Source organism: Prunus dulcis, chromosome 2 (assembly GCF_902201215.1).
Source record: "Prunus dulcis chromosome 2, ALMONDv2, whole genome shotgun sequence".
Classification (NCBI taxonomy): Eukaryota; Viridiplantae; Streptophyta; class Magnoliopsida; order Rosales; family Rosaceae; genus Prunus; species Prunus dulcis.
Genome location: NC_047651.1, coordinates 24171955 through 24307049, shown reverse-complemented (window position 1 = coordinate 24307049; position 135095 = coordinate 24171955). Strand labels below are relative to the sequence as shown.

The 135095-nt window shown below is 38.1% G+C and overlaps 21 protein-coding genes and 1 non-coding gene across 35 annotated transcripts in view; 7 read left to right on the top strand and 15 right to left on the bottom strand.

Moving 5' to 3' along the window:
* Window positions 1-3374: 3374 nt before the first annotated feature.
* Window positions 3375-6304, bottom strand: LOC117617678 (protein ROOT PRIMORDIUM DEFECTIVE 1). 3 transcript variants are annotated; one of them, XR_004584374.1, is made up of 2 exons: window positions 4158-6304; window positions 3375-3602 (listed from the first exon to the last, which is right to left on the bottom strand). XR_004584374.1 is itself a non-coding variant. In XM_034347162.1 (1 exon), exon 1 carries the CDS (start codon window positions 5813-5815, stop codon window positions 4469-4471), a length of 1347 nt encoding a protein of 448 aa, XP_034203053.1. In that variant the 5' UTR covers window positions 5816-6304; the 3' UTR covers window positions 3897-4468. The 3 variants fall into 3 exon arrangements, 1 of the variants encoding a protein (XP_034203053.1); XR_004584375.1 differs by lacking the exon at window positions 3375-3602 and adding an exon at window positions 3610-3806; XM_034347162.1 differs by lacking the exon at window positions 3375-3602 and having other exon boundaries at window positions 3897-6304.
* A 133-nt stretch (window positions 6305-6437) lies between these two features.
* On the bottom strand, window positions 6438-12462 carry LOC117617677 (homeobox-leucine zipper protein ANTHOCYANINLESS 2-like). 4 transcript variants are annotated; one of them, XM_034347159.1, is made up of 10 exons: window positions 12354-12456; window positions 11267-11426; window positions 10869-11083; window positions 10647-10764; window positions 9859-10542; window positions 9542-9643; window positions 9234-9446; window positions 7725-7899; window positions 7278-7645; window positions 6438-7192 (listed from the first exon to the last, which is right to left on the bottom strand). In XM_034347159.1, exons 2-10 carry the CDS (start codon window positions 11354-11356, stop codon window positions 6824-6826), a joined length of 2334 nt encoding a protein of 777 aa, XP_034203050.1. In that variant the 5' UTR covers window positions 11357-11426; window positions 12354-12456; the 3' UTR covers window positions 6438-6823. The 4 variants fall into 4 exon arrangements, with proteins under 4 accessions (XP_034203050.1, XP_034203051.1, XP_034203049.1 ...); XM_034347160.1 differs by lacking the exon at window positions 11267-11426 and having other exon boundaries at window positions 12354-12462; XM_034347158.1 differs by lacking the exon at window positions 12354-12456 and having other exon boundaries at window positions 11267-12302.
* Window positions 12463-17603: 5141 nt separating this feature from the next.
* Window positions 17604-20549, top strand: LOC117619982 (RHOMBOID-like protein 2). The gene is made up of 5 exons (XM_034350061.1): window positions 17604-18276; window positions 19135-19298; window positions 19518-19681; window positions 19859-20109; window positions 20210-20549. Exons 1-5 carry the CDS (start codon window positions 17990-17992, stop codon window positions 20322-20324), a joined length of 981 nt encoding a protein of 326 aa, XP_034205952.1. The 5' UTR covers window positions 17604-17989; the 3' UTR covers window positions 20325-20549.
* A 97-nt stretch (window positions 20550-20646) lies between these two features.
* On the bottom strand, window positions 20647-20720 carry TRNAV-AAC. The gene has a single exon. It is a non-coding gene; the product is annotated as a tRNA-Val (tRNA).
* A 295-nt stretch (window positions 20721-21015) lies between these two features.
* Window positions 21016-21664, top strand: LOC117620169 (putative non-specific lipid-transfer protein 14). The gene is given in 2 exon segments (XM_034350301.1): window positions 21016-21377; window positions 21595-21664. Coding segments are annotated over 2 exon segments (372 nt in total). The 3' UTR covers window positions 21605-21664.
* Window positions 21665-22285: 621 nt separating this feature from the next.
* LOC117617745 lies at window positions 22286-24718 on the bottom strand. Its single transcript, XM_034347261.1, has 3 exons — window positions 23855-24718; window positions 23513-23590; window positions 22286-23264 (listed from the first exon to the last, which is right to left on the bottom strand). The coding sequence occupies exons 1-3, from the start codon at window positions 23966-23968 to the stop codon at window positions 22509-22511; spliced, it is 948 nt and encodes a 315-aa protein (XP_034203152.1). The 5' UTR covers window positions 23969-24718; the 3' UTR covers window positions 22286-22508.
* LOC117617744 (protein FAR1-RELATED SEQUENCE 5-like) lies at window positions 23944-30506 on the bottom strand. Of its 2 annotated transcripts, none has more exons than XM_034347260.1 (7): window positions 30274-30506; window positions 30031-30190; window positions 27165-29574; window positions 26855-27007; window positions 26716-26775; window positions 26505-26606; window positions 23944-24055 (listed from the first exon to the last, which is right to left on the bottom strand). In XM_034347260.1, exons 3-6 carry the CDS (start codon window positions 29568-29570, stop codon window positions 26544-26546), a joined length of 2682 nt encoding a protein of 893 aa, XP_034203151.1. In that variant the 5' UTR covers window positions 29571-29574; window positions 30031-30190; window positions 30274-30506; the 3' UTR covers window positions 23944-24055; window positions 26505-26543. The 2 variants fall into 2 exon arrangements, with proteins under 2 accessions (XP_034203151.1, XP_034203150.1); XM_034347259.1 differs by having other exon boundaries at window positions 26720-26775.
* Window positions 30507-34555: 4049 nt separating this feature from the next.
* On the bottom strand, window positions 34556-35221 carry LOC117619349 (protein 108-like). Its single transcript, XM_034349278.1, has 2 exons — window positions 34842-35221; window positions 34556-34745 (listed from the first exon to the last, which is right to left on the bottom strand). The coding sequence occupies exons 1-2, from the start codon at window positions 35140-35142 to the stop codon at window positions 34735-34737; spliced, it is 312 nt and encodes a 103-aa protein (XP_034205169.1). The 5' UTR covers window positions 35143-35221; the 3' UTR covers window positions 34556-34734.
* A 274-nt stretch (window positions 35222-35495) lies between these two features.
* LOC117618821 (probable methyltransferase PMT16) lies at window positions 35496-38756 on the bottom strand. The gene is made up of 6 exons (XM_034348555.1): window positions 38055-38756; window positions 37055-37265; window positions 36678-36975; window positions 36178-36570; window positions 35994-36071; window positions 35496-35892 (listed from the first exon to the last, which is right to left on the bottom strand). The coding sequence occupies exons 1-6, from the start codon at window positions 38754-38756 to the stop codon at window positions 35652-35654; spliced, it is 1923 nt and encodes a 640-aa protein (XP_034204446.1). The 3' UTR covers window positions 35496-35651.
* Window positions 38757-48965: 10209 nt separating this feature from the next.
* Window positions 48966-50552, top strand: LOC117619347 (F-box protein PP2-A13-like). Its single transcript, XM_034349276.1, has 3 exons — window positions 48966-49480; window positions 49566-49684; window positions 49868-50552. Exons 1-3 carry the CDS (start codon window positions 49157-49159, stop codon window positions 50283-50285), a joined length of 861 nt encoding a protein of 286 aa, XP_034205167.1. The 5' UTR covers window positions 48966-49156; the 3' UTR covers window positions 50286-50552.
* A 250-nt stretch (window positions 50553-50802) lies between these two features.
* Window positions 50803-56965, bottom strand: LOC117617384 (probable transcriptional regulator SLK2). Of its 4 annotated transcripts, none has more exons than XM_034346726.1 (10): window positions 56859-56965; window positions 54933-56195; window positions 54547-54678; window positions 54351-54399; window positions 53831-54045; window positions 53684-53752; window positions 53070-53170; window positions 52870-52963; window positions 52711-52780; window positions 50803-52018 (listed from the first exon to the last, which is right to left on the bottom strand). In XM_034346726.1, exons 2-10 carry the CDS (start codon window positions 55887-55889, stop codon window positions 51114-51116), a joined length of 2592 nt encoding a protein of 863 aa, XP_034202617.1. In that variant the 5' UTR covers window positions 55890-56195; window positions 56859-56965; the 3' UTR covers window positions 50803-51113. The 4 variants fall into 4 exon arrangements, with proteins under 4 accessions (XP_034202617.1, XP_034202618.1, XP_034202620.1 ...); XM_034346727.1 differs by having other exon boundaries at window positions 54933-55942; XM_034346729.1 differs by having other exon boundaries at window positions 54933-55696.
* A 1200-nt stretch (window positions 56966-58165) lies between these two features.
* Window positions 58166-60181, bottom strand: LOC117619414 (dihydrodipicolinate reductase-like protein CRR1, chloroplastic). Its single transcript, XM_034349364.1, has 9 exons — window positions 59891-60181; window positions 59716-59790; window positions 59546-59611; window positions 59362-59457; window positions 59129-59245; window positions 58961-59053; window positions 58773-58874; window positions 58615-58701; window positions 58166-58538 (listed from the first exon to the last, which is right to left on the bottom strand). Exons 1-9 carry the CDS (start codon window positions 60131-60133, stop codon window positions 58506-58508), a joined length of 912 nt encoding a protein of 303 aa, XP_034205255.1. The 5' UTR covers window positions 60134-60181; the 3' UTR covers window positions 58166-58505.
* Window positions 60182-65709: 5528 nt separating this feature from the next.
* On the top strand, window positions 65710-67974 carry LOC117619020 (BAG family molecular chaperone regulator 1). The gene is made up of 4 exons (XM_034348838.1): window positions 65710-66570; window positions 66666-66922; window positions 67045-67191; window positions 67277-67974. The coding sequence occupies exons 1-4, from the start codon at window positions 66333-66335 to the stop codon at window positions 67685-67687; spliced, it is 1053 nt and encodes a 350-aa protein (XP_034204729.1). The 5' UTR covers window positions 65710-66332; the 3' UTR covers window positions 67688-67974.
* A 12627-nt stretch (window positions 67975-80601) lies between these two features.
* LOC117617138 (protein DETOXIFICATION 49) lies at window positions 80602-82693 on the bottom strand. The gene has a single exon (XM_034346407.1). The coding sequence runs from the start codon at window positions 82594-82596 to the stop codon at window positions 80932-80934; it is 1665 nt and encodes a 554-aa protein (XP_034202298.1). The 5' UTR covers window positions 82597-82693; the 3' UTR covers window positions 80602-80931.
* Window positions 82694-87138: 4445 nt separating this feature from the next.
* On the bottom strand, window positions 87139-91486 carry LOC117618185 (serine/arginine-rich splicing factor RS40). 4 transcript variants are annotated; one of them, XM_034347789.1, is made up of 6 exons: window positions 91354-91486; window positions 90422-90530; window positions 88734-88855; window positions 88403-88638; window positions 87557-88279; window positions 87139-87446 (listed from the first exon to the last, which is right to left on the bottom strand). In XM_034347789.1, exons 2-6 carry the CDS (start codon window positions 90525-90527, stop codon window positions 87422-87424), a joined length of 1212 nt encoding a protein of 403 aa, XP_034203680.1. In that variant the 5' UTR covers window positions 90528-90530; window positions 91354-91486; the 3' UTR covers window positions 87139-87421. The 4 variants fall into 4 exon arrangements, with proteins under 4 accessions (XP_034203680.1, XP_034203681.1, XP_034203682.1 ...); XM_034347790.1 differs by having other exon boundaries at window positions 88743-88855; XM_034347791.1 differs by lacking the exon at window positions 91354-91486 and adding an exon at window positions 89077-89419 and having other exon boundaries at window positions 90422-90532.
* Window positions 91487-93338: 1852 nt separating this feature from the next.
* Window positions 93339-97881, bottom strand: LOC117618440 (two-component response regulator ARR1-like). The gene is made up of 8 exons (XM_034348006.1): window positions 97731-97881; window positions 96619-96771; window positions 96133-96528; window positions 95910-95986; window positions 94073-95374; window positions 93750-93899; window positions 93509-93613; window positions 93339-93386 (listed from the first exon to the last, which is right to left on the bottom strand). Exons 1-8 carry the CDS (start codon window positions 97879-97881, stop codon window positions 93339-93341), a joined length of 2382 nt encoding a protein of 793 aa, XP_034203897.1.
* Window positions 97882-99820: 1939 nt separating this feature from the next.
* Window positions 99821-105802, bottom strand: LOC117619526 (traB domain-containing protein). Of its 2 annotated transcripts, XM_034349505.1 has the most exons (8): window positions 105793-105802; window positions 101530-101948; window positions 101307-101428; window positions 101075-101163; window positions 100913-100987; window positions 100720-100827; window positions 100450-100548; window positions 99821-100261 (listed from the first exon to the last, which is right to left on the bottom strand). In XM_034349505.1, exons 2-8 carry the CDS (start codon window positions 101907-101909, stop codon window positions 99980-99982), a joined length of 1155 nt encoding a protein of 384 aa, XP_034205396.1. In that variant the 5' UTR covers window positions 101910-101948; window positions 105793-105802; the 3' UTR covers window positions 99821-99979. The 2 variants fall into 2 exon arrangements, with proteins under 2 accessions (XP_034205396.1, XP_034205397.1); XM_034349506.1 differs by lacking the exon at window positions 105793-105802 and having other exon boundaries at window positions 101307-101441; window positions 101530-101652.
* Window positions 102954-104077, top strand: LOC117619527 (ethylene-responsive transcription factor ERF027). The gene has a single exon (XM_034349507.1). The coding sequence runs from the start codon at window positions 103019-103021 to the stop codon at window positions 103712-103714; it is 696 nt and encodes a 231-aa protein (XP_034205398.1). The 5' UTR covers window positions 102954-103018; the 3' UTR covers window positions 103715-104077.
* A 14734-nt stretch (window positions 105803-120536) lies between the features above and the next one.
* LOC117617140 (dehydration-responsive element-binding protein 1A) lies at window positions 120537-121611 on the top strand. The gene has a single exon (XM_034346409.1). It carries the CDS (start codon window positions 120704-120706, stop codon window positions 121409-121411), a length of 708 nt encoding a protein of 235 aa, XP_034202300.1. The 5' UTR covers window positions 120537-120703; the 3' UTR covers window positions 121412-121611.
* LOC117617139 (valine--tRNA ligase, mitochondrial 1-like) lies at window positions 121569-129662 on the bottom strand. Its single transcript, XM_034346408.1, has 21 exons — window positions 129400-129662; window positions 129201-129251; window positions 129035-129091; window positions 128693-128865; window positions 128537-128609; window positions 128376-128441; window positions 128182-128265; window positions 127907-127984; window positions 127708-127791; window positions 127464-127543; window positions 127011-127068; window positions 126636-126938; window positions 126361-126528; window positions 125713-125909; window positions 124666-125065; window positions 124006-124257; window positions 123413-123913; window positions 122766-122857; window positions 122570-122669; window positions 122099-122244; window positions 121569-121957 (listed from the first exon to the last, which is right to left on the bottom strand). The coding sequence occupies exons 1-21, from the start codon at window positions 129544-129546 to the stop codon at window positions 121789-121791; spliced, it is 3279 nt and encodes a 1092-aa protein (XP_034202299.1). The 5' UTR covers window positions 129547-129662; the 3' UTR covers window positions 121569-121788.
* Window positions 129663-130813: 1151 nt separating this feature from the next.
* Window positions 130814-133692, bottom strand: LOC117620160 (post-GPI attachment to proteins factor 3-like). The gene is made up of 5 exons (XM_034350291.1): window positions 133216-133692; window positions 132356-132617; window positions 132041-132237; window positions 131577-131764; window positions 130814-131446 (listed from the first exon to the last, which is right to left on the bottom strand). The coding sequence occupies exons 1-5, from the start codon at window positions 133308-133310 to the stop codon at window positions 131160-131162; spliced, it is 1029 nt and encodes a 342-aa protein (XP_034206182.1). The 5' UTR covers window positions 133311-133692; the 3' UTR covers window positions 130814-131159.
* A 278-nt stretch (window positions 133693-133970) lies between these two features.
* LOC117618589 (ABC transporter B family member 28) overlaps window positions 133971-135095 on the top strand; it is a 5846-nt gene continuing 4721 nt past the window's right edge. Inside the window, exons 1-3 of the mRNA XM_034348229.1 lie at window positions 133971-134572; window positions 134750-134937; window positions 135041-135064. Of these exons, the coding sequence (XP_034204120.1) occupies window positions 134197-134572; window positions 134750-134937; window positions 135041-135064 (588 nt within the window). The 5' untranslated portion in view covers window positions 133971-134196. The remainder of the gene's footprint in view (window positions 134573-134749; window positions 134938-135040; window positions 135065-135095) is intronic.

Genomic DNA, 135095 nt, shown 5'->3' with positions numbered 1-135095 from the left:
AGATTAACATTAATTTAGTATTAAGTCATTTTGGTGACTGATAAATACATAATATACTGGATATTCTCAAGTTGGGGAGAAGAGAATACACGTAAAATGAATTAAGGCATGATTATTATACTCCAAAATCCTAAAGTTTGTAATTAAGGCATGAGTACAATACAATACATATTCAAAATATATTATAAATAAGCAATAAATAACTGTGTTAAGAAGAAACTAGCAAACCTGAAACCGTGCGGCTATACTTTTTTTAAAAATAAAAAATAAAAAATAGTATAGCCGCGCGGCTATATTGTTTCTAAAAAGTTAATGAAAAACCGTAGAGCCGTTTGGCTTGTTTCTAGAAAATAGTATAGCCGCGCGGCTATACGTTAGAATATATCCGAATATTTAAATCGTATAGCCGGGCGGATATACTAATTTAAAAAGACTAATAATAAATCGTATAGCCGTGTGGCTGTACTATTTTTATATCAGAATAGTATAGCCGGACCGCTGTACTGTTTTGAAATAATAATAATAATAATAATAATAAATAGTATAGCCGAATGGCTATACCTTTTTTTAAAATTTTTTTTTTCCTTCTTCCATGACAGAGTAAAGCCTCAGGAACTCTGTTGTGTACTCTTTCATTGAACCCGTTCGATTATGGTTGCTCACCGCAACCTCTATATCGATGCACTCTCCAGGCCCAAAGAACTTCAAAAATTTCACCACAAACTGCGACCATGAATCCAAGCTGTGGTAGGGCTCGTACAAGTCTGACATCCATGGAATCGCATCCCTCTGTAAGTGAAGGGACGCAATCTCCACTTTCTTCTCCTCAGAGTCTTGAGGTACTTGACGTAAAGCTCCGCGAGGGAGAGCCAGTCTACTGGGTTGTCGTTTCCTCCGTGAAAACAGGGAAGTTCAGGTTCATTGTGAGGAGGACCCATCCTTTGTTCTTGATTGTTCAAACCCAACTCTAAGTTGTCGGATTTCTTCCAAAAGCATTTGCTGGAAGTGAGTTTGTGCGGAGGCCATGGAGTTTATCGAGTTCTGTAGCTCCTGAAGCGAAGCCTGAGTTTTTCTTTGTGGAGTTGTAGCTCCAACTCTAGGGAACCCATTTCTTGTGGAGAAATAGGGTTTTTGCCCATGTTCTCGGAACCAAGCTCTGATACCCAAATAGGATCAGAAGGGGAAGAGGAAGAAGAAGACAAAAGGAATATCAGAGGTGGTCAAAAGTGGAGCCCTAGAGGCTATTTAAGAAAAATGAGTAGGCCAATCGAATCAGCAGCCCATAAGGACTAAACAGCCCAACTTTGCTTCTCAGCCCATCAGAATTGTTGTAAATTTGGAATATCTGAAGGAACTTTCTTCTCTCTCTCCCTTGTGCCTTTGAATCACACAAAGCATGTCAAAACCATTAGAGAGATACCAAAAACTTGGCTTGAAAGAGTCTTTACCAAGAATTCACAGGTACCCGTTAGCCTGTAAAAAGCTGAGCTTAATTCTCAGAGGCGCTTACAAGAAAATTCCCAAGAATCTTCAATCGCTCATCTTCCAGGACACCCTCACCGCCTTTCGTCTCCTCCCTGAGTATGCTTTTTCCCGTATCTCGGATTTTATAAACTCTTTCTTCTTGTTTTGATATTTTTGAAAGAAAGAAACATTTTTTTGATATCTGGGTTGCAGTGGCAATGAAAATCTGGACTTCTGATATAAAAAATAGTATAGCCGCTCGGTTCTATTCGCTAGGGCGCGTTCTTTTTTCCCAAAAAAAAAAAAGAAGCTGTTTCTCCTGATTTCTTTTTTTTAAATAGTATAGCCGACCGGCTATACTCGGTTTTATTGTTTCTTTGAAAATAGTATAGCCAGGCGGCTATTTTTTTTAAAATAATTATACGTAAAAATATATTCAAATATTTAAATCATATAGCCGTCCGGCTATACTGTTAAATTTTATTTTATTTTTCCAAACTTTAAAGAAAACCTAGGTTTTATGCCTCACTACAAACAAGGATAAACCAATCTAAAGTCTTGAAATAGTCAGAATCCTTTGTTTCTTCCTTTTTAGAGAACTTTCCTCTCTTTCTTCCTCTCTCCATTTCCTCAAAATCCTTTCTTTCCTTCCCTTTTCTTCAATCAACCAATCAACCCAGGAAAATGCTCATCACTTTATCAATACTTCAGAGTCCTAACAACTCCATACAACCAGATTTTTACACGAACAAGATTTCAGATTTTTTGTCTCTCAAGGCTGCAACTGTGTGATTATTATGTTAAGACTTAGGCCTTCTCTGAAAATTCATCAAAATTACTGTGAGCCTCTTTAAATCTCCGAATTATGTCTTGTATGGATGCTAAGACAGAGACATATTGTTGCTTCAATCGCAGTTCCTTCTTCTATAACACAAAATAAAGTGAAAAGGGAAATATACTAAGCAACAAAACGAGAAAATATATGAGTCAACTGGCCTTCTACCTGCCCTTGTACAAATTCCTAGTGGTCTTGGGCTCAAAGGTTGGTACCACATTTTCTACAAAACCCAGAATATGTATGAGTTATCCACATAGAAACCAGGTAACTCAGTTGATGCTGCTGGACCAATGGGCTAAACCCTTCAAGGCCGAACTCTCATATTTGGACTAATAGCCTAAACCCCGTTCAGGGCCCAAATCTCCTATTTGGGCCCATGGGCTGCGTGGCTGGTGCTGTGGCCCAAATGAAACAACTTGTGTGTAATTAATTAAAATAAAAAAAACATAGCATGAAAAAGCGAGCCTTGAGAAATGGGAAAACCTAGCTAGCTAGGGCTTTTGGGTGGATAGAGCAATCAACATGACAAAAAAAAGCTTTCGCAAAAAAAAAAAAAAAACATGACAAAAAAAAGGCACCGGTGGCAAGAACTGGAAGAGCAACCTAGATGGGACATTAATTTGCAAGTTATATTTTTACTTGACTAGATCATGTTGGCGGCTATTTCTCCTTTCATGCATTTATATGCACATTTACTAACATGAGTACAACTTTTTTTTTTAAAACCAAAACAAAATCATGTTTGCTTAATTATCACAATAACGATCTTCACTATAATTTTTTTCTTTTGCTTCATCTCTTCAATGCATATGGATTGGTGTTGTTTCATTTGTTAAAAGACCCCATTGCCCATTGTACTTGGGAGATTTTCACGAGTCCGATTGAACAAAAATAAAACTCACTTGGTTCAATTAAGGAAATATGTTTCTTCACCACTTTAACTCAATGTATATCCTCGCCTTTTTACTCATGGTTAATTTTTTACTTTGTATTTATGAAATTATGGTTATGAATATGAACACGGTGTTGAGAAGAGTGATGAGGATTCACCTTAGATTAAAGTTGTGAACAAAAATGCTCTCCCCAATTAATGACATGTAATTTAAGTCCAAACACTTGAGACGTATATACTCCTGGTCCAAGTCCTATAAACTTTTTAAAAGTTGACCTCAAATGGAAACCCCCTTTTCATTTTTGCAAAAGTACCTGGGTACCCATTGATCTGCATGCCCACAAGCCCAACTGGTTCTGCTGAAAATCACAAATCCTCTCCATTGGCAGTGTATTCTTCTTCACTTCCCTAACATGAATTGGTAATATATTGGTTCAGTGTTTCCCGTTCATTCATCTCAGTGTGTCTTAGTCATGAACAAACAAGTTTCAAGTCAAAGAACAGATATTCTACAAATTTGGAGAAATGATTCACAAACCGAAACCGTCCAGCGGCAATGCATGGCACAATATTGAATAATTTCAACTCAGATTCTGTTCACCTAACATTCACCTGAGATTTCAGAACCATTTGAATGCAATTACACAAACAGAAGACTTCATGAGTCCACGTTCATTATTTCTTAACTTCTGGATCAAGGGGTTGCAGAAGAATCCATTCTATTGCAGTTTATAATCAGTATAACTTTTACAAACACAACATTAGACAAAGTATTAGTGGCAATGGTTTAAGTTAAATTCAGAAAGTTGCACGAGCAATCTCCTAAAGCAAATCTCTTCCAATTCTTAAAGACTCGTGCTCAACTTCATTTTCTTTATATGCTTCCAAATTGTTTCGTTCAGATTGATAAGGTAGAACAGCATGGTAGTGACCAAATGGCCACTTTCAAAATTTGTAACTCACCTCAAACTTTCTCGGATCTCTTTGAATTCTGAAGATGACGACAAGGCTATCTGGCATCAAAACTTTGCCCACGAATTTTCAAGAATCCAACTCCATCTGAGGTGTTGTCCATGAATAAGAAATCCTGCTTGCCATAAATGATACCCTCAATCACCGTGTTTCAAATACACTCAAGGTTAGATGATGTCATTGTCGATTCTCCACCTATTCATTGCAATTTCCATGACTGTGATGACTCAAGTAGCAAATACCAATTCCGTCTCACATGGACATCCTTTGCATCCATAGTTTTATAACAATGATCATCCTCATCAATCGGAGTCATAATCACCACCCATATCTGAGTTCATATCATCATCCACGCCCCTATCCTGCCCAACGGTGTTCCTGCCTCCAAAATCTTCAAAAGAATTCTCAACATGGTCTCTTCTAATATGCCCTCTCTCATCATCCTCCCAATCTCTGTGGTAACTAACCAATTCCCTATCCACTTTTGCCTTCCTTGGGCTTATTAAAACCAACTCAGCCAATTTTCTTCTCGCCAAATACAAATCATTCGGCTCTATCAACTCACCCTTCTTATAAGCCTCCCTAAGAAACACTGTATGAAGCTTTCCATGATTTCCTCTAGTTGAAATATAGAAAATACCCTGATGCTGAAGAAGAAATTCTTTCAACTTATTTGGCAAATTCATAGCCATCCTAAAGTGGGCAATCCTCTCCAATGTAATCTTCTTCTCCACCGTTAACGACAACAACTCATGAATCACAGCAACTGCTCTCTTCTCCATTCTCTTCTGAGCCTCAAGTGACCTCAAGTCATAACCGGAAACATCCTCATACGGTGACCAATAAGGAACTCTCTGCCATTTCCACACTGCAATCCTATAATACTTTCCTATCTTAAACCCGGGTGGAAAATTCACAATGAATGAGAACCTTATATCCTCAGCATCAATTCCTTTTTCCCTATACTCTATCTCCCTAAGCTTCTCTATAGCACACACAGATAAACTCGGGTCTTTCTCAACAACCTCAATGTACTTATTCCTAGTTTCCTGCGCATCGAACAGTCTAAAATACTGAGGGTACTTTATAATTACCGAGTATTCGAAATCATCAGGCAGCCCAAATTCAGCCCTTGCAATCCGAACATGCTCGAGGCGGAGCCGGCCGGTGTTAGACATCATCAAAAGCTTTCTGAGACAGGTCACGGCGTCAGGGATTTGGTCGATGAGAGCCTTCTTTTCCTGCTCAATCTGGAGGTGGGCTTTTCGGGTTAAGCGACAATAAAGGATTCTCTGAACTGGGTGCTCGTAAATCTCAAAGACATGAGGGAATTTGAGGACGAAAGCACCAGCTTCGTTCTGTTTGAAACCGAGGCGGCGAGCGAGGAGGTCGAGGCGGGAGATTTGGATGACTTGGTTAGGCTGGGAGAGAATGAGGTCCTGGAATTTGAGGACCTTGCGGGTCTTCTTCTCAACCTCCATGTAATTGTCGTAGCCATGGTCTCGGACTCTTTCTTGCTTCTTGGGTATGGAGGTGGACTGGGACATGGGTCTTGTGGAAGTGAGATTCAAGAGGATGAATGTGATGGGTTTCAGAGTTTTGGATTTGGTTTTGAAGAAATTGGACGAATAAGCTAAGAATATGTGCATTTTAGCTCTACTGGGGGCTTAGGGTTTTGCGCAGGGTTTTGGCGTTGAAGATGGTCAGTTTGCAACAGAAGTTAACAAGTGTGTGCTTGTTGCTGCGGAGGAGGAGGAGGAGGAGACGACCGCAGAGAAAACTATTAAGTGGGACCAGCGCGGGTGTAAATTGAAGAAGGATCAAGATGTTCAGGTAAAAAAGGAATTACCAGAATTTATAAGGCGCAAGTGTAAAACTACATTTCCACTGGGCTACTTTTCAAAAATAGATCCTAAAATGGATTTTGAGGGCTTCAAATTCGTCAAAAACGAAACGATCTGCTGCACGCCTGGCCTGCAAATGGTAATGGTATGGTATAGTTTGGGCCACACCTTATCTTTGGGCCTTGGTGATGAGATAGGAAAAGCCCAAACAAGAAATAATTTCTAGATTAGTTCAATTGTGCGTGAGAAAAATGCCTCAAGTTTAAGTAAATCTTGGAAATTTTTGACAGAAAAGAGAGAAGTAATTTAGCAAAACATATTTTAATTGTAACATTTTCCCCAACACAAAAAAGAGATAGGTAGAGGGACCAAACCGAAAAAAGCATAAAGAAGGAGTTGAGGGAAATTAAAGAGACAGAACCAGCCATTTCAACATCCAAGTTCAAAATAAAACCATTAGCCAAAAAGGTTGTTTTCAATGTCACAACACTGTATGGTATCGATAATTTAACAAAACACAAAAGGCAGAGCTGAGCCTGCCCCGCAGGTCCACTGAGTCAATACCCGAACCACCACTCTTCAACTCTTGTTTTTATTTCAAAACCAGACCAGATTAAGCAGTTTACCACATAATAATTCTCCACATGCGGTTCGTTCTTGACTCGAAACCCGTGTGCGAAACGTTTCATCTCGAGCTCCTCACTATCCCATTCTAATCTTCTATGTTTCCCCATATATCCCTTTTTCTTTTCCCAAACCATCAAAAGCAAAAAGAAGGTAACAAAATAAAAGCATGGTTGCCAAGCACTAACATTATGGTACTTGAAGGGCCGATTTTATCTTCTCAATTGTGTGCGAGACGAGGGTGTTAACTGTATTAATCGACTGCACATCGAGCTTGGCTGCAGGATAGTTACTCCCCAAAATTTGGAATCCAACAGTCAGAAAACATCCACCATCGTCGCAGCCATTGCCTTCAGTTTTGACCATACCATAGCCAGGTGGACCACCAGGGAGGATTGCAAACCCTGATGGTAGGAGAGCAACATAGGCAGAATCTCCACCGCGCATCACGGCACTCATTGATGCTGGGTCAACCGGTGCATACACTACAAGTGAGCCTGAAGCGTCGCTCCACGACTCTTGTAACATCAGCATGGTATTCTCATTGGCATCTATCACCTGAAATTGGCAAAGTAACATACACACAATGAAACAACAGGTGCACAGGGGGAGGATAACGAGTAGAAACTTAGCAACCACTCACATTGGCACGAAGGAGAGAAACACAGTTGCCACCTCCTTGGGACTTGGCAATGCGAAGCATGAGTTGCATTTTATGAGTTTTGGACAAAACGTCCCATTGATCCCTTAATTGTTCATCTCGCAAAAAATCAAACAGCCTATGCCTTGATACTGGTAGCCAAACAGATGTCGAGCCACTCAACACGATCCCAGCAGGCTCACCAGGGTCATCCACACTCTTCCGGGCCATAACCCTCAAATCTTCACTAACATTATTAACGCACAGTTTGTCCCACTTGCGCACAGATGAGGCAGAAACCCCAGCACAGAAGTTATCGATCATACGTTGTGCCAGCTTTAACATGCTTTTTTTACCATTGGTACCTAACCCTGTCGAATATAGGTATTTGTCAGAACATAAAACTTCACATATTTGTCAGAAAATGTAAAAGAAGGCAAGTAGACTGACCTGTATGATCTTCAATTGAGTTGGTAGAGGAGATGAGGAATGCCAGGCACTCACATTGCCTTTGCAGAGTGGCAAGCCACCTCTGTGCACCGAAGCCCATACCTGAACGTAGTAATTGCCAGAAGAGGTGGTGCACGGTATTGTCATCGTATTCGGAGTGTTCTATCCAAGTCACCTGCAAAGTACTATCCATTAATTGGCGGCACCCACATAGCATCTATTCCAAACTCATGAACTGCTATTGAGTTCCACTAGTTACCTCTTTCAAATAAAAAAATGCAACAAAAAACCCTTAAAAGCTCCTTGTAGACAATATCCTGATGGTTCCTTTCACACCCAAAATTTAATTTGTATCTCTTTTTTTGTCCAGAAATTTACTTCATATATAGAAGAAGACATTTCCTAAGACAAGGCAAAAGGTACGCCCAGAACCAAGTTTTAGTTGTTCCCTTATTGGTCGTTCAGGCCATGCAGCCTGCTGACCTACATTATGAATTTACCAAAGTGACCCTTCTTAGTTTTCACTCAGAACAAAAATCATTGCATACAAACAATTTATCAAACGCCAAAAAAGAATGCACATTGCATACAAACAATTTATCAAACGCCAAAAAAGAATGCCATGTGCATGGGAGAGAGAGAGAGAGAGAGAGAGAGAGAGAGAATATAACCTAGACATGAGTTGACATGGACTGAAGACAATCATAAACTAAGAGTGCACCAAACAAGTTTGTGGAAAAGATAAAGAGTGAAAAGTCAAAATTCAGGCTTGTGGAGAAACTAACAATATAATAAAATAGTGTGCAGAAAATCACATTATATGGAATTCAGTATACAACAATATAAAGACTGGATCCAGGTCATTCAGTCTCGTGGACAATAAAGAAAACATTGATAAAGAAGGAGAGATAGGAATAGAAGCATCAAATACATAGTTTATGCAATAGAGATTGAAATTTCCAAGGGTTTTACTTTCACCTGCACATAAAGATTATGAATAATCTTATATTTTAGATGCAGAAACAGATACGATGGTTTACGCTAATATTAAACTGTGACTATCCTTGATTTTCTCATCTCTTAAGAGCAGCAGTAAACTAATTAAATACAGACAATGAGAAATGAGAAACCCTGGCTTCGAAATTTGAAGATTATATAATAAGCAAAATGAGGAAGCATCTTCTTCAGTAAAATAACAATAAAGCGTACATATTTCTAGGTGAAGTCCTACTACATTACAATAGGAGCAATCCCATCGACCAGAAAGCAATTTTGTTGGGTGATAATAAGAAAGTAAATTCTTTGGAAGCACAAGTCAGGCTAAGGCTAGGTCTGGGAATATAACTGCTTATACCTTGTTGTGTTCTCAACAAACTCAAATTATTCAGCTCAACAACCTCATTAATAAGGTAGAATGAAAACTGCACCAACAAGGCTAACTCAACAATCATAAAGAAGCATAACATTACATGGAAGATAAAACACAAGCAGTAAAGAATCAGCTATAACCTTGGAGCAATTATTAGGCATATCTTGCACAATACATCCAGAAGGAAACCTCCGGCAGTTCAAAAATGCATTTGTATTGGAACCTTCTTGATTGATGTCAATGGAAACATCGACCACAGCCCAAACACCCTCTTGATGTTGCTTGCAGAAACGGAGGAACTTCAGCGGGCGGACAGGGACCAACGGGGAGAGCACTTGAAGCTCAGCATGCATCTACAAAATAAGATCCTCATAAGTTCCAAATTTGCAGCAGGAGCAGAAGAGGAAAGGTGGATAAGACAAAAAAAGACAGAAGCAACTAGACACACCACTTGAAGAGCACCATTTCTTGTCCCACCCATGCCACTGGATATCATATCAATGACGGAGGCTCTAGCAACCAAACAAGAAAACATTTCTGCCCATCGATTCTGCTCAAGGAAAAACAAATTATTAAGTTCCAAATACATAGCTTCAAGCATTATTCTATCAATCAAGCGACTAGATATGTCATCTTAATCTATAATCACTCAAGATCAAATGTTAACAACATGACACATTAAAATAGATAGAATGAAACACAGGCAAAAACTAAGATAGAGTAATAGAATCCTGATACAATTGTTAAAAGAGTAGGATGGCATACCGCATCCATCAATGTCTCTACAAGAGCCAAGCTGTTTATTATCACCATACAAGTGTCCCTTGTCCCTTCAGTTACAAAGTTGCTGGGTTTCGTACCAATACAAGAAAATGCCCGGTACTCCTCATGGTTCAATATTTCTGTTCCACCATCTGAAGTTTTGATCCACAAGGGGCTATCTGCCTGAGCCATCTTAACCAATTCATCCATAGCTGCCATTGCAAGATCTATGTACATAGATCTTTCATATGGCACTTCATTGCCCAGCATGCCTGTAGAACTCTTAATTAGAGGCATCATTGGCGAAGAGCTCGAAACTCCATCTCCTAAATTAAGTCCCATTGGCAACCCACTGCCTCCAGAACTCAAACCACCAATCCCATTTCTTCCTACCCCAAGTTCCAAACCGGATGTTGAATTTGGAAGAGAGATGGGACTGGCCAAGGACGAGATTGACCTGCCCAAGAACTTGTTTGCCAAAGCGCATATCCGGTTTAGTTCATCTTTCAGTCGAGCATTCTCAATCCTAAGATGATGTTCCTCAAATGATATTTGACCAGGAATGGCAGGTCCACCACAACTATTGCAAACTGGGTTTGCCATAGAATCCTTCATCACACCATTCTCAGCACGGAGCTTGTCATTCTCTTGCCTAAGAATTATATTCTCATGGCGTTCCAGTTGTGTCTGATTCAAAAATTTCGAATTTACATTTCCATTCATCACAGAATTAAAAACCAAATCTCACAAACACTGAATGAACAAAAGGGGAGAAGTAATGTGACACTGACCTTCATCTGGGTCCTTCTGTTTTGAAACCAAAACTTCACTTGCTTTGTTTCTAAGCTAAGTCTCCGGCTCAGTTCAAGCCTCTGCTTTTCATCAGGATGAGGACATTCTTTGAAGAAACTGCACCACAACAAGAAGAGAAAAACAAACCCCATGTTACCAAGTCCCCCAATCTCAAATAGAACAGTAAAATAGCTGAGATATAATTGAGAAATTGATCATACTTTTCAAGTTCTTGGATTTGGCTTGGGGTATGCCTATGATACTTCTTTTTCCTGGGGCGTTGCTCGTCCCCGGCGTCTTGATCATCACCTGATGCGCCTTCAAAATTATCACTCCCTGACCTGCTCTCATACTCATCATCCCTCATCCTCCCAATAATCCCAGGATCAAAATTCTCAGCAATCAGGCCCAGTTCACTGTGACCATCCATGTTCTTCTGCACAAACACATATCAAGAGGAAGATCAATAACAACAAAAACAACAACAACAACAACAACATGGACTCAAATAAAAAGATCATCAATAGATATTTTAGAAGAAAAAACAACAACAACGAGTGAGGATTTAAGTTTTAAGCCATGAATCAGGGGAAAAGCTCATCAAGGGAGAGAGGCATACTATTGAAAGAGAGAGGGAAGAGGAACTCCGCATTGAATTGGGAACAGGGGAAGTGAGAAAGTGTGGTTGAGCAATGGCACCACTGGGCATGTAGGGGGTATGTGGAGCAATATCAGCCACAACTCTTGCACGCCCGCCTCCACTATTACCACTACCACCGCTGATCAAACCTCCAAAACTCATCAAAAGAAATGAGGAAAAACAATGGCAAGATTGAAATTTGAAACCCCTCTAGAGTCTAGACTCTCTTTTTCTCTTCCTTCCTTTCTCTCTGATTTTTTTGACTATTTGACTCTGTGTCTCTGCAGGTTTTTATAGAAAGATAGAGTCACTCTCACTTTCACAAGGGTATGTTTATGACTTGTTTTTTATTTTATTCTAAATGTTTGACCTTACCCAGCGATTGCCAGATTGAGCTAAAGACTGAGAAAGTGGGAATGCATTCTAAGTAGAAACAGAAGAAAAAGCTGTTTCTTTGTCAACGCCCATGCATGACTCAAGGCCCTCTCTCTCTAGAAAACTCTTCATCTCTCTAGAAAATATGTTTCAGATAAATGAAGAAAAAGAACAAGAAGACAAGAAAAGTCCCTTTTTAATGATCCACTGTTCGCACAAGCCCCTTCACAGTTCACACAACCCCCTCCCTCCTATCTCTTTCTCTGATAAAACTATGATAACAAATCTCTGAATATTATAAAATCACATAACCAAATCCGTACATACAGTGAATGGTTACGAAAACCCTAAATCTCCATCCCTTTCTGATGTGCTTGACTAATTGTTTGGCAGGATTGAAAAAGACCCAATATTTAAAAGGAAAAGAAAAGATAGAAAAGTACGCAAAAGGGGTCTCAGAAAAATATGGCAGAGGGAAAAGAGACAAACACAAAAAGGTGAAGGGAAAAAGCTTATCTCATATTCACACTATTCCACTCATGACTTTTAGAATACATAATACCAAATCCAAACAAAAAGACTCAATGGACCTCTCTCTCTCTCTCTCTCTCTCTCTCTCTCTCTAATGTTACAGATAGATAGATAGATGGCAATGGCATGCAAACCAACCCAAGTACGGGGAAAAGGTTACCTTTTAATTTTGACAGTGAGGGCCAAGGAAGCAGCCTCTGTCTATGTCACACAGCCAAGCCAACCAAAGTTAATAAGATTTTCAGAACCCCTCTCTCTCTCTCTCTCTCTCTCTCTCTCCCTCTCTCTCTTATGGGATCTGTGGAAGATAAAAAGACAGACAAAAGATATATCTTTGTTGACAAGTAAAACTTTGTACTGTTAATCTATTAAATATAAATAAATAAAACAATAAATGATAATAAACAAAGGGACTTGAGGAAGGTTTTGCAGCTGACTTACAATGACTCTCTCAGAGAGGAAATTCAAAGAGTCAATGAAGCTTTTTTTGTTAATAATTTTTCTCTGTCTTTTTCTTGGCGCAAACCTCTCTCTAAGTTATGCCTTGATTGAATCAATTTTCAGACCCAAATGGTAAAATGCCGCCTTCCTCCTCCTTCATGCAAACCAATTCTACTTCTCATCCACTCTCTTTCTTTCTTTCATATTACGAGAAGAAAATCAGAGAAAGCCATAATAAACGCATATTATATATAGAGAAGGAGAGACAAATAAAGGAAAGGGCGTGGGGCGGGACCCACTAGGTTCGTGAAATCCGCCCAAATCTACTTCCACGCGCGTGCGGGTGTTCACATTTTGTGTACTTGTCTCAATGGAGTTTTAATTCCGTGTGTACACATCATCACTGTCGGTGCGTTGACTGTATTTTGGACCAATGAGGTGGTGCCTTTTCGAAGGGTAATATGGTCACTTAGAAGGAAAGTGTTTCGGATTCCTTAAATCTACTACGCCCGCGGCCCACCTATACTGCAGGGTTTGGTACTTTGGTTGCTCTATAGCCTCTATGTATGACATCACTCCTTTTATTACTGGATATGGCTCCCCCTAGTATTCTTGTTATTTCACAATGCACCCTTCATCTTTCAAAAATTACAATATCCACTCATGTCCAATTCCCTCTATTTTGTATTTGGGTATTTTTAAGAACAATATTTAAATAAAAAAAGACACACACAAAAATACTTTTACTACTAATTAATTAATTAATTTTGAACTTGTCTAACATTTCTATTAGCTTTTTTTCCAATTAATTCATCAATAAACACCAAAATTCTGAATTAGAAAATTGGTAGTAAAACACATAAATTTCTTTCATATCCGCAATAATTGACCTACTTATTTTCCTAGATATAGATTGGATGTACACAAAGTAATACGAGTAATGTTATTAAGAGACCGTTCCCTAAAGATGGTATAAAATCACTATTGTTTTGCCTTTTAATTGGTTTCCATTTTTTGTCTTACAATCAATTGCTCGTGCTCATTTTATGTACTTCATTTTCTCATTTTCTACTTTAAGTCTTATCGCATTGCACATGCGAGGCATGTGCATTGTCATTGGGAAATTGTATAAAGTTGTAGTACGTCTTTTTTTTTTTGAGAACCTCGACGGAACAAAGGAAACTTTATTGATAAAACAAAAAGTTACAACAAGGGGAACAATACGCCTGACCCCAACTCAAAACATCATAAAATTGTAGTACGTCTATATCTACCACAATAAGCACATAACCTTCTATGTGGCATGACAGTTGGTGAAATATTATTACAATTTATAGAGCCATTTAGACTTTTTGTAAATTATTTACACTTTCAAATTCATTACATACCCACAAAACAAAAAAGTATACAAAATATATATTAAAGTTTCATGTGTCATCGAGACTTGAGGGTAATTGGTTCAGAAATATATTAGCTATGTTTAAATTGTCATTATAGTAATGTTATAATGGCATGTGCCTTCTAGTGCTTAGTCTCTACTTTTTGCACATTTGATTTCATGGGTGTCATAAATTATTGATAATTGAGCTGATCACTATTGTGGTTAAAGCTCCGAATTAAATAATTTTGTTGCATAATTATACTGGTAAAGAAATATATAGAAACTTTTTCCCCTGTGTTTCAGTTAATTTGCAGCTGAATGTGAATCTATGGCCTTGGCTGAAATATATATCAAGTTAATAAGATTTAAATCCAACACATTTAAGCTTTGGAAATAAGACCTGAATCTATCTATTTGATTCATGGTTTTAATGAACAGAATCATGTTCCTCTCATTATATAATTTCGTATTCAAATAATCGTTATTATGATTTAATGTAAGAACAAGATTTGTCTCCTATTTTAAGGCAATATTATTATTGATTGTAACGTCGAATGTAAAGTGTATTATGGTAAATGACTTACTAACGTAGTGGTTTGGAGAGTCTTAACATTCGTGTATTGTGTGTGAATTTATTATATTATCGTCTATCTCAACAAGAAAGGTCCTACAAAAAAAAGAAAAAGAGTGTATTATGATGCTGCTCTCAAAGCAAATGCGCAGCGAAGGTATCGCATTTTTGTTCTCTTGGTTATACATCCAAAGATTAGTCGTCTTAAAAAAAAATAATAAGTTTAGAAATACAGCATTGGAGCATAATTGGATTTAAATTGTCATGTTAAAAACTTGAAAGACCGGCTTACATAATTCATTGAACAAATCAATGAAACACCCATAATACCATGCTTGGTAATTTAATATACTTTTCCCTATTTGGAAGGAAATTAAACAGAAAATGTCGTATACAAATTACCATATTTGGTCACTCAATCAGTTTGCTTCTTCATTAAGATTAGATAAATTGAATCCATTTCTATCCATAATCTAGCAAGACCTGTTGCGAGGATCTGTATAGGAAATATCGAATATACCCTTATATTCTTATCCATTTTAATAATAAATCTAAAACTCCATTTTAATAATCTGAAAAACTAAGAATAATTATTATCAACTAGTTCTAACTAAAAACTATTTTCCTTCACACTTTGTTATTTGCAACCTTAAGCCCAGCCCACTGTTTCAAAGTTGGCACCGTCTGTCAGATGTTGCAGCTTTGACAAAAAATAAGAGTTCATGGGCCCATAAAGTTCTTAGCTTACGTGGGCCTCTTCGGTCCAACTATGGCCCACCCTCCGCGATATATTCTGTTTTGTTATTGGGTCAAAAGTCAAAATCCTCCGCGATATATGAAACGATAATTTTATATACTTACCATTTGGGGTATTTCTCAGAAACAGAGTGACAAACTGCCGCCATGCCATGGTAGATGGTACTCTGCCCTGTCTGTTTAAATAAAAATTTATTTATTTTTATGTATAAACTCTGTCCTGTTATTATTTAAAAAACAGAGTGAAATTTGCACGTGGGTTTTCATGGTTATATGATGAATGCGCACGTAGCTGATCATAATGATGTGTTCGTTCTGTGAATTCATGATGGTGGGTAGATTCCAATCTACGTTGCATGTGTTGTTTTATTGATTACTTTGGTTGGTTAGTTGGCTCTGTCGAGTCGAGTGTATTGATTTTCCAAGAACATATTAAATTTTAATATGTCGGTTGTTCCAATTTCTGATTAATATTTGTTGGATATTTCGGTATTGATCGTCATTCTGGTGCTGATGCATCATTTTAAGATGTAGAAAATGAACATCAGCATTAATAGGACAAGGACATTGCTGCACAAACTGTTAAGAAGAGATAGAAATGAGAAACCTGAGGTTCGAGAGGCTGCTCTTCGGTATGTTCTTTGCATTGTGCAGTGAAATTAAGGAGAAGATTAAGAAAACTAGGGATGAAAACAAGGCAGAAGTAATGGCCAAGCAAGTCACGGAAGAAAAGAGTCAACTTGCCACCCAAGGGCCCCAAGGCTGGTAGGGGTGGGGCTAAAGGGCAAGCACTGAACACATCATCTATGAGATGAGATTCTTTTTCTTTTTTGTGACTGGGTTGATGTTGATAATTGTCTGTCTTCAATTTGGTTTCCTCTGTTCAGCAATTCTTTTCTTCTTTCATGAAATTCTGATTACTTTTGCAGCTCGATACATAAATAAAAGGAGGAGTGACAAATTTAGTATTGTGTGTTACTTTTACCTCCCCACCCCACGAGTCACAAACGTGCATGTAATGTAAGATACTTACTAACACGAGTGTGAGTGATGTCTCTCTGCTTTAGGATTTGTTGATCATAAACTGATTGAAAAGATTAAAAGTAAAATCTACTTTACAATGATTACAATGGGTAAAAAGGAAAACCAATTTGTGAATGATTAATCTTCTAGCTTCCTCAGCTTTAGGTTTCTTGTTTCTGAACCCTTTTAGAAGAAACGGACAGACAGAAACAAAAGGTCTTTAGAAGAATGATGAAGAAAGAAAGGAAACAGAGGTGAGCCATACAAAGTGAACAAACTGTCATGATGGTAAGTAGTAGGGTATAAGCAACACAGGAGAACCTCAACTCGATTGTCTGACACTTAGACCAACCAACAAACTTTACTAATGCATTCTAACAACGATTATGATTGATTTACCTGTCTCACCTTCCACACGTACGTATCTTATTATGAAGAAGCCAATCCATCCTGTTCTTTCTTTCTTTCTTTCGATGCCTCTTTGTCCTTCTACAAGCTTCACCACTTCTTTGTCATTTCCTCTCTCTACCATAATTTGCAATAGTTAACTATTATTTGTCACTAAATGAAAAGAAGAATCATGTACCACTCTCTATGTTTCATGTGTACAGAGGTAGGGAATAAAGTTAACAACTTTAGAATTAGGTAATAGTTTGATGAGATCATTTTGCAAGCAAGAGAATTTATATGGTACGAATAATAATGAAACAAAAAACAAAAATCAAATAGGATTACGGGTTTTGCTTTAGTACATTAGGTGCCAAGGGAAAATCAAAGATGATGTTCAGTTGAAAGATGTATACAACTCAACTTCTTCTTTTTCCGGCTATTTTTTATGAGAAAAACTTCTCTAATCCGTTGCATTATCTCTTTCTTCATATATCTCTCCTTCTTTTATGGTATGAATCCTGCTCACTTTCGAAATGAGCCTAGATCATGGTCTCATTTGGATTTGGGGTTGAGCAAAAAAGTCAATTGAGTCTTTTCGCAAATATTATTCTTTGAAGTTTGAACTTCCTAAAGCTTTTGCTTGGACCCCAGGAATAGAAATCCAGCTTTANATTTGGTTGATTCCCTTCCTTTCCTTTCATTCCATGTTTTATAAAGTTAAAAACGCGTTGAAGCAAGCAACCGATCCCATTTAAAAGGCAGAGTGTCCGTTTCTTTACCCAAAAAAAAAAACGAAACGGCAACTTCTAGTTAGTGACTTGGTGGAAAACAACGGAAAACAGAGAATCCGCGCATATTTAGCAACAGTCCAGTGGTTCATTGCTCACACTCCAAAAACCACATTACCCAATCATTCCAACCCACGACACCACCCTTGCCAATTGGCCAGATAGAACTCACGTGACATGGCACGCGTCTGTTGACGTGGAAGAGACCCATTGGTTCAAAACTAAGACTTAACTTATGTAACACCATGATGGGGACTGTAGCAGTTAGAAACCTGAAAATGCCGAACTCACTTTCTTTGTGCCACTCTCCATTCCATTAAACCTTTCCACCAACTCCATCTGAACAATTGCACAGGCTCTGCTCTGCCACAAACCCAATTCCGCGAGAGAGAGAGAGAGAGAGAGAAAGAGAGTACCATAAACATACAAAACAAAGAAGGAACAAAATGTCTGGTGAAGTTGAAGATGTGGAAAACAGAGGAGTGAAAGACAGAGAAAGGCCGAGCTACTCGTCTTCTTCTTATGTGATAGAGGACTCAGAGACCCAGTGGACTTCTTGGTTGGTCCCCATGGTTGTTGTGGCTAACGTTGGTGTGTTTCTTGTGGTCATGTTTGTGAACAATTGTCCAAAGCACAATCCTCGGATTGAGGGCAAGTGTGAGGCAAGGTTTCTCGGGAGGTTCTCGTTTCAACCTTTGAAGGAGAACCCTCTCTTCGGCCCTTCTTCTTCCACGTAATTGAAAAATCTTTGGTCTTCTCTCATACCCATTTCCCAATTTTCGATTTTTTGTTTTGTTGGTGTTTCTGTTTTGGTGCTTAAAATCTCGGTGTTGCTCCTTTTGAAACACTTGATATATGTTGGTGGTTAAGTTTTCTGGGCACTTGTGATTTGATTACTTTATTGCTACTTTACAGATTTTTCAGCCTTCAAATTCTTACTTCTTTGTTTCACTTAGAAAATGAGTTGAATTGTACTTACTGCCACTAGGATCTATTGAATGTCTAATTTTGATAACAAGGATATATTAATGGTATTAGATTAGTGCAAATTTAGTTCCTTTATCGCTAGAGCTTGTGTTTCATTGCATATCCTGATAATTATGATTTAGATTGAGTTTCTGAGACACTACGAATTCCGGTTACTCTGCATATAAGAAGAGGAAGCTCTTAGGTCGCTTTTGTTTGGTGGGTTCTATTAGGCAGATTGCATCTTGAGATAGTTAGTATCAATGTTGAGAATCCCCTAAGAAAACAAGTACAATCCTTGAAGGGTTGTAACAAGTTCTAGCAAACTGTATGAGCTGAAAGCTTTTTTGCCTCAAAAGAATAGCCACTGGATACTAAACATAGTGCTTGTGCAAGCTAACGGAAAAGCTTTCAAACATCCGAAGTCTCGGGCTTTCTTATTCTTGTAACATGTTTAAATGTTTTTGCACCAGTTACTTAAACTACGCTGAAAGTGTGTCTTTTTCATTGACCCACCTTATTATGACAGATTGCCCTTTCTCTTACTGTTTGTGTTTTTTTTTCCTCCTCCTCCTTCAAAACCTTTGCAATTTGAACAATGCATAACCTTTTCATGATTTTGAAGATTAGAGAAGATGGGAGCTTTAGATTGGGACAAAGTTGAGCATAAGCATCAGGGATGGAGGCTTTTCACTTGTATTTGGTTGCATGCTGGCGTAATCCACCTGGTTGCTAACATGCTGAGCCTGGTGTTCATTGGAATTCGTATAGAACAGCAATTTGGTTTTGGTATGTTTCTCTTCTTGTTTCTAAATGATGCTGGAGCTCAGTGTATTACTTTGACTATGAATATATTTTCTTGTACCTTTTGTGTGTACAATCTGATCTTATCAATTATTATTTGATTTTGGTTACTAAGCATCACACATAATCTTAGTTTTAAATGTCTATTTGGGAGAGAGAATCTCATTATATCCAAGTAGACTCAAGAGTTGTTACAATTGGCAGTGCGAGTTGGAATTATATACTTGTTGTCTGGATTTGGAGGGAGCATACTTTCGTCCCTTTTCATTCGAAAGAACATCTCTGTTGGTGCCTCTGGTGCTCTTTTTGGGCTTCTTGGAGCAATGCTTTCAGAACTAATTACCAATTGGACTATTTATACCAACAAGGTAAGCAGTGCTTTCAAGAAAAGAAAAACCATTATGGTAGAACCAGATTAAATATTTGCTGCTGTTTGCTATCTGTTATGAGGCTATACATTTCAATCTTAGCAGCAAGAAGATACTGCCCCCAGTATTGAATAAATAATGTTTACTAATTCACTCTTTATTTGATTGCCTCCATAGGTTGCAGCCCTCCTCACCCTTTTGGTCATTATTGCAATTAACCTTAGTATTGGAATTTTGCCACATGTTGATAATTTTGCCCACATTGGTGGGTTTCTTACTGGTTTCCTCATCGGCTTTGTCTTGATGCCCCGTCCTCGGTTTGGGTGGTTGGAGCAACCAAATCTTCCTGCTCGTGTCAATGTCAAGTCCAAATACAAGGCTTACCAATATATGCTATGGCTTCTTTCTCTTGTTCTGCTGATTGTTGGGTGAGTTATTTACCCTAATCGTTCTGAGTGGTTGTTTGTTTCTATTCAAATCAAACTGGTTGCAGTTATTTTAAGAGCTTGTTATTTTGATCATATGCAGCTTTACAGTTGCATTGGTGATGCTCTTCCACGGGGAGAATGGGAATGACCATTGTCATTGGTGTCACTACCTCAGCTGTGTCCCTTCATCTAGATGGCATTGTGAAGAAAATTAACACTCAAAGCAGACACTTCAAAAAAGAAAAAAGAAAAAAGGGATATGTTCCTTTTCTACTATATTAATGTTTAGTTGTTTTAGAAACTGGTTTGCTCAACCTGTTATTGTATAGGCAATTGCTGTATTATTGTTGGTGGGTTTTGGAATGCTCAAATTTTTGCATGTTTGATATGTTGCTATATGTAATTGCAATCATTCTTCATTGGATTGGTTTGTCTGTCAATGTTGAGTTCAGTACTAAATCGTTATCTTGCTTGTAAACCCAATACGAAATAGGGAAAAAGAAATTTATGTAAAGTGCCAAAAATAATTGAAATGAATGGCTTCGCCCGGGTTCGAACCGGAGACCTTCAGTGTGTTAGACTGACGTGATAACCAACTACACCACGAAACCAAGTTGAAAATGTTGTTCCTCAGTAGCAATTTATACAAACAAAAACAAAAAGGTCTGGATTAGCCCATACAAGCAGCAGGCCTTATTTCTTCTAACTTTTGTAGATGCGGGCTCAGTTTAGTTGTCTGACTTCAAATTTTTTTTTTTTGGTCAAAAGTTGTATGGGTCATTCAACCTTCATGAAGAAGACCACACGTTATTTATTTTACACCAACCCAACTATACCATCACTATAAAAAATAAGTGTTGCTCTTGCGTAAACCAGAACAAGTTACAACTAGTAAGGTGTAAGTTGATGTAATTTTGCGAAATGGGAAGCCGGAAGTTGATGATCGGAGTAACAATAATGGCGTTGTTATCAACGGCGATATTGGTGTCTAGCACAATAGAATGCTCTGCCGTGACGGCACTGGTCTCCACTTGCTACACCTTCATCACGTATGGCTCACCAGACCCCTTCCCGGGGTCTCCATGTTGCAATGCCATGGCCAATCTCAAGGTTATTGCTGACACAATTGAGAATCGGAGATTTGCGTGTAGATGCTTATTGGGCCTCATTTCCACATACAACCCAAATGCTTATGCGATTGCTACTTTGCCTGACTTTTGTCAAGTTTCTTTGGGTTTCAACATCGATCCTAACACTGATTGCAACTTGTAAGTTTTTGGTATTTTATTTATTTATTTATTATTATTATTTTCTTCTGGAGCTTATACAATGATAAGGTTATGTTGAGGGGTTCAATCCAACCATCCAACGTTTAGGAATTTGTTGATGAAATGGTTGTTAAGGATCCCCTCACTATAACCCCTCATTACAGCCTCATTGTCTTTTTCCGACCAATGTTTATGGTCTTGGTTTGTGATGGTGCAGAATCCTATGAGTTTGGGTATGCAACTTTAATATGAGTAAGTTTCGGAAAATTGGCGAAATGGAAGACGAAATAAACAATCTCATGTGTTCAGCTGCAGGGCGGAGGAAGGGAGGTTGAGTTTTGGGTTGAAGAAAATCTGAATAATTGAAGATCTGATTGTACAAATTATGGAATTATGATGTTAGACGATAGCTAGCTAGTTAAATTGTTGCTTTTAAGGTAAAATAGTTAATAATTCAAATATGGTAACATGATTGCCAACTGAAATGATTATAGCCATCCTACTTTAGGTCATTTAAAGTTGCCCTATAAAGATTTGATTACTGCATCAAAAAAGTTTTAATGCTTTTGCTTGCCATGTAAAAGTGCTAGCAGCCAAAATTGGGTACATGATGACCCAAAAAGAGAGGCTTTGCTACATAATCCAAAATCAATTTCACAACCAGTTTCAATAATGACCCATGGTTGGGATCCAATGCATGCAGTTTACAGTTGATTTGATTTTGGTGGTAAATGTATGTATCAAGGGTGCCTTCTGGTTTTGTCCAAATCCACAAAAGCCACCGCCAACTAAGTGAAAAGATCTTATCCCGTGAATGAGATTTGGAAAAAGAATGTCGTTGAAAATGACTTGGTGGGATGTGATTGCAATTGCAAACTCTAGCGACTCATAAAAAAATGTACAAAGAATACTAGAACCAAAGTTTGATACGTAAACAAAGCACAATCGAAATTACATTTTTACTGAGTTTGAACCCTCACACTTTTGAAACTATGTTCATCTTTTGACACCCATGGTGCCAAACTTTGTTTTCCTAAGAACAGCTTTGTACATCAAGGATTCAGGGTCAAGTAATTAAAACTCAAAACATCGCCTGCCATACACAGAAATAAATACATAGAACATGGAACATCACCGTGGACTAGCACTCCCAAGTCTGTTCAAGCGGCTAGAGCTAAACACTGATTTATTCCGGCAGTCGGAATCTTGAGCAAAACTAGTATCTGAACAAGTTCCTGCATCCCAAAACTCCTGAACAGACTTTTTGGTCAAACCATATTTCTCAAACTCAAGCCTTTGCCTTGGGGCACTCTGTGACCTGACCTTAGCTCGGGATGATTCCGTGTTAGCCATGTAGTTGGGGTAACCTGCATACCCATTAATGAAACCCCACGAGCATTCACTCCTTGCTGGCGTGAAGTGATGACCTCTTCTACCACTACTTCCAGGTCTAGAGGAGGCAGAAAATGCTTGTGGGCTGTTCTCAGCAGTCCTAAAAGCTGCTTCATCTGTTGCTATAGCATATTTCAGAGAGCTCAGTGATAAGACGTCCATAGAAGCTTGGTTTGGAATCGGGTTCGGTTCTTTCATCGAATGTTTTGATAGAGAGTCAAATGTCATGAAGGTTGGGTTGTAACGATTTGAAGTCAGAACATGATGTGCTGTTTGAAAGGTTTGGGGTCTACGTTGGGAGCCCAAGTGAGGCTTCCAAGTATCTACTTCAAGTATCTTGTCACCCCTTACGTCATCTGCTTGCTCATATCTCAGTGAAGCATCTCGGCGGTTGTTCCGCGCACTTTCTTCCATCCACCGGTCTAACCAACCTGAAGCCAGCCGTCTTCTGTCTAGATTTACGACATCCCTTACATTTGAATTTGAACCGCATCTCTGAGTTTGATGGAACAGAGGAATTTGATTAATATCAATTGGTTTTTATGAATAAAATAAAGATCAGTATTCCAGAAAACAGGTTCAACAATGTCTTGGGATCAAATTTTGACAGTAACATTCTCTAGCTTCCATTAAAAAAATTTGTGACCCAGTTTCAAACTTGCTACAGAATATCATCCACAAGTAAAGCATCATATGCAGTAGGAGGGGTTAATCAAATTCTACACAGCCATTGAAGTAAATACCTTCAGTATTGAGGGTCCATCAAATTTGCTGCTACAAGCACGGGGTTGGTATCCAATTTTGTCAGGACTTTCTGGGACCTGCAAGTAGACATCATAGAAAATGAATACCAATTATGTAAAAGTAAGCAAAGTTGGACTCAACAAAATAAAATAGTAAAACAAATTTGTCCCGAGAAAATTTAGCTAACCAGGTAAAAGGTTGAGAATTATTAATACTAAGTGTGTTATTAATACTAAGTATGGCATACAAATCCAACCTGGCACAAAGTGTGTTTTTACCCCTCGTATTTGACTAGAAAATGGAAACTAGTAAGCTTGATTTAAAAGGAAAGGTCTGCTTACAGGGTGGTGAGATAGGGAGGATTTTCTGCTAGAATGTGGTGAGTCTGACATGAGTGTTCGACTTGCACGTGCTCGGGCTTGTACTCGGACCAGTGTCTGCATACGCCTGAGCATGTCTGCCGATTGTTTTCTCACTATGTGGCCTCTCACCAAAGCTTGAAGCTTCACCAGTGCTTTAAGTGCCCTTAAGGCCCTCCTTGCCTGTCATAGTTCGCCGAAGTTGAGAGAATCAGGTCATCGACATCTCAGAATACTAACCAACATAATTCAGTACAAATCAAATGGATGAAACAAGTGTGCATAACAATTACAGTTTTCTTAACTACGACAATATTTCCTGTGAAATGCAACCAGAGCCCAGGAATTTAAAATTAGAGGGAACAGACTGGCACAAAACTTTTAGAAAAGGGAAACTCTTGTGGATGAAATCATGATCTCACTCACACAGGCATCCCTACTGAATAAACAAATAAAAGAAAGAACAAGTATATAAAATAAAGTCAAAAATTAATTGAACAGCATCCCAATTGCCATTTCATCCAGTTATTTAATTAATCAAAGACTGCCAAATGACAATCACAGCTCAAACAGAACAACTACTCATTATAGACAACCAACCACAAAACCAGCTGCACTAATTTGAATTTGAACTTGGAAGTGAAAAAGGGAAAGCAAAGAAAGAAAGTAGGAGAGCAGGAGCAGTTTTCTTCCTAGTAGAACCCAATCATATCACCAAGAGAGGCAACAGGCCCCAACAGCCACAACAGCCAAGCTGGAAACCAGTGGGTTGTGCTTGCTTGTAGTCAGAGACACAGAAGTCAAATTTCTACCAAATGAGTTGCACCCACGTCATCATACAAATTCGAGTCTATGGGTACGAAAATAACCTCTATGTACGAAGGAAGAAGCCTCCAGAAGTCGTCGAGTACGGATTACACGTACGAAACCACTGGTTGTCAAAGTACAGTAAATATGCTGTTGATAACACAGAGAATCACTTCTCCCAGACGCTGACACTGACTCAGCGAGTTGACACATCAACTGGTACCAGTGTCGGCGGTCTTCTAATTTTTATTTTTAATTCCTTGTTTTATTTTGTGAAAAACTATGTTTATGAACAGTACTTTTTCATGAAGCTTCAAATACAGCCTTTCTTTTAAGCCCATGTTTGTTTCCCGAGAAACTTTTTCGATAGAGAAAGAGAAGAAGAGGAAGGTAGAATTTGAAATCCCAAATTAATTTAAATTTCCCCTTCCTTGTAATTTGCGAGCAAACAGAATTTTATAGGGAAAGAAATTCAAAATTTTAAAATAAAAAGTGAAACCAAACATAATCATTCGTTAAAGTTCGAAACTTTTTTGTACTTCCGAACAAATTAACAAAGCATCACGAAACGTAATTTCAGCTGAAATCCAGGGGCAGAAACGGTAAAAAATTCAAAACAAACCGCTAACCAGGTATCTCCGGAAAGCAGACTGTATCTTTACGGCTGCCAGATGGTGGCTGAAGGTAGCCGGCGCCGCCACGGGTAAGCTAACGTGCTCGGAAGTGCCGGGTCCAGCTCCATTAGTGAGGCGAACGACCTCGGCCGCCGCATGAGCCGCCGCGAGAGCGGCCTCAGCTACAGCAGCCGTAGCAGCGGCTACAGCTATGGCGTGCTTGTTGGCGTCCACTCCTACCCATTCTTGAGCAGCTGATGATGTGGAGGCGGTGGTGAGCTTTTGTTTGTTAGAGGCAGAAGTAGTCCTATTTTCCTTGTTGTGGTTGGCCGTCGGCGAAGTGGTGTTTTTGAGTCTTTTAGGGCCGAAGAGTCGCCGGAAAAAGCCCATGTCTCATTGCTGGGGAATGGGCCGTTCTAAGTAGAAGAAACAGACAGAAAACAAAGTTGGGGACTCTGGGGGAGAGAGAGAGAGAGAGATAGAGAAGGCACTAGGCAGGCAGTGCCAGCGAGTGTGTGTTTGTTGTGGTGTCAAGTGAGTGAGTGATAGAAATGAAAGTAAGATTTATTATGTAGTGAGTGAGTTTAAGTTTGGGGAATTTTTAATTTTAAAGAGACCAAGATGAGCTTTGTCGCACAGTTGTGTGGTTGACGAGTAGGACCCGCGCATTGAAATGCTTTCCCATATTCCTTGTTCGGGGGGGTGGTCACAGCTATAATTGTAATTGTAGAATTTACTGTGGTTAACAATTGACAATGTCCGGTTTATCCTGGATCAATAGATCAAGTGCAGCAACCTGCTGTGGTTGTGGTTCTCTTCCATTTGTTACAATATGGAGCAAGGTTGTCTTGACTTTTGATGTCCCTGGGCATATGGATGCTTTTCAAGCTTCTCCTTCAAGGACCAAAGGTTGCCTCCATTGAAGCCCTGCCAAGTTCATATATACAACTTGTGTTTTCTGTATATCAAAGTTCAAGTTATAAACTTCATTTTGTGTTGTAAAAATGGGAGTTGACCAGGTGGTGCGGATATCAAATGCATTTTTATATGACTTCAAGAGTGCCTCTTCACACTCCAGTATTGCATTTCAAATGAAAAAACAACAGGCTTTTGGGACTGTACAGTATACATTTAACATACATTCTTTAAGAGAGAGAGAGAGAGAGAGAGAGAGAGAGAGAGAGAGAGAGAGACTTTCAATGGTCGTTCACCTTTACTTGAGCACAAGAAATGGACTGTCAGAAGCCCTCTTATCCACGATCCAAAAGCAAGAATGAAGATGAATGTGGATGTTGGACATCGAGATCCATTGCCTACAGGAAACCATGAAGCAAAATAATTACCATCCATATACTTGTTATGATTTAAACAACAAACTTACGAATCAATTTATTCGAGTCTTTGACTTTTACTTCTAATTACCTGCCTCAATTCAGGGGTGCTTGATACGGGCTCTTGGTATGTGCCATTGATCAGAGGTTCCTGCATGTCAATGAGTATACAACTCACATACAACAATAGCTCAGAATAAGATGAACAATTGAGTGTGTACAAGATCTACCTGTAGTAGTTGAGAATGGCCAGGTGAATCGTGTTGGTTAGAAAAGAAGTTGAGTGGTTGATACATGTTAGGATTGGAATGCTCTTCCAGCACCAGATTATCTTGTTGGTACATACACTGAACCACCTGATTCGCTTCAAAACTGTATAAACCCTGTGTTATGAACATGGAACGATCAAAACCGGCCACAAAGAAAAGAACAGAAAGGATCAAAACTTTACATCAGAGCAAAGCAAACCAAACACGACAGTTGCATGTCATGGCATCTTTACCATGCCATAATTGCAATAAAATGCAAGCCAGGACTCACCTGCATAATGGGATTTGCTGTTGTCCCTTCAGGTGAAACATACAAAGACGGACTCGAAATGCAGGAATCAGTGTTTTGTAGGGATGTATCTACATTCTGAATTCTTTTTGTACTAGAGAATTCACCATTCACATTTGTTAATTGACCTTTGTCAAAAACAGCCGTCTCTTTTTCCTTTGCTCCTTTTACTACACTGTCATCCTGATCTTCAATTGCATTTCCATCTGGAAAAACCACTGCACGTTCACTATCAGAAGCATTTGCGGTGCTACTTGAGGTGAAAGCTTGAGCATCCTGAGGTTTTAATGTCAAGATTTTCTCCACACCTTCCATCACTTCATCAAGTTGTCCAACAGCAAATTGAAATGCTTCCTCGGATGCAGAAGCCTTGGCTGATAACATAATAATTCGGCCGCACATATTTTTGTAACGGCTTGCCACAACAAGCTTAGGGTTATCCCTGATGGAGGACACATCATTCTCTCTTGCACTCCCTAACCTTGCATTTTTTGTCCATCTCTTCAAGATATATTTGGAGGGGACAACCTTTATATTCATGTGATCAAGTACTTTAAGAGCATGGCTACATAGAAACCCAACAGAGTCAAATTTCTTGCAGCTGCAAATAACTGCGTCATCAGAAGAGTTGAATGTAACAGTGTGTTCTCTACTTTTACCAAATATGTTGGTTTTGTACTCGAACAATGGCCCATTCTCACTGCATTGGTTAACAACAATATTCAAACACTTCTCATATCCTCGCTGGAACACTTCGAATGCCCTTGGAGTGTAAACATCACTTGCATGCTTTAGTAAAATCACATTCCCCATTAGTCTTGGCATGCAGCAGTTCATTTCATCATTGGCTTCTATTTCTTTGTAACGTTGCTCATCTACCAACCTTTCGAAATACTTAACAAAATCAAGCACATCTCGGTCAGAGTATAGGTAATTTCTCAAATCATGAAACAAACTTTCAACCAGATGTGAGCCTTTTCTGTCAACAAAAAAAGTATTCCTGCCATATACCACAGCCCATTTCTCTCGTTCCCTAAACATCCATTTTAACCAGTCATTCTGCTGAAGACCATAATTATCCAGCATATTCCCCCAAGCATACACAAACCCATCCTCATCTTTTTGGTCATATATACAGCTCTTGAAATCATTGGCAAAAGATTCGGTATCTTTTACTATGTGGTTAAGGTGCTTGAGAGCATTCTGGCACATTTGCCATGTGCATATCCGATGGTCTGTTTCAGGTAAAACTGAATTGATTGCCTCAACAATTGCTGCATCTTGATCGGTAAGAATGGCCTTTGGTTTCTTCCCAGACATCGACTCCACAAAAGTTTGAAATAGCCATTTATAAGATTGAACAGTGTCATCATACAACAGTGCAGCAGAAAAGATAACTACCTGTTTATGATTATTTACTCCTACAAACTGTACAAATGGCAGGCAATTCTTGTCTGCTCTGCAAACCGTGTCTAGACAAACCACATCCCCAAAATGGTCATAATCTGATACCATATTATCATCAGCCCAAAGTATGTTACTCACTTTATCATCAGTATCAACCTGTATTGCGTAAAAGAACGATGGGTTTTCAAAGTGCTGCCTTTGAAAGTAATGCAGCAAACGTCCCACCTCTCCTTCCTTCATATCTCGAGTCCTTTCAGATTGAAGATAATTTTCAAAATCTAAAGCAAAACTATCAACAGATTCCCTTACCCTAAACCCTCTATTCATCGAGTCCAGTGCCGATTTTGACAATGATCCTAACTCTTTTACCGAGTCAGCATCAGCAGCTTCAGGAACAGTGCATTCTCTTTGTTCTGGCAATGCTTGAGCAATACTTAGATTTACATTGTCATGATTGTGTTGTTCTGGCAATGCTTGAGCAATACTTGAATTTACATTGCCATGATTGTGTTGTTCTTCAAATTGTGTAACCCGATATTTACCATCAGGTTGACGGGTGATGATCATATGTGCCAAGCAACCAGTTCTTGTTTCCTTTCGATGTTTCTTTACATTAACATCTCTTTTGTCCTTCCGCCGATACCCCTCTTTAGAACAAGTGAACTTCCTAGACACCACCTGACCATGTACCTTACTCCTATTTACCCAGTCTTTCCTAACATTAAAACCCACCAACCTGGCATATTTATTGTAAGACTTGTAGGCATGTTCATCAGACTCAAACTCTGTACCAACTTCTAAGACTGAATCTTTACTGTCTGCACCTATGGAGGGAGGATTAGACTGAGTGCCGTTGACATAGACAACTTTTGGGCTGCGGGAGTCCTGCTCTACATTCAAGTCCAACCTATTTGTTGCTTGAAGTCCGACATCCATGCTATCCTCATGAAGACTACCAAAATCATCATCCTCCCTTTCCATGGGCCTGCATTGTTACATGGATTAAACATTGAACATTGCAAAAACAAAAAAAATAAAAGTAAAAAGAAGAGAAATATTAATTTACTCTATGTCCAACAGAAACTGGCAAAATAGTTGATTAACCTCTTTCTTTCCTGACAACTAAATATGGAATGGATTGGTCCATTTTCACAATGATATATTGCTTCTGGTATGGCTTTAGCCTTACTGCATAATTTTGTTTGTAAGACAAGCAAATCAAGCAGATACAAAAATGTAAACTTTGACCATGAAAAATTGAGCTGCCTCCAGAAGTATCAAATTGGTTCAAACTATTTCTCCATTTCTCCACTTGGATAATTATACTTCAGAAAGTATTCATATGTTGTTCTCCGGATAATGCATGAAGAAAGTCGGTAAATTTCTTTAAAACAGGGGACTTCATGAGAGTAAAACTACATTGGATAAATTGAAATATTACCTTGTACAATAGTGCTTTCTGGTGAACTTCAACTGACCACACCCAATTGCCTTCAGTTCACAGAAATAGCATTTACATATCGAAGGAGCAACAAGCTCAGATTTTGATAGTGGCCCATCCAAATGTCCAATGCCCAATCCACGCCGCCCCGATATCACATCTGTAAGAGACTAAGGGTTTAGAAATTCAAAGTCCAAATTGCTCTTAGAGATGTAGCTGAAGGTCAGTACCAAATCTACTTACCCGAAGTCCACTTTCAGCCTGAAGCTTGAAGCAGTAGCCCTAATTCTCCGATTCCAATTTCGAATTTTAAGACGAACTATGCAATTCGGTGAGATTTGAGCTCAGCTTGTAGTCATGAAGCTGCTTCTTTCTGTTCCTGAGGAACAAAGAAGGAGCCTTTTTTTTTTTGGGTACAAGAACAGAGAGAGAATTATTGAGTCCTTGATAAATAAATAAATCAATAGTCGAGTCGAATGCCCATCTATTGTGAACTTGCAAGTTTTTTTATTTAAGAACATGCCTTAATGAAGCTAACAAAAACAAAAAGACCATGCTTTAGTGGGGCAGGGCCATTGTGAAGTTCATATGCCCTGCCTCATTAATAGTTTATCTTTACATGTTGTGTTGTGCGTTAGTGCGCTTAAAAATCCATAAGATAATTAATTTAAAAATTCAGAGAATGTAAATTTTTTTTAGTATAAGCAATTGAGTTTATACAAATATTCATTGGGTATATAAGAGTTTCGAACCTCTACCCATATAAATATAAATAGAGGTGAAAAAGTTCAACTAATCACTAACAGAGCCAAACCCCATAAGCAAACTCCTCAAGCTTAACATTTATCATTTGTTTATCTTATTTCAATACACATCCTCAAGCTTAACAGTTACCGATCGAAACCGCTCTCTCCAAGTTCTTCTCTGACCTTGTTCCTCACAACATCGCTCTGGATGCTGCAGACTTCGAGATCTTCTAGAAGTTTCGGTTCCGGAAGCCATGAGCTGCAGTTTTCGGAGGTTTGATGATTGTTCATAATGTTGTTAATTTTGAAATTGCCTGCAGCCTGTGGATGAAGCTTTCAATTATAGGATTGTCACGCACGCTTATAGGTTCTTCTAATGAAAAACAGAGTATACGAGAATGATCATTCAATTGCTAATAAATTGATTGATTTTAGTTTCTGACAGTATTATTTAAGAAGTCAGAAAATTTATAAATCCTTTTTGTTTTTTGTTTCTGAATTTCTCATTGCTCATGCTACAAATTGTCAAATTTTCCGCTACGTATATATTTTGTTTTATTCATTTTTAGTCTGTCTTACTTGTACTCAAGGTTTCAGTTTGTTTAGTTGATAGGAGATCGAATTCTGAAACTGAACTTATATGTTAGGCAGTTCTGGTAATTACATTTCGATTTCGAAGTAATTCAAAAGTACCTGTGAAAATGTTGCCAACTATGTTTTCCCAACATTTCGTGCATTCAGATTTGGATAAAGCCCTTCCATTATGTGTTAAAACAACTGCTTCAGCTGGAACATCAAATACATTGCGAAAAAAATCCAATTCCTAATTCTAATTCCAATTCCTGATTAGTAAACACACCTTACGTGAGTAATTATTAATTCCTTAATTTTCACACCAGTTTCCCGATTTCTATCCATATTAGGTTTCATCATTATTCACTAATTTCCTAATTGAAAATTGTATTCATAATTTTCAATTGCCTATATAAGGGGTATATGTAATTGGCCAACATTAGGTCAGTTTTATACTAGGGCAATTGCCTAAACCCTTCAGTTTCATACACTAGTGAAAAATTCATCATTACTCTGTTGGAGTTTTGAGTTATGGATTCAGGTATGTTTTCTCATTCAAACAATTGTGTTTGCGTACTAAATTTTCTTTTGTAATTTTGAAGAGTGTTTTACCATAAAATCTCTGGTATACATTGCAAGTTGTTGTTATGATATCCTAATGTTTTGCGTAAATCAAATTATATAAATCATTCAGAATATTCTGTTTTGTTGGAATAGAAATCATTCAGAATTAATCATGCGTTATTTTGCTTACATGCTTATCCTTAATTAGACTGTTTTTGAATTGTATGCTTTCCTATCTTTTGACTAATAAACGACGAAAATAAACAAAAGGGATGGGATCTACATTTTTGGGGTTTAAATTGTTGGAGTGTGGGTTGTTATATATTTGTTGTTTGCTGGTAATCCTCTTATGTTGAATTACCTTTTTGGCGTGTTTATTTGCATTATCGTTTAATGAATTCCAGTTATTGACCAAAAAAAAGTATGCATTCAATAGTCTTTATTTGGTTTGTTCAGTGCATAAAAACTCCTTATTAATTTTGTATCTGTAATTTATATATGTATTTTACGTAACTATAGCCTCTCTAATTGAATTTGTTTTTTATTATTATTATTATTTATAAAAAAAATCTTCTCATATTGGGCAAATTTGCCTGAGGAACTTTTGGATTCAATTTTGAGATTAGTGTTACAATCAGACTATATTCAGTTTAGTCGTGTTTGTATGCCATGGTATTGTGTAGCAAAAGATATTAAAAGGCATCCTTCTCCAATGATTTTTATTCATATGGCCAAAAAAAGATACATGGAATTTGTACAACGTCATATTTGGTAATGTTCTTGATTTGAAATTTAAATTACCGAAGATGCGATTTTGTGGTTATGCAAAAGAATGGTTAATAGGTATGAATTTCAATTTGGTGGTGACCCTAATAAATATGTCCTTTATGGTCAATGGGAGAAAAAAGAGAAAAGAATCCTTCATCAATCTTCCTCCACTAGACAAAGGTAATCTTTGCGATGAAGGAACAATTGCCGAATTTGTCGTAAAGGCTACAATATCAGCCGATCCAATATTGGATGCCAACAATTGTGTTGTTGTTGTCATTTATGAGGGATCGTGTAAATTAGCTTTCATTAGACTCAATAAAGACACAACATGGACTTACGTTGATCCAAGGTTGGAATACATTGGTCAAAGCTTGGATATGATTGAAGATGTTGTTCATGTTAAAGAGAAGTTTTATGCTGTTAAAGTAGGGGGTCAACTTTTTTCTTTTGATAGTATTACTCAATCCAAGCAACTGGTTGCAGAGGGCATGCGACATGATTTGGAGAAGGTATATCTTGTGGTTTTAAATGATAAAGAATTATGGATGGTTCGAAGGTTCGAAGGTTTCTTGCTTTTGGAGATGAGAATCGTGTGACGAAAAAAGGTTAGAATATACGAATTGGATTTTGATAAGCATGAGTGGGTTGAGAAAGAAACCTTGGATGATGTCGCTCTTTTTTTGGGTGACAACTTTTCAATATCTGTCTTGGCTTTGAATTTTTTAGGATGCGGGCCGAATTGCATTTACTTCAACCATGATCATGATCATTACTATGGTTATTTCACAGGCTGTTTGCATCATGATTTTGGCGTGTATGATGTTAAAAGTCAGTGCTTTTCACAGCCTTGCGCCCCAAATATTAAGGCTCTTATGAAGATGACCAAGAAACCTCCATATTGGGTTGTGCCAACCTTTCAATTGTAAACAATTAAAAAAGAAGTTATATTTGTTATTATTCTTTACCTAGCCTATCACTTATTTAAATCCCCTTTTGTATTCTATAAGTCTTTCAATTGTAAACAATAAAAAAGAAGTTATATTTCTTGTAATTCTTTTTATTGTTTTGTAGTTCACTCACTGGCTTTTATTGGGTAGTTTTACAATTATCGGGGAATAACCAAGTTCCCCACTTTTTTTTTTTTTCTTCTTTTGGTAAAAAGGTATAAGTTACACAAAAGATTGTCAACCATGCTAATAAATATCGAGGTCTCCATTCTTATGACCCAATTTGAACGTTTTCCTGGATCATTGGACGTTTTCCCAAAGAAGAAACGTTGAATAAATTATTTTTTTATTTGGAGATAACATAGTTAGTTCAAAGGTTTTTTTGGAAAATAGAAATTAGTGTAATTTTAGAAAGATGGAGAGTGTTAAGTATAGTTATCAGAAAGTTTATGGAGTTTAGTTTATTTACCAAAAACTTGTGACTTGTATGTTGGTTACTTGGTTATTTGCATCACATTGTAGATTAAGCTGGTAGATTTACAAAAAAAATTTATTTTTCCAATCGGAATATTGAATTTATTTACTTTGGCTAAGGACATTATTAATATTTTTTTTAAGGGGCTAAGAACATTATGTTATGAACTAGATGTTACATTATTTTATTTTTTTGGGTAGTGAAATCACTATAGCGGGTGCATTTGTCTAGACCCATTTTGCGTCAATTCTCTCTTTTAATTTCAGTGTTTTATAACAATTTAGATGTAATTTCTTAATAAATGTCTAAGCAATCGATGCCCCTCGATTTTTTGCACCACCTATACTCATATATTAGAGGAATAGGCATATATGCTCGTGTGTTGTTGATAACTTGATAGATCGATGCTATTTTATTATCTGAAAATCAGAAACCTCTGGCTTTCCACAAGCAGAAAACATTTTCCCATTTTATTCAATCACATCAATCTTTGTCTCTGATCCCCACAACATTGCTTCGTTACGGATCAGAGCACACATTTGAGGAAGGAAAACCAAACACAAAACACAACATAAGCCAAACGGTGAAACTTCAACATTATTCTCTCGGCAGCATTTGTAGTTGCACATCAGTTGGTATCTGTAAGTGAAAAAACAAAAAAACAAAGACTTAGTTCTTGTAATGTATGAAATTGAATTAAACATTACTTATGGAGCAAGAAATTGATAGACTAACCACAAGTGATGGGGGAGAGGTTGCACTGAGTGGGAAGGCGAGCGGCGACCCTGAGAGTGTTGCAGAGGCAGTCAGGATGGACGGCTTGGAGAGCACCACAGCAGTCAGAGCTTGGGTTGGTGTTGGTTGAGCCAGGCACCACAAATGGTGCACAAACATTGAGGCTGCTGAGCTCAGTTGAGCAGCTGCTGCTGCTCTGTGCCTCAGCCATCTGGGTCTCTGCTGTGGCAATCAACAGCACAAGCACAAGTGCAGCTTGGAAGCAGCTCAAAGAGTTGATAGCAGACTTGAAGGCTCCCATGGCTACTGCTACTCTTCCCTTTCTGTAAATTAATAGCAAATACTAATTATATGTTTTCTGTTTTCTGATTTGAGTGTGGATCATATATTGTAGGATACTGAAAGTCCATTTATAGTGAGGAATTTGGTGACAAGAGGTGGCTCCATGTATGAATCACCTAATTACTATTAGGTTAGATGAGACAATTTTCATGGGGATCAAATCATGTAGATTTCATGCCCCATTTTTTTTCTTACTTTTTTTTTTAACTTCATGGCTAACTTTTTTTGGTGCAAAAACTATTATAAATTGAAAAGTTTTGGGATATAAAATCCCACTGCTAAATGAAAAGCACGACCCAACTATGTTTTCCCAATATTTCGTGCAAGTGAATCTAGTGAGACAAATTCAGATTTGGATAAAGCCCTTCCATTATCTGTTAAAACAGCTGCTTCAGCTGGAACATCAAATACATGGCGAAAAGAATCATGAATGTTAAGTACAAAGCAGACCAAAACAAATAGCTATTGCTAGGAAGATGCCTCTTCATCTTCAGGTGCAGCAGGAGCTGTCCAGTACTTTTTCACGGCAAATAGCAGTTTTTCCCTCCCATGAGGACCGTCTTCATGGTCCACAATTTGACTATCCCACTCCATTGCATCAATGATGCTCTTGATCTTCACCAACATATCGACATCCTCTCGAATGATCACGCTCCCCTCCGGCCTAAGAATTCGGTCCATCTCCAGCAAAATGTCATCCATTTCGCATCTGCAACACAATTTGGACAAACATTTTGATACATTTTAATACTATCAGTCACATCAAATGTGCTAGCGAGTCATAACAGTCTGTATTAGACTATGGTTTACCTATCCTCGTAGAGGGTAAACACTGAATCTGCATGAATGAGGTCATAAGTTCTTGGATATGTAGACATTGCCTCACACCTGGGAAATTAAAAAGAACAAGAAAAAAAGAAGTTAATTTATGTGAACCACAAAGGCTCATGTATCAGTCACACCAAATATATGCCAAGAGTGTTACTGAATTTACCAATTCTGATATGTTCCAATCAATCCCCGTTCATAGATGACTCCAAGTGTGTTGGCCTTGACGTCGACAGGAACCACATTCATGACCCACACAGGCAGATCAACCAGGGCAGCAGCAAATCCACCCAAGTATGCATTCATATCCAAAAGGTTTCTGTACCTTCCAGGGTTCCCAAGCTGATTGTTCACCGATTTGTAATACGAAACTCTCTTCTTCCATAGCTCTGAATCTTGTTTGAAAACTTCTGCCGTCACTCCCTTCACGGTTCCCTTATTAATTCTTGGTGGGATTGCATTAAGTCTCTGTGGCCATTTTGCCAATTTCCCACCTGCAACTTGTTCATTGTCTGCAACTTCTGGCAATGGGGTCAAACAATTATCCAACTTTGTGTACCTGGAAACAGTTTAAGGAAAATAAATGTAATTAAGCAAATCAATAGCAGCTCAATTATAAAGCATGAAACATGATGATAGAAATATACATGAAATTAGAGCACAAACCAGGCCTTATCGGGATCATTAGCAGGGCAGAAGTTGCGGCTCTTTCCAAGCTTGCGATTGTTTTGGCAAGTTAAATGGTTGGTGGGTTTTTGCCAAATTGCAATGTCATCCTTCTCCACCAACTTTTTCCAGCAAAGGCTCTTGGCTACATCCTCAATGGAAGTCTGCTCGGCATTCAAATCCTCTTTAGTTCTTTCCCAGCCCTTCCAGTACTTTTGCCAGCGGATTGGTGGGCCTGACAGAATCCAGTACCCGCCAGGGCGCAGAACTCTATCAACCTCAGTTAAGTAAACCCCATCTGCACCATCAAACCCAAATTGCATGAGAAATTAACAATTATTGGGTGTCCAGATGAAGTTTGAAGTTACAGTGGATACCATGTTGGCCCCAAGGAATGAGGCAGCGAGAGCAATGGGCCATATCAAAGGCCCTAGAAGGGTAAGGTAGTCTTTTCGACGCAATGACTCCGATGAGTGCGGGTACACCTCGCTCCAGAGCAAACTGGACTTGTGATACGTGTGTGTCTCTTGGCGCGAATGACATCGTGAGGATGTTTCGGGATAATAGGTAAGCTCCCCAACTGGCAACCTGCACGACATGAAAATAAGGAAATATATCACATGGCTGCCACGTGTTAAAGTCAACTAGGATGACTTTGCATGATCCCATCATATCCAATCAGATCAAAGTTTTTAGACTGATCTCATCTCGCGCCATGCCCCCTTAAAAATTGCAATTGTCATAAATCTCAGATTTTGTGAAATTTCTTGCCAAAACAAAAAAGATATTTTATTTCAAATCCTACTTCCAACTTTACCCTTCATGGCTGACCACACTACACCAACCCCCATGGAATACGTCGACTTGATAGTTTGACTAAAAAAGGGGGTAGAATTGTCATTTATAATGTATTTTTCTTCTCAATTTAGTGAAAAAAAAAAGGACATAAAAGTAGTTTAGTTGTATCCATCAATCACCAAGTAATCTGCATCTAAAACAATATTAAATCAAGCAATTCTGATCTCTTGGACCCTTGTAGTTCAAGAGATTTATGGTCACTCACCGTTGGATGTAAATTCAACGGTTGACTTGAATCGGGTAATAATCATTTATGTCATATTGCATTTATATATATCATTTTGAACTATTGGATTAATATCCAAGGGTGACCATAATCTCTTGGACTCCTGTGGTCCAAAAGATCAGGACTGTTAAATCAAGATTGTCCAAAATGTTTAAAATTCCCGAATAATAATAAATCACACCAAAATAAGTAATCACTGAATGCACGATGGGGTCATATCACTAATTATTATTTTTAGGCAAGACAGAATCTAAATTAATTAATAAAATAAACAAATATCGAAGATGCAGTACCCCACAGCCTGTATCAATGGCGGTCCGAATAGACCCGCCTTTGAGGTTGATCAATTTCCCGATATCGTCAATGTACGCGTCCGCACCATTAGGAAACATGGTGCCGCCGCCAGGGAATCTGAGCCGGTTCCGGTCGCCTTCGTAAATGATCCAATTCTGGACCGCCTTCTCCACCGTCAGCTCCTTGTGCGGCACATTGGCGTACCACGCCAGATCCCGGCTCATTGGCCACGAGAACACCGTCTTGTAGCCGTGCGGGGCCGGCACGCGGCATTTGAGCAGCTCGTTCTTCTCGGGACAATGCCTCTCTCTGTATATGAGCCTGTCACGATCGAATTTCAAAGACCTCTTCGCATCCTCGCACGGCGTGTACTCGCTGAACTTCAAGTCGCAGGGAGGGTACACTTTGGGTTTGACGGCGTGCGATGACGTGGAGGCGGTGAGGTTGGGGGTGTGGTGGGAGGAGAAATCTAGTGTGGTTGATGTGGTGGTGGCGGGGTGGATTTGATTGGAGGATTTGCATGGGAGTTTGAAGGTGGGCGTGGAGGTGCCGCCGTGTTGCCAGAGGCCGAAGAAGTAGGAGCAGATGCAGAGGAAGAGGACGACGGGTAAGGTGTAGACGTTGGGTTTTTTCCAGGGAAAGAGAGAGGGCTTGGAGGGCTTGGAGGTTGGGTGGTATGGACGGTCGTAGTTGGAAGCCATGGATTATGCTGGTTAATTGTTTGATGATTTGTTTAGTGGGAAACAGAAAGAAATGGTTTGGAATTTAAAAGGGTTTAGACTGGAGAGAAGTGGGAGGGAGGAGGGGTTAGAGAAATAAGGTTGTAATGCAAGTTGGTGATGTCATGTGGGCGATGAGGTTTTTTGTATGGAAATTAATGGATCAGCCAGTGAAGGTTAATTTGATTGTTTGTTTTTCTATATAAAAGAAAGAAAAGGGATCTGCTGTCTGTTTCGGGGGGCAGGTTCTTCTAAGGCTCTTGCCTGAGGACAAACGGTGTACGTTCTTTTCAATTACCATGTCCGTAATCTAGGTGGATCCCCAAATGGCATTGAGTGTAAAAAGGGCAGTGAGATTCGCGAGAGACAAGAGTACTCAATAATTATAAGAGATATTTAGTCAAATATCCATTCTTAGCACTAAAACTATAAATAAATCTTATACTATTTAATTTCTATAAACATACTTAAAAAAATGATAGTTGGCCTTATTGAATTTAATTATAATTATTAAATTACTTTGATGCCCCATTGAGTGTTTTGGGCTTTTTTATGAGGTTTTTAGATTAGGTTTGTTTTTAGAAATCAATGGCAACTTTGTAATTTAAATGAAGTTAAAAGCTTTATTGTTATGTTGTAAATGAGCTTTGAGTGTGTTTCTAAAGTTCATTTCATATATGATTTTTTTTATAATTTGGACTCCAATATTGGGTATTATAGTGAATCTCCCTAATTATAATTCATTAACATTTTAAATTGTTTTTATAATAATATCCAATTCCTACCTTGTCCAACAAAAGACACAAAAGCCACAATATCCAATCCCATAAAATTAAATTTTCTTATTTGATGTGTAAGTAATAAAAACCGCCAAAAATTATCTTAAGAAAATAATTCTTCCAAAAAATTATTTTTCATACTTAATCAATATTACGCCTCTTCTAAAAAATTTGTAGATCTGCCAGTGATTACAAGTCTAGTCGTTGGGATGTTTTAACAAATCTAGTACAAGTCCACGAGCATTACTGAGCGTCTTGTTGATATCCCAAAATGAGGACAAATATTCGTCACATTTCAGAAAGGGAATTCCAAATCCAAAGCCACAACATTACATCATATCATATGTGCGGCTGTGCCAGAGTGGGTCAAACTCAAACCCAATCAATTTCTTATACTACCGAGTGACAAATTAAGAAGAAAAAAAACACCAAATATCTAATAGTGCAGTTACAAGTTTAGAAAATAAACAAATTAATTAAAGAACCACTGAGTGTAAATTTAAGGAAAAAAAAAAGAGAGGAGAACAAGCTCTCACAACGGAAATTAAAAAGTTGGCACAATCCAAATTGGGGATCGATTCATCAACTTCATCATGGTCATAGCATCTTTCGTGAAAGGTTGTGAAATGCTCCGAGTTTTGATGTTGTATACACCGATATCATTAGGCCCTCAAGGCTTGAAATCCATTCTTATACGATAATAATCATACGTGAAGTATATACAATTCGGTGGCCACCACATATATTGAGGAATTATCACCCACAAAAATAGAAACATCACCCAAATTATTTGTCTCAATCCAGTCACACTTGACGAAACTGAATTCGAAAACTTTGAATTCCATTGTCTCGCGTTTAGAGTCATCGTCCCATGTAGTATACCTCTCAACCATCAGAAAGTCTTTCTCATTTAAAGCCACGAGATATTTCTTCTCAGACGTTTGTTCCGTATTGTTAGCCTTCGACTCCACATTGCATTTGAATTGATCAACACCGTCAAAAGATAATAGATTTCCCCACCTATCAACAGCATAAAATTTATCTCTAATTGGAACAACTTCTTCAATTAAGCTCCACCTTTGATCAACATAAGTCCATGTCGTGTCTTTGCCAGGTCTAATAAAAGCCAACCGACACTACTCCTCATATATGACCACAACAATGTAATCATTTGCATTTAATATTTGGGTCTGCTGAAATTGTAGCTTTGAAAACGAAATAGTTGGTTTTTGAAAACCATGCGCGACTCATAGGTTGAGGGTTTAGTGGAGGAAGGCAAATGATCGAATTTTCCTTCTTTATCCTCCCTTTAACCCTAAAGAATGGATTTACTAGGGTTACTACAAGATCCTTATCCACAAATATTAACAATTCTTTTGAAGAACCACAAAATCGCTTATTCGGGATTTTTAGTTGCAAATTTAGGACCTTGTCTTCCTCGACGTTGTACAAACTCCATGTACCTTTTTTTCTGGTCTGAAGCAAGAGCATTGGTGTTGTCGTCTTAGCACATCGATTTTTATTATGCTTTGCTACAGAATGCCATGATGCACAAACAATGTTGAATCGCAAATAGTTTGATAGTAACGTTAGTCTCTCTAAAACTGAATCTAAAAGATTCTGAGGTAAATTTGCCCAATCTGAAAATACAAAAGAGAAAACAAGTTCAATTAGATCATAGTATTATGATGAACTTATTCTTGACCACATGTTTATGAAATAACAATTTAAATAATCCATGTATAAATAATAATAAGAAGTTAATTTTTTCAGTCGTGTTATTCACTACATAGAGCCGTACCTATTTTGCAGCATATTGGACGGAAAGGCAAAAAAAGGACCCTTTCCCTGTTTGTATATAATTTGTGTATACCAAAAACTTGGCCTAGATTCAGTTGTATAATAATGAATTTTTTTTCTTTCTTTTCCTTTTTCTAATACACGTTTTTATTTCAAGTAATTTTCTTCAAGATGCGTAGGAGCTACGGATTTGATGGCAATATTAATATATACAAGTTATGTAAAATTAAAGATAATTTGAGCAAATAATAGTATGAGATGTCATGAATCTAAATGAATTATGCAAAATCGAGATCAAGTTTGAACAGTTGATCTCAAAAACATGTACACAACTTGGCTTATGCAAAATAACAAAAGCTGCCAAAGATTTGACATGACCACAATAGTTTGTTTGCCTTGTAAGAAAACATACCTGAAGCCATGCTTTCAACCCCAAAACAAGATGCTATTGTTGTTTTGGTGACAAAGCCCGCCCAGAAGAAGAAGACTCAAGGTTGCTGGTAAAATTGACTAATAAATAATAATAAAAACCTCACCCGTCAGTTTTATACACAATTCCTTCTTTCCTATAATAAGTGGTAAATGAGCCCTTTCTCCTTTGCATTGATCTGGCATTGAAGGCCCAAAAGAAAACGCATAAATGAGTAACCCAATCAAATTCTGAGTCGAAATTGACAATCACATCTGGAAGAAATAAATCTTCCTAACAACAGAAATCCGTTGTGATAAATTTTTGTGCTCGATTGATCATAATCTAGTTAACATTTTTTCACGACAAAGGGGCATTCCAATATATAAGTCCATGGAGATTGGAATATCATGACATTGGATTTTTAGACATTTGGTTAGCTATGATCTTTTCCAGATCACTTTCTAATACTCACTACACAAATTGAAACTAGGGATAGAAACTAGGAAACTGGTGTAAAATTCTTAATTACCCATTTAGTTTAGCAAAAATTGAATATCAAATCATGACTGGTTGTGAAGTCTCGGTGGTTCTTTGACCTCTCTTTGGTCTTTATTAATGCAAGTTCATCTTTACCAAAAAAAAAAAAAAAAAAAAAATTTTCATGACACAAGTTTGGTAAGTTTTGATGAAGGCATATTGAAGTGTATTTATACTTATGCATTTAATTGTCCTAATTTCTGATTTTGCACAATAATTTTTTTTTTTGCAATTTTCTGGAAAATTGGTGCACCTAATTTCCTGGAATAGTATGTAGTTTTTATTGAGTTGACCATGTGGCTTTTTTTTCTTTTTCTTTTTTCTTTCCAATTTTTCGTTTGAAAAGAGGCTGTGAGTTGCACATCCCTTTAGTGCTTAGTTATGACTCTCAGCAGGTCTCTCTCTATATCACATTAGATGTTTCATATCTCTTGCCTATAAACAGATGCATAGTGAGACTAATTGAGAGGGAGAGAGAAAGAGAGAGAGAGAGAGGCAAAGGCTGAGAAAGAGGTGAAGAACATATATATATATATATATATATATATATATATATTATTTCTTAGGAACTCTCTTTTCATTTCATTTTGACCAAAAAAACACTGAAACATCTCTTTGTTTTGCTTGTTCACAGATATGGAGTCCTCTAAGCAGATATGTTACATTTGTAAGAACACTTTCCATTTAATGAATGGGCTGTTGGAGCATGGGAAAATTGTTCATCGTGAAATAATGAATGGGCTTTTGCACTCAAATTTCCTCTCATATATTTCACGATGAACAGTTTTCTCATGCTCCAGCAGTCCAATCATTAACTGGAATGTGTTGTTACAAATGTAACATATCTGCTTAGAGGACTCCATCTGTGAACATGAAAAACAGAGATGTTTCAGTGTTTTTTGGGTCAAAATGAAATGAAAAGAGAGGGTGCAAAAGCTGCAAAAAATCTTCAACAAAATGACAAGAATCAGCACAAATGTTAGCCGGCTGGCGTGAGATGGGTATGTATTCGTCGTCTAAGTTTGTCTTAGGTTGATAGTTTAGTGTGGTGGGATATAAGATAATGGCAGAGAGGGTGTGGTTGGGGTGGTGTCTAGTGGTTGAAGTAAAGTAGTATAAATGGTTGGGATGTGTTAACATTGATTGTATTGTTTGTTCATGGGAGCTTCAATATTGCCCTCCAAGTAAATGGTTCAGCATGACCGAATTTATCAGAACTGAAACATAATATTTATGGTTATCTGTTTGTGTTTGTGTTTGTGTTTGTGTGCGTGCATGTATCGAATTGAAACTGGACAATTTGTTTCTAGTTTACTTCTTTTGATCTATAATATACCCATTACTTAAAACACTTGAATTAAAAATTCAAGCGTACCACCCATGTTCGATTTTTGAACTCACACTAGAACATTACAAACCAAAAGAATCAAAACCCAGAAAGGCAAAGAAAAAGTATAATCTGATCGAGCTTCCGAGGCATGGAGTCAAGGTAGTCCGCGAAAGGCAAAGGGATGGTGCTCTTGTTGCTCTACAATTAATATTAGCCTTCTTCTTCGTCTGTCTTAATTAAACATTAAACTGCTCTGCTCCAAAGCCGAAAATACGATAGCGCCATTGACTGCTCTGCTCTGTATTAAAGGGATGGTGCTTTAAATTGTTTACTTTTTTTTTCTTTAATAAGGGAGTTATTGAAAAAGACCTATTCTAGAGCAACAAGAATGCAAACAAGAACAAGAGTTTGAAGCTAAAGAGCACCAGTGATGAGTGAAGTGACCACGAATGTTCAAGGTTAGGTTAGGACCATATTAATTCTACATCTTCCATCCTCATCATTTCTCATATAGTTTCAGTGAAATTTCATACCATTATTTCCACTGTAAAAATCTTAGCTTACACTTGTTCACGTATTCACATATTCAGTTAATCCTTATTCCTTATGCATGAGAGAAATAATATGTACGGATTTGGGTAAAAACTGGACACTTCATCAAATCCCAAACTAACTTCCATGATTTCCACACTCTAAAATCCTTTCATTTTGCACTTATTGATGCATTGCACTTTTAAGAAACTTGAATCACTGCCAGATTTTTGTATGCATAATCTAGTCATTTGTATACGGATTATATTTCCACAATGGTTTTGTATATGTCTTTAATCAAATTATTTCGATTAATATTCAGCGGAAGAGAACAAGCTTTCACAACGGAAATTGAAAATTTTGGCACAATCCAAAAAATTGGGGGTCGATTAATCAACTTCATTATGGTCATTGCATCTTCTGAAAAATCGTTTTGTTTTTTTTTGCATTTTTAATTGCAAATCAAGGAAATTGTCATCCATTATGTTGTATAAATTCCATGTACCTTTTTTGGCAGTGTGAATCAAAAGCATGAGAAAAGGATGCCTTTGATTATCTTTTGCTACACAATACCATGACATACAAATAACACTAAACCGAATATAGTTTGATGGTGACACTAATCTCTTTAAAATTGAGTACAAAAGGTCGTTAGGCAAATTTGCCCAAACTGAGAAGATGAACAAGAAATTTAATTAGAGAGACCATATTTATGTAAAATACATATTATATAATGGACAAATTTTAACACCACGTAATGCTCTGTACTATAATACATAATGAATCGGGATATCATGGCATGCATCTAAGTGAAGTATGCAAATTAAAGATCAAGTTTGAACATAGATGTACGTAATTTGATGTGCATAATTAAGATATCATAATACGAAAAACTGAGATGAACAGAATAGTATTGTTTTTAAGAAAACATACTTAAAGCCATACTTTCAAAAACGCGACGATAAGATTTTGTTATTTTGGTGAGAAAGACGGGAAGATGAAGATTGCATGTTGCAGAAGATTTTGTTATTTTGGTGATTATTTTTCTGGTCAAAGCATACAAGAAGGAAACAAATTACTTAATTTCGTTATCCTCGTGGAGTCGTGGTATTGGTAACTCCTTAATGGAGAAGGATTATAGAAAATTAGATCAACACTCAAAAGTAGTAGGGTTTATTAGTTTTGTCTAGGAATTAAGCATAAATCAATGCAACATCAGCCCCTAAAGCTGTGGAAATACCAAACAATTCAAATTTTATCTGCGTGTGAATTTTATGTCATATGTCATCTGCGCCACTCTTGTTTCTTTTTCCTTTCCTCATTCCCATCTAGCTTTTGTCAGCGAAATTAGCTAATTAACAATTCATTCCCTTTGTATCTCACTAAATAAATCACTTGTCCATGGTATTTGTGATAAATCAAAATGTAATTAGTGTTTTTTCACGACAAAATCCTTTTGCATTTATGGCTAGATCCACTCGTGCAGCTTATTATGAGAGCGAGAGCCAGTCAAATATATAAGTCCATGGAGATGAGAGTAACCTGACATCTGAATTTTGAAGTATTTGGTTAGTCATCATGATATATATATATTTTCTTTATCACTTTCTAATTTACGCAAATAGTATGTGACTAATGTAAACCAATTTCACTTTGAATGGGCAGCAAGTGCTTTGCAGCTGGGAGAAACGGAGTATTTTCCCCTGTAAATAAATTCTGCATGAAACGGTGGTGATGGGAAATAATATGCAAACTGCCTATTCAGATGAAGACGAAGTGTTTAACACGTACGTTTATGGTGAACACAACACTCCCATAGCCATATGGCCTCCTCCTCCAAATCAGGTACTTCATCAAAATAACATAAAAATAGACATGAAAAAGATGATCACTAATTAGCTTATAATTAGATATTATATTTCAGAAAGTATATGCTGCTGCTGCTGATTATTTATGTATACGATATACAGGAGGTACCAATTGTTGCTTTTCAGAACGATGAAGCTCTGGCTATAGCCCTGCATTTGGAGGAAATGGGGGATGAGTTTCAGAATTTGTCCATGGAAGAAGCACCCCGTTGGGTAATATTAATCACTTTATTTTCTCTTAATTAGGATGCTCTTCTTTTCTATAGATAATAATAATTGGTTTTGTTTTTTCTTTTCTCCTGTGCTAAAAATGCAGGCTGGAAACCAAGATAATGTGGATCCAGATGGGATGAGTTATGAGGTAGGTCCTCCACCAGCAAACAGGGCCGGCCTCCTTATGAAAATCTATATATATCTAGTGTTAACGTTATAATATATATATATATATATATGTGTGTCACTCTCACTGGCAGGAATTGCGGAGATTAGAAGAATCTAGTGGCAGTGTAAGCAAAGGGCTACCAAAAGAAATTATTTCCCGGTTACCATCTCATAAGTACAAGCCACCACCAAAGAAAAAGGGAAATTCTACAGATGAAAATAAAGAGTAAGAGTTTCAAATTCATGTCATGTGTTTGATTGTATATGCAGAAATTCATATAAAAATAAAAAGAGATGGTGTTTGTGTTGGTTGAATAATGAATATATATTATATAAAGCTGCGCAATATGTCTGATGGAGTATAAAAAGGGAGAAGATCTCATCCCTTTGCCCTGCTTGCATCAGTATCATGAGAAATGCATCAAAACATGGTTGGCAAAGGATAAGGTGTTTTTCTTTTTCCAGTCTCTGTATTTTCATGCTTCTTCTGTCTGTCCTTTGTTATATAACTAATATTATCTCTTTTAAAGGCTTGCTGCATCTGCAAAAGGGAGGTAAGCCTTGACTAGACCCATGGATGCTTCCCTTGCATGGAGGAAATTACAGTCGCTGCCCGCTCCAAAAACATTTATTTTTCAACTTTTTTTATAATTTTTTGTGCTCTGAACTTTAGATTAAATCCATTCTATCAATAAAAGTTTTTATATTTCGATAAATAAAAAAGCGTAAATATACATACGCCTAGTGGAATAGAATTGGAATCATCATGAGATGAGCGGAGCCACTCATGGATCAACAGTGGCCATGTCGCCCCAAAGTTTCAAACACATGTATAATAACATGCCATTGCATATACATATTGCAAGAAACTCTCATATTTACATGAGTGACCTCTTCAAATATATATATATGGTATTAGTGTAAAAATCAATCCAACTAAAGCCTGTACGTATTATATTTTGGCTCTCCAAATTTGAAATCCTAACTCCACCCTTAGAATCATGTGCGTGATGTCAAATACCAATTCTAAACCTCATCATATATATATATATATATAGATTAGGCCGCAAAGACTTTCTTATAATTCTCTCTTTTTCAACTGATTTTCAAGACCTAATTTCTCTCTTTCTTGCTCTCTCTATCCAAATCATTTTTAGAAATTAGGATTAGGATCCTATATGAATGAATGGATGGTCTGTATTTTGTCCTGATGCTGACTCAGCGCCAAATCGTACCTAGCTAGGGTGAGACTGCTTACTACTCATATAAACATGATTCATGTGAACAAGTGGATGATGTCCTCACTTGTATATTAAACTCTCTTTTTATTTTTTTTTATTTTTTTATTAATTATATTAATGTCTCTTATTCTTATAGCTAGTTTATTTCTGTAATGCATGCTTGTGGGTTGCTTTATGATTTCTTTATCTGCAGAGCCTTGAAACACAATTAATTTAACAGAGCATGAGGGAGGGACCAAGCAGTCCCTACCTTTAGGAAACAAATTTATATTAATTCATGTGTTTAGCACATTACTAGAAATATTAATCAAGTTTCCTAACTCAGCGATTCATTTAAAGATGGGGGCGCCCCTGGCTTTCCTTTGACTTTGGATCTCCTTAACCTAACATTATTATACGACATAATTTCCTCAAAGCATGTGGTTGGATTTGATTTATATTCACACATATTACATATTTTATTTTCATAGCACAAGGGACAAAACACAAGTCTTCACGGTTGGTACATAAATGCAAATTAATCAAGCATAATCATTCAAAGGTCGAAAAGCATAAAAATCTTACCCATGTGGAAAACATTTGCTACATCTCTCTCTCTCTCTCTCTCTCTCTCTCTCTCTCTCTCTCTCTCTCTCTAGGTGTCCCGTGTCCATAAAATTAATTATCACATAACGTGCAGATTAGCCATGCGTAGTTCCGATTACCAAATCAAATTAATAAGAGGAATCAATGGAGTTTAATCATTTTGTTAATGGTACGTGAAAACCACACTGGGCCACACGAGGAGAAAGTAGGGCAGATAAAACATGAGACTTACTTTAATTTAATTTAGGCCATGTGCAACCCTGACTGCTAAACAGTTTTTGCTGCAAAACTTCTTAACAACTAAATCTCATTAGGGTATTTTGTGGATTCTAATTTATAATAATAATACAAAGGTTGCCCAAGCCAATCAATTTTAATCCCAAATATTTCCATTATATCCAGATTGTCCCACTACAGTTTTGTCACATATATTCTCAACAACACTTGGACTACGGTTCTAAAAATCATTTTTTACTCATAATTTGTTTTTCCTTGGTGTATTAGTATTTGGTGCTGTCGAAGTCTCTCATCTAAATGAATGAATCTGATGCTCCACTACCATGCACTAGGCTATGTTTCTATACACGCCCCTATAAATATATATATATATATATATATATATATATACTAGAATATAACATATAATAATTCCCAATTTGTGACAAAAAATATTTATATTCCTATTAATTCCATGCACTCTATCTCATACTTTTGCTGAAAACTCACAGGTTGCCTAATGCCCATGCCAATGACTTTCCCTCCTCCTTATACATGAAGAATATGGTAGGGACTGCTCCAAAATCAGCAATCTCATCTCCTCCCCTTCCTCCTCCTCGTCATCAATATATCCTCTATCACCTCCTCCTCTACCTTTGAATCTAACTACTGTATATACCATACTCATAAATTTGGTTGTATATGGGGACCGGTTTCTCTTTCTTTCTGGGGGAAACCAGTACTGGATTATTAGGTTCTTCTCTTCCAGCAAAACCTGGTCTTGGAGACTTACCAGAGAGTTGTATCTCATCCATCTTTATGTACTTGGATCCGCCGGAGATTTGTAAATTGGCACAGATGAACAGGGCTTTCCGTGCTGCTTCTTTGGCTGATTTTGTTTGGGAGTCAAAGCTGCCATCAAACTTTAAGTTTCTTGTCGACAAAGTTCTTGATCATGAAAATTTGCCCAAGAAAGAGATTTACGCTAGGTTGTGCCAGCCCAATCGTTTTGACGGTGGCACCAAGGTACCCCAAAAAGCCATTTTACTTTTATTTTTAAACTTGTTGATGTATGTAATAATTAATATTGCTGGTTTTGTTTTCCTTACAGGAAGTTTGGCTGGACAAGAGTTGTGGGCAAGTTTTCTTGTCCATTTCGTCCAGGGCATTGCGAATAACAGGAATAGATGATCGAAGATATTGGAGTCATATTCCAACTGAAGAATCAAGGTACCTAGCTAGCTACTCATCACAATTTCAATTGGACCACAGAGATTAATTCAACTCCTAGATTCTGTAAGAATTAGCATAATCACCTAATAATAGTGACTATGTATGATATGAAGCTTAATTATATGTGTAATTAATAATAAGTAACTCGGGTTTTTGTTTTCTGATATGTGTAATATATAGGTTCCACACAGTTGCATATCTTCAACAGATTTGGTGGGTTGAAGCTCTAGGTGAACTAGAATTTGAGTTTCCCCGGGGGAGCTATAGCCTATACTTCCGGCTTCAGCTAGGCAAAACCTGTCCAAAAAGATTTGGCCGACGAGTATGCAACGCCGATCAAGTCCATGGCTGGCACATCAAGCCTGTCCGCTTCCAGTTATCAACATCAGACTGCCAGCACGCTTTATCAGAATGTTATTTGCATCAACAAGGCAGTTGGGTTCATTACCATGTGGGTGATTTTGTTGTCATCGACAACCACAAGCCTATGAAGATCAAATTTTCAATGGTCCAGATTGATTGTACACACACCAAAGGCGGTCTCAGCTTAGACTCTGTGTTAATATACCCAAGCAAGTTTAGGGAAAAGTTAATATGAAGTGTAGGTAGCTAGATAGTCTATGTAGATCGCTAGGGTAGGGTAACATGTGTAAATAATATAAGCACTTGAAATGAAGAGAGGACTGAGGAGGAGGAGGAGGCAGCTCTAACCGAAAACTTGCAATTTGCTGGGTTTGGAATCTTAAAATAGTGAGTGGTGGGTGGGTCAGAATCAGATGTATGTTTACATTTGAAGCAAAGTAATGTCATATGTGCATGTCTTTTCCATGTTCGTTTGTCTTTCAATGTGAATGGGGTTCTTCAAAACAACACGAGATAATAAAGTTTGATTGCCTTTAAGAACCCAATTCTAATGGGAGATGCCGTTAAGAACCCATCTTTGCAACGCAGACTACGGGATAAATAGAATCATATTTGTTTGTATTCTAATCCATCCAATTATATTCTAAACACGGGTAACAGAGATCAAACTGGTGATTCCTAGACGGGGTTACCAGGTTGAAATCACCATGTTCGTCCAGCTAAACTAAATGCAAAAGATATGCAGAAACGCGGGAGTGAAATATGTGAATATCATATTACTGGGAAACTAAAGCCGTTCTCAGAGTTTTTTATCCAGTAGATTACACTTGCAAGACATGAAGACAGAAAACCCTCAGGAAAACAAAAAACACTAAACTCCTACCGAACTGAACTACTCAAGTACAAATGCGCGATGTCACAACAAATTCCATAATGAGACAAAAGGAAAATTTAAAAAAGAGAAAAAATAGAAGGGGGTAAAACAGCTATTTTAAATTGTCCTGTACAAAGATATATGCTGGCCACATACCCAATGGGAGCCAATTAGGCCAAATTATGTTAGTCACGCCTTCCAGCCATACCCCATATTATCGTCAAGATCACTGTTAAAAAAACCGTTGTCTGTGAATTCATGGGCGATGTCTGGTACCATATCCTCCTGCAAGTGAAGGTTTGAGGGTAAATCAGATGCTCTCTGGTTGTATGCATTGTTACCACCACCTGCCGAAGAGTCACTGTTTGCAGCAGCCTTGAAGCTATTACTCCTGCTTGGCGCAGGGCCATGACCTCCGGAGACATTGGATGTGGCTGGAGTTGCCGCTGGATTGTTGCCTCCAAAACTCAACCCACTCCTTCCCACACTAACATTTGCATTTGGACCAGAAAGAGATTGTTGTCCACCTCCCCCACTGTTATTGGACATCTCCTGTAGCAGTTGCTGGATCACCTGTTGCTGCAAGGCCTGGTTTCCTTGGGAGCTAGGTGAATGGTTTTGTGGTAGCAAGCTATTGGAACTAAGTGAGCGCTGCTGCATCTGGTGCGGCTGTCGTGAGGGTAAATGGGGACTTGACAAACCACTACCGGGTAAGTTCTGCATGGATCCGGGTATTAAAGCAGAAGCACCTTGGAATGTTGACGATGGGCTATGGTTGGAATTATTGAAGGAAGAAGATGCCTCCTGTTGAAGAGAGTTTGCATTTGAGTTCATTGAGTTCTGCCTCAAGAGCAGATTCTGGTAAGTAGTCAGTTGCAAAGCAGCTTGTGCTGAACCACTCATAGCTCCACGATTGACCATGTGATGGTTATTATTGATTTGGTTATTCATCCCAGGATGCAATGCCATTAGCTTATTGAGAGTGTTCCTGTCAGTGGGCATACCCTGAGCACTTGCTAACTGCTCCATTTCCTGCATCTTTTGCATCTGGAGCTTGGCTGCAGTGGCATGCCGAGGATAGACCTTCAAGCCCTCTGCAATTGTCAACATAAGATCAAAGTAGACAAATCATTACGAATAAAAACAGTCATAATAGTTCTTTCTAGCCAGATCATTTAATATGCAACTCAACCAACCAACAAACAGACATACTAAACTCCACAAAAACAAATACCACAACAATAAACCCCTATAAATGGGGTCAGCAGTACCAAATTCTTCATTGCATTAAATTTGTTGACTTAAATGAAAGATAAAGGCCAAACTGAAACAAAGAAACAATGGAGAAACTACTTCCTACAGGAAGGAATAGGTTAGAGACGACAGCTGCGGTGACAAGGGACGAAGTCAAAGGTCAAATCTACTATATCCTCAAGACTTACTTCAAATCTCCATTAAGTCAAAATCTATATCCTCAAGACTTGCTTCAAATCTCTATTAATTTAATTAACATAAACCTCAAGAATCATACAGGTTTAGCTGGAAATTGAAGGTCATCTTCATTCCAAGAGACGATGCTTAACCCAAGGAATGACTCAATAAAGCTCAAACACTATCAAGTAGGTATCAGTTGTATAATCATGCCATGGTTTGGTTAAGAAGTTGTCTAAGATAGCACTGGCACAGAATTAATCCCAGAAAACAGTACCAAGAACATGATTGACCATCCATGCAAGGCAGCAGCAGAGAGTTACAAAATGACAAGAATGAAAAAACGGGAAATTACCGATAGGCCCAACTTTGTTCTCCCTGCAGAAGTCAATCAAGTCTTTCATGCTATTGACAACCTCTGAGATCTGTTAAAAGTTGGCAGTCAGCAACTAAAATATAACTGAAGTGTACTTCTTAAATTCGAACACATGTCCATAAATTCAATAGCATATACCTGCAAACACCTCACATATCTTTTAGAAAAACCCAAATCATTCAATGACTGCAACTCCAAACTCTTTGCAAGCTGCCGCCCAGCTGTCAGTACCCTGAATAAAGCAATAAACATCAGTGCAACCCTACTTTGAAGAGGATTTAAAGTCAAATACCCAACTGCTCAACAAAAGCAGTTCACTGATCCCTTCATAAACTCACATATTGCTGTTTGTCTGTAGATCCTGCTGAGATATCCCATCAGATCCACTTTCAGCAATTGTGCTTTGGCATTTCTGAGCAACTTGAACCAACTGATTCACCTGGAGAAAAGAAAGCTTCATAAGTGCGAGTTATAAAGTCTGTACCCAATCTTATCTACTTTTCTTTTCTGCTAACAATTTGATCTATTTCATTATATTTGAACCACTGACCAAAACAGAAAGCTATTAGAAAAGGTTCTCAGCCGTACAAGTATAATCAAGCTCATTGGAAAACAATCATACCACAAAATTACACCGGTATTACCATTTTAGAGTGGCTTATGACATTCACATGAAAGCTTTTGACAGAAAAGGCCAGATTTATTACTCTCTTGAGTGTTAGCAAATTTCTTTCTAGGTTCTAGAATTGCACATTTCATATAACAAACGAGCTAAATCACTGAATATCGTTCATTCACTGTATTCCACAATTACCAAAACTCAAAACAAAACGGTACAAATCAAAATTAATGATAAGAAAGGGCATTGTGCTATTTGCTTATACATACATCCAGTAAAATGCATGGGTCAACCAAGTAAAAGCAAAACTTAACAAGAGACACAAAACAGTACCTGCGGTGCAACCAACCTACGAGGAAGAAGTTCTTCATGGCGCCGTGCACAGAATTCCCAAGACAATATCTGAAAACGCATAAAGTAGAAAGTCAGAAGCATACCAAGAAATAAACACCAACAACCAAATGAAGAATTTTTACCTACCTTTAAATCTTGCGTAAAAATTATACGAAGCTGACCCTCCCGAACAACACGAAGTTGCTCGTATACACTCTCTTGAACTGCTTTCCCATACTCCAACATCATTACACCAGAAGGAAATCTACATTCACGTGGCAAGTCCAAAAACAAAAGTTCATCGATGACTCCACTACCAAATTTGATCTCATTAAGTCTAGGGAGCACTTCAAAGGTTGCCTCTGTAACCATGTCCATGAAACTAATTAGTTAGATTCAACATCATAAATATAAATATTTCAACCATTTCGAAGAGGTAATGCCATATGAGATCCTTAAGCATATCTAACTTACTTGTGAACAAAAGTTAAACCATGAGGAAAAAAGAGAGTAAAATAATACAGATTGTAAAGAGAACTAGATAGTAGAAGCTTAAATAAATAAAACGAGTGTACTCTTTGACTTTGATGTATCCATCCATGCAAAAAGCACAAGACTGGTGCAAGAAGCACCGTAAGAAAAATAAGGGGCAAAAACCCTTGCTTACCAAAACCCCTTCCAGATTTAGAACCGCAAATGTCGCATTGCCACGCATCCTGGCCAAAAAAGGAAGAAAAGATTCACATGTGAGAACCACAAACGCATATTCAAGAAGGGCAGATAACATAAAGACAAATTAAATCGGAAATTCAACGTACAAATATTCAATTATAATGGAAGAATTAACCAACACATAGACTAACCATAGCAGCCTGAGGGAAAACACCAAGTGCATGATGCCCAACATTATCATATAATGACAAACACCATCTTTTCTTAGCACGAGGTGAGTAATACTCTGTCACAAACTTCCTCCAATAGGCAATACTATTGTCCTGTAAAAAATTTAAATTCACACATAATTTGATAAACGTTACTCATGGAATTACCTCAAGTGAACAGAAAAGTAAACGTTGCGATTTCGAATTTTAGATACACTAAGAACAAGAATGTGTGAATAAGATATTATTAGGAAAGGGAATGCATATATGAAAAAAAAAAAACAAAAAACAAAAAAACAAAAAAAAACATCTGAAAGGGAACCGGTAAAAAAATTTGCCAAATGAAATGAAACAAACAAGGAACTCACAGAAGGCCGTTGACGCTGATGATATAGATATTGCATCAGTCTACGAGCACATACGCCGCCATCATAGGGGCGCTTAACGGAAGATACTGGCTGCAAAGATTGTTGTTGAAGTTGTCTCAACTGCAACTGATGTTGTTGTTGTTGTTGTTGTTGCTGTTGCTGCTGCTGCAACTGGGCTCTCTGCAGTTGAGGCATAGACTGCAAAATCTGATGTTGTTGCCGCAATCTCTGCTGCTGAAGCAAGGCTTGTATTTGTGGATTTCGGCCTTGGAACTGCATGGGATCCTGCCTTTGCAGTAGCTGCTGTAACACCTGCTGCTGCAACATATCTTCCTGCTTGATATCCAACCGGGGTTTTTTCTGGACGTGGGCCAAATTATTTGGATCCTGAATAAAAGCTCCAGGTACTCGCGCCCCCATGGGAAGGGAAACCTGGCCAGTTTGAGACGTGGCTAATGAAGTAGCACTAGAAGCCCCTTGCTGCCGCGGGTGCTGGTGTTGCTGATTCTGCTGGATTTGTTGAGAGTTGTGATCATGCTGAGAATTTTGTTGCACTACGGAAGACCCATCCATAATCGATGACCCTGACATGCTAATGTTGTTGGATGAGAACGACATGGGCGATGCTGGTAAGCGTAAGTATGACTCTGTATTGATGCTTGCACTTCTCTGCAAATGGGGACCGCCTGAAAGTACAGAGTTCGCATCTGTGACCAAAGAACTTGCCCCAACACTTGGACCTGAGTTTGCCACACCGCTCAAAACTGCATTATTCATGTCCCCAGAAACCGGACCCAGATTTGAACGCCCAGTTCCAGGAATGGAATTAGAAGAGTTCCCGAAAGATGAGCTCAAGTGAGAGTTAACTACAAGCTGAGACTGCCCATCCCCTTGGAAGAAAATTCCAGAACTTGATGAAGATTGCGCTAATCCTCCAGCCACCCGAGAAGGCACCATAGGAGGCACCGCCCTTTGGTGGCCAGAGTCTAAGTAGCTCTCCAGAGCCAGGCCTGACTTAGTATTTTTACAATAATTAATATGCTCAACCCACTCAATCAAAAACAGAACAAATAAGTATTCTTCTTAAAAAAAACAAAAGCTCACAAATATAATACGGGCGGTGTCACCAGTACAAATACAGACAATTTCAGTATCCCCACCTCACTGTGTCACTAATATCCCCAATTATTCGATAAATATGCGACCAAATTGGCGCACAATATTTATATTCTGTATGAGCTTTCAACAATTTCTCATGGGGATCTAAGATAAACAAGAGGAAACAACACTATCAGCAGTAGAACGAGAAAATTAAAAACAGAAACTAAACTAAATTCCAAACTAATATTAACCAGATAAGTAAAGTAAAGACTAACAACTATCAAAGAAATAGACCCAAACCCAAGCCCTGGGGTTCGAAAGTGTTAATCTTCTAGTTCGCCCCACAAAACCCTAATTTTTAACCGAGCTACCCATTAGACAATGTCATAAGCTTATGAGCCGTGAAGCCATCATTTATAGAGGATCTAAACGCAACTCAGTTCAACTGAACCGAAATTTTTTAAATAAAAATAAAAATAAAGGAAGGGAGACAGGTTTAGCTTAATTTTTATCAAAGAGACTGAGAATCATAGACAAAGATCGAACCCAAAGTAGCTCGATTTGAAGAAAAAACTATAACTATAACAATCCGCAAACAAAATAACACTAGTAGAAGTCTTAATTGAGCAGAAGAAGAAGAAGATCGAAACGCAGCAACGAAATTTGAAAGACAGCTAACAAAGAAAAAGAGTGAGCTTTTTGCAGTCCAGAGATCGATCAGAGCATAATATAATTAACCAAAACGATTAATTAACTAGTGGGAAAAAAATTGGAGCAAACATTTTAAAAGAAATAGAATTAGATAAATGTACGCCCGCTACTGACCTCAGAAATCGGGAGCTGTAAAAAGCGAAACGTTTCCTTTTCTCGCTTAATTTGGAAAACCGAAATTTGCGGAGAGCAAGAGAGAGAGAGAGAGAGAGAGAGAGAGAGACGGACAGAAGTAGAGAGTCGAAGGACTCTGGTTATATACCTAGCGGGAATTGGAGGAGGAGTGACCGGCTGCGTCGGTAACCCTCTGCCCTGTATCACCGGCACGTGTCCTGTTTTCGGTAGAAGAAAGAAGTCGGTGATAGATCGCGCGATGGCGACGTGAGGGCTAGGACAACGTGGCGCAACGCTATTAGTTCATCTCTAGGTTACCTATGATGGGCAGTGAGGATAATACCTGGATTAGCCTGTAAGAGAATGGATTGAGTGCATCCAGTTCTAAGCGAGTAGGTCTAGAGTCTTACCCTTCTCGGTACCCAAAACGAGGATAACTATGACATTTTGAAAGGGTATTATAGTACTTTGAAGAAAAAGCGTACAGGTGGGCCTACTGTATTGGGTGTCTCATATCCCTTTATAATGACCGAGTTTGGGTTTGGGATTGAGATTTTAGAACACCGTATAGGGTCGTTAGAGGATAGAGAGAGACCGTCGGATTGACACGTGTGGCTGACACGCACAATAGAACAACGCCTCGTGTGGCTTCAGCAAGCAAACAGTAGAAAGTAGAAACTGCTTAATTAACATGTTTCAATAGTTGTTTTTGTCACGCAGGCACAAAATCAGTCGGTGAAGGCAATGAGCACCTTTTTATTCATGTTAGAGTCCCCCTTCTGCTAAGTTAGAGTCTCCTTTTTCGTATATAAAATTAATTTAAGATATTATTTTATCATACTCTGAGTTAATTTTCTAAAGCAGAAAAGAAACCCTAAACTAGCTTTTGCTTCTCAATGTTTAATTGAACACGCGGTGGTTCAAATGGAAGTTGCCCTGGTACTTTTTTGACTGCATTATATTCATATTTTCTAAAAGTAATTTAAAATTCCCACCATCCAAAAAGGGAAAAACTAATACTCAAAAAAGAAATAAAGGCAAAAACTCATCATATTATATTACGTTGTAAGAAATCAAATCGGGCTTTGTGGTAAGCCCAGCCCAATGGCAAAGGTATAAAAAGAAGATAACTGAGAACAAACCTAATTGCAGGTGTTATACAGTACAACATATTTTTCATGGTCCCATTGAGGGTATTTCTGTCAATCAATAGCAACTATCTAAAAACTGTAATATCAAATTTAATCAAAAATAAATTTAAAAGAGGGGTGGTGTGTGCCTGCCACCTGTTTGATAAAGTGCCCGAATGTGCATTAAAAGGGCCCTTGCTTTGGGCCATTCAAGCATAAAATTGTTTGCCTTGGATTAGATTCATGCTCTGCATATAAACTCACATTGCCAGTTCAACTATAATGTTAGTTAACAAAATTTTCATTAATTCTTGTTTTTTTTTAGTTACAAGGGAGTTCAAATGGAGGGAGCGCTAGAGGTACAGGCCCCTTCAAATTCTTCCTTCTTTCTCTTCCGCTGTTTCCTTTCAAATTAAAACCATAATTCTTTTGAATTTGCATTTAGAGGATGACAGGAACTCTCTATATGTGGTTGAGGTTTAACATCAATGAGATTGAAGAAATTAAACATGGATGCTTATAAAAATTTCTCCAACCCATACACCAGGTTCTGCAATAAGAAGACATGATAATCAGTATCGAATATGGATGAAGCATGATGCTTGAAAAATTTAAGAGATGGTTACCTTAATGCGCACAATCTTTCTAATTGCTAGGAGAAGGCCTGGCATGAGACATTGCACATCTGTGATGTCATGTTTCAGAGAGTAAACCTGTGGAAAGCAAAGTTGTTCAAGCCAATACTTACTCAAATGAGAAGAAATGAGTAAGCCCAGAAACATACCTCTCCTAGACGAGAAAAGTAAACCGTTGTGCTGGCAGGAAGCCCTGGAAGGACTAAGCTGTGCACACGAACTCCATCTTCTCCCAGAACTTGGCCCCTTGCCTTGTGCCATAAGATTAATAATAATGAGTTCCAATATTCCAATCCATGGCATCAACTATAGAAGCAAGTTTTGTGCTTGAGCTTACTTGAACATCTGTTGAAATATCTTCTCTGTTGTAAATCTGGCCAAGGTTAGACAGGTTGTTGGCAATTTGGGTTGCATCTGATGATGGAAAATCCTGTTTCCCAAACACAGCTTTAGCATATCTTCATGACCGAGTTTGCAAATTTTTTTAAAGGGTAACGGAGTTTACCGTTGCAGTTGCCCTTGATTCGACGATTTCTACATTGTTGTAGTGGAAGGAAGCTGAAATTGCAGCTTGTTGTAGGAGTATAGACCCAATGGATAGAGTTGGTGCAACAAGACAACCCTGAACCAAGTAGCAGCTCCATTATCACTGAGAAACTCAATGTTACAAGGAAGTGAAAAATAAAAGGCACAGAAACTTGTGAAAACTTATTGCATGACATCGCACTCTGTGCTCACCATGCTGGCTTTCTCACAGAATGCAGATAATGCTGATACTGTTTCTAACTTAATCTGAGGCACATAAACCACACTTCTCATCCCAAATGCTGTTGCCTAGTAACAAAGAAAGTTTTAATTATGTTTCATACTATGCATGGAAACTGAGAAGCAAAAACTTACAGGAATTAATGTGGCTTTTTACCTGTTTTACATTGTCATAGACTTTGGAAGGCTCAGTGAAATCAACAACTACCCCCAATGCTTTGGACTGCCAATTAACACAAAAGGCAAGATTGAAAGAAATTAACATTGACAGAATGATCAGAAACACATACAAAAGGAGGTCATTTGATTTTGATTTTGAATTGTTACCTGAGAAATGGAGCCTAAGACCATTGTGAGATCATTGGTTATTGGTATTTCCAGAGGCTCTTCCATGTCACACACCTACTTTGTTTGAAGGAAGGACCAAAACATCCCCATTATATTACTGTGTTGTTACTTCAAATATACAATGTATTACAATTTAGAAAAGAGATGAATATACCTTGCCAATATCTTCTCCTACTAGATAAGAATCCACTGCACCAGCCACCTCCATCCCTCTGGCTCTAGTCACTGCAATTACAGCCGCCCTTCCTATTTCCTTTGCTGCTCCATTTATAATTACCTTGATGTTGTTCTGAGGAGGTTGCATTGAGCAAAACATGGAAGGTCTTGATTTGGCATTGGGATGTTGATAAGTCTTGCAGGCCAGAGAGTGAAATTGGCAGCTCAGACCTACTGCCATGGCTTTTTCTCAGCTCAGCAATGTCTATGCCCAAAAGATAAGCTTGACCATTTTCATGGTCTCTAAGATAAGGTTTTTGTTTTATTGGTTGGTTTTGTTTGGAGGGAAATCTGTGACAAATGGACACATAGATGGGCATGCATGTTTCAATTGGAGCTTCTTTTTGTCCATGTTGCCCATGTGTAAGATCCCACGTCAATCAACGGAGAGGGAGTGATGTGCCTTATATGTGCACACCAGCATTCATCTAGCACGATGCCTTTTGGGAGCTCACTGGCTTCGGAGTCATGGGAACTCTGAAGTTAAGCGAGTTGGGGGCCAGAGCAATCCTAGGATGGGTGACCCACTGGGAAGTTGATCGCGAGTTCCCAGAAACAAAACCGTGAGGGCAGAGAGGGGGGCCCAAAGCGGACAATATCGTGCTACGGCGGAGTTGATCCCGGGATGTGACAATTTGGTATCAGAGCCACTCTGCCGTGTGGTGCGAGTGTGCCGACGAGGACGTCGGGCCCTTAAGGGGGGTGAATTTTAAAATCCCACATCAACCAACGGAGATGGGGTGATGTGCCTTATATGTGCACACCCGCATCCATCTAGCATGAGGCCTTTTGGGAGCTCACTGGCTTCGGAGTCATGGGAACTCCGAAGTTAAGCGAGTTGGGGGCCATAGCAATCCTAGGATGGGTGACCCACTGGGAAGTTGCTCGTGAGTTCCCAAAAACAAAACCATAATGGCAGAGAAGGGGGCCCAAAGCGGACAATATCGTAATTATTTTGTGGTTTTCACATGCTTCCATTCCTTTTGTCAAATTATTTGGATTTCCACCTATTATTATTTTTGGATTTCCACCAATTTCTCCCACTACCTAATGATGATTGGATGCTGACTGCTGACCTGTCATAAACAAATAATGCAAACGAAAGAGTCAAAGGTGTCACGGTCAACACTCACGTAATTATGAATTTTTTTTTAGGCTTATTATCACAAAACGTCCCTAAGGTTTACGAAACTATCAGATTGCATCCTTAATGTTTTTTTTTGTCATTCGTGGTCCTCAAAGTTAGCATGCATGATCACAAATGGTCCCTGCCGTTAGGTTCCGTCAAAAACTTTAGTTTGCTGACGTGGCATATATGTATATCACAAAACATCCTTGAGGTTCCACATCTATCACAAATGGTCCTTACGATTTTTTAATTTAAAATTCATAAAATTTTTGTTTTCTTTTTAAAATTTTATGAATTATAATTATTTTAAAATATATATTAAATTTTAAATACATGAGACACTATATTATTGTAGATGTGGGCTTCATATATATGCCACATCGACAAACTAATGAAGTTTTTAAAAAATAATTTAAAATTCATAAAATTTAAAAATGAAAAAAAAAACTAAAGTTTAGGGTTCATAAATGGTCCTCAAGATTAAAATCCTTCTATAAATTATTTTTTCATTTATAAATAATTTTAAAAAGAAAACCAAAATTTTATGAATTTTATATTTTTTAAAAAAATAAATTCATAAGGACCATTTGTGATAAGTGTGTAAACCTCAGGGATGTTTTGTGATATACATGTATGCCACGTCAGCATAACAGAGTTTTTGACAGAACCTAACGTCAGGGACCATTTGTGATTGCACATACTAACCTTGAGGACCATAAGTGACACAAAAAAACATTAAGGATGCAATCTGATAGTTTCGTAAACCTTAGGGACGTTTTGTGATAATAAGCCTTTTTTTTAAGTAACGTAATTATGAATTTCTAGATTGGATTAAAACGGAGTTTGATTTTTCCTCAATACAATAATTAAGCTGGTTTTTATTTTTAATAATGTTGACGAAGACTTGTTCTTAAAATTTGTATATAAAAATAAGAAATTCTTGTGATCTCTTGTAAATGATTAAACAATTGGCCCATTTGGGTTACCCTATGATACAGCTCAAATTAACTGACCATAAGAAGGAACCCATTAAGATAATGACAAGTAATTATTGTTTAACTATTTTATCAGAGAATTACCGTAGAATTGATTAGGGTCATGTGGATCAAAATAATTATAATATTAATCCAACGCAATTAAACAAAGTAAGCAAATGATTATGAACCTCTGACTTGGTAATGTCTAATGCCCAAACGACCAACCATATACCTTTCATTCTTCAATGATGATGTCGCTTCCAACATATCACATTATACTATACCAACCTCTCTATTTATTTACCATGATCTTTGAAAAGAAACCCCCAAAATTGGGAAAATATGAATTGATTTTTAAGGTGTCAGAATTTGATAGCACACCACAAAGCTTGCGCAACGTCGAAATCAGGCAAACATTGCGAAGAAAAACAGTCAGAATTTTCAAAACCCATATTGCTTGCTGAGGATGTCACGCATGAAGGGAGATTGCCTCTTTAGCAAGCATTTTTGGTCATGCCAGCCTCGCCTGCCTGCCTGCCTGCTTGCTTGTGACTGCAAGTGAGGTCCAAATCCAGTGCCCCATCATTTTCCAACATAAAAACAAAAACTTTCCTCAATGTAAATTAAAGATACAACAAGCTTTGCCTTTGAATTGTTTAATCTCAGCAGTTGGATTTTCATTTTCAAATTAAAACATAACTAACCATTAAAGAGACCTTCCACCACCCTTTGATTTCTAAAATTAAATTTTTTTCTGAAAAAATAAATAAATACAAGTAATAGTCTAAACTACAAAGAAAATAGGGTCGAATTTGAGATCACTGACCCACAAATTAAAGCTATTTTTCACTCGGTTAGAACCGTTGGCAATCAAATATATTCTTTATATTTAAACACAATTAGTATAACCCAAATGGAACGTTTTGGTAGAACCAACAAATACTAACTGCTTATTATACTCAGCCAACAACTGGAACTGCACTTAAATCGTAAGATTTAATATAACTTCTTGTATTAATAAATTAGCAGGGTTTTATGAAGACCCAAATCATTGTAATTAGCAAAAATGATTAGGAGTTTAGACTTTAGACACATGCACTTTCCACGTGCCTCCATCTAATTTGGAACACCACCAACCTTAGGGTTTAAGGTTGGCTGTGGTGTGGTGTGGGACCTATAAAACTGGGCCATTTATCTTGTATGATTATATTGCTAGTGCTCCAAGGCTTGCCAAATGCGGGTCGAAATTTATAGCCCCTCCCTTTCCATGTTTGCCAAAACAAAAGTCACCGAGACCCCCAGGCTGGCAGCATGCATTCATGCTTCAATAGTTTGATAATTTTGTTGTGAACAACAAGGATGATAAAATGTATCTTCGAGGATAATTTCAAATGTAACCGATTATCACTATTTTTATTTAACAAAAAATATGACGTATGTACAATAATAACATTTAAATGTCTACACAATATTGTGTTTGTTCACTGTAAGAATGTAACTACATGCATATTCTATACTTCTAACTTTACCACTATGAGTTAGGTAGGTTTTTCGAAGAAAAGAAAGAGGTGGGTTTTGGTTCTTTTTCCTTTGTGTTTTTAATTTTATATTTTGGTAATTATTGAGAAAAATATAATTCTTCACCTTCTTCAAAAACAAATACACAAAAAAGAACAATTGTGTATATTTGTCACGTGCTTCATAATTCCAAGTCTCCCACAGAAATTCTATAAAACCACTGCGATGTAAAGCCAAGCCAATACCCTACCCCCCTTGCCCCCAAAAAAAAAAAAAAAAAAAAAAAAAAAAAAAAAATACCACCTTACCGAAAAAATAAGAGGGGGAAAATAAGCCAACCCGATGACCAATTCTATAGACCAAATGGTCGGTATCATGTCCCCAATCAAAGACAAGACATATTTCATAAAAAAATAAGAAAATGACAAATAATCCAAATTAATTATGAATTGCTTGGATTTGGGGCAGACACATTTGTTAATGAGAAAAAGATTAAGATAATCCTCCCTCCTAGTTAGACAAAGGCAACAACCGCCCCTCTCCATAATCTATAGTAGGTTGCACCGTCTCCATCCAACCACGCATGCACACAGACACGGTCCCAACTTTAAACAAATCAACGGTTCCTACTTGGCGGCGACTCTCTTTCTCCATGGTTCACAATTCGCCACGTGTCACAAAGTTCCCCCGTGTTTGGTTACACGTATGGGAGTGTCGGTGCGACGGTGGTGGCTTTTGCTTGTAAATAAGTCAGTTTTTCTGGGGACAATTTCTCCTGTGACGTAAGCATACAGATAATTGTTTAATTCTTCTTGGCTTTTATCCTTTTTGTTATTTCAATGGCTAAAACCATTTAATAAGTACAAAATTAGGGTGCCCAAAAAAAAAAAAAAAAAACACAAGAGCATCAAAGCAAACCCCAGAAAGGGAAATAAAGTTTTATTCTTGTCTTGCCGAGTTGTTGTCAATAAGAATAGCAAATAATCGAACCCGTATTTATTGGCTACATATAAAATTTTGCAATGTTTTCTTTTGATACTCCTAGATATGCTTAGCTTCACCAATTTGCTCCAACATCCCCGTTTGTTTTTTTTTTCTTCACCATTTCAGATTTTCTAGGAACAAGTTCATTATTGTTATTATTATTTCGGGCCATTCAAATATTGAATATCCAATTTATTAAAATTTTCTTTGATGTTTTATAATCGCCTAAATATTTCCTTAAACAGGCCCTAAGTCTTAATTTAATGTACCCATATCTTTTTATTTTATTTTATGAAAATGTATCAATATATTTATTTATTGGAAAAGTAAGAAATTTGGAGATGAAAAGGGTTTTTTAAAATAATTATTTAACATATATGAATAAAACAAGGCACAGCAAATCAATCCGAAATTTACTTCATCAATAAAGTCTAACGGACCAGTGTGAAAATCAGAAAGAAGGCACCCTAACATGATCATAGAGCAATGATTTTATTATTCCTATAAATAAGTTAATTTAAATAAACAATACATGATTATAATGGTGGAAAATAATTAGAAAAAAAAATATTAATAGTGGAAGGCTTCAATTCAAGTGAAGAGAGAACGACTTTTCGGGAAAAGAAATTTATTTTAGGGTCACCAAAAATATTTTAAAAAATAAAAGTGAAAATGAAACACGTGTGCGACGGGGCTTACTTACTGCCACCATCGTTAACCCACAAAGTTAGCGCCGACCCTCCACGTTAATCTCCCACGTGTGCGACGTAAACCTCCCTAATTAGCAGGACAATGATTACGTCGCTTTTTAGTGCCCAAACTACCCCCGGTTGGACGCGTGTCGAGATACCAAAGAAGGTACGAAACTTTTCTATACCAAGTCTGCAAGTACCGGAACTAACCCTGGTTTGGTGTATGGCCCAAAGTTTCGTTTCCGTGTTATTTTAACCTTTAAGACAGCTTTGGCGGCCTTCGTAGTTTCTTTCTTTCGCTTTCTTCGCTTTCTTTTCATTTTTATTTCTTACAAATTCTTATAAAAATTCATGAGAAATAATTATTTATGCATAATTATGTACCCATATTTTTTTTTTTGGTAATTATTATGTACCTATATTTAATCATTCATTCACATATATAATAATGAGGTGCCAACAGCTCAGTTAGCTAGCTGGCTGGCCACTTGATTTTTATACCCTTTTTTTTTTTTCCCTCTTCCTTCTCTTCTTCCTCGAGTTCTCTAGAGCCAGAGAACTCGTAACTTCTTTGATTCTGATTTCACATTGATTTTCCCGGCACCCACTTTGGAAGATCTCAGGCGTGAGCTTGTTGGGTTTTTGTTTTTTTGGCAGTATTTTTCCTAGAAAATTTATGTCAGCTCTTTGACTTGAGTACTGCATTTGGCTGAAGAGATCTATAATCTGAGGCCTGGTAGGTTCTGTCGTCTGTGTTTTCTGGGTTGCAGCCGTTTCAGTGATTTTTGTACTTTTTTCTTCAAGTACAAGGCTTTTAACTTTACAGGTGAATGGGTTGGGTCTGTTTCTTCTGCCAGACGCCATTGATTCTTGTGTAAAGCAAATCAAAGTTATGGTTTTTCTCTCCACATGCTCTGTTTACGCGTGGCGGTTGGTGTGATGCTGGTGTCAGAATCAGAGAGTTCTAAAGCAGGGTCTGGTCTAGCAAGGTTTTCTCTCAATTGGGTATCTATAATTTTTGACGCAGATCGACCGGAAGAAAAAATCTGAGAAATCTCTCCAAGAATTACAGAGTAAAAGATGATGAGAATGAAGACGAAGACAACAGGGGTGGCACTGTCAGAGTTGAATGGAAGTTCTGGCAGTGGCGGACATGAGTCGGGGCCAGCCGAGTGGGAGCTTAGACCAGGAGGAATGTTGGTTCAGAAACGAAATCCAGACTCTGATCGGAACATAGCCCCTCCACCGACAATTAGAGTTAGGGTCAAATATGGGTCCATTTACCATGAAATCAATATTAGCGCTCAATCTTCCTTTGGTAATTTTTACTTCTCAATTTCGTAACTTTATTATGTTTCTAAATTTGTCTATTTTAATATGAGCAAATTACATTATGTAATGTTGGTTGTGCAGGGGACTTGAAGAAAATGTTGGCTGGACCGACGGGTTTGCATCATCAAGATCAGAAGCTGATATTCAAAGACAAGGAGAGGGACTCAAAGGCTTTTCTTGACATGTCAGGGGTGAAGGACCGATCGAAGATGGTGTTAGTTGAGGACCCAATTAGCCAAGAAAAGCGATATCTCGAGATGCGACGAAATGCAAAGATGGAGAAGGCTTCAAAGTCCATCTCTGAAATCAGCTTGGAAGTAGATAGGCTCGCTGGCCAGGTATTTTATTGTCTTTTGGTCTTTACAAGTACTATATCAGAAGAAGTGTATGCAGAGATTTCTCGTCGTAATTTAGAATTCGTGTTTCGGAAAACTGAATATTTTGGCGTTGGTAATTGTAGGTGTCGGCTCTTGAATCAATAATCACCAAAGGTAAAAAAGTTGCAGAACAAGATGTGCTTACTCTGATTGAGCAACTGATGAACCAATTGCTTAAACTAGACGGAATCATGGGCGATGGAGATGTGAAATTGCAGAGGAAAATGCAGGTAATTTCAATTACTATGGTGTCATGTTAGTAATGACATGCACAGCAATGGTAATTTATAATGTGATTATAAATTTGTTTTGAAGGTGAGGAGAGTGCAGAAGTGTGTTGAAACTCTGGATATATTGAAAGCTAAAAACTCCACGCCTAGCAGCAATGGAGGTCAGACTCCAAAGCAAGTTCAGCAGAAGCATTCTAATGGGCATAGACATGGAGCAATCCATCAACAGCCTCAAAGTCATTACAGTGGAAATGGGAATTTGCTAACACCAATTCAAGAGCATCAACCAAGGCATTCAGTTGGATATTCACCTTTACATCAGCAAGGGCAACAACAACCATCAAGGCATTCAGCTTCAGGGCCAGTAGTTGTCACCACACAGTGGGAGACATTCGATTCTGCCCCGGCATTGATCCCAACCTCTTCGACATCCAAATCGGCCTCAGCCACCAATCATTCTGGCTATCCTAAGTTTAATTGGGAATCGTTCGAGTAAGCCGGCCGCCACGTATTGTTTGTGTGTGTGTGGATGTGTTTTGATATTGTGTCTCCAATGTGCTTGCTGTCTCTTCTACATTCTTTTCTGTACTTAGATGAAAATGTTTCCAACCCCTTTTAATCTTCTGCCATTCAGTTCACCAGAAATAAATGGGGTTTACTACAACAGGGATTTATTATCAATCTTGAGTTCTGTTGTCCTTTGAATTCATTTTCCATTTCTGTGGTTGTGTTTTTTCATACTACAAAATTGGCTGTCTATCTGTATATTTGTTACTAGAGGAATTATTAGTGTCTCGAAATCCAGTGATTTAAATTTGTGCTGCCATAGCTTCTGTCTCCCTCCCTCCAATTGGGTAAAGCAGTTCAATCACACACTTTTTTTAGGTGGGGTTTGAATTTTATATATGAAAATGTGGGTAGTTGATGAATTTATACCTTGCTTCCAGCAGAGGCTACATGCTTGACCAAAAGAAGAGCAGTGATGAAAGGCTATTCTAATCTATAATGAACTAACGATGATAAAAGAAAGTGTGGATAAATTGGGAGATATGTCATGATTTCGGTGAATTCCTTATACTAATGATAATATTAGTTAAGAGAAGATTTGTTCCTCCCTCTGTTATGATTATTATTTTGCAAACTTCACTTTTTCCAATTTAAGAATCCTTCCTCTTTTGACCTCAAATCCAATTTAACTTGGAGGCTATGATACCTACTGCACAAATAAGATATAGTAAGAAAATATAATAGTGCTATTATAATAAGAATAAATAGGCCAATGATGAAGCTTGGTTTGGACAGCTTATGATTGTTGATTGCTTGCAAACAAAGGCATTGCATGTAAGCTACACAAACTCCTGCAAACTAAAAGGAAAACCAAGTCAATACATCTAAATCACTTCCCTGTTGTGCTGATGATTCTCTTTTTTCTATTTTCCCTGTTGGTTCCCTTAAAGCAGGGCAATTAAGTTGCAAGAGGTACAAAAGGAAAAGAGGCTCAAAAATTTCCTCCTATAACTTATATTAGAATTATCAAAATGGAAGAACTAGGTAGGATATAAAAGGTTGTATTCGAGGAGGAGCAGGCATTGGCATCTCCGAAAGTCATTACTGCTCACAAGCTAAGAACAATTCTGAGCTACCAACAAGGCCACAAAAGATGGGAGGGGATATGTTGTCCCCCCACTAATTTCTTGACAAGTGTCTACTTATTTAACTCAAACTTAACATTGTTAAGTTAATAAAATTAAAAAAAATCATAAAAACTAAAAACTAAAATAGAAAAAACAAGCAAGCCACCAACAACCACACCTCCCCATTGGCCCCTCAGCCTCCTCATTTCACCACCAGCGAAGCATCCTTTCTTCTTTGTCTCTATCTCTCTCCCACTGCCCCCTCCCCTAATTTTAGTCCTCTTTTCTTCTTCTTTCTCGTTGTGGTACTGGGAATAGTGTTTCTTAGAATAAACTAGTCCAAATTCCATTCAATTCTAATTGGATTAGATCAGATTGGCAACAACGATTACCAGAACAAAAAATATACCAAGTGCAGCCACTTCTCAGTACAATATGGGACCAAATTCAGAGAAGGGGCAGTGAGAGAGAAAGGAGGAGAGAAAGAGACAATGTATTTAAATAGTATATTTTTGAGTCATTTTCACTGAAATCAAAAGGTTGATTCATATGGCTGGGATTAATTACTATAACAATTAATTTAATCGAGACATTGATTGATTACTGTGGCTGGGTTTGATTCCTATGAAATAAAAAGGTTGATTCCTTTGGTTGGGGTTGATTCCTTTGGTTGGGGTTGATTCCTTTGGTTGGGATTGATTACTTTAACAATTAATTTAAGAGATATTTAGTGATATACCAATTCTTAGCACTAATATTATAAATAAACCCTACACTATTGAATTTCTATAAACAAACTCAAAAAATGACAGCTGGCCTTATTGAATTTAATATTAATTATTAAATTACTTTGATACCCTATTGAATGTTTTGGGTATTTTTATGAGATTTTGGGGTTGGGCTTGTTTTAAGAAATTGATGGCAGTTTTGCAATTTATAAGAAGTTAAAGCCTCTTTGTTATGTTGTAAATGGGCTTTGAGTGTGTTTCTAAAGTCCATTTCATATATGGTATTTTTATAATTTGGGCCCATGTATTGGGTTAATAATGAATCTCCCTTAATTTAATCGAGATAGGGATTGATTCCTATGGCTGAGATTGGTTTTCTTCTATGAAATTTCCAAAAAGAGATTGGGAGCGAGGAGAACTGGGTTTTGCAAGCGTTTGAGAGTTGATGGTGGAGAAGATGCAGAGATTATGAGGAAGGAGAATGGGTATGGCTGGATTTTGCAAGGAAGGAATTGATGATGCAATGGGAGAAGAGGAGAAGATGCTCACGGAGCAGACGAAGACGCTTGTTGGCTCGCTCGGATATTTGGGCATTTTTTAATTTTTTAAATGGTCAAATAAAAAGTTAACAGAGTTGACTTCTTGTTATGTTAGTTGACACGTGTCGGCAAATTAAAGAGAGGACACCAATTTGGGGACAACAGATCCGCTCCCACAAAATATAAATAGAAAGGGAGCTTCTACAATGAGGGGCTATGATGAGGGGTTACAATGAGAGAGTTCAATCCAACAGTCCAATAATAACTTTGCATTAGATCAAACGGCTATTAGGACCATCTCATTGTAACTCCTCACAAAGAAAGTGAAAATTTATAGTGAGGATGCCATATATGGACTCTTCACGTGGACCTTCATATTAGCCACATAATCATTCCATTAAACTTAAGTGAAGTAGCTATTCAAAGGAATTATCTGGCTAATATGAAGATCCACATCTATGGTCCATATATGACACCCTCACCATAGAACAACTCGTAATTACTGCTCACAAGCTAAGAACAATTCTGAGCTAGCAACGAGGCCAAAAAAGATTGATAGAAATTAGAATCACAAAGAAAATGCGATGGGCTGGGCTGAGGTCCGCTGCCAATATCCAATACCCTTGATCAAAAAAATCTTACTAATAGTGGGTTTTTCTTAAATCTGTTGAGCAAAATAGGCCCAGCAATCTCAACGAAAGGGAAAGAAAGAAAAAAGCCCAAATCGTTCGAAGGTGTTTAATGGCCACACATATTACCTCAGAGAAAAAGATGTTCCTTGGATGAACAGTCCTCTAGTTATTTTGTTTTTAATCAGACTGCTTCCACTAACATAATTCTAGCACTTGAGGAGGAAAGTGATCATGGGTAGGGCCCAACTAAAAATACATAGTTGAAGAAAGAAAGAAAGAGGAAGCAGTAGGGCCCAACTAAAATGGGCTTCTTCTTCTTATGCTGCCGTGCCGGCTCCCAAAAGGGGTTATCAAATCTTAAAACCCTTTTCTAAATCCGAGTTTTCTTCTAGTAAGTAATTAGATGCGGAGTTGATTTGAAAACAAAAACTTGTTTCACGGTATCAAAGTCATAGTTCAATTCCTCATAGGTAAGCTTTTGGGTTGGAGTGTCAGTCACATTTTAATTCCAGTTATTGACTGCTTTTGGGATGCAAACAAACAGTATTGCTGTAGTAGGTAAGCTTGCTTTTTTTTGTTTAGGTTGGCTTTGGCTTCTATAAAAACATTAAAATGAAAAAGAAAGACGGTGAAAATGCACAGACACCAAAGCCAGTAAACATGCATGATATAATTTCAAAGGAGAGAATGTTAGAGAGAGAGAGAGAGAGAGAGAGAGAGAGAGAGAGAGAGAGGTTCATGGTGGGTGGGTGTCCATTTTTGGACTTTAAGCGTGCATGAAGATGAAGCTAGCTAGCTTTAATTTGCAGTCAAATTTATACTTTATTGAAGATTTCAAAATCAACCTCGTGAATATAATATACTAGTGCAACCTATGATCATAGTAGAAGGTAACGATGATATCAAACATATATATAAGTCTTACAAAATATGTATGTGTGTGTCTGTCAAATGAAGCCAGTAAAACTTAACGGAAAGTGATTGAACAAATTATGAGTTCTCAAACATATCTTGACAAATTTGTCTGTATGTCTCCAAATCTCTCTGCAAATCCAGTTTCTCCCTCGATCTCTCTGTACAGCGCTTCAAATTTGTATTTGTATGACTCTTGACAAATCTGGTTCAAACATACTACTTTGCTATAAAATAATTTAATAAAATTTGAATAAATTAACTTAGTTTTTGGCTATCTAAGATGGTATCAGCAACAAGCTACTGTCATCAACTTGTTGAACAAAAACACTTTAGGCTTAGCTGACTAAATACTATTCTTCATGTAGGCTAAGGTCGTGATGCTAATTTTGTGGCTCGTAAATTAACTCGTCTGATATCAATCAAGATGTTCTGAATGTTATGTAATCTCCTTTTTTGATCAGTTTACCACTTATTTTCCACAACAACCAAAAAACACCTCCCAATTATCTTGATCCTAATTTCTAATTAAGTATTGATTTGTTTTAAAAAAGAAATATTCTATGGGGAGAGATGAGGTCTAAATGCAACGCAATGCAAGCAAGTTGCGAGGGAATGACGACCGAGCCTCAGCCTGGATCTCGGAGCCTCGGGATCGGGTTGCTTCGGATGCCGAGCCTATGCGCTCGTTCCGTACGGTGTCCTTGAATTGTCTCCGTGGAGGGTGCCACGACCTCTGTTGTTGCCATTATCCCCGTAATTATGCCCGCTAATTAATTATATATTATTCTTTATATTTGGTTTGGGTCCTTTTAATTTGGTCCACTCTGTGACGTGACGTCGTCTCTGAGAGTGACAATTATCCTTTGATTCTCTATCGCCACCCCTTTCCCCGAGCAAATCCTGTTTCTGCTTTACAAATCATCACTCAAACTTTCCTCTCGTATATTATACAATACTTGTAATCCAAACGATATGTAGGCATTAATTCCGTGATTATCAAATCAATCAGATAAAGATAAAAAAGAATAAAAGATAAAAGATAAAAGATAAAGATTGTTTGGGTTAATCTGATTATGTGTCTCATCTCATGAGAGAGAGAATTTCGGCTCCTTAAGTTGTTCTCCTTAGTGGAGGCAAGTCATGTGACAGATTCCTAGATTTGATGCCAACAGAAAGAAAACTGATAACCATAAAATATAACTGAAAGCTATTGCTAGTTTAATTTCCCAATTTCCCAATTTTAATTTATGTCTCATGTGACAGATGGTTCATATACATGTAATTTGTGATTTAAGTTTGATTGGCTAGTTAGTTAGTTGTCTCGATTGTTCTAAATAATAATTGCATTTGTGGTGCTTAAGTGGCTTAATTATCATCGTGTTCAAAATCTGACTCGATTGTTCTGAATAATAATCGCATTTGTGGTGCTAAGTGGCTTAATTATCATCGTGTTCAAAACCTGTAAAACCTTCCTTATTCTCGTTTCATTGTCTCATTATCTCTCTCTTTCTCTCTCTTTATGTTACTCATCGGAGGAGGAGAAGAAGGATTTAAAAACCCTAATTACAATAAACGTAAATATAACTAAATAATATGTATTTGATGACCTCTAGGTCTAAACAGTATTATAGAATGCAAGTAGGTAGTGATAGAATAATCTATGTAGCTAGCAAGGCAAATCCAAATTGGGGACACATATATATGCTAAACAGTATTTGAGTGTTGGTAACGTGTAAAACATGACTTTGCACGTACGTTCTATGTATTAACTTTCACTCCCATAATTTTTTTACCTCAATTCTTTTATGGACAAAATAACAATCAATAAAGAAAGCGTGCACTACACTTTTGGGGTTTGGTTCATCAAAGTCCAGTCATGCTGAGCAGCAACGACGACCTTCATGCTAGCTACCTATATAGCAGCAGCCACTATGACTGTATTGATCAGCGCACGCACAGAACCACCCACCCCTTTCACTCATAGACAAAGTACACAACGTCGGCGCGCGCTTCATCACTGTGTTTTCTTGTGGGTTCGGTGTCTCTGCATGTTTGCATATATATAGACATATGTCTGGGTGAGTTGAATCAGACTCAGTCACAGTGAGCCGTCAGTCATATACATGGGGCTTTCTTTCATCATCAGCTGCTGCTGCTTTGTATATTTTTATGTTTGAATTCAAACATTTGCTTTGGAGAGTTTGATTAGATGAGTCCTAATCAATTAGTTAGTTAAACATCTTAATTAAGGGTCTTCTGCTTGCGTGGCATTCCTTGCTGACGTACAATAGTGTGTTCACATTATTCATTCCGACACTCGGTTTTTAAATTTTTTAAATTTTGTATGATTAGTAATATTATATTATAGGATTGAGGGGTCATTAAGTTGAGTTGCTCATCACTAGCTTAATTAGGGTCCTTTGGGTATCGGAAAGGGATACAAACTTCCACATCATATATTTTTTGCTTTTTATCACAAATGGTTCATGAGGTTTGCGGAATTATCACCTTTTGTCCTTAACATAGGTTAGCCTCCACATATCAAAATGGTCACTGTATTTAGCTTATGTCAAATTTTCTATTAAATTGATGACACGGCACATGTGTGGAGCCCACACATCCAATGGTATAGAGCAAAATGTGACTTTAAATATAATTTTTAATATTTTTAATATTTTTAATATTTTTAAAACTTAAAATCCATAATAATAAAAAATTAATAGCAACTTACCCTCCGTTTGGATGAGGGAAAATAACTCAAAATTGAATTAAAAGTCAAAAATTTAAGAGGAGAAATTGATAATATAATTCCCTTTTTAGCAACTTAAACATGAAATCTATTAAATGACGCCCGGAAAAAATCGTGGAAATTTGGTCATCAAATTTCTAAGTTTAATTTCCACCAAAATAGACATTATTTCACAATTTTCATAGTGTTATTTACAAAATTTAATATTAAGTTAATTTTAATATTTTTTATTATGAATTTTAAGTTTTAAAAATATAAAAAATATATTATATTTAAAACCACGTTGCTCTATCTATTGGATGTGTGGGCTCCACACATGTGTCACGTCATTAATTTAATAGAAAGTTTGACGGAAGATAATGACAGGGACCATTTTGATGTGTGGAAGCTAACCTTACGGACCATTAGTGTCACAAAAAAAGTTAGGAATGAAATGTGATAATTTCGTAAACCTCAAGGACCATTTGTGATATATAAAAAAAGCCTATATTTTTAAGACATGAATGAAACATTGACAACAATTGCAAATATGAGGATTGAAAATAGAGTTTAATATTCGATGATGCACAACGTTTTAATTAAATTTTCATGTAATGGGATGGGATTGTTGGTCTATCTCCTTCATGTCAATTTTGAAACCAACACAACACCATAAATATTATAATTATTCAAACACTGCTGCCGATATCGTAACCTCTAATAAAGGGGAAAAAGGAATATGAAATTAGTCTAAAGAAGCTTAAAAGGGGGAGAGAGAGAGAGAGAAAGTGGCCTTAAATTTGCCTTTTCATGGCCTCCAAGAGGTCCAACTTGAAGTTGACACGGAACTGTGGCCATTCAGATTTATCAAGAAGTACCAATATAATCCTAATTAATTAATAAAGTAATTAAACATAAAGATTAGATGATGTTAAACTAATTAAGTTGTATACTGTTTCAGGGAGGCAGCCTATTCCTGAACCCTGGGCAAGGGCAAGACGATCGATCCCCAAAATCCTACATGCTGGGGCTGTCTCCTCCCAAGGAATCCACCATCTTCTTCTCTTCTGATCGGGTCCAACTTTTACACAGTTGCTAGTTAATTGCGCTGTTTTTATACATACAGATGTCAGCTGATTAAAGACTGATAGAGACTTTCACTACTCAAAGTGAAGTCCTGTCCATGCGATGCGATACGATCGATCGAGTTAATCAAGGAGCGTTAAAGTAAAGTATGTAGTAAATAAAGGATACAAAAATGTGTGAAATGCATGCCTCGTGTGTGTGTGGTCCATTATTATCTTCAAAGATAAAATATCTTTTTACGACCATATAAAATATATATTACATTAATATTTGAAAATGAAACTCATGCCATTGACTGTGTTTACGTCATGTCTAAGTAATATTAACTGTAGGTAGATAAGTAATGTTAAAACCCATAATCAGTAGAGCAAGTACATGCAACTCCAATGTCCAGAGGTAAGTGCTCAAAAAATCTCTTTTTATTATAAAAATATTTTTGCTTATCACTTTAATCTAAGGTGTACTTTTACTATCATTCTCAGCATTTGACACGTGCACATTGACTGTGTTTATGGAACCATTATTATATCAATAGACACTTGTCAAGTGTTGAGAAGTGTGGTGAAGATATACCTTGGTTAAAGTGGTGAGTGAAAATACTTTCTTTTATTATAATAAAATTACAAAAAATGCTATCAAACCAACTCCAAACCTTACCCTCTCCCTTCGCCGCATCACGGGGGCAAGGGTCTCTCTCCTCCTCCTCTCTTCTCCTATTTTAAGTTTTGATTTTGTATTATTGTAAAAGTTGAATTAACATATGATGACATAATCTTGGGGCTTAATTGGTTCATTTATATACCTTCATGATGGATATCACATATATATCCACTACTATCGCACACGATGGAGTATTATTAATTAGTGATTGATTAACGACAATGGAGCCAGCTAATTAAACAATCTAATCTAGTAAAATGTTCACGGGGAAGGGATATAGCACATGCAACTACAAAGTGGTTGGTTTTGTTGTATTAAGTCAAGGATTCCACAGCAATTCTCTTAATAATTCAATTTACCTATCAGCCTCAAATATATATATGAGAGAGAGAGAGAGAGAGAGAGAGAGAGAGAGAGAGAGAATTTCCTTAGAAATGTGCATGTGTCTGCTCCTTCAAAAATGATTCAACCTCCGGTCTGTAAACTGCATATACTTTGGATGTGTGGGGCGGCATGACATATCGTCATTGACCCCATAAGCAAAAGCAAATATGCAATTTACCTAGCCAGATATAATAATTTTCCTAAGGAAATCAAATGTTACTTTCATAAACGTCAGCTCTTATTTTTTTTTTAAAATTTTAAATTCCGATGACAAATATCACAACTGGGGTAAGTTCAGTTCATTTGGTTTTTTCTATTTTAAAATTTTATTTCTTTTCTTGTTTGCTCAAACTCCGCCAATGTACGTAGGTTGATGAGTGCGAATGCACAATGTTTTACCTTTTCAAATATTACCTACAGACTTGTCCCATAATTTGAATCACGAATTAATGGAGAATGACATGGACCATTCTGAAATTTAATTATAAGCTTCTGAGTCACACACACATATCTGACCGCACTCGAGATAGAGATATATAGCACTTTCCTTTTTTTTCTTTTTTCCTTTTTTCGTGCTTGATTTATTGATTATGGTTTTGTTAATTAAATTATTCTGTTTTATTTTAGTATAAAACAATGCATATATTTAGGATTTACCTGGGAAGTGGCAAACTGATTGTACTTTCTCCATAATCCTGAAATTAGCGTTTTCAAATCGAGTCTTGTTATATTAAAATTAATACTTGTACGTACATTCATATATAATTGAGTACGAATATTTCTGCAATGTATGTAGATGTAGCTAGCAAGAAGATGCATGGTGATTATAAACAGCATCACCAATAGATTGTTTGGATTGAGCTGGGCCAGCTTGTCAGCGTATATATATATATATATATATATATATATATATATATATATATATATAATTATTCTTCGTTTTATATTTTTCTGAAAATCTGCCTTACTAATTAAGCACATGCATGCATGCTTACGTTCCACTCTGTTCATGAATCATGACATGTGACAATTGCCTAATTCTCATGAATTTATAATTAATTTATTATTGGCATGGAAAAATAAGTTGATTGCCCGTACTTTATGATTGCGTTAATATTGCATTATTATTCAACAACTATCATCTGTTAATTAGGACAACCCAAATGATGTCAGGATCGACGTCAGTCTTGGATTCATGTACAAGGCTTCTCAATTAATTATATACGTACTTGACTTGACCTTCCTTAAGCTTAGAATTAAGGAGATTTTTAACCGGACGAGGTTAAAGGAGCTAAGTAATCACAATCAGAATGAGCACATTAGATTTTTGGATTGTCATTATTACTCTTAATTAACAATCAGGGCGGCAGGCACAGCAGCCAGTAAACTCTTAATTAACATTTCGGCAGGCAGATATTCGTTTGGTCATTTTCTATTCTCTTAATAATAATATAGTTTCAAGTAATTAATGAAAGAATATTCAGAATTATCTTTAAAAGATGTGCATGCAGTCACTAAGCTTCAGCCACGCCTAGTAATAAAAATGCCATTATTTTAAAATAAGATTCTTTTGACTCTCAAGTAGAATTATTTTAGGCCATGCAAATATAAGATATAAATTGTGCCGGCCTAATTAAATTGTTCATAAGATAAGATATAATTAAGTCCCACAAGCCATGCAAATATATATATAATTTGATATTCCAAAGGCCTTAACCACCACAGCATGCAGATCATGCATGCAATCAGTAATGTTAAATTATAGGATACTTGTTGCATTTCCACGCCTGCGCAGAGCCGCACTGTCCATTGTCTTTCATAAGCTGTCTTTCATGCAATCTCTACCCTTACGCCATAGACAATGCCCTTCACCTTCGTGGCTTTTAAGAGCTGCATGCGTGTCCCTCATGGCCAAAGATGGTCCCACAACTTAATTGAAGTTATGCATACATAGAGTGTAAAGGGTTCTTCTTCAAGTTTAGCAGCTTCATCAGTAGAGACTCATGGATGTACATGTAGACTAAAGCAATCTTGAAATGAATACACATGTTGCAATTTCAATGACTGAAAAGATTTTCTCTTATAAAAATATCAATTCTCTGTACAGACAAGTTGTAGAATAAGAAAAATGAGGTCAACCATCATCTTCTTGATGCAGGGCAGGGGCAGGGCCTCCCTCCCTCCAGCTGTGCATCTACAACTAGTGTCTTATGCATTTGGTGGCATCCTGGCACATTTATCTGCATGGGGATCATCTCTATGCATGATTCATTTGACCAACCAACAAGGCAACTAAAATATTGCCAACTTAATTCAAGACTTCAACGCTTGAGTCAACCACGTAATTCAAGCACTTTGTCCTTTGCCATTTTAATTAATTTTCCGGGAGTAAAGGCCACTCCAGCAATTCAAACTCCTAAATGAATAATTTGTTTATAATTAAGCACTAATTATGTACGTATATACATTTGTATCTAGCTAGTTAGGTGGCTAGTTACGAGGTTTGACAGAGTGCCCGTGCCGGCTTATTCTCGATTAAGCATTGCATATGCAAGAACTTGCAGTTAAGGGCTTCAAATATATTCATCTTTTCAGTTTGATGCATATGCATCCTAATTCCAAAATATTTTAAAGAAACTCAAGTCACAATTTTATATGGGTTTTGAACCAATTTAGGGCATGTTATTGGGAGTGCTTCTAAAAGAGCTAAAAGCGCTTCCCGACAATTAAAGACACTTCTAATAACATTTGGAAGAAATGCTTAGAAATGTTTATGGGTTATAGAAATGCTTAATGGTGAAGCACTTTAGGAACCCTTATTTTAATAACAACTGTCTTTATTCATAGATTATTTTGACCTTATTCCCCTCCAAAATCTGATGAGTTTCGTTTTGATGTTGATCTGTTGTTGCAACAAAATATATGCTTTACTTATAGTTAATTAATAGTTAAGCGGATGTTAAAAGTCAATGGCCAAAGAATCGAAACCAAAAGTCAAAACAAGCCCCATTATATTTTTGTAACCCAAAGGAAAGTCAAACTCAGTTGTCGTTATTAGGTGCTCAGCTCCATGTAGAATAACTTTCTTTTAAATAATTTTTACGGGTTCAATCAAACATATAGAATAATAAGTGGAATATAAACCTAAAGAAATTAAAGAAAAAAAAACCAAATCTATGATGATAACCTTTTCTATGAGTGTGTGTGATGGGAATATTTTGGAGGTAATTAATTTAAAATATTAACCTTTACTTGTTACTCATACCTTGGCATGTGATAATGTGCTCATCATGATGATGAATTAAGCTAATAAGGAATAATGGGATATGATTCCCTGCAGTTTCCAATTTCCAATTCTGATTTCTGAAGTCTCTTGTAACAAAGAAATGCATGCAGCCCGCAGCAGATGATATATATATATATATATATATATATAGAGAGAGAGAGAGAGAGAGAGAGAGAGAGAGAGAGAGAGCTTTTGGAAATTAAAGGAATTATTAGGTCATGTCAGGCTCAGAGTCTTGAAACTGACTGCCTAAAAGGAGTGAAATTGGCTGGTGGTTTAGGGATCATTTTATGCAAGTTGAGGTGCAAGTTGCAGTTTTTATGTGGTGTGAGTGTATGCTCTTTAATTAGAATTAGTCTTTTTGTTTCAATTCAACAGTATTAGTAAGATTCCCAATTTCAGCAGCAGGACTCTCCTTACTTTATACTCAATTAATTGCATTGCATGTGATCATTCATAATCAACTCACTAATCACTAATTAACTGATGACTAACACATCACCATGTTGCCCAAAAACGTGCATATATAAGACCAGGTGTTGAACTTGCAGTTGCAGCCAGCCGGCCTTTTGCACCGGCCAGCCAGCCGTCGTAGCTACTTTGGTCCGGCCAATCAATGCACTCACTCAAATTTCAGCAAGTACTATTGAATATCATGATAATGTGAATTAGACTCACCCTTTTAAAATGCTTTTAGTTTTTTTTTCTTTTTTGCGGGGTTTGGTAACCTTAACATGGATCTTTGAAATTGAAACAATAGTTAATTAGCAAATCAAGAAAAAACAAATTCAAGGAAATTTTTGGGTCTGGTAAATAAATCTTGTTTCAATTTATCTTTGTATCCGAGTACAAAATACAGAGAAAGGGTTGGGATTGTCTGTTCCTGACCATGTTGTAATTTTGCTACTTCCTGTGAAATTCAGCATCGTACAACAGATTTTGCAGTTGAATTTCAGCGGAAGTGTGAAAAAAAAAACTCCTGGAAAGACAGTCCTGCCAATAGAAATATCCTCCCAAATCCAAAAAAGAACAAAACTAACTCTTCTTCGTCTACATGCACATTGCACCCACCCACTACTGTACAGCTTAGGACAAAACCCAAAGAAACAAAAAAATCAAAGACAAAAAAGAGGTGATTAAAAACTAAACTAAACATGTGAGTTATTATTATTATTATCGTAATCTAAACAATCTTCCTTGATTTTAGCTTTGCTTGGCTTGTCTTCCTCAACCTCTTCGCTGTCATCAACCACCTCCTCAGCCCCGGTCAGCTGTTTGGCTTTCTGAGCTTCAAACTCCCAATCTGTAACACCTAAAACCACCAGCATGGTCAGAGCACAGCATCCCTGTGCAGCCAACAGGCCTAGCCACAGCCCCTGAAAATCCAACTCAAGAACGAAACCCAACCCCACAGCCACTGGCATTCCCACGAGGTAAAAGCACCCCAAGTTTATGTTTGCTCCAACTTTAGGCCTCGCTGTGCCTCTCAGAACTCCACACCCTGTTGTTTGTGGGCAATTTCCAAGCTCGCAGAGACCAATTATAGGCAAAACCATTGATGTTAATTTTATTATCTCATTGTCCTGTGTGAACATGCTTGCCCAAATGTTCCTCACCATGACTGCAAAGATCAGAGCTGCAAGGCCTAGTATGAAGCTGCAACACAGGCCTACAATGGCTGCAATCCTTGCTTTTTTCGGTTGGTTTGCGCCTATTTCGTTGCCAACCCTTGTGGACACACTGAAGCTTAGGGACGAGGGGAATATGTAGATCAGAGAAGTGGTTTGGATCAAAATGCCCATTGAAGCAACAGTGGCTCTTGGGTTTAACAGCAAACCACAGAGCAAAATCATGATCTCATACCACCACCATTCTAGGCACACAGAAATGCAGCTTGGCACTGCCAAATTGAGAAGAGTCCTCCATTCTCTGAAGCAGTCCATTGAAATCCCTCCCCAGGTTTTCTTGTGGACCCCAGAGATAATGATGTAGATGATTAAAGAAGCTACGAGATTGAAGTTAGACCAAACCCCACTTAGAGCCACACCTCTGATGCCTAAATTGAGGTACGAGACAAGAAAGTAATTGATGGGAATGTGAAGGATGATTGCTAAAGTGGCACAAAATGTTAGAGGCAGGGTAATGGATTGAGTTCTGAGGTAAATTCTCAAAGGGTGCAGTAAACACTGAGCAAGAAGGTCAGGGAGAGAACAGAGGAGGTAAAGTTGAGCTTCAGAGGCAATTGCTTCATCTTGGCCACAAAGGAGGAGGAGTTTCTTCATGTTTAGCCAGAGAAGAGAAATGGGTAAGGATGTAAAAATTAGAAGAAGTACTGTTCTCTGCAAAGAGAGGCCAAGCAGAGTATGCCTTTTGGCACCAAAAGCTTGACCACAAATGGGTTCCATTCCCATGGCGAGGCCAGAGAGAATCGAGTAACCGGTGATGTTAGCAAAGCCGACGGCAAGGGACCCGCCGGCTAAAGCGAGCTCGCCGAGGCGGCCGAGGAAGAGCATGGAGATCATTGACCTGGAGTAAAGTAAAAGGCCGGTGAGTATCATGGGAAAAGCTATGCTGGCTATGGAATTGGCTTCTTTTAGAGCCAAGGAGAAATGGGATTTTTGGTGGGGTTTGTGTGTTTGGTGGTGTGCGTTTAGTTGTAGCTCCTTCTGTATTTGTTCTGGTTGGGATGTTGTGCTTTTGGAGATCAATGGGGTAGTGAGCGTTTTGGGCTCTTCCGAGTCTTTAATGGAGACAAGGTGAGGGTGGTCTGAATTGCCATTGCAGCAGGGAGAAGGAGATGTCAGCTTGCACATTATTATATGGGCTTAAGGATCAATCAACTGTAAGTTAATTTGTACAGGGAGACAGGGGGAAGAGAGAGAGAGAGAGAGAGAGAGAGAGAGAGAGAGAGATAGAGAGTTGAGAGTTAAGATTGTTGGGATCTTATAAGTGGAGGGGTTTTTATAGGGGGTTTATGGGGCTTAGAATTTAGTGGAAACTTTTTTTGGAGGGACTATAGAGTCTTTGTGATGACCGGCCAGCAAAACCTAGTGAGAGATGGGTGTAAAATCCACTTTCAATTCTCAAGAACTAAGATTTAGTTTAATTTTGTTTCTTCTTCTAAACTTATCCCCAAACCTTAAATTAAAGAAAGCCCCGAGACAGAAGAGAAGACGGATATACAGATTAACAACCGGATTAATATAATAAAGACAGTCAAAGTTCATAACGTTTTTGGTTAAGAGGCCATAATATACAGAGGCTAGGACAAAATTTGCTGTTTGGAGTGTCTAGGCCAGTTATACATGGACTCAACTTTTTCAATCCATCCAAAAGCCCATCCATTTGGGCCCACCCCACCTATGCCGTGTCTTTGATGCAAGGAAATTTTCAATAACATTTAACTTAGAGCCAGACAGAGAAGAGAAGAGAAAGATTAATTTAAAATATGAGATACCCTTTGCAAATGCCAGCCTTAGACAACTTGTTTGCTTCATGGATATTACACAAACGGCTCAAAGCTTTTAATTTTTTGTTTATTTCAACAGTTTGTGGCTTATGGATAGGTCCAAAGAAAAGAAAAGTAGCCGTCATTAAATCGTTCTTCTTGTTCATGATCGCATGCATTGTAATTTGCCTTCAATCAATTTAAATTCAACCATGTTTCAACTGTAGCAGGCATATGTTTCAAGGGCAGGCGGCACAAGTACTTGGGTCTCCTACGGAACCTTTTCCATTCAAAACTTGCCAATTTTGGGCATCATATCTTGAGAGTAGGAGACAAGTCTTTTGGGTTCAACTCTCTCAACTCCAAGGGCACCATTTGGTTCAAGTTCTATAGGCCATAGGCCATTGCCCAATAGGGAAGCTCTCCGGATGAGAAAAACTTACTTGTAATGTGCTATTTCTGATCAATAATACTATAACACGTAGAAAAGTTATTCCATATATCATTACATTATTGACGAAGGACCCGTTGCATTGAAGTGTTTCTCCTCTAGATGATGTGAACTCTCACTTGTAAATCAATTTGGAAAGGAAAAGGTCAACTTTTGTTGGGATTTTTCCTTTGAATGTGCCCCTTTAAAAAAAAATTATTCTGCTTCTAGTAAGCCGTTGAAAGTCCTGTTGCTTCAAGTCACAGCTCATTTGAGAGAAACATTGCCAAGTGGATGGCAGCCATGGTTCCAAGACTCCCACACGGATGAGTGGGTTGGTCTCCTTACTGGTTTTAGCTCTCTTCCCACCCGTATCAAAAGGTCATAACCCATAAGTAAGCCCATGGTAAGGCGCAAAGACTCATTCTGAGTCAAATTATTTAGACAAAGACAACGATTTAGTCATAAAAACGTGTAGAAAATTCTACACAAAAAAGAAGTCTGCATGCTTTGATATTTTGGTTCACAATTGTGCTTTGACCCAACAATTCGACTACTCCTTCCTGCCTTTTGGACTATTCGATTATAACTTGAGCAAATTGCCATCCAAACTCATTTGTAGTTATTTGGAGAACCTTTTTTTGTCATTTTTATGAGTCCAACTTTCGGTGGAACCTTCGACGTGAGTGTGAAGGTTCACAAGATACCCTAAAATGAGAACCAAGAAAAGACGCTACACAGATCAAATTAAAATGAGACATATAAAAACAAATATTAAAAATATTTATAAAATAAAAAAATAAAAAAAAAAGTATGCAAAAGCCAAAGTTGGGAGAAAAGAAAAGAAAGAAAAAGAACAGCCGACTAGATAGTATTTAGATGTTGCAAAAAGAGTTGCAATCAACCCAACCGTGTGATTATATGCCTAAAGAAGAAGCGAATGCCATGTTAACTTTGTACTCTTAACGATTGGGAGAAAAACAATCTCTTCCAATAGGAAGTTTTATTTTTCTTTCTTTTTTGTTGATATAAGCGATATGAAAGAGGTGAATTTGAACCTATGACTTTGAGTGCATAGATAAGTGTTCTTAACCACTTGAACTACACTATTTAAAAAATGCTTTAGTCTTGACTGATCAAACTCATCACGACAGGAAATTTTTCATTGCGAAACTCAATGAAATCCGAATAAAGCAATTTTATGTTGATAATTAAGGCTAAGATCCAGCACCGACTAAATCTCTAATGTGGGCTGAAAGTGAGATACAAAGTTATACAGAACATAATGAATCTTTGCCGACAATTAACATGCATGCCACAAAATTCTTCGGCATGCAATAAAAGCATTTGGACTATGTTGTAGGTGCAACTTAGAACTCAAACTCACCCCCCTCCCCTCCGCCAAAGAAAAAGTTCAAAATCACAATTGGACTGAAGCTGGGATTTGGCTTGAAATTTCTAACTTCTTATAATCTGTGTTGACAATGAAGAGACTTTTTTACAACTTTATTGTTTATTATATACCAATTAAGCACATGCATACATACATGTACATGATGACTCAAAGTTAGTTGTGTTTCTTTTACTTTTGACTAGTTGGTTCACGTAGCCAAATTATCAATCGCAATCAAACAATTCCAAGACAATATATACCACAAAGGATCCTTATTGCATAAATAAAAGATGAAAACAACATAAAACTAACAAGTTACAGAAAGTTCAGACATTGATACTGATGACCAAGTTTCAAACTTGGTTCTTGGCTGATCTCAACAGAATCTAAAGAAATCTGCAATAGTGAACTCAGTCCTTTGTAATCAGCTGTAATCTTGGCTTTCTTTTTCTTTGAAAAGAAAACAGGTACAAAACAAAAGGAGAAAAAAGTTAAGGAAACCTAGTTAATTTGGCTTTACAAAGCTGTACGTATTTAGACCAATAGTTTGAAAACAAAAAAGCTCTTGTACAAACCGCTACTCTCTTTTAACGATAATGTCCTAGTCTTGTCCTTCCATCTAAAATGTCGAAAAAGTTACATGTAAATATATATAAATATATATACATAGTTCCAAATGAGATGATAAGCTTAAGGGGTGGGGGGTCACGAGTCATTATTACCATATATAATCCACCCGTTCACATTCTAATCCCAACCCAAAAAACGAATTAAGGATCCAAATTCAATAAGTCTTTATTGTAGTCAAGAAGATTTTGATTAGGATGTAATTATATGTTGAACATTGATTGGTCAATGAATTAGGGATATTATCTAAGATCAACTTCTTAAAGTTTCAGTCCCAACCCATAGATCAGTTCAAAACTAAACTTGATGGGTGCTAGCTCTTCTTAACTAAGAAAGCACTTTTGAGAGAAGCATATTAAAATTCCTTTTTTTGACTTCGTCTTCTCCCTAAAAGCCATTGTTGATGTCACCTTGTTGCATATTGTCTACTTCGCCGAAAGCCATTCCCATTTGGTTGGTAGTGTGGGAAGAGACAGAAACAGGGTTTGAACTTTGAATTAGAGATTAGTGAGGGATTAATTAGCTTCATGTTCACACATGTATATTCAAGTGTGGAAAACAATTTACACGTGTCAGCCCTCCATACACGTCATATTCTAAGTTATCCGAATGTTTTACGCGTCAAAAATGGTCTTTTGCTTTGTCATATTCACATAGTGATAGGCTGATATATGGACAGTTTAAGTGTGGTAACCAGAATGATATGAAATTTAGCACGAGACCAAAACAAAAGCCGACAGTTAACTGAGATTCCAATTCCACTTGGATCATCAAGTTTGCCCAAGAAAAGATGGGATAACTGTCCCCATCTTACCACTTGTGGTGTGTTGCTTTTGAACGGTCGGGAAAATATTAGGCAGTGAGCATTTCAGAAAACCCAAATTTTGGTCTCAGAAAAACTGCGTTTAATCAAAGCCATTGGATTGGACTTTACGGTGTTTATGCCGAAAGACCTAATTTATGTATACGGATTCGTTATTGTCAAATATAATCATCGAATTGATTCATCATCGCAACACATGCCTTAAGTCATTTTCTGTGAAACTCCATCGACAATCATGGGGCTCTTTCTTTTGGGTAACCAGTAGCTTATTTATTTATTTATTTTGTTAATTAAAATAAAATACTAACAACAGCTCAACCTACAAGCTCAAATGACGTCTCTCTTCGGATTTTTATTTATTTATTTAAAATTTTAAAATGACACATCTCTCTTCCCTTGATAAAAACCGATAAAAAGGAACAAAACAAACACGGGCTCGGTGCATTTGTATATTCAAACACGGACATGGACATTGACATGGACATTGAGCCATGCCGGCATTGAGCCCTTAACAAATCAACAACACAGGAAACAAAAATGCCACACAGCTGTAAGCAGACGGAAATCAAGGCCGGCCAAGAAATTTAGACATAAATCAAAGACCAATTGAGGAATTTCCAAGCACAAAATAAGCTGCCTTACGAACGGAACAATCAAGAAATTGAAATTGTAAACAACCACTTGGGGGGCCAAATTCTGTATCAAGTTGCTTGTTCAATAGCAATAATAAGTTCCATAAAGTTTTGGGCAGAAACCACTGCAGACAAGTATCTCTAAAAGCTACAACTCAGAAATAAGGCTACAGGAAACTACATAAGCTGTATTACGATTCGACTCTACAGAGGGAGTTTTCAAGGGAACCACAAACTGCAGCATCTCACAACCAGACAGATCCAAACCACTGATCAAGATCATCATCATTCCTCAGCTTGTGGTGAACGGCTGCAGTTAACAAAAAGACGTGTGTTAACAACAAAAGACAAGACTACATTTATTTACAAGTATGAATAACACAATTAATAATAATCCAGGCGAGTCATCCAAATTCAAACCTGCTATATCTCTCCTGCATGGGGCTTTCAGGCCCACCATAGTTAGGGCTGTCCCCCCTAGCTTCAGGCACAGAATTGGGGCTTGGACCGTGACCATGTTCAGGGCTGACCCTCTCTCTTTCATAAGGACTGCTGCTGGGGCCCCGACCATTTTCAGGACTACTCCTATCTCTCTTATATGGACTCTGGATGGCGCCATTTTCAGGACTGGCCCTATCTCTCTTATATGGACTCTCAATGGCACCATTTTCAGGACTCTCCCTGTCTCTCTTATATGGACTACGGATGGGAGCATGGCCATTGTCAGCCCCAGGCCTCTCTCTTCCATAAGGACTACGGCTACGATCACGGATACGGTCTGCACTCACCCTCTCTTTCCGGGGACTGCGACTAGAGACCCGGCCATGATCAGATCTCTCCCTTCGATAGGGACTTGGGCTGCGGCCTCGGCCATAGTCTGGACTTACTCTCTCCCTTCGATAAGGACTTGGGCCACGGCCATAATCAGGGCTACCCCTCTCTCTGCGGTAGGGACCAGGGCTAGGGCCACGGCCATAATCAGGGCTACCCCTCTCTCTTTTGTAGGGACTTGGGGATCTTCTTCTATCACGGCCTCTGTCTAGTGACCTATCACGACTTCTCCTATCAGGACTAAAGCCGTCTCTTCTTTCATCATCATCACGAACTGCATACTCCACTGATATAACTCGATCCATCAGCTTGCTGCAAAAACACATTATCAGCCAATAACAAAATGACACACAAAATTTAAAAAATCTAGCACAATGCTTGCTCAGAGAGAGAGAGAGGAGAGAGAGAGAGAGAGAGAGAGAGAGAGAGATCCACCTCATGTTCGTAGCTTCCAATGCCCTAGTAGCATCTTCTTGTGACTCATACTGAACAAATGCGAAATTTCTTCTGATCCTAACACTCACAATTTTCCCATATGGATCAAAGTGCCTCTCCAAATCCTTGGTCCTAGTGTGATACGGATCAAAATTAATAACAAACAAGGTCTTTGAAGGTCTTGTATTAGTCGAAGATCTTCTTGAAGCACCCGGTCTTCTAGTACCACGTTCATGCTGCAATACAAACACAGAAGTGCTAAAACCTGTACACTCTGGGAAAAAAACCTGACAAACAGTAACACAGCAAAATAAGGATAGAAATTGCCTACATTTGCTACCTTCGTCCATTCAACACGAAGCCTGCGTCCTTTTCTACCAAATTCTTTCCGATCAAGTCCCCGAATAGCATACTCAGCATCTCTCTCATCTTCCATGTAGATAAAGGCAAACCCTGTAAAAAACGTAAAGTAAATATTCTGAATAGATTGAAAACAAATTCCATGTGTTTTTACCAAACAAAGGTAAGCATTCCCTTCATAAGGATTCTTCAATAAGAGGCGGCATTCCTCCGTTCAGCAATGTACAAACCACCTAAAATTCTATCCTAATTAAACAGTTTGGCAACCTCCGGGAAATCTACAAACTAAGTGACCAGTAAAATTAGTAACAGACCTTGTATTATGAACTAAGTGATGTCAAGGGACAACAATCCAAAAGTGGATGTCTCATGGTGGGTCAATGTAAAGATAGTGCCTTCTCCATCTAATCTGCTGCCTCTGCCATGGGATTGGGCAGTGTTTCAATCTTGAAACATGTCTGAAATTGAGGGCTGGGCGAAAGTCATGAGGAATGAAAGGCAATTGTGACTGTGGAAAATGTGGGATGGCGGTAGTGCAATGGCAGATCAGAGTGACTCTTCTTGAAAACAAGAAGAGGAAGCTCGTCACAGGCAAGACAAGGAATTCTGAAGAGCCCATCCACTAGCCTGGAAGAGAATGGATATCCCAAGATAATCCTGCGTCAAAGAAAATGTTGAGTATGGGGGTTTATGCGTCAAAATATACATGCTTTTTTTTTCTTAAACGTATCCGGAACCCCCACAGGAACTCAACAAAGGAAGACTGCTGTCACTGAGAGATTTCTGGATGATTCTTCAATGTGATTGCTGATGAAACAACGTATAGGAAATGCCACCACTACAGATGCAGACGTGCCGTAGTTGAATTGCCTTTTCTGCTGTAAGGCCCAGTGCATTCTCACAGGGTATAATAATTTTTATGTGATTGTTATTACAAATTTAAATCAATGCAAATTACATGCACATATGCACAAATTTTAATCTCCTGTTCTGGTCATGAACAGAGTCTCCGGACAGATTATTAAATAACTCTACACTAAGTTCCTTCAAGGTAGCAAACTCAAAACTGCGTGAGAAAGGAATGCTAGATTGCGGCAGCTAGTTCATGTTTATAATCATTTCTGTTAGTTCAAGAAACGAACTATAAATCATTTATTTTACCAAAGCAAATGCAATGAAATACAAAATGATGACTACATGCACTAAAATCACTTTAATACCAAATATTACCACACACAAGCTGTGAACTGTGTAGTCAGTTTTCAGGTGTTTAAGTAATTTTGTGAATTCAGTCACAAATTTGTATTCCCACATAATTGGTTCTGCAAAAAAAATTATTTATAACTCTTTTGGGATCAAAATTAGAGAATGAATTCTAATGAAACATTTGAGTTGGTCTCTTCCAGGTTTGTCATGCTTTACCCTATGCGAAGTTTTTTGGAGGGAGTAAGATGGGGGTGGCATTGGGTGGATGTGCTGCAATGGCTATTTGATTGAGAGATAGTATGTTTGAAGATATTTGGGGAGAAGAGATGGATAACTAGTGTCATGGGGGAAACAAGCACAACATAGAGATGAGGAAGGTTAACGCAATAATAAGCTTCATACAGATACAACAATAGAAATGCAATCAAAACAAGGTGAGCAAAAATAACTCACCAGACTTCATATCCACTCTGTCAACTTTCCCATATCTACCGAAAAGCCGCTCCAATTCATTTTGTCGAGCATCATATTCAAAATTCCCACAAAAAATGGGCCTCATTTTCTGGCACAAGTGAGAATAAGCTATTAGTAAACATGCAAAATAATATTTCACACTGTCCAAATAAGAACGATAGAACGAATATGTTAAAAATGCAATAAGTACCAACTAACAATCCAACATCACCAAATTCTCACATTTACAAAAACAACGAGCATACCAGTTTGGAAAACACCACTGAACACTAAACATTCTTCAGAAGCAAAAACAACAAGGCGCTTACATTCAAAGTAACTAAGTTACGTTCATAGGCAAAACTCACAAAAAGCTCGGGTCTTTTGTCATACAAGGAGCATTAATCTCAAACCATTATATTCAACCAGAAACTAAGACCTAGAAATCACAAGTAATATAAACTATTACTGAAAAAAAAAAGGTGCAATTCAGCTATGCATTTCACTAAAACCAGAAGTTCAGACCTAATTTAGCCAAAGAAAAAAATTCGGCTATGCATTTCACGAAAACAAGATCTCCAATTCAAATTTAGCGAAAAAAGAATACAAAAATAAATTGATAACCAAAAGAATTTCCAATTGGTGAAATACCGCTAAATAGACAACAAATTTATAAATTAATAAAGGAAAAGAAACCAGAAAACAAAAACCAAAGTCGCAGAGCAGTCAGATCTACCGCTATAGAAACCCTAAATGTCAGATCCCCATTCGGTTGCCGAGAAACGGTAGCTAATAAAAAAATTGGGAAACAGCAACGCAAGAAGTAACCAGATCACAATTTTCGTTTCTTTCGAATTTTCTCAGGAACCAAGCGAAAACCTATGAAGCTTTTAGATAGGAAAACGATGATCAGGTTTCAGAATGTTTCTTACCTTCTCTTTCACAGACGACGATTTAAAAGCAACGGAGCCTCGAACCCTAGCGATGTGAGGGAAGTGGGTGATGTTTCTTTGATTTGACGGAACCGAAGCCCTCGTGAGTGTAATAAATAGTACAAGAAAACAACGTTTTGGATATTGTTGAAAGGACCCTGTATTTTAGTATATTTATACAAATGGTCCTTTCTTATTGATCGAGTCATTTGGATAAATAATAAAAATAAGGGGAAAATAAGATATTTTTATCATCTGAACCCACCAAGTGCGCAGTGTCGGTTTGCCAAAAATATCTTTGCCGGTTACAAGTCTGGGCTGAACATGACGGCCCAGTTTGGACTAGGGATCTTGGGTACTAGTTTGGGTTGATTGAGTTTCTGGGCCCTCGCTTCATAATTTGGAAAGTACTTTAAAAAATCAGAAATTATACGTCTAAAAATATGTGCAAGGAGTTTGTTGTTCGAGTGGTTAAAAATATTTACTTTTTTACCTGAGGTTTTAGGTTTGATTCTTCTCCCTCCCCCAATATTGTTTGAGTGTTTGTACAGATAATTGACTTTTACCTTGTCTCTTTATGTATTACTCCAGCAACATCATACACAAATAAACTCTTAACAATAATTTTTTTTTCATACAAAAATCAAATCAAGTAAACCAAGGTAAGAAATTAAAGTTGGGTTGAACTTGTAATTGGTAATGAGGTTGAGGTTGTTGTAGTCCTTCCTTGTCCACCACTAGAGCTAATGAAGGCAATCTCAGCTCGTGTTTTAGCTAGTTGGCATTCTGCCTTGTTTATTTCTTGATGTAATTGTGAAATAGTCTTAACACAACCATACACACAATCTTGTGTTCTACATTCAGCTTCATAACACAAAGTATCGGCTGCTTCACCTCTCAAATGGTGTGGTAGTTGCTGAAGAAGAGTCATAAGTAGGGAAGAAATCATAGTTAGAGATGATATAAATACAAAATAAAATTCTCACAAGTTGGTAATTAAGAAAGACAAGATGTACCGATCTAATACACGATATAGTTACATATGATAAAGATTTTGTCTAGTGACACTCAATCTTCAGGCATCGAAAAGTGTCGTGAAAAAATCATTTGAACCTTTAATTTGTAGGATTATTACCTGGAGCATTTTGGCAACATTGCTGGCACCATAGATTCTATGAACAGAGGCAAATCTTTCAGGATTATTGGGAGGAAAATAGGGAAAGAATATGCAATCTGAAGGACATCTCCTTCTCAGATACTTGCAAGCTGCACAACGACCAGAGATCATGATCCAAAATCTCACCAAAATAGATTTTCTCAATCGTTTTGGAAGAAGAAATCTTAGAAAAGATTTGATTTGTGGTGTCTAAATCTTTTTGGAAGAAGAAATCTATTTGTATTGGGGCCATGCGTTTAGCTTTGGAAAGGATTTTCTCCAACGGCTAGTTTTTTATTGTCAAATTGAAGAAGATTGAGGAAATTTGATTGGGATGGTAATAGAATGGTAGACTTTTAATTAGCGTTTGGTTTCTCATTTTAGATTTTTTTGCTTATCACAAGATTTCCATTCGAAAGCTTTGGTATTGAACATTCCCATTATATATTTTTGGGAAGCTAACGGTGCAAGAGTTGACTAAATCTGATTTGTTTTAATTGTTCTGAAGAACTGATGCAAGGCCTTACTCAATGGTGTTTGGTGCAGGCCCTGCCCAGGCCCAAATTAATGAGAGAGAGAGAGAGAGAGAGAGAGAGAGAGCAAACATGTACATGTCAAATTATAAGGAAGGAAACCATATCAAAAAGTCTCAAATTTGCAAAACACAAACTAGCAAGATAGCCAAAGTTATGTACCAATATTAGTCTCTACTACTATAGCTAACAAGTCATCTATCTAATCTAAATCCAATCAAACTAAGTTAAGAAACTTTTCAAAGGACTGGATTCGGATCGATCCTTGCTCGGCTTTTGACTGCTTTCAATACAAATTACATATCAGCATCCAATATGGCATTTAAGAAATCATCGTCACAATCCTGCAAGAATTTAAGTAAAACAAAATGAGTACTTCATTAGCAAAAATCACCAAAGAGCCATTTCATATATCATATAAGTGCGTGGTTGCTACAAATGACTATAAATAGAATTGTTGAGTTACCTGAAAAGGGTGCTCTGGATCAAATAATATGCTGTAGTCCTCTGAGTCAAAGACGTTCCCACCGAATTCGGGGTTGACTACTTGTTGATCACCACCCTCCTGCTGCTGCACACAGTCACACATTTGCCAGTAATTAGTATTATGATAATATAATATGTGTCTGTGAGAGAGAGAGAGAGAGAGAGAGAGAGAGAGAGAGAGAGAGAGAGAGAGAGAGAGAGTATGCAATCAGTAAGCATGCCTGGTTCCAAGATCGGTCATTAGCTGCATTATCTTCGACATGGTAAGAGTCAGGGTTTGGAACTTGGTCGGCAGTAGGGTCCGGCACTTCAACTTGATATAAGAAACTAGCAAAGTCGGGAGGAAGTTGATCTTGATCTCCATCTTGTTGCTGCACACATTGAAATAAACAATTCTGTGAGAGAGAGAGAGAGAGAGAGAGAGAGAGAGAGAGAGAGAGAGAGAGAGAGAGAGAGAGAGGGAGGGAGCAACATATATAGCTGAAATAATATATATTAACTAGGAAGAAAGGAAAATCATTAATTTCTGGTTTATTATATGCACCTCAAAAGGAGGAGGAGAAGGTTCATAGTTGTTCTGCTGATCCATAAACAGATTACTGAGCATCAAGTCATCAATGTCACCGACCAATTCTTGTTCATGAGAAATATTGTTGTTGTTGATCAAGGTAGGAGGAGCATCTGTAGTAATAGTATTATCCATGACACCACTATGGGAATTTTCAACATTTCCTCCCCCAACATTCATATTTGTCAGACCACATTGGTCATTAATATTCCCTGCGGGCGGTGGCAGCACTGGAACATTTTGTTGCTGATCATCACCATTGTTCTTAAGCAAACTTGGTGGAAATTGGTATGCAGAACTAGCACTAATCTCAAACCCAGCAGAAGAAGACATCGACGATGAAGAAGCTCCCAATTGAGCCATGTAACCAGAATTAAAAATCCCATTATTGTTCCCAATTGATGCACCAGTGAGACTCACATTTGGATATCCACCACCAATATCAATATCGTTAGTAATGTTATTGAGCATACCAGCTGGTTGACTACCCATTAATCCCACTAGCTCTCTGCCACTGCTGCTCATAATCTGGGATACGGCAAAGTTACTAACCAGCTGATGACTGGAGTTTGGCACCCGCTGGTTCACATTGTTAACATTAGACCCCATGTTCTCGAAGCTTGAAGACAATGGAGTATAACTTGAACTGTTCTGGTTTCCTGATGTAGCAAAGTTGTAGCTGAATGGGTTATTGGTGAAAGTGAAAACTCCATTCTGCCTTGGCTGACTTTGTTGTGGGTATACATGCATCAAACTGTTTGTACCAATATTATTGTTCATTAGGCCAAAAGACATACCTACATTGCCAAAAGTGTTCATCAATTGTTGCACCCCAAAAGCTGCCGTGCGGCGGTTTGCTTGGCAAAGTAGCTGATCCCCATTACCATTACCAAGCATTGGTTGCTGGCACAGAATGTTAGCTTGATTATTGTTAAATAGACGTGACTGGCTGGAACCGATAAGTTGAGGGAAGGATCTGCTGCCGTTGCTGCTTGAAGATTGATGGTAATTGGGGAATTGGATGGAGCCAAGGTTATTGGAAGCAGCAGCAGTGAGAGCTAGGGTGCTTCCATTTCCAGCTGATGGTTGAAATGTAGAGGCAATTGATGTTCCCATTTGCTGTGGGTTGAGGAGTTGTGAATAATATTGGTCTCGTTGGACATTGTTGAAGACTAGTGCTGGATGGCCAAATGCAAAGCTTGACCTGAACACCCTATCAGACAAGCACTTGGATAGCCTGGCTTTCTCCGCAACTCGTTTCAAGAAGATACGATACTTCTGCAAATTCATGCAAACCATCGTTAACAAGATGATCATCAAGGTTAAAAAGAAAAAAAAAGGTTTTTAGTACATACATATAATATAGTTTTCAATAAACACTAGAATAATCATTAATATTACCATATATTTAGCTACAAAAAGATGTGTCTTCATATAAAAAAAATAAAAAAAATAACATAAGTAGTTAAGTTCCATAAAAATAGGACATATTATCTGATTTTGTTTTTAATTTTGATTTTTTTGATATGAAAAAATATGAATTTATCATATCATCCTCATTTAATTAATAATTTCAATTCTTAATGTTTACATTAACCAATGATATTTTCTGGTATTTTGAATGTTTCACCATTCTCTGCCTTTTGCTTTATATATATAGAGAACGTTTTCTTTCTTTGCATGGAATGTGATCAAGTGATGAATCGTTGCTAACAAGAACTTAATATTTTTAAAAATTCCTAATAAAAAAAATCACATAAAATTAGATAATAATAAGTAATTCTAATAGATTAATTGAATAACAACTACAAACCTGCAAATGACTAGCTACATTTTCTCTAGTTAAGCCTGGCACATTCATGAACTCGAGAATCCTCTTTGGCACAGCCTCTGCATGAACCCAAAAGGAAAAGGAGAAAAAAGGCATACAAATGTTATCAGATTAAATATTTACAATGTAAAGCTATACGTATAAACACATATAATTCGAAAGGAAAGAAAAGATGAGGTAAACGGAAATAAGCAGTCGCATATACTGTCTAAGCCAATGTGTCTGATGGCCAGCAGAAACTGATTGTGAAGTGAATTTGTCCAGACCACTTTTGGCTTCTTTGGGGCAACCATACGCTCTTCATTATCATCTTCCCTGTGCCTCTTACGTGCCCTTTTGACCTTGGTCTCGGCCTTTTTATCCTGTTTTTCTTCGTCGGTATCGGAAGATGTCTCAGAACTTCCATCCTCGACCTCACCAGGTGCTTCTCCTGGAGCACTTTCTATTTCCTCTATGGTAACCGATTTACCCTTTTTAGCAGCAACAGCATACTGCCACACATTCTTAATGTCATCTTTGCTCACAGGCTTTACTATATAGTACACAACTCCACCCTCTAAACTCTTTAGTATCACACTCTCTTTGTCATCTGCGGACATCACTGCGTTGAGAAAATTAAACAAAGTTAGTTTTATTAAGGATATGTGTGAGATTAGTTTATTTAATTATACTACTTAAAATTAACACTCACTAATAACAGGTAGCTTAAATTCTTCATGGACATGCTTTTGCAATTCAAACCCATTCATCTGAGGCATATGAAGATCTGTAACAACTAGATCAAATATGCCTTTCCTCGCTCGAAGGGTAGCCAAAGCATCGATAGGGTTTCTAACCGAGACAACTGAAAATCAACAACCGAATATAATTAGTGTAGTATATATGTAGTTGAATAAAGGAATTAATTAAATCTTGGAAAATTACTGAACGATGTAGTAAAACATTTAACGTTCTTATATGTATACATATGTATATATATTATAACATGGATTAATGAAATCACATTTGGACCCTCACAAACACACACACACACATATATATGCATGAATCAAGGATTTACTCTAGGACCTTATATATAATATATACCTGATGAAGGAGTGGAAATAAAAAAATTAAAAAAATTTGCTACCCTTTGATTTCAAATAGGGAAACCAATATACCCAACAAAGGAGTAAAATTGCGACTTATAAGGGCCTTTTCTTATTATAAAAGAAATAAAGAAATAAAGCTACACTTATTTGCCAAGGAAATCAACATAATCATCACCATATACAAGATATAATAAAATTGTCTAATTGGATGCACATTCATCCCCTTTTGTTTGAGTCGGGAAAGTTACACACACAAAAACCCTAATCGCATATCACATATATTTAGTTTTCTCATCAACCATTTTTACAGAAAAAAGCTGCAGAAAAAGTCCAAAGAATTCTCTTGGATCCATCGAAACAAAAGAAAACCTGATGTAATTTACCTAGTACAGGATGAGATCTAGATCTAGTGAAAGGGAAAAGGTTGGATTTAAAAAACAAATAACAAAATTAAAAAAACATAACTGAGACTTCAATTTATGTAAGGAATAAGAAAACAAGCGCAACTTAAATTCTCACTTATAGTGAAAAAGACATGCAAAAAGTCTTAGAAAAAACTCCATGTAATTCCACTCTTGTAATGCAAAGAAATTGACTAATAAAAATGAAACTTGTCGTGGAATTGAGCAACAAACGTAAATGCATAGAAAGTCTTGTCATAATCCTAACCATACACCCGAGATCTAAAAAGGACATGCACGAATCTATATACCTTGGTAACTCCATGTTTTAAGCATTGCTGAAACTATAGCTAGAGTGGTTGCATCGTCGTCCACAACCAAGATATTGATCATATCTACGAAAGAGGGTTTGGTATTTGCAGAAGATTGCCTAAACTCAGACCTCTCTGTAGCCGCATCCATGGCTAGGAATGAATGAAGTGTCTTGAAGCACACTGAGAGGGGGTATATATAATACCAGATGCTTCTGGGTTAAGTCAGCAGTGACATCAAATGAAGATGCAACATGTGTAAGAAAAAGGCTTATAATTTAAAGAGAAAGGGAGCTTGTCTTTATCCAAATTCCCTCTCTCGCTATTTCTCAGACAATTGCATGCAGTGCAGAAATGTGAGTTACAAAGATGACATACATGCATCGCCCCCTTATTTCACACTAATTAATGGAAATATCTAGAGTGAAATAGACATTTATTTTGTTTTACCAAACATGGGAGGTTCTAATTACATAGAGTTCTTAGTGAAGAGGATTTCACAATCTTTCAATTTAATAGCATGCCACGGAAGTTTGTCTTCCAATTTTGGACTATAATTTCGAGTTTTCAAACGGGATGAATATCATTTTATTTGCAATTCAAATTTTAAAAAATTGTCTCGTGTTCGAGAGAGTATTTAATTCGTTTAGTTAATTTAAGATGCTTCATACGCTTATGCAGTTAGCATATATGTTTGTTAGTTTCAACTTCTACAACATTTGAATGCTCCAATTTATAGTCAGACAAGTTACTTGTCACATATTGAATTAATATGTGTATATGTTCTGTTACATTTCTAGTGGCTAGCCAATTTATATCAAGCTAGATAGCTTCTCCTTATAAGTTATTCTTTTTTTCTCATCTCTAGCTTGTGTTTAAGAATGTAGAGTGGCTAGGCTTTAGGGGTTAGTATTGAAGATTTACTAGTTGAAGTTTAATTGAAGAATTATTTCGATCACATAATGAAATGTAGAATGTCTTAAAACAACTGCTCAACAAACTAACAACTTAACCAGAAACTGTTTATTAAACTAACTATTAATGCCCTAACGAATAACGGTTTTTTAACCTAACGATTAACTGATCAAACGAATAACTGCTTGTTAACCTAACGATTAACGGACAATCATTTTTTTGATATGAATGTGCTAGCATCAGTCACCACGTGTTGATAGAAACCGAAACTGTTCAAGAACTACCAAATGCATTTTATTTTGGAAAAAGAATTCCTTCAAGTGTTACTCTGTTGATTGCTTGACAAAAAGGAAGGAAAATATAAGGGTTAGGTCTCTTTAGTTTCACTCAGAACTACTTCATGTAAGATCTCTAAAATGAAAACTAAAAAACTCTTATTGATCAAAAATGAAAAGTTGAAAATGAGGTCCGTTACAGCAGCATTCGTCGGGAGAAACGTGGACAAATTTAACTTGTTTTTTAGTAGTTTCCATATTTGAATATAAATGCTGGTAAATGTTGCTGGATTTTGTATTGTTGTACTTTACAGCCTCAGGTTTTTATTTTTTTTTTCAAATGGAGGGAAAGGGATTTTTATGTAAGTCAGACAAATCTTGGCTGGAACCTGAGAAACTCTGCCAATTGGTGGCCTAATAGGGCTGGCTTAAGTTACCATTAAAACTAAAGTTAATTTGTTCATATTATAATTACTGTCATCAATACAGAATCTTAGAACCAAAACCAGGATTAGGCGATTGGCTCCTCGTTTCTGAAACCACTAATTTCCTTGGTTGAGTTGAGTCCATTGTTTTACAAGCAATTAAGTCATGTAAATGACAATATTGCCTCTGTATTTAGCGTGGTGTTCATGCATCAAGCACACCCCCTGCCATGCATCTGCAATAGCTAGCGCACACAGGTGAAACATTTTCAGTGGCTGGTTTCCACTAAAGGAAGAAAATCAAAATCCAGAACTATTTATTACATTCCAAAAAATTTCACCTCCTTTAGATATGATTAGCTAAATTGTCGTGGATTTCGTTTAATGACATCCTTATCACTTAATTAATTACAAAAGGGCTGGCAATGGCATGTTTAATTTGAACATAATCCTGAGTTAGTTTACCATATAAATAAAGCTGGTTTGACATCCTTATCCAAGCAGTAAAAATCTTAACAACAAAGTAAAGTACCAGTTGTAATTCTTTTGAGGTGCCTCTGAGCAACTGAGCAAATTTGTATACAAAAAGAAAGATAGTATTTTCAGCCATTTGAGATTTCAAATCTACTCTACTCTATAACCCACCTTTTATCTGCTCATATAATGCCCACAGGAGGGTGCCAATGACAGTGTCTCTGACCAAGTCCTGGACCAATTTGACAACCCATTTGCCATTAGAACTAGCGTTGGTAGCTTGACTTGAAGGCCTCTGTCCTACAAGGTCCCTAAACCGCAGATCTCCCAGATCAGCTAGCAATGCATATATTACACCATTCATGTGTCCCTTTCCAATAACCCCCACCACTCTCTTACTCTTATTCACAGCTTTGCTCCTCTTTAGAGACCATGCAAGGTACTGAAAACACCAGCAAGCAACCACAATATCACTAGGTAGTTGGGGCCTTTATTTTTACTAGCTACTTTAGACACTCATCATGCACAGTTCCAAGTCACTCAAGAATCAAGATTATATATATAGACAGTAAACTAATTAATAAGGCTTAAAATCATATTATGGTTGAAATTACGATACGTATTACTTACAGTGTCTCGTTCATGTATCAGAGGCTGGAGGAGTGAAGGATATGAAGAACTTAGCTGCTCATAAAGCTGAAATGTGCCATCATCACTTGCACTTGATTCCTACAGCAAAAATGTAACAAGAAAGAAAATTTCAGGACACTGCAAATGTTCTGTTTGAATGAATCAATAAACTTATGATGATCTAGAAGTTATTGGATACTTTTACATTATTTAAGTTCCATTAATCCTGTTATAATTTCAGAGATGTCAAAAGGCATTAGCAAAGAAAACCTTGAGATTCTTCTGGGACATATCAGATGGTGAGGTTATCCCACGAACAACTGAGGCCACCAAGCTCAGTTTCTCTGTCCAATTCAGAGAATTCCAAGCCCTTTCAAGCTGCAAACACAAGTTAAACATTTTTCAACGAAATGAAGAAATGTACAGGTCAAATACAGTCCTCTGTTGCAGCAGAGCATAGTACAGTTATTTCAATCGGCCGGTCCCCCAGAACTATTTGAGCACCAACTTCTTCAGAGACCTTTCGAGCAGCACGGAACTGCAATTAATCAAATTAATATCACAATGACATTCATTTTCAGCAGTACATTACACATCTTTAATAAATTTAATTGCATTCAACTACCTCATCACCAAAAGGACGATTGGTTTCTGACGAGATCTTTGATGAGAAAACCGCCAAAAGTACTCGTAATGCCAGAGCAGTTTGACCCCCTGTCACGTAAAATTCAATGCAAAGTAACTTGATTTCATGTCAAATAGATTAATGTACAAGAAATAAGTTTTTTTATTTTTTATTTTTACGAAGAGTTATTTTACTGTACGGAGAGGAGAGGGGATAGAACTTGCTTTGTTACCTAAGTTTATGCTCCGACCAACGGCGCCAAAAAACCCAGTTCCAGTCAAAGAGAACATATTTGACCTTAATTGTTGGCCTGCCTCACCATCCATGGAGGCATTAGCATACATAATCCCAGCTCTGAAATTGGGCTCTGCAACAATTTAAGTTAAGATCATCCAAAAAAAACTGCTCCTCTTATAATTATGTGACGCTTTAACGTTAATTTCCAAGTAACTTGCCTGCTTCTGCAGAGCTCAACCACCACATTGTCTGGCTTCACTGCCCGGACTACGCGCTCAACCTCCAGAGCAGAGTCTTGAGAAATATGAGTGGTGCCAACTAACCAGATGGCCTCCGGTTCGACGAACTCGGTCCTCCAGGCCGGAACTGGACCAAACCGGCTCTTGTCGATGAAGAACAAAGTCCCATTTTCAGCCAAATCAAGCAACTCAGGGTGAGTTTTGGCTATTGTGGCTTTTGAGTGGTCTGAAATTTCTGACCTGAAATTGAAGTCTGGTGGTGGAGGTTTGATGGAAACCTTGAAGGGTTTTAGAGGCTTCGGAGTGAGGAAAACTGGGTTGGTTTGGAAAATTGGGAAGGTTGATCGAATGGTCTCCATGGATGATCTGAGACAACTGTGCGCTGTTTGCTCAGAGTTCTACAGTTTTAGATAAGGAAACTAAGATTTAACGGTCAGACTGAGAAACAGAGAAAATATGCTTTATTTATTTATTTTATTTATTATGTATAGAGTAAATGTGGGTCTTTTGTGCCCATAAAAAAAAGGGATGTGGGTCTTAATAGGTCTTTTTTCTTTCTTTCTATTCAAGGTAAAGTACTGTGGATAGTGACTTGGCTTGCTAGGGTAGAAAAAGTACCCTCTTTTTTTTTTCTTTTTTTTTTTTAAATTTATAAAAATGAAACATGACAACACTTTGTTTTCCAGTTTTTGGTTCACAAAAACTCAGGTTTGGATTGCGCATGACCTAAATTCAACCCGTGTTAAAAGGAAATCTTAAAAATCCCTAAAATTGTTGAAATTACTATTATTTTATTGAAAAGCATATGTGATCGTATTATAATAATAACGATATTACCAATCTGAAAAAGAAAAAGGATCCGAATCTCCATCGGGGAAAAAGAAGAAAAATAAAGAAAGAGATCCGCACAGTCAACACCAAACACGGAGATGGATGGAGAGGGTGGTGTTGTGCTGACTGCTGAGCGAGTGCTGAGCATGATGCAATTAAATTATAAATATCACCCCAACAAGCCCACAAACACAACACAAAAGCAAATCAATGAATTAATTATGAAAAGAAAGAGGGAGATGAAGAACAAGTTTGATACGTGAGTCTGACTGACCGGACCAGATCGGTACCACCAGCTAATCACTAGCTAACTTTACTCTTGATTAATACGTGTGCGCTCTGTGGCCTCACCTCACCTCACATCACCACCATCTCACTCGTTAATAAAAAGTACTAATTATTAACACTCTTTTGTCACACCACCATACCATTACCCATACATAGAAAAAGTCAGAAAAAATAAAACAAAAAAAGCAATTAGGTTATCTCCGCGATTGCCCCACGCTTTTAACAAAAACAAAACCACGTTTATATATGCATTCTTGACGGGACCATGGTCATGAATTCATAAATATATATATATATATATACACACACCATACATGCACAACTTGTATGTGTAGTTGATATATTATTTATGGCCGATCCGTATCGTAACGTGCCCAAAAGTGACCAACCAACTCCAACCTCCAATTCTTCCAACCCTGCCTTTATACTACTTCCTCCTCCTGCTCCTCCTGATCCTACTCCTCCAGCAGCACACGATCGAGACTGCTCATCTTCACCCAGACCCGGGCCCACGGGCGCCTCCTCATCGTCATCGCCCAGGGGCCACCCCGTGTACAGGGGAATCCGGTCCCGGAGCGGGAAATGGGTGTCCGAGATTCGGGAGCCGCGTAAGACGACGCGCATATGGCTTGGGACGTACGCCAAGCCGGAGATGGCGGCGGCTGCGTACGACGTGGCGGCGATCGCTCTGAAAGGACCTGATACGGCGCTGAACTTCCCCAACTCGATTCTTACGTATCCGATACCGGCTTCCTCTGCTGCGAGTGACATACGGGCTGCCGCGGCTAGGGCAGCTCAGTCGAGGGCGGAGATGAAATCTGCCGGCGAGAGCGGAGGGAGATCGGAGCCGGGTGGGGTAAAAAATGAGGAGGGTAGGGTTGGGCAGGAGGAGGAGGAGGAGGAGTTTATGGATGAGGAAGCGCTTTTGAATATGCCGAATTTGCTGGTGGACATGGCGGAGGGAATGCTGATGAGCCCCCCGAGAATCTCTTCCGAGGACTCGCCTGGGAATTCCGATGGAGGAGAAAATCTCTGGAGCTATTAATTGATTAGTTATCTTCGAATGCTTTTTGGATTATTATTCAGGAATCAATAAGCAAATTTGTTGGTGGATATCATCAGTGGTTTGAGCTTAATTCGGACGAAAATTAAGGGTATGATTCTCTTCTGTGTGTATGTATTTTTGTGGAATAATTTTTGTACAACGATATATGCATTTAGATGCTAGCTTCCTCTCTACTGCAGCTGATTTGTGTTCTCTTGGAATTAATGGTTAGCTGGTCCATTTTGTTACTATCCTTAATTTGCCCTATAAGAAGGAAGAAAATTTGCTGCTTGCTGTAACTAGTCTACATGTTGATGGATGGATGGTATAAAATCTTCCAAAATCTGCTCCTCAATTTTCTTATTTCCTTGTTTCTCTTTGTGATTAGTACCTCAACTCAACTTTTAGGGCATGCTGTGCTGATCATATATACTTTATCACCCGAACCAAAACAAATTTAACTATAATTCTTGGTCATGATTAATTGGACTTGTTGATCGAAACCTTTGAAAGAACAAAATTCACTGACTGACTGAAAGTCTGCAGAATTCATGTTAGTTATTATATGTTGCAGTCTGAGTTCCATAGATTCAGTTAAGTTATAGGCTACAGACACACCAGAGGCTGACAGCTAGCTATAGATATATCTAGGCAGTGGGGCGAATATAATAATTGGGTTTGGTTTTCAGATGAGAATTAGTAAATATGAAGGAGAAAGGAGATATGAGAAGCAGGCAATGGCAATTGATTAATCCCATGTGTAGGTATATAGCTAGTATACTCCTCGCCTTCCGTACGTACGTATATATATATATATATATATATAGAGAGAGAGAGAGAGAGAGAGAGAGAGAGAGAGAGAGAGAGAGAGATTAGTGGCTTAGGTCGAAGAAGAAGCAATTACATGTGTAAGGCAACGCTCTATGTGGCGGGGCGGCCCCTGTCAACTAACAATCAGTGCGGCCTTGTCCTTGTCTCGCATATCCATCCAAAACTGGAAAGATTTGTACAAAGATTCTTTCTCTTGGAATCAAACATCATATCTGGTATATATGTTGTATCAATTCTATACTCAAGAATGGGGGAAATATCGGTCTTAGTTTGGAATATAAGCAAGCAATCGATGAAATCAGTCTCAAAATTCAACATAGATGAGCTTAACAAATGTATTGGACTTTAGTTTCAGCTGGTTTATATCTTCTCCGCATATACATCATCTCTAGGGTTCCAGTCGACACTACTCCTAGGTTAGGTGCATAAATGAAGTTTCAATGCCAACAAATTAAGACAAAACATGCAATTTTGGAATTTTTGTTTTCATCAATGGGGATTAGAGCATTTGAGATTGGGATTTCAATAATAGCTTTTGCAAATAGTTTATAAGGTACAATTTTTCTTTCATAAACACATCCTATTATTATTATTATTATTATTATTGATTTATACTCTTCTTGGCCTGTAGTGAAACAAGCAAATGAACTTTTTACATTATTTTTTAAGACTAATTATATAAATGTATATATTCATCTTCTTTGTCACGGTTAATTCTAAGAGACTAAAAGTCACAAATGGTCTTTTTAGTTTACCGTAATTGTCACTTTAGGTATTATTTGGTTAATTTTACCCTTATGATTTACTTTCTTGATCAATTTTAGACAAATGTTCAATTTTCTTCAATTTTTATAATTTGGTGGTCATGTGGACGGATAACATATTACTTTGTATGCAATATTGGAAGAGCTAGATTAAGTGTTAGAATACAGCTTTGGGGAAAACTTAGAGATATGCAACCCAAGATTTTTAGGTTTACTTAGAGAGAAATTGGTGATATTCCAATTGAGTTGGAGAAATTGGACAAGAAAATATTACATATTGACCCTAAGATATTCAAATTGAGGAAATTCAATATTTAACCAAAGTTGATAAAGGGAGTAAAGAATGTGAGCAAAATTAAGAAAATTAAAACAGGAGTACTAAAAGTAATAATTACAATAAATATGTATAAATGCATGTCAATAAGCGTCACATGCCCGCAGGTAGCAAGAGCTATTTTGACATAAAATTCATGCACAAATTACCTCGAAATGTACCTCTAGCCCCTGTTGTCGATAGCGTAATTAATCAAAAAAAGATAAGAATGCGTGTGACAAAAAATGGCAAAAGTATTTCTCCTGGAATCTCTCTCTCTCTCTGATGATCTCTTTTAACTCTCTCTGTGACAAAAGAAAAGATGCTATCAATTTCTACTTACAGAAAACTTATTGCCGTTGCCCGTTGGTTTAAATGCATCCACAACGATGCTTGCATTTGCTTTTTAATAATGAAACTCTTCCTCTCCATCTGACTCGATCTGACTCTGTGTCCCTTCTGGTTGCTATTTAAACCAAAGCAGCATCTAGGGTTGAGCGCACGGTTTTAACCCTCTTGCCGAACTTGCCTTGGTATTTGAGAGAGAGAGAGAGAGAGAGAGAGAGAGTTTTTAAAATCCTTAATTTGATGCTAAATATGACATATCTTAATCGAATGATGAGAATCGGCAAGCAGTTAAGACACATGATTAAATTATTTGCAGCCTTAGTTATGCTAGCATTTCAGCTTTGCGTTCAAAACAACAGTGAAAAGGGATTGGCTTTCCCTATTTCTCGAAACAGCGAGAATGTAGATCAACTTGTTAAAAATTAGGGTATGAAAAAGTGGCGGTCCTCAAGACACACTCAGGATAGGTTGAAATTATTAGTACAAATAGAGGTATGAAAAAGTGGTGGTGCGAGCGACTAGATCTGCTTTAAAAAGTTGCGAATGCTGTCGGATCGTATAATGGAAATGGATTGATTCAATGCATCAGGAGGACGACTGTTCCTAAAGCGGCTACAAAAATTATATCAAAAACCAAACAACAGAAAGCTTGCGGGATTAGCTTTACCTTTTCTATAATAAGATATATATATATATATAAGGGTAAGGTAAAAACAAAATGTACCAGTATTAAAAGAATAATAATACCACATATATGAAGCTATTATTGGCATTTAAAAAAAAAGATTTGTTGTGTTTTCCCATTGTTAAAATATATACAAAGGATAAATTTCATTGTAAAGAGTGCATGATAACTTTTTTGAACGTGCGACGAACTAATATAATACAAAATGGCTACATTGACCATTTGACCTTTAACTTTATAGAGACAAAATCATCACCCCTTAGATTTCTAATTTGAGTAAAGAAGGAGGAGGAGCACACAAATGGATGTTGATTCGATATGGAGTCTCCCATGTCGGCTGGCTCTCGGAGGAAGAGAGCACTAGCTAGCTCTAGTGGTGTTGTTGGCCTTCCAATGGGTGCTTGGCTGATCCTGATCCCACCACCACTTAATTACATCTTGGGGATATGTAGTTCGTCATCCCTGTACAAGCTTTCTACGTAGGTTTGAAGAAGCTTGACCGCAAAACTAACAAATGTACAGACAGGTATATATAGGTTCTTTAATACCTTCACTAGTACGATTTAATATTTGCGCGACGAACAAAATTTCGTCGCGCAAAAAACATTGATGCGACGAAAGAAAAATTCCGTCGCACAAAGAACACAAAACTAGCGCGACAAACAGATTCGTCGCGCAAAAATCATTGATGCGACGAAAACAAAATTCCGTCGCACATAGAACACAAAACTAGCGCGACAAACAGATTCGTCGTGCAAACAATCTATGCGCGACTTAAATTAATTTCGTCGCGCACAACTAATGCATTGGCGCCAAAATCTTGCGCGACGACAACAATCGTCTCGCGTGAAAATATTGCGCGACAATTATAATCGTTCGTCGCGTAAAGATGGACAGAAAATTGGTCGGCGGGGAAAAAAACTTGCGCGACGAGAGACAGCTTAACGCGACGAAAAAATTTACCGTCGCGTAAGAAAACTAGGGTTACTTATTTTTGGCGCCAAAATGAAGGGTGGATAACTTTTTTTGCGCGACGGATTCAAATTTCGTCGCGAAATGTTTAATGCCGGTGCGATTTTGCGAGACGAAATTTTCCACCTTGCGCGACGAAATATATGATTTGCGCGACGAATTTTTGTGCGACGGAAAATGTGTGTCGTCGCGCAAAAAAGCAGATGTCGGCACGGAAATGCGCGACGGAAATGTTGTTTTGTGCGACGGAAAAGTGCCCTTTTGCGACGGCAATTTGCGCGACGAAATTTCTTCTTCTTCGTCGCGCAAAGTTCTTCTTCTTCATATTAGTATCTGCCATTGCAGAGGCAGAATGCAGAAATTGCATTCTGCCTCTCTCTCACTCCCCTTGCCGCTGCTCTGCTGTGAATTCAGTACGTTCGTTCATTGGGTATGTATTTTTGATAGTTAGTTTAAATGTATTAATGTAAATTCGTACTAACGCTATTAATTTTGTTCTCGTTAGGGGTATCTGTGATTAGTGATTAGTGATTAGAGAACGATTGAGAAGGTATGTTATTGTAAAAGTTTGTTTGTTATGTTTGTAATTTTTTTGTGAAGTTATATGTGTATAATGTTGTGAAATTGTGCGTGACGTAGCACAATGTATTGTGATGTACGAAGTTAATTGAAATTAACTTCGTACTTTTATTTTTATGTTTAGTAACACGTAGTTTCCCGTTCGAGATTAGTTGGATTTCGTGCATGGATGCGTAAGGCATGACTGCGGTCCAATTAATTCTTGAATTGTCCCATTATTTGGACAGTTTGGTAATGCATAGTGTTGTCACATAATCTTCGGCTACAGGATTAGGTTTCGATTGTGGAGATTTCGGTGTCATCTCGGTACGTTCTTCGGGTGGTACGTAGGTATTTATACCTATGCCCACTTCAAGAACTGTGTCGAGATGCTGCCGAAATTAATCCACGCCGAAATCTAATCTCATGTAGCCGTAGGTTACGTGACAGGACTATGCATTCCCGAATGGGATAGGGCCCTTACCGGAGGCATAAGGTGACATTATAACTTCGTATGAAGTTGTTGTGATTGTTGTGTCGTGATTGTGGTTTCAGGAATTATGAGCAGAAGGTGGATACAGAACCCGAATAGATGCGCAGACGAATACTTGGATGGAATCGAGGAATTTATTGAGTTTGCACGTAGACACAACCCGAGTGCAACTAGAATCCGTTGTCCTTGTAGGAGGTGTAACAACACGTTTTGGGAGACAATTGAAAATGTTGGATTTCATTTAGTAAGGAATGGAATGATTGAAACATATAGCATTTGGAATCTTCACGGCGAACAAGTAGACCATGCTTCGTCTTCAAATGCCCCAAGAGTGGACAATGTTGAACCTATTGTGGATCCTAATGATCAAGTCATGGGTATTATACAGGATGCTTTTCCATTCGCATCGACCAACATCAATCACGGAAGGGGAAGATGACGTGCCTACACCAATAGACAGTGCGGAGTTTGAACAGTATGAAAAACTGTTAAAAAATGCCAACCAAGAGTTATACCCGGGGTGCGAGAGCTTTTCCGTTCTCACTGCCATTGTGGAGCTAATGCACGGAAAAATAAAGTATCGTATGTCGAACTTGTGTTTCGATTACTTTTTTGGGGTTTTCAAGAGAATGCTTCCGACGGACAATTGTTTGCCGAAAGATCATAAACATGCACAGAAGGTGTTGCATGGTCTTGGATTGGGTTATGAAAAAATCCACGCTTGCAAAAACAATTGCATGTTATTCTACAAAGAGCATGAAACGTTGGATACATGCCCTATATGTAATGAGTCGAGGTTCAAAATGACATCCCAGAATAGAACAACTAAGATACCACAAAAAGTCATGCGTTATCTGCGCCTTAAACCTAGGTTGCAGCGATTGTATATGTCGACGCATACTGCCACAGACATGAGATGGCATAAGGAAAAACGGGTAGACGATGATGTGATGCGGCATCCTGCAGATGGGGAGGCATGGAAAGAGTTCGATCGAACGCTCCCCGAGTTTGCTGCTGATCCCCGAAATGTTAGATTGGGACTTGCCACTGACGGATTCAATCCGTATGGGGTTCTAAACCAACACCACAGCACTTGGCCGATTTTCGCATTCCCATATAATTTGCCGCCTTGGAAATGCATGAAAAAAGAATACATGATGATGACTGTTTTGATAACTGAGGATCCGGGCAGGTCAATTGATGTGTACTTAAGGCCGCTGGTTGATGAGCTGAAGGATTTATGGACAAACGGTGTTCGCACGTTCGATAAATCAACTGGGAGGATGTTCACTTTGAGAGCAGCAGTTATGTGGACTGTGAATGATTTTCCAGCATATGCAATGGTTTCTGGGTGGAGCACAAAGGGTTATATGGCATGTCCCGTATGCAAGGAAGATGTAACTTCTGGTTGGCACGCAGGAAAAGTTTGTTACCTTGGTCATCGGAGATGGTTGCCATGGGACCACGAATGGCGGGAAAAAGATAAAGAGTTTGACGGGAACACAGAGCGTCGCCTCAGACCTAGAGAATGGTCCGGTGATGAGATCTTGGAACAGCTGAACCGTTTGGATTTTGCTCCGTTCGGGAAAACAGTTAGTCGGACCAGACCTTCTACCCATTTGAACTGGACGCACAAGCCTATGTTTTTTGAGCTCCCATATTGGTCGAAACTGAAATTGAGGCACAATCTAGATGTCATGCATGTTGAGAAAAATGTATTCGACACATTGGTGGGCACGATTCTAGATATCGAGGGGAAGACGAAGGACACGATCAAAGCTCGGCTTGATTTGGAAAGAATGGGCATACGAAGGGGTTTATGGATGAATAGGGACAGTGATAAAGCTAGAAGGGATCTTGCATTCTTTTCTATGAAACCGAATGACAAAAAAGAGTTTCTAAAGTTTGTATCGTCTGTCAAATTTCCCGATGGGTATGCTTCTAATATCGCACGTTGCGTGAATGTCGATGGGGGTAAATTTACTGGACTTAAGAGCCATGACTGCCATGTGTTTATGCAACGCTTACTTCCTGTGGGTATTCGACACCTACTGCCGGAAGATGTGGTGAAGCCAATCATCTTGTTATCCAGATTTTTTTCCCAACTGACGGCAAAAACATTGCGCAAGGACAGACATGTTTCAGTTGCGCCATGACATTGTCCAAGTCCTATGCAAGTTTGAGATGATATTTCCTCCAGCTTTCTTCACAAGTATGATGCACGTGATGGTTCACTTGCCAGAAGAGGCATTGCTTGCTGGTCCTGTCAACTATCGCTGGATGTATCCAATAGAAAGGTATATAATCCTTTTCGTTTGTGTATGCATCATTATCACAGGCTTGCTAATTTGTATCATATCTTTTTATTTTGACAGGCTTCTCGGAGAGCTGAAAAAAAGTGTACGTAACAGGGCGAAGCCCGAAGGATCAATTGTAGAGGCTTGGGTTCAATATGAGTCGCTTACTTTCTGTGGAATGTATTTACAAGATGTGGAGACGGCTTTCAATCGTCCTCAGCGTAATAACGACGGAGGTATGAGAAAGGAAAAACTTTCTGTTTTTGCCCAAAGCGCACGGCCCTTTGGAGATCCTGGACGAGGGGAGTCGTTTTCTAGAAATGACATGGAAGTAGCGCATTGGTTCGTACTGAACAATTGTGATGAGATAATGGCATACTTAGATGAGCATGAAGAGATGATGAAGCGAGAACATCCATCACATTTAGTTGCCCCGAAACAACGTGAATTATTTCCACAATGGTTTTTGGAATCTGTAAGTTATAAGTGTTTTGTATTTGACAAATATAAATTGTAGTATTTAATTTTATCAGACTAACATGTGAATGGTTTTCTATTATATTAGGTGAATAAGTTGAAATCATCGAATTCCCCCATGTACAGTGATGAGTTATATAACTTGGCCTTCGGCCCTATTCGCGCTGAATTGTTTTTCGGTTGTTATATTAACGGTGTTAAATTTTTGGGGGCTGCACGAGATGACAAGTTGTGTACGCAAAACAGCGGTGTCCATGTCCCAGGTGGAGGCGAAAGTACAAACATTGATTTCTATGGCAAACTCACAAATGTCGTGCAATTGCTTTACAAAGATCGATACCAAGTCATCATGTTTAAGTGTCGATGGTTCGATACCAACCCAAATAGGGCGGGCAGTGTTAAAATCGACCATGGAGTACTATCTGTGAACATTAACAGAACTTGGTATGATGACGACCCTTACATTTTGGCGAACATGGCAACACAAATTGTGTATCTAGATGACCCTAAAGCCGGGAGCAGTTGGAAAGTTGTTCAGAAGATGGATCATAGGAACGTGTATGCTATACCAGAACTAGACCTAACTGACAACGACGTCGACAATGTGGCTGACCAACGTTTAGAATCATCAATGGAAATTGATGCGGAAACACTTCGAGATACACATGTTATACAAGAACCGTTTCAAATCCAAGGAGTGTCTTCAATTGAAATACCGATTCAGTCAATTACAATTGACCTCGGGGATCTTCCAAGATTCGATGTTGCAGTGGGCATGAGCAGCGAAGATGATGTAGTTATAGTAGACGAGGAGGAGGAGGATTGGGAGACCGAAAGTGATGATAGCGACGATAACGAAAGTTATTATAGTTCAGATGATGAATAATTACATTTGTTCTAATTTTATTATGTTAGTGTACAGGCTTTGTGTAATACAAATGTTTGAATATATATAGTACAAATATCCAAACCTTATATATGTGCACAACTCAAACTTTATTCAAATAAATTTAGTTATAACACATTTGTAAATCAATATATCCAAACCCTTTTAATAATCATTTTTAATTTTTGTTTTTGACAAAACACATTTATAAAATGAAAATGATACAAAATTTGTTATAAAACATTGATTGATCAATAAATATATCCAATCATTTTTATACAAAGTATGAAAACTATTGACAATAAACATTTTTCAAAACTGAAAACCCTTGCGCGACGAAGTGGACATCGTTTGCGCGACGAAGGAAAACTCGTCGTGCAAAGTTTGCGCGACTCAAAATACACTAGTCGCGTGAAGTTAATTAATTGCGCGACAAAGAGTCCCCCGTCACGCGCTAAAGTTTGCGCGACGATAAACATATGTTCGTCGCGCAATATATATTATTTTATAATATATATTATATATACACATATATATTTGAAATTGACGATCGAGTTAGAGTATTGTTTCATATAGGGTCCTGGAGTGTGGGTGTAAAAATTCATCAAAATCGGAGTTAAAATAACCGTTAAATCATGAGTTATCATTTATAACCGTTCAAAAGTTTTGTCCCGTTACTTGATCTCTGAATGTTTTTTTTTTTTCGATTTTTGGGGTCTAAGATCTCGAAGTACAAATAAACGAGTTTGACGGCTGGATTGCTGAAACAACTTTCGTAGAATGCGTTTGGCATAGCAACCATATATTCACAAACAATAACTAGTTTACTTATACATTCGTTAAACATAACATAACATGATGTCATATCACCCTAGTGTAAACATCTGAAATTGAAGATCAAATTGACCAATTGTATTCATATAGGGTAAAGAAAAGTAGCTGCAAAAAATTACACAAATCAGAGCTAAAATAACCGTTAAATCTTGACTTTTCATTTACAACCGTCGACAAGTTTCGTCCTGTTACTCTATCTCTGAATGTTTGTTTTTTTCGATTTTTGGCATATACGATCTCGAAGTGTAAAAAAACAATTTTGCCGGTTGGATCATGAAAACTAGTTTCGGGTTTAGGGTTTCTGCGGTTTAGGGTTTAGGGTTTAGGGTTTAGGGTTTAGGGTTTAGGGTTTACGGTTCATGGTTTGCGCGACGAATAAACGTGTTTGGTCGCACAAGGCAGCGCGACAAAGTGTATACTTCGTCGCGCAATATAGCAAGAACTTTCACATTTCAGTCTCTCCCTCCTCGGATACTTAGCGAAATTTTTTTTTGGAAGGTTTTGCGCGACGGAAAGAGTGGAATCGTCGCGTCATACCAGCCAGAACTGTCACATTCCACTCTCTCCCTCCTTGGACACTTAGCGAAAGTTTTTTTTCGAGGTTTTGCGCGACGCGGTACGTATACGTCGCGCAAGAGTTCAATCTCGCCCCCAAACCCTAAACCCAAATTTTTTGGCGGACTGCCAACATTGCGCGACAAAAAAATATATTGCGTCGCGCAAGAATTCCAAATTTTTTTGTGATTGCGCGACGAATAGAATTCTTGCATCGCGCAAGAGTTCAATCTCGCCCGCCAAACCCAAATCCCAAATTTTTTGGCGGACTGCCAACATTGCGCGACGAAATTTAACTCATGCGTCGCGCAAGAATTCAATCTCGCCCGCTAAACCCTAAACCCCAAATTTTTAGGCGGAATGCCAACATTGCGCGACGAAGTTAATCATTTCTGCGTCGCGCAAAAACTATATTTTAACATTGCGCGACGGAAGATATATTTTTTTCGTCGTGCATGGGTCATTTAAAATTTCTTGCGCGACGAAATCTCTTGTTCGTCGCACAAAATCGAATAAAATTTCAGAAACCACGCGATGGCCTCCTTCTTCCCCAGTTTCTGAAAATCCTCAGCTCCGCCGTCTCTCTCCCCGCCGCCGCCGCTGCCTCCTACCCCGGTGGAATTGGACCGCGCCGGCGACGAAGGTGGTACCCCCGAGCTCCCCCGCCGTCACCGTCGAGCCAGCCGCCGCGTTTTCTTTGGTTTTGGCCGAATCTCCTCCGCCGTGATTCTCCCTCCTCCGGCGACCAATTCCGCCACCTCAGGTATGGTTTCTGTCCTATTTTTCATGCTTTAGCTGATTGTTGGGTAGGATTTGTGAATTTGTTGCACTAGGCCGCTTAATTTGAAACCCTAAGTTTTGGCCGGATTTTGATTTTCAATTCCGGCCACTTCCGGCCATTTTTCGGGGTATGCCCGAGAACAAAAGTGGCTCCAATTGATGTTTTGAACCTAGGGTAGGAACCTTGGCCCTTAGTTTTAAGAATTTTCCGGCGATTGGTATCGCTTTGGACACCTGCGTGGGGAGGCGCGTGGCTGACTGTAGCCACCTGAATTAGGTCCTAGTGCAATCCTGTAGTTGTCACGAGCGCATAGGTGTTTTCGGATTGGAATTTGGTTACCGTTTGCGTCTCGAATGGATTTTGCCGATTGTGCGATTTCCGGGGTTGTTATGTTCGGACCGTTGGATCAAACTCAAACTCACGTATGGTGTACCTTGTATTTCTTGGATCGTCTACGATTCGACGGATCGTGGATCGGAGTCCCGGATACTCCGAACTCGCAACCCCTAGGTCAATAATGTGAATAAAATTGTATGTGTTTTCATATATTTGTATATTTTATTAATTTGTATGTGTATTAATGAAATTGTGCAGATGTCAGACCTGATTACATGTCGTAGGGCGGTGACGACCACGCAGGGTTCGGAGCCCCCGACTCAGCTGACAGCTGCTGCCACTGCGCCAGCATTGATGGACCACTTGGCAGTTGGACCTGCGGGGCCCCAGGCGCCTGCCTCATCAGCGTCATCAGTGGCGCAGCCTGTTAGCGCCAGGCGGCGTCATCGGCCCGCCAGCACCACCGACGCCACATCCACTGATACGTCGGGGTCACAGCCAGGTATAGTTTTCCTTTTTCTCCATTTAATTTTATTGTTATTTCTTGTTTTTGTGTGTGTGTGTATTTGATTGTTCAATTTGTTATTTATTTAACATTCATGTCATCCTTCTTTGCAGCCAAGAAGAACACCCGAGGGCCGTGTCGGCAGTTGAAGACGGCTAAGGTCACCCGGGTGACCAACAGTCGTATTAACATCGGATACGACGAGCGACATCGGGCTGCACCGACGGCGGAGTTGCATAGCTCCTTGGCCCACGACATTGGTCATGTCATTCGGAGCTATTGCTCGATGCAATGGAAGTCTTGGAAGGTGATGCCTGACGAGACCAAGACTGAGGTTCGCGGCCAGTTGTCGGTATGTAGGCCTTTTCATTCTTTTTCTTTCAAACGTTAAATTTATATTATTTAAATGTATGTAATTAATTTATTGCAGACAAACTACAACTTGGAGGACCTTGATGAAGAGTCGTTGGCGTACGTCAACAGACTCTTCTCTGAGAGGTACAAGCAATGGAAGAGCGACTTGCACCACCATTTTGAGGCGTTCGATGATCCGCAAGTCGCCCTTCAAGAGGGGTGCCCGAAAGAGCTTGAGGGGCGGGAGGATAGTTGGGAGTGGCTCTGCGCTCATTTTCAGGCGCTCGCTTTTGTGGTAATTTTTTATATTTATTTTTATTTTCTTACTAATGTTTATTTACTTTTTTATATTTAATTTAAATTTCAACTAATACATTTTATTTTTTGTATAACAGAATAAAGCCAAAGTCAATAAGGGCAATAGGAAGAAGAAGACTCTTCTCCATCATTCGGGTTCCCGGCCCTTCTCCTATAGGATGGATGCCCGGCGTCAGGTAATAATAAAATAATTTTTTTTAATTTTTAATTTTTAATTATTCTTAATTTATTTTTTCGTTCTAATATTTTTCTTCTTTTGTTCAATTTAGGGAGGGTCCAAATTCCCAGAGATCGTCGTATTTGGCGACGTTTATGTTCGACCTGGAAATGAATTGGCCGAGTCCCTTCATGTAAGTGTTATTTATTTTTAATTCTTATGTTACGCATTCAACTTTAAAGGTTATTATATGAATGTTTGAATTTATATTTTATGTTATGCTAAACAGACGATGATGGTGGAGAGGAGCCAGTTGGTTCTTCAGGAGTCCGCCTCCCAACTTCCTCCCGATACTCCGATCAAGTCTGTGGATCCTCCACAGGATGCTGGGTTTCAGATCTTGACGGAGACATTGGATCAGACTCTAGGGAGGAGACCGGGGACATATTGTCGAGGGATGGGGAATGCCAAGCGGAGGGAACCCAGACCCCGTTCATCAGCGCAGTCAAACAGTCAGGTCACTGCTTTGACAGCAGAGGTGGCCACTCTTCAGAGCCAGATGTCGGTCATTCTACAGTCCCTCGTACAATCCGGCATTCCAGTCCCAAATTTTAATGTGCCGACCTCCCAGCCCGTCCATCCCGAGCATCCCCACCAGATGCCGGCCCGTGTAGATCCCCAGACCTCTGAACCGCATGTGCCAGACGATAATGTAGATTTTGGAACATTATTCAATTAGTTTTTTATTTTCGTAATTATTTTTTAAATCTTTCTCTTGTAGCATACATTTATTTTATATAATAAATTTGTTATTTACATAAATTTTTTTATGATTAAAATTTCAATTTATTACCCAAAAAAAAAAATCAAATTTATTTTTTTATAAAATAAAACAAAAGTAATATTATTATTATTATATATTAATTTATACATATTAATTTTGCGCGACGAACAATTTGTCGTCGCGCAAATTCATATATTCCGAAAAAATAATGTTTTATTTTTTTATATAAATATAATTATTTGCGCGACGAAAGCTTCGTCGTCGCGCAAAATTATTAGGAACGTAGCGCGCGACGCAGTACACTGTCGCACAAAATTTTACGCGCAAAGATCTTGTCGTCGCGCAGAAGTTTTGGGCACGTATCGCGCGACGTAGTCTAGCGTTGAGCAAAATTTTACGCGCCAACATCTTGTCATCGCGCAATATTTTTACGAATTGCGCGACGATGATCTCTTGGTGCCGCAAATGTCTACGAGACGTCTTGCGCGACGAAAACTATTCGCCGTGCATTGTTGTGGCGACGAACAACATTTCGTCGCGCGTAATTTTGTGCGACGAACAATTTTGTCGTCTCTGAACCTTTTGTGTAACGAAGGGTGAGCGTCGCACATAATTGCGCGACGCATGTATAAAATCTGTCGCGCAAAGTCTTTCTTCACGACCTTTGCGCGACAGATTGCGCGCGACGATTTTTTTGTCGCGCTTTTGTTTGTGCGACAATATGTTAGTTTGTGCGACGAAATTATCTTCGTCGCGCAAATACTAAAATGTAGTAGTGCTTGCCCTCCTGCAATTTAACATGGCATGTGATAAAGTGATGAGAATGGGGACTTTGAGTTATAAACTTGTAATTTCTTAATTTATTTACCATGTCATGTTTTGCTTGACAAACCGTGGGATATTTGCAAACTACTTTTACAACTACAATATACACATAACAAAGCTTTTTTTTTTTTTTGGTCGGAAGATGAAGCCTCACGCAAAACGGGGAGGGCACAGTAACAACAAATAGAACAACCTAGTGAGGAAGTTAGAGAAACTAACTAATCTACAATATCAGATAAACATGAACAAACAGACTGTCCCAAATAATGATATCATCATATAACAAACTTAAAAAAGACAAAGCAAGCTAGATTAAAAGGAGAAAAAGAACCCAGTAAGCAAAACAACATCAAACTCAAATGAAACACCAATCCATCACAAATCAGCCACCATAAGCCAACCACTATCATAGCAACCCCAAGGCAAGGGAAACAGTACCATGAGACTGGGAAGAGATGGTGCAAGCACCCGAGCTGTAGAGATGCCATAGCTCTACACAAATTCCACGATGTACGAGAGTTCTTGCTTTGCGAGATCGCTATAGTAACCAATAGATGAAACCAGATCGAGCGAGGAGAGAGGGGGTCTGAGTAATGGTCAGCCCAATAATCTCCATCTCCACCAGAGTCGTAAACACCTGTACACCTAGAGGAGGAAAGCAAGAACCGATCGGAGGGCAACCAAGGAACAACGGCAAGAGGATTAGAATGAGGGAGATCTGGAGAAGTAAACCAGAAAGAAGGCATAAAGCCCTAGAAACGAGCATTAAAGCTTGAGCACATCACCATCTCCTTACAAGGAGAGAGATTCGGACTCAGCAAAATGGGGGTACCCATATACATCGAGAGGAACCTCGAGAGAGAGAAGCAAACCAGTGATGGTAGGGAAGGTGGAGGGGACAAGGCCTCCTCCCCCAAAAGAGATGAAACAGCGCTAGGAGTTGGGCTAGTTCTTTCAGTATACAAGACCACCACAAAACAAAGCTACACCACCACAATAGGACGAGGCAAAAATTTTGTATCGAACTCATCACACATGTATATATATCATCATCGTGATCAATGTGAGTCGAACCTATGAAATCTTCCAACTAAAATTGAAGAAAATGTTATTAGACTAAAGGCTAGTTAATAAAATATCTCATATTAGGTAACTAGGGGTAAAATGGTCAACAGTGCATTTCAACTTAGCTAAAGCGTAGGACTCAGTAGGTAACTAATTTTATCCAAACCCGATGCTAATTCCTTGGTCAAGTTTCTAGTAATCTACAAAACCACCAAGCATGCATGAAACTTCCAATTCCAAGTCCAAGTGCAAGTTCAGCCAACCCTTTGACTATGTAGGTACGTAGGTCCTCTTTATCCATATGTAACTAGAAACTTGAAAGGCCCAATCATGTTTCATGTCGTTATCAAACAACAAGAAGAAGAAGCCATACTGTTCGTTGTCCCAAGAAGCCATTTCTTATAGACGAAGGAACAATTATATATTATTATTATTATTACTGTAATAATAATAATAGTTTACCAAGTCCAATTTGAAGGGAGAAGCCTAAATAATTGGGCTCGTCTCGTGGCACTTTCCAGAGACCCCAAGACATTGACACCTTCACTTTCCTCTCTCCTGCTTCCTGCTTCCGGAGCCACACTGACTCATTGAATTTGAAACCAAGCAGAACAAGATAAAGGAGGAGAGGGGCCCAAGGATAAGCTTATTCTTCATCCACATTTTAGTTTAAGAAAATCTGGGGGCGGCCCAGATGTTCATTGAATAATAGCCCACGTGGTCCACGCGTTTACGCGGGAAATCCACTGGATTTCTTTGTGTAATCATAAAATCCAGCGAAAAGCAAACTTCAGTTAACCTATTAACTGTCAACCGTGTTTTGGGAACTGTGTGACGTCATATCAAAAGGTAGGTTGCTTGTACTTCTGGCCACGTCACCACCGCCTTCCCCTTCCCCACTAGCTAGCAGCTTCCTGGGAACCAGCCTTCGCTCCTTGCTTGGATTGGACTTCACCCTCGCCGATCTTTAATTAGGGACAGATTCTTATTTTGGTCTATTTAATTATTTATTTCCCTTTATATATTATATAAGAAAGACAATATAATTTTATTTTAAAAAAGGAGGAGTTACAATTAACTAGAATAAATTCAAAGGCTCGTCAAATTCAAATACAACATGATCAAAATAAAACGAACTTATTTATGTTATTGGCGACCAAAAAATAAAAGGATTGAATTCTAAATCACAAAAATAGTGTAGGAAGCAAATATAATTAGAAATAATCGGCGAGTAATTTGTCTCCCCAAAGTCCTGCAGGTAGGAATAGAAACGGATGAAAGATAAAGAAAGAGGAGTGAGACCGACCCTTTGACTCTGACTGACAGCACAGCAGGAGCCCAAGATTCATTGATTCACTTATATTGAATATTATATATCAGTCAAAAGTTCAAAACCGAAAAGCCACACACTTGGCACACACAAATAAAACAAGCAAAAGAGAAGAAGCCCGCAACACAAGTTCGTTGGGGGGACAAAACCACAGCTGTTTGTTATACAGATACATACAGTAGTCCCTCTCAGTTTAAACCCAGCCTGGCTCCTTATCACCACCCAACTCCGCGTTCGCGTTTTTGATATGCCAAGTCACCTATACTGCACATAACCCCAACACCACCACCACCCCCCAAATATATATATATATATATATATATATATATATATATACACACACACCAAATCAACCATAAAAAAAGTACACAACCAAACCAACAATCAATCACACTGCTTTTTCAGTACAGTACTAGGTTTCTAACTACAAAATCCACCTTTCCATAATTTCCATTTCAACATCTCTGCGACTTTTCAGAAAGCTCTCTACTATACTAGTCTACTACTACTTAGATAAAATTATGTCCTACCTACAAATGGATGGTTTTTGTCCTTACTACGTCGACCCACAACCTTGTGGCGCCTCCTCCGAGGTACCGGAATCTTCGTCCGCTTCCGACAACAGCAATGCTCGCCCTGTATCCATGAACTTTTCGGACGAGGAGCTCCTGCTGGCGTCCACTTATCCCAAGAAGCGGGCCGGTCGGAAGAAGTTCAAGGAGACTCGGCACCCCGTGTACCGCGGTGTCAGGAGAAGGAACTCCGGGAAGTGGGTTTGCGAGGTGCGGGAGCCCAACAAGAAGACCAGGATTTGGCTCGGGACTTTCCCCACAGCCGAAATGGCAGCGCGCGCTCATGACGTGGCGGCCATCAAGCTCAGAGGTCGGTCTGCTTGCTTGAACTTTGCCGACTCCGCGTGGCGGCTGCCTGTCCCGGCTTCAGCAAACGCCAAGGATATTCAAACCACAGCTTCCGAGGCTGCTGAGGCTTTTCGGCCACCTGCGGAGGGGTCGGATAAGGTTTCTGGAGCTTCGGCGGCGGTGGCCGCGTCAGAATGCAAGTCAGCATCGGAACAAGTGTTTTATATGGATGAGGAGGCTGTTTTTGGGATGCCAGGACTCCTCGCAAATATGGCCGAAGGGATGTTGTTGTCTCCACCTCTTTACACCGAGGATGATGATGACGTGGAATTTCATGCTGACGTGCCACTATGGAGTTATTCGATTTAATTTACTTAATAGTTTAGTTTTAGTCTACAATGTAAAAAGAAAGCAGCTTTTGTATTGTGAGAAATTGTTAAATTTTGCACTTCTTTTTGGTCCGTACCTGTAACTTTTTGACTAGTACGGGGACAAACATATTATATACCATGAAGATGTAATGATGTAATTGAGATGAAAAAAAAGGCACTATTTTTTAAGTTATTAAATCTCTGCAGTGTTATTGTATAAGAATTTGTAGTCTTATATTCTCCAAATGTATTACGTATAAAACAATGCAACGCGAAATTTCATCCTTGTGGGGTTTCCTTTTTCTCTCCTTGAAAGAGGAAAGGTGTCTGTGCATGTAAGTGCGGTCACTGGACAAAATTGAAAGTCACTCGTGTTCATTGCTCAGAAGATATCTGTGCTTCCATGTGTTGGCTTGCTTCCTCAAGCGACAATTTTTCCTTCTCGAGCGAGTCGAGCTTTTCGGCATTGGCTTTTTGAATCTTATCAGGGACCTTTTCTTTGTAACCAGCTACATTCATCGCCTTAGATAGCTTCTCCTGCTGCCTGTTAGGTATAAATATCAGCTGTCAGAACTCAAAAACATGCAGGGGTTTCACCTGAATCAAATTATATATTACAGATATTATATTACTGGTAATCTCAGCTTTCAGTCCCCAGGTAATTTAATTTAGATGATGAGCTTACAGTGTAATGTCTTCCATCTTTTTCCGGATCTTTTCAAGGTCGTCTTCTATGGAACGACTTCCTTGGAGCTTGAGATAGACAGAAAGGTTTTCATTTACAACAGACACCACACATCCAGTTGGAGCAGCATCGTTCTCACTGATTACCTGTAGGGGCAAGAATTTGGATCACATCCAAACATCTAATGAACTACTGGAACGCCAAGTTTAACTTGATGTAATAGGGAACATCATGCGTAAAATACAATCATCCAAGTTCCACACGTCTACTAAATTTATGTGAAACACAACTTTAGCTAAACAGCACAACAAGCAGTCAACAGGAAATCACTTTCCTTCTTATGATAATTTTTTTTTGTTCCCGTGCCCAGAACAAGTTAATCAAAATTCACAAAACTAAGGCCCTCATTTGTTCAGTACCAAAAGAAAAAGAAATGATGCTAGAGCGGATTTTCATCAGCAAAGCACTTACCGTCAAAGATGACAGATTGGCCAGAGTTTCAATCTCCACTTGACGGCTGCATAGTATTTCCCCATCTAACGGTGTCCGACAAAGCACAAAAGCTGGCCGCCTAAAAGAAACAATACAAATTGGATGAGAAACTATAGCTAAATCAATTCACAACATTAGAAATCAAAAGACATCACACTGCACTAGCAAGATATACCTTTCACGACTTTCTTTTGCAAGTGAACGGAGAGATTTCACAACAGAATCTACAAGGTTCATCTCTGATTCCACCCTTTCATTTGTCCAGCGCTGGAAGAATAAGAAGATAGAAAGACACGCATACTAGGTTAGGGTCAACAGCCAAACAATTGTTCCAGCAACTTATTTCAAAGGTACAAGGTCATGCATGAAAACCACCATTCGTCTGAGTAATCCTTTATGACCTAAGAAGAGCAATGATGCAAGTACATTTTGCATGACCATTTGCCTCTTATCTTTAGGCTGATCACCATCACCATATTTCATTTTGAAGACAAAGTACTTGAGCAATTCCCAATTTATTAAACTACGACATACGGTAAAAAACTGATAAGGGCAAGAACTTAAAGAAAAACATGATCAGTATGAATGAGGGCAAAAGACATGCAGGGTCATGAAGAATGGGCTCTGTAAAATCAACCAATGATTTTTGTCCACTGTTATCTGATATCATCAGGGATTCAGGATAAATTAACTGTGTTTTGCTAACAGGAACCCCATTAAGTAACCAGACACACTCTGTATCCACCTACTGAGAGAAACTAGCTATTTACCTAATGGTTTATCCAGTAGTGGCTTTCTCTTTTATTATAGGACCAAACTAACCTCTACAATGGATGGATATTCGGATATCACAATTGATGTTGGCCTCTTGTGATCCCTTGGTGATGGAAGGCGCTGCCACAGTTCTTCTGTGACGAACGGCATAAATGGATGAAGCAACCGCAGCCCATTGTCAAGACATAACCATAGTGTGGCTTGAGCAAAACCCCTTTCAGACTCAAACTTTGGATCGTTACCAGAGAAGTAAGGCTTGATAGCTTCAATAAAAACATCGCACAACTGGTACTGCCACCAAGCATACACCGAAGTGGCTGCATCTGAGAACTCATACAATTCCAGTGACAAAACAGTTTTGGATATGACTTTATTTAGTACTGAGAGAATCCACTGGCAACTAAATGGAAGCACATCTGGATTTACATCCGAGGGCGGAACATAATCATCTCCAAGCCTGCTCATAGCAAATCGTACTGCATTCCACAATTTATTACACCACTGACGATAACCCACAACCCTTTGGATGTCCAGATTTATCTTATCAGACTGAAAAGACAAGACGAGAAAATCAGATATATTACTAAGATACATGGAAGAAAACAGTTACCTGCAAAAAATAGAAAGATAGAAGCCTAAACCTGAGCAGTGTAAGAGACAAGAGCAAAACGTAGAGCATCTGCTCCACATTCTTCAATACCCTTAGGAAAGTCCTTTACTTGCCCTTCTTTGGCAACGGCTAATTCCTTGGGGTCCAAATTCCCCTCCAAAAGCCTCTTGTGTAGGTCTTCAAGGGAAATACCATTTATTACTTCGAGTGGATCAATGACATTCCCCAAGGACTTTGACATTTTACGCCCATGTGCATCACGAACCATTGGGTGCAAATATACCTGAAGAAAAACCAAATTCCACCTGTCACTTCAGTACTCAAACTATAATATAAAAATCATCACAGGAAGATATACATAGCAGAACGTGCATACATCCTTCAATTGTGTGTTCACAACCATCTTGCAAACATTAAAATGGTAGATTAAGTCAAGTGTCTCTAACAAACACCCACTGGACATCCTAACAAGTTAATATGATATGGACATGTAACATTTGGAATCTCATAATAACAATGTAGTAAGATTCCACAAAATTTAATTTCCTTCAAACTTTTACCAGAAAAACACTGCGCGTCCTGAAGTAAAATATGCTATTACATTTAATAGTCAGGCAACTGGTAAATTATACTTTCGGCAAAAGGTACGTTGCCACCCAATGTAAATCTATAATGTAAAATTCTTACCCACCTTTGTAAAAGGTACGTCACCACCCAATGTAATTCCAAGCATCACCATGCGAGCAACCCAGAAAAAGAGAATGTCATGCCCAGTTTCAAGAACTGAAGTAGGATAAAATGCCTTCAGATCTTCTGTATCATCCGGCCAGCCCAACACAGACAGGGGAAAGAGACCAGAAGAAAACCATGTATCCAGCACATCAGGATCCTGAATTAATTGAAACTTCCCGTCATATTTTTTACTAGCCTGTGCTTGGGCCTCATCCTCGTTTCTTGAAACCACCCACCGCTCATATGATGCACCAAAATTGTCTGGATTATCACCCTCACAGACAACATACCATGCAGGAACACGGTGGCCCCACCAGAGTTGCCTTGAGACGCACCAATCACGAATGTTCTCAAGCCATCTGTGATAATTGAGACAAGAACTAAGTAAAATTTTCAACCTTTTCGTTCGTATAAACTGATAAGGGTATATATTTTTGAGAAGGAACTAATACAGACAAAGTGAACCAGCTATCTATGTTACCTAAAAGCAGTCAAACAAGGGAAGGGGATCAATAAAAGGCTGATAATCAAAGATCAAAAGAACCAGGCAACACGCAAAACAAAAAAGATCCAAACAAGTAGTTTGAATACATTTAGCAGTAATAAATACTAGATAAAATAAATAAAGTTTGAACGAAGAAAAATGAAGTCGTGTAGAAGAATAGTTTGCCAAACAAGTAGATTAAAACCAGAGCTAGAAAAATCCCGAAAATAATTTCCATGTACTTTCCCCTTTCCGTAAATAAAATTGATGCGCTTTGTACAAACTGGTAGCAGTACATGACAACAGACTTTTCATACAATGGAGAGCCAGTTAAGTAAATTGCCAAGATACAAGGATAACCACTAGATTTCCCATCCACTAAAATCTTGTTCAAAACCTGAACTTCTGTTCTTGGAAATGCTCGAAAATAGAACATACCTCCTGGAATTATGATCTTATTATTACTTACAATGCATACGCTAGAAATTTCAAACATGAAGGTAAAGAATGAAAAAAGAGCACCTCTTCCAATTAGCAGTATACTGTGTCGGGATGATCTCAAGCTTCTTTTTTTCATCTATAGCAGCATCAAGGGCTTCTTTTCCCATACCAGTGCATTTAACATACCATTGGGGTTTAATCATGGGCTCCACAACATCTTGGCTTCTAGAGCAAATTCCGAGGCGCATCTCATTGGCCTTAGCTTCTTTAAAGAGGCCCTAAATGCATGGAGAATAAGGTCACTGAAACATCCATAAACCACAGAGATAGACAGTACCTCCAACACAAGGAAGGTTGATGCACATGCAGCGCAAAACTGGTGATGTTGACAAGTTACACAATTACAAGTGATTATGTCAAATTGTATTGAGTGTTTGGAATGAAGGGAATGCAAAAAATTCCATTTTGAAATTCATTGTTTGAATGAGTATTAAGTTGAAAAGAATATTAAAGAAGTGTGGAAGGAGAGAGTCAGTGATAGTGTTAGGTGCTACTTGAATAGCATTGGGAGTCAGCTCAGGAGGTCACCAACAACAACAAATATACTCTCTTGCATGAGCATTTAACAGCCGCATAGATTCAATGACATGGTACGTTGATGAACATAAGTGTCTTTTTTAATCAGTGTTTATATATAAGTTACACATATGTAGTACTGTAAATAGATACCTTCTTCTTTAGTGCTTCAGTCACCGCCTCTCGGGCTTTGAAACGTGGCATCCCTGCAAATTCTCCACCATCCTGGTTTATTTTTCCATCATCAGTAAAGATGTTGATAAACTCAAGATTATGGCGCTTTCCAACATCAAAATCATTCGGATCATGAGCCGGGGTAATCTGCAGGAGGCAAAAGAGAGAGAGAGATTAAAGATATTTTTAACCTGAAACATAAACCAGAAAAATAAACTTTAATGTGAGCACACAACTTATCCGTTAAACTTTACCTTTACAGCACCAGTACCGAACTCTGGGTCAACGAGAATCGCATCACATATTATACGAATTCTTCTTCCATTAAAAGGATGAATGGCATGCTTTCCATGAAGATGCTGATACCTTTCATCACCAGGATGTACAGCAATAGCTGTATCACCAAGCATAGTTTCCACTCTAGTTGTGGCCACAATAATCTCACCTAAATCTTCTTCCAGAGGGTAGGCAAATGAAGTTAGAACCCCAAATTCAATAGGGTTCTCGTACCCAGGGACCTTTAGAAATGTCCTTTCTTTTATATCAATATAGTCCACCTACACACACCAAAGAAATTCAATAAATGCTGAAAATATTAATTAGTATTACACTGAAAGGAGAAGGCTAACCTCAATTTCAGATATTGCTGTCCGCAAGACACAATCCCAATTCACTAGGCGATTATCCCTGTAAAGAAAAATCAGGAAAGTGTCCTAACTAAGGTGAATAAAAGGACATAGACAAGAGGAGGAAATTATGGGTGCGGATGACTGATGAGGTAGATTGCTGGTTACTATTATCACCCAATCCTTATACCAGCTGACGAAATAAATAAATAATATGTATATGTATGAAATCAAACAAGAAACAGAAAAATAAAGCTAGATTCCACCATCATATAATGTTAAACCTAGAACAGCACAGTTGTATCTTCTCCTACTGAACTTAGCAAATTAACTTTTTCTCGAAGCTATCACATAAATCGTATTTAGCAAGGAAGCTTATAAGTTTATATCATAGTGCTCTGAGCTGAAAAACTCAAATAATCAAAGAAGCAGTTCAATATTGGGATAAACGCATACCTGTAGATAAGCCCTTGCTCATGAAGCCTTACAAAAGCCTCAGTCACAGCCTTTGATCTTTTCTCATCCATTGTAAAGCACTAAAATTAAGAAGAAGAAAAAAATAGGCAAAATGAAAGAAATAATTAATATATACATGTAAGAAAGAGAGAGATCTTCATGACTAGGTCTAATAAACAGAAGATGCAATTTAACAAGACAACATTTTGCTCCAAACCAAGCTCCAGGAAACTCAAACCCTTACCTCACGGGACCAATCCAAAGAAGCCCCAAGACGGCGGAGCTGCTGTAAAATGGTGCCACCATACTTATTTTTCCAATTCCAAACCTTTCACAACCAAGATAGCCAGCCAACAGTGTGAATAAGTATGAATGGATCGTTAACTTTAGAACATCAAATTTATTAATGGACCTAATTCTAGCAAGTTTCAGTTCAAACTCACTTCAGACACAAATTTCTCCCGGCCAATATCATGCCTGGTTAACTGGCTTTCGCGCATTAGCTTCTTTTCTACAACAACCTATAAATAGCACATAATGTTATAGCCTGAAAACAAACAACATATGAAATGAACATAATCTAGACTCAATGTATATACGTCAACATATGAAATGAACATAATCTAGACTCAATGTATATACGTGCATCTGTATGGTGGAAATTATGAGGGTAACTACAGTTAATATTCAACAATTGTTAAAAGAAAAAGAACACAACCTGCGTTGCTATCCCAGCATGGTCCATTCCAGGCACCCACAAGGTATTGTATCCAGACATTCTCCGCCAACGAATTATAGTGTCCTGCATATAACAATATCACATAAAATAAAACTTTGATTACATTTTTTAAAACAAACTTGGGAGGCCACCAATGAATAACACAATTTCAGGAATATAAGTAAGGATGTTACCTCAATAGCAGCAGTAAGAGCATGTCCAATATGAAGGGCACCAGTCACATTGGGAGGCGGCAAAACCTGTCATATATGTGAAAACCAGTTTGTTTGTTTTTTTGGCAACCAAATCAATGCAAACCCAAGAACAAGTTTGATGGAGCAAATGTGACACTCACAATGACAAATGGAGGTTTGGAGCTGTTAGCATCTGCCACAAAGAACCCCGTTTTCTCCCACCATTCATACCACCTAAATCAGAAAGCATATACATTATGGAGAAAATATAAGTGAAATTGATGAGAGTAATGATGGAAAGCAAACATCACACTCACGACTTCTCTACAGCACTTGGGCTGTACCCTTTCGCCATTTGACTAGACATCCGTTTCTTCTCGCCATTTGGAGTCTCAGGGTCGATGAAGTCCTCTGGATTATCCTCTTCCTCATTGGAACGCTTTACCTTCTTCTTTTCACTCTTCTTAGAAGAACTGGATGCTTGTTGCTCCTAAAACCAAATTTTTTAAAAAAATAAAAATAAGTTACATCATAGCATTATCTGAGGCATTGACAGTCTATGACGTTGCGACAGCACACACCACACAGCACAAAAAACTGTGGTTGAGAAAACAGAAATTTAATCTAAAACTAAACCAAAATACATTAACCATCATTACCTGAAGCTTGGCAGCTTTCACTAATGCTTTTTGCTTTTTCAATTCTTTCTCTCTTGCCTGCCAAAAGAACAAAACAATAAAATTAATTTTCTTCGGCAAACAAATAGTTCACGAAACATAGAAATCTCAGCTCAAATTTACAAGAAGCAATCTTTCATAAGAGAACCTTTTCTTCCTTCTTCTTTTTCTTCTCTGGGTCTTCATGTCCACCGTCCATCTGTGGCATTCAAGAAATACAATTGAACAATCGTAAGCCATTCCTTGTTTCAAACACTGTCAACTATCCATTCATATACACACATAGAGTACAAAGTGAGGAAGCGAGGAACGCTTGAACTGTGGGGTTTGATGGTGCGTTTACATACCGCAGCTTTGTTGGCCGGAGAAGATTGAAGAGGAGTCTTAATGTGAAAATGACGGAAGAGGCTTGGCGCTGCAAGTTTGATCGGGTTGCTGATGAGGTGGTAAACGGATTGCGGCTTCGCTAAAACCCTAAAGCGGGTTCCAAGCATATATGTGCGTTTGGCTATTGTCCGCCACTGTCTTCTTTAAATTTGATGCAACATTGTCCCCGAGCACCTCTCCCAGACGTCACAAGAGAACACTTTTGAAGAAATTTATTTTCAATTTGGGCCAAAAATAACCAGTTTGGGACCCTGTTTTATAGGCCTTTTTAATTTAATTTTTATTTTACTTTTTTAGTGTGTTTAGTAATGCTACACTTACCACAATTTTATTCTATATTTCTATATAACGTGATGTGGCATGTCTATATCACATACCACATCAATAAAATGAATGAATTGTATTTTATAATAAAATTAGGAAAACATAAACTATTATTTTACATGATGTGGTATGTATACATCAGCTGCCACATCATGTTGTATGAAATTATGGTATAAAAATGTGGTAAGACTAATATTATTCTTACCAATCAGGTGTTAAAATTGAAATTATGAATAGAATTCCTATTTTCACATAACAATTAAAAAGTAAATGAGGTCCACACAAAATTGGAATTGAATTCCTAATTTTGAAGGTTGTTGTCAAAAGGCCATTGTTTTTAAAATAATCGAGATATATATATATTTAGTTTGAAAGATATTTTATTTTTACGAAATACATTAAATTGCTTAATTTTAAAGTGAAGCCCGTTTTTGGAGAAAAAACAATCCCAAACGGGGCCTCAGTGAACAACTTCAATATAAAATTAAAATTTAACTCTCCTCAATCCAACTCTTCTTAATTCAATTCCTCCTAATATGATTACGGATGACTAAACATGCCATTATGGTGTGTTTAATTGATGTAAAAAAAATGGGCAAATTAAGTGTCAAAGATTTTTAGGATTTTGTCTTTAATGACTCAAGTATGAAGGATAAAAATTGAACATGCCATCGGATTTCGGGAAATTTTCGAGGACGTGTTTTGGAACGGAATGCCTACCGAAATCCTTCCAGTTTAAAATATACACCGAGTCTATGAAATGTCAGTTGTGGCCATGATACCCTACAGGCTACACCACGAGGTTAAAAAAGAAAGAAAAAAGAACATGAATATTGGACACCATAAAATAAATAATTCATCGACATTGAATTTGCTTGATTGAGAAAAAGGATATTACAAAAATCGAATTTTCCCCATGTTACCTTTTTGGTTAGATTTTCAGCCATTGTATTTAAAGATTAATATCCGAATTGCATGTAAAATGTTTTGGCAGAATAAACCCCATCATTGTGACCCTTTCTGCATAAAAACGTATTTGCCACAACTACATATAAAGACAACATGCTAAATGGTATTCCACAAAAGATTTACAGCAAAATACAGTAACTTGGTTATTTGATTCTTACATATGCGAACTGAGATTTTCCAGGGAAAAAAAAAAAGCACCAACACAAAGACCTGGAAATCTGGATCCCATCCCACATATACAGTGGAAACAATTGGATTACCAATGAAATGCAAAAAACGAAGGGAACCACATCATGGTAAGCATTTCGAAGAAGAAACGCATTACACATGAGAAAAAAGAGAACCTTCATAAATTAACAGGGGTGCGCATGTCATGTACTTTGATATATTGCACCATTCGATCACTCATGCTTTAGGTCCAGAACTGCTACTTTGCTTTCTTCAGGAGGGCCGATGTCATAAACTCAGCATCATCCCTGACAAAACTCCACCAAAGGTATGTAAGAGGTATGTTGATTGCATTCCAGAGAGCAAGCGCATCTATATAACCCCGGTAAGGTGGGAAGTCATATATCTCGAAGACCATGGCAAGGCCTCCTCCTGCCACCACCACCCACAACTTCCAGCGTGACGGATGTCGAGTAACACCAGCCCAAACTGCCCATGTAAGAAGCTGAGCAATGCCCATGGCCATGCACACTTTCATGTTCAAACCTGCAAAACTTGTATAAGCTCATTGTCCAAGGATTGAGTCCACTACCATGCCACAGCAAGTAGTGAACTAAAAGCAACAAAAACTATGGTTTGTCATTCAATCAATGGAGGTTTTTGGCAAATGTATTACCGTAATCAAGTTTATAGAAGTTCAGGTACAGTATGTGTGTGGTCACGAATGCAATCAGCGGAGCAGAAACCATGACTCTGGCAGCCTCATCTCTCACATTAAAAGATCGAAGTAATGCTAGAATGAGTGAGAATCCAAGTAGTGCTACAGCAGAAGAAATATCTAGCTTCTCTGTTAACTCCACATCTCTACATTGTATATAAAAAAAAGGTTAAAAACTGTCTGAAAATAATTAACATTACGTTTAACATGAACATATCAAAATTGTGTTCTTCCTCACACTAGGCACAATCACCGCACTAATTGTGTATCAGTACTATAAGTTATAGCATAGTTTTTCTGTTGCAATGTATCAAGTCAAGACAGAAAACAGAGAAAAATTATAGCAGAGGGAGGGTCTACCAATATTCTTTTGGCCTAAAGTTGAAATCATTCTTGATGTAAAGGAATTCAAAACCACTTACCGGCTGTGAAATACACCACTCCAAAACCTAGAGTTCATTGATAGGATCCCATAGATGTGCCAGACGCCCGTATATTCGTAGTAAGTCCTCTTATTTGGATTCAAAGGCAATTTGTAGTATACAAGGATGAAAAAAGATATCCAACCATGAAATTGCATGGCAAGATTGAGAGCAGAAAGAGCAACAGCAACAGGTTCCTATGAACATGAAAACATGAGCAAGTTCATTCAAAATGATTAGGCCATCATATACGCAAGTAAAAATAGCTAAATCAGATGAATAACCAACGTGCTGCAGTAAATACGAGAGAAAAACCTGGATGCCATAAACACGCTGAAATGGCCATTTTCCATGATACTTGACAGGCTTATCACCAAGTTTCTCTCTCTCTTCCTCCCTAGCAAGCATGCAGTGGTACCTGCAGTCACTGCGGCAGTCCCATTGTTTCCAGCGCAAATAAAGAGGTTCTTGCATGTACCATGGACCATCAATAGGTTTCCCATCAGATGAAAATTTACAGTGTTGAAAGCATTTCTCTCCTACACATCCAGATTTTTCACACTGCACCACACAAGACCTGAAAACCCCATCAAAATCATAATGAATATTATTCTAACAGCCACGCGAAAGAGAACAGGACAAACGAAATCCTGTAGATATAAATTTTGTACTTATGAAATCACATCAAATAGCAGAACAAATTTACTCTATGTTCCTGGCATATAATTCCTGACACAACACTTTTATCTTTTTTCCTTCGAATAAATACCAGAGCATGCCAATCACTAATAATAATAGGTCACTAATCTTCATCAAAAAATTTAAAATTTTTTCCTAGCATTAAATGATTGTAGAATTATCATCATTATCGTCATAAAGCAACAAAAACATCACATGTATAAAGACACCAATCGTTGTACGGAAATACGAAACCTTTCCAGATTTTAGAGTTTTCAACCTCTAAAAGATGAAGACTTTATCGGATTATAACTAAAACCTAGCTTATCAGTCAAACAGCGAGAGCATTCTATTGAACTCAAATACTTAATTCAGTGAGTTCGATTATTATAGGATAAAGAAATCAAATACCCACTGATACGAACTCGGGAAGACTCAAAAGACAACGAATAAATTAGTTTTAAAATTAAACAGAAACATGTGAGAAAAAGGCATACTTGTAAATCAGATCAGCATCGCCAGCGCTAGCGTGAAGAGCAGGAATCAGAGAGCAGAGTGCAGCGAGGAAGAGAATGCAACGAAGCGGAGCCATCTGATTCTGGGAAGCAGAAAGTCAACAGAGAAGGTGGTCTTCTAGAGGGTTCTAGAGCCGGCGAGGAATGTTCGTGTGGAGATGCCACTGGTTGCCTCCCAAGGAATCTCAGAGCAGTTCTCAGAGAAAGGGAGAGAGAGAGAGAGAGACAAGGAGCGAGCTTCACTGAGGACGGACGGAGTTAGTGAGCGAGTTGAGTCGAGTTTTGTTGTTGTTGTGGTTTTGTTGGGCTTGGTTGGGGGTGGTGAATCGAGGCGATGGGGCGGAGACCAGAATCTCGTGAGGGTCTCAACTCTTGGCGATTCTCGAGGAGACACGTGGGTGACACTGGACGTGCTGATGCTGTCTTTCCCTCTATTCTATTATCTCTCTCTTTCTCTCCAGCTTTCTTTTTTATTTTCCTTTTCTTTTTCTAGTCTCTGTTTTGCTCGTGAAGTACTGAAACATGAGACTGTATATGGTAAAAAATCGATCAATTTATTTAAATTGCCTAAAGCCAAGATTTTTTTTTTTTTTCTAATATGAAATTGAGTTTGTTTAATTTCACATTTCTTAAAATAGGGAAAAAAAAAAAAGAAAAAAAAAGGTTCTGGAGCGAGGCCTGCCAGCCTGTTAGATAGAGATACTTTGGTAGTTTCGCGCGTGGGGATGAAAGATATTGTTCCCAAATTTTTTTTACCGTTATCTCGCATTCCCATTGCCAGAAGCAATCTGTTGGGGCTCCAAATCGCGCATGAATCTTCTACATCTCCCTTCAATCAGCCTCATATTTTGTTACTTCTTGTACTCGCCCGAGCTTTCCTACTGTATCCTTTGATCGATACACAACCAAAATATTCTTTACACAATCTCTCGAGTAGAGAGCAGCAGCAACAGAGCAACAGCCATGACCTCTCTAACACTCCCTCTTCCCCCGACTCTCGTCTCAACGCCCAGCCGTACAGTCAAACCGCAACTCGCGCTGTTCTCTCTCCGCCAATCACATCCCTTCCCGCGCTTCTCACACTATCGTCTCCCGAAGCCGCCGCCGCCAAAGACCATCACCGCCTCCTTCGCCTACGTGTCTGGGCCCGCCTCCGACCCGATTGTCAGCGAGCCCGACCCGAAAATCGATGGGCCGGACTCCAAGGGCCAGTCCCCGAGCGTGATTAGCTGGGGGCTCTTGTTGAGCCTTCTGCTCAAGCACAAACTCAGGCTCGCCATCTCGGCTTTCGCCCTCATTGGCTGCAGCGCTTGCACTCTCTCAATGCCCATATTTTCAGGTACTAACACAACGAAAGCGCGCGAGAGAGAGAGAGAGAGAGAGAGAGAGAGAGAGAGAGAGAGAGAGAATTTCACTTCAAATTTTCATATTTTCTATATGTTTTGTTTGGTTGGCGAGAAAAAATGAATGTAAAGAACGGAAAGAAATCGATGTATTTGACTTGTTTTTTGTTTAGGGCGGTTTTTCGAAGTACTCATTGGGAGGAGGCCAGGGCCATTGTGGAAACTGCTGAGTAAAGTTGGTGTTTTGTATGCTTTGGAGCCAATTTTAACAGTAATTTTCGTTGTTAACCTGAATACTATTTGGGAAAAGGTTATGTCCACACTCAGAGCTCAGATTTTCGGAAGGGTTTTGATTCAAAAGGTAAAGTTCAGTTATTTCATTTGCAGTAGTGTTAATTAATACAAACTTGAACTCTCTCCCCTTAATTTGTGATACTGGTTTGTTCTTTTGTTCATCCTTGCAGGTCGAGTTTTTTGACCGTTACAAGGTATGTATGTTGACCTTTAATGTTATTATTT

What these genes read in the sequence shown, in the direction of transcription:
- LOC117619527 (XM_034349507.1), top strand. Translation starts at nt 103,019, where the DNA reads ATGGCCGATCCGTATCGTAACGTGCCCAAAAGTGACCAACCAACTCCA.
- LOC117617384 (XM_034346726.1), bottom strand. Translation starts at nt 55,889, where the DNA reads ATGGTGCCTTCTCGGGTGGCTGGAGGATTAGCGCAATCTTCATCAAGT. An exon ending in CTACAGACAAACAGCAATAT is followed by an intron (nt 52,964 to 53,069) that starts GTGAGTTTATGA and finishes TGCTTTATTCAG; the next exon opens with GGTACTGACAGCTGGGCGGC. An exon ending in GATATGTGAGGTGTTTGCAG is followed by an intron (nt 52,781 to 52,869) that starts GTATATGCTATT and finishes AACTTTTAACAG; the next exon opens with ATCTCAGAGGTTGTCAATAG.
- LOC117617678 (XM_034347162.1), bottom strand. Translation starts at nt 5,815, where the DNA reads ATGCACATATTCTTAGCTTATTCGTCCAATTTCTTCAAAACCAAATCC.
- LOC117617138 (XM_034346407.1), bottom strand. Translation starts at nt 82,596, where the DNA reads ATGTGCAAGCTGACATCTCCTTCTCCCTGCTGCAATGGCAATTCAGAC.
- LOC117619982 (XM_034350061.1), top strand. Translation starts at nt 17,990, where the DNA reads ATGTCTGGTGAAGTTGAAGATGTGGAAAACAGAGGAGTGAAAGACAGA. An exon ending in TTCGGCCCTTCTTCTTCCAC is followed by an intron (nt 18,277 to 19,134) that starts GTAATTGAAAAA and finishes ATGATTTTGAAG; the next exon opens with ATTAGAGAAGATGGGAGCTT. An exon ending in CTTGTTCTGCTGATTGTTGG is followed by an intron (nt 20,110 to 20,209) that starts GTGAGTTATTTA and finishes GATCATATGCAG; the next exon opens with CTTTACAGTTGCATTGGTGA.
- LOC117617745 (XM_034347261.1), bottom strand. Translation starts at nt 23,968, where the DNA reads ATGCTCAGGCGTATGCAGACACTGGTCCGAGTACAAGCCCGAGCACGT. An exon ending in CCTCCCTATCTCACCACCCT is followed by an intron (nt 23,591 to 23,854) that starts GTAAGCAGACCT and finishes GTCTACTTGCAG; the next exon opens with GTCCCAGAAAGTCCTGACAA. An exon ending in ATGGACCCTCAATACTGAAG is followed by an intron (nt 23,265 to 23,512) that starts GTATTTACTTCA and finishes CATCAAACTCAG; the next exon opens with AGATGCGGTTCAAATTCAAA.
- LOC117617139 (XM_034346408.1), bottom strand. Translation starts at nt 129,546, where the DNA reads ATGCTTGGAACCCGCTTTAGGGTTTTAGCGAAGCCGCAATCCGTTTAC. An exon ending in CTTTGGATTGGTCCCGTGAG is followed by an intron (nt 127,544 to 127,707) that starts GTAAGGGTTTGA and finishes TCTTAATTTTAG; the next exon opens with TGCTTTACAATGGATGAGAA. An exon ending in CTGAAGCACTAAAGAAGAAG is followed by an intron (nt 125,910 to 126,360) that starts GTATCTATTTAC and finishes CCATGCATTTAG; the next exon opens with GGCCTCTTTAAAGAAGCTAA.
- LOC117619020 (XM_034348838.1), top strand. Translation starts at nt 66,333, where the DNA reads ATGATGAGAATGAAGACGAAGACAACAGGGGTGGCACTGTCAGAGTTG. An exon ending in TAGCGCTCAATCTTCCTTTG is followed by an intron (nt 66,571 to 66,665) that starts GTAATTTTTACT and finishes TTGGTTGTGCAG; the next exon opens with GGGACTTGAAGAAAATGTTG. An exon ending in TAGATAGGCTCGCTGGCCAG is followed by an intron (nt 66,923 to 67,044) that starts GTATTTTATTGT and finishes TGGTAATTGTAG; the next exon opens with GTGTCGGCTCTTGAATCAAT.
- LOC117617140 (XM_034346409.1), top strand. Translation starts at nt 120,704, where the DNA reads ATGTCCTACCTACAAATGGATGGTTTTTGTCCTTACTACGTCGACCCA.
- LOC117618821 (XM_034348555.1), bottom strand. Translation starts at nt 38,756, where the DNA reads ATGGCTTCCAACTACGACCGTCCATACCACCCAACCTCCAAGCCCTCC. An exon ending in CCATTGATACAGGCTGTGGG is followed by an intron (nt 37,266 to 38,054) that starts GTACTGCATCTT and finishes CATGTCGTGCAG; the next exon opens with GTTGCCAGTTGGGGAGCTTA. An exon ending in TTTACCCTCTACGAGGATAG is followed by an intron (nt 35,893 to 35,993) that starts GTAAACCATAGT and finishes ATTGTGTTGCAG; the next exon opens with ATGCGAAATGGATGACATTT.
- LOC117619349 (XM_034349278.1), bottom strand. Translation starts at nt 35,142, where the DNA reads ATGGGAGCCTTCAAGTCTGCTATCAACTCTTTGAGCTGCTTCCAAGCT.
- LOC117618185 (XM_034347789.1), bottom strand. Translation starts at nt 90,527, where the DNA reads ATGAGGCCCATTTTTTGTGGGAATTTTGAATATGATGCTCGACAAAAT. An exon ending in CAGAGTGGATATGAAGTCTG is followed by an intron (nt 88,856 to 90,421) that starts GTGAGTTATTTT and finishes CGTTTTTTACAG; the next exon opens with GGTTTGCCTTTATCTACATG. An exon ending in ATGCAGGAGAGATATAGCAG is followed by an intron (nt 87,447 to 87,556) that starts GTTTGAATTTGG and finishes TGTTAACTGCAG; the next exon opens with CCGTTCACCACAAGCTGAGG.
- LOC117618440 (XM_034348006.1), bottom strand. Translation starts at nt 97,881, where the DNA reads ATGGATGCGGCTACAGAGAGGTCTGAGTTTAGGCAATCTTCTGCAAAT. An exon ending in ATTTAAGCTACCTGTTATTA is followed by an intron (nt 96,529 to 96,618) that starts GTGAGTGTTAAT and finishes TTCTCAACGCAG; the next exon opens with TGATGTCCGCAGATGACAAA. An exon ending in CAGACACATTGGCTTAGACA is followed by an intron (nt 95,987 to 96,132) that starts GTATATGCGACT and finishes GGGTTCATGCAG; the next exon opens with AGGCTGTGCCAAAGAGGATT.
- LOC117620160 (XM_034350291.1), bottom strand. Translation starts at nt 133,310, where the DNA reads ATGGCTCCGCTTCGTTGCATTCTCTTCCTCGCTGCACTCTGCTCTCTG. An exon ending in AGTGGTGTATTTCACAGCCG is followed by an intron (nt 131,765 to 132,040) that starts GTAAGTGGTTTT and finishes TATACAATGTAG; the next exon opens with AGATGTGGAGTTAACAGAGA. An exon ending in CTTCTATAAACTTGATTACG is followed by an intron (nt 131,447 to 131,576) that starts GTAATACATTTG and finishes CAAGTTTTGCAG; the next exon opens with GTTTGAACATGAAAGTGTGC.
- LOC117619347 (XM_034349276.1), top strand. Translation starts at nt 49,157, where the DNA reads ATGGGGACCGGTTTCTCTTTCTTTCTGGGGGAAACCAGTACTGGATTA. An exon ending in GTTTTGACGGTGGCACCAAG is followed by an intron (nt 49,481 to 49,565) that starts GTACCCCAAAAA and finishes TTTTCCTTACAG; the next exon opens with GAAGTTTGGCTGGACAAGAG. An exon ending in ATTCCAACTGAAGAATCAAG is followed by an intron (nt 49,685 to 49,867) that starts GTACCTAGCTAG and finishes TGTAATATATAG; the next exon opens with GTTCCACACAGTTGCATATC.
- LOC117617744 (XM_034347259.1), bottom strand. Translation starts at nt 29,570, where the DNA reads ATGGAAAGGGAGGATGATGATTTTGGTAGTCTTCATGAGGATAGCATG. An exon ending in GCCATTCTCAACTACTACAG is followed by an intron (nt 26,776 to 26,854) that starts GTAGATCTTGTA and finishes ATTGACATGCAG; the next exon opens with GAACCTCTGATCAATGGCAC. An exon ending in TCAAGCACCCCTGAATTGAG is followed by an intron (nt 26,607 to 26,719) that starts GCAGGTAATTAG and finishes GGTTTCCTGTAG; the next exon opens with GCAATGGATCTCGATGTCCA.
- LOC117617677 (XM_034347158.1), bottom strand. Translation starts at nt 11,449, where the DNA reads ATGAGTTTTGGAGGTTTGATCAGCGGTGGTAGTGGTAATAGTGGAGGC. An exon ending in ACAGAAGGACCCAGATGAAG is followed by an intron (nt 10,543 to 10,646) that starts GTCAGTGTCACA and finishes TTTTTGAATCAG; the next exon opens with ACACAACTGGAACGCCATGA. An exon ending in CTCAATTGAAGATCATACAG is followed by an intron (nt 7,646 to 7,724) that starts GTCAGTCTACTT and finishes TATATTCGACAG; the next exon opens with GGTTAGGTACCAATGGTAAA.
- LOC117619414 (XM_034349364.1), bottom strand. Translation starts at nt 60,133, where the DNA reads ATGGCAGTAGGTCTGAGCTGCCAATTTCACTCTCTGGCCTGCAAGACT. An exon ending in TCTGTGAGAAAGCCAGCATG is followed by an intron (nt 59,246 to 59,361) that starts GTGAGCACAGAG and finishes TACTTGGTTCAG; the next exon opens with GGTTGTCTTGTTGCACCAAC. An exon ending in GAAAGATTGTGCGCATTAAG is followed by an intron (nt 58,539 to 58,614) that starts GTAACCATCTCT and finishes TTCTTATTGCAG; the next exon opens with AACCTGGTGTATGGGTTGGA.
- LOC117619526 (XM_034349505.1), bottom strand. Translation starts at nt 101,909, where the DNA reads ATGGAGACCATTCGATCAACCTTCCCAATTTTCCAAACCAACCCAGTT. An exon ending in GTTGAGCTCTGCAGAAGCAG is followed by an intron (nt 101,429 to 101,529) that starts GCAAGTTACTTG and finishes GCCCAATTTCAG; the next exon opens with AGCTGGGATTATGTATGCTA. An exon ending in TGGTCGGAGCATAAACTTAG is followed by an intron (nt 101,164 to 101,306) that starts GTAACAAAGCAA and finishes TTTACGTGACAG; the next exon opens with GGGGTCAAACTGCTCTGGCA.